Source organism: Diabrotica virgifera, chromosome 2 (assembly GCF_917563875.1).
Source record: "Diabrotica virgifera virgifera chromosome 2, PGI_DIABVI_V3a".
NCBI classification, from domain to species: Eukaryota; Metazoa; Arthropoda; class Insecta; order Coleoptera; family Chrysomelidae; genus Diabrotica; species Diabrotica virgifera.
This window is the reverse complement of record NC_065444.1, coordinates 97,576,600-97,720,778: the sequence shown is the minus strand read 5'-3', so window position 1 is coordinate 97,720,778 and position 144,179 is coordinate 97,576,600. Positions and strand designations below refer to the sequence as shown.

At 32.6% G+C, this 144,179-nt stretch overlaps 3 protein-coding genes and 2 long non-coding RNA genes across 5 annotated transcripts; 3 read left to right on the top strand and 2 right to left on the bottom strand.

Moving 5' to 3' along the window:
- The first annotated feature begins 17,026 nt into the window (after nt 1–17,026).
- On the top strand, nt 17,027–18,946 carry LOC126879577 (uncharacterized). Its single transcript, XR_007696131.1, has 2 exons — nt 17,027–17,504; nt 18,016–18,946. It is a non-coding gene; the product is annotated as an uncharacterized LOC126879577 (long non-coding RNA).
- A 5,576-nt stretch (nt 18,947–24,522) lies between these two features.
- LOC126879576 (uncharacterized) lies at nt 24,523–27,907 on the top strand. The gene is made up of 2 exons (XR_007696130.1): nt 24,523–26,477; nt 26,978–27,907. It is a non-coding gene; the product is annotated as an uncharacterized LOC126879576 (long non-coding RNA).
- A 4,803-nt stretch (nt 27,908–32,710) lies between these two features.
- LOC126879573 (zinc finger protein 239-like) lies at nt 32,711–61,796 on the bottom strand. Its single transcript, XM_050642742.1, has 3 exons — nt 61,518–61,796; nt 36,282–37,946; nt 32,711–36,032 (listed from the first exon to the last, which is right to left on the bottom strand). Exons 1-2 carry the CDS (start codon nt 61,735–61,737, stop codon nt 37,267–37,269), a joined length of 900 nt encoding a protein of 299 aa, XP_050498699.1. The 5' UTR covers nt 61,738–61,796; the 3' UTR covers nt 32,711–36,032; nt 36,282–37,266.
- Nucleotides 61,797–61,982: 186 nt separating this feature from the next.
- LOC126879570 (zinc finger protein 664-like) lies at nt 61,983–104,615 on the bottom strand. The gene is made up of 2 exons (XM_050642739.1): nt 104,286–104,615; nt 61,983–71,560 (listed from the first exon to the last, which is right to left on the bottom strand). Exons 1-2 carry the CDS (start codon nt 104,497–104,499, stop codon nt 70,320–70,322), a joined length of 1,455 nt encoding a protein of 484 aa, XP_050498696.1. The 5' UTR covers nt 104,500–104,615; the 3' UTR covers nt 61,983–70,319.
- Nucleotides 104,616–106,168: 1,553 nt separating this feature from the next.
- Nucleotides 106,169–139,038, top strand: LOC126879571 (uncharacterized). Its single transcript, XM_050642740.1, has 2 exons — nt 106,169–106,622; nt 138,135–139,038. Exons 1-2 carry the CDS (start codon nt 106,336–106,338, stop codon nt 139,018–139,020), a joined length of 1,173 nt encoding a protein of 390 aa, XP_050498697.1. The 5' UTR covers nt 106,169–106,335; the 3' UTR covers nt 139,021–139,038.
- The last annotated feature ends 5,141 nt before the right edge of the window (nt 139,039–144,179 follow it).

Sequence of the window (144,179 nt, the reverse complement as noted above, 5' to 3'; positions counted from 1 at the left end):
TCCAGGTGCATGGCGACATCTCAAAAAACGTATCATTACTAAAAATGACATTTAGTTTAGTATGACCTTGATATACCTGCGTGAAACATCTAAAGAGAGTTAAGTGATCTGTGATAGTAGGGAGTTTTTGTGCACACAAATACGTAAACGTAACCCATCTTTTTGACATATACGCTTGCGCATTAATGGTTGAACTCCCGTATCTCGATGCGTATTACCTAAAGTAGCGCTCTGATACGTACGTGAGAACGCATCCCTATCGAGACGAAAGTCACCGAATGCACACGAGGATCTTGCCCGATTGGCGATTACCTACCAATGGCTACCAAATGAACATTTCATCAGCGTACTACCCGTTTATAAATATTTAAGGTTATATTGGTTATTGGTTTAGTCTAATTGAGTAAAATTATTCTGTGTTTGTAATTGGAAATTGGAACTTCATAATAGATTTAAAATTTTATTGTTTTCAAGTTGTCTATTAATAAAGCAAAACAAACAAATCTTGTATTAATTTAAGAAATACTGTGATCACCACAATTAATAACTTGATAAATAAATGACCTAATTTCTGTAAAATTTTCAAATAAATATGAACAAACTATTTACATTATACTGGAATTCTGATGTAGGTACAATAATTTACAACTAAAAAGTAGGTATAAACAAAAATAAAAAAATTTTAACCTAAGGAAAAATAATATTTTTATATTTAAATAGAAGCAATAAAAACCATACAATTTCATCATTCATTTATCTTTTTTTACATTTGTATATTAATTGTATATTGTGTGAACATTGTTTTATTTTTTTAATGTCAACGGAATTTAAAAATTACTTTACGATTTGCTTTACGTTACGTTAAGGCAGTCACAAAAACTACCTATTTTAACGTTCATCCTCTACGACACGTTAGTGGCTTTACGTATACGGAGATGCGTACGTTACGTAGCAACAAAAACTCCCTAATAATAATGAGTGAAGCTGCATACACGGAACTATAATGTATATTATCGTTTCGTTTATGCAGGCTCACTCATTGTTATAGTGAGCAATATGAGATGTAATATATCTACTATAGTATACCTCCTGGTCAGTAACAAGCTTTATGGGGAAATAGAAGGATCATTAATATACATGTATCATTTTTATTCTTTATTTAATTGTCCTTTGTATAATTTAATTTGAAAATTTAATAAATCAATGAATTTTTGTGTCTCGCTTCTGACCTTTCATTTTCTCGGACACGCTTGTGTTGTACCCTTTCCTCCTCTTTTTCTATCTGAAGCAATTGAGCAATGTTGAGTATTAGCGTTGTTCTTTCTTGTAATACATTCTCTAGTTTATTATTGGTAGCTTACTTCTGGAACTAGCTTTTTTCTTTAAGAACGCAGGATTCTATCTTCTAGATGTTTGTCATATCTGTAACTGTAATTTTTTTATTTAGAAAAGTGAAAGGTATCTACTAACAAATATTAAAATTAGGTTTTATTCTTGTTATTGGGTTTCTTCAATTTACCATGTAAATTATCCAATCTTTAAAAATATTGTGTTTTGATATACATAGTTGGTTTATCCCTAGTTTACTATTCAATATACCAGTTGGATGGATTATAAATCTGTAGCGTTTTGACAATGATTGATATGTACATTTAGCCTAATTTTTCAGAAGAGCATTTTGAAAGTTTGAATCATGTTTTGCCAACCCGTTCTGGCCTACCTAATACAGTAGAACCCTGATTATCCGTGCTCCTCAGAACCGAAGGTGGCACTGATAATTAAAAAGCACGGATAATCCGAACATGTATTTCTTATGTATAATACATACATACATATACACATACACATATGTACCTACCATAAAAAGATAACAGAAAAAATAAATCTTTCATTATGAGTCTCTCTTTCGTCATATAGAGTTTCCGTCAAGTGATTTACGATGACGCTATTTTGATAAAACCTCAAAAATGCAACTTGAGTAATAGAAAATCATAGCACGGATAATCCCCACCCAGATAATCGGGGTTCTACTGTAAGTTAAAAGATGACATCTTTTATACAAAAGATATGTGGAACCAAGGGGGTTTTACCTTTATCATACACATACCAAACTCTACTAACTTGAAGAAATGTTACTAAATAGCATATCAAGTATCAAGCAAATAATCTCATTCTGGCTAAAATCAGACATAATATCAAGTTTTGCCATACCACTACAGAAATATAGTATTGAATTTAAATAAAAGTTTTGATTTGATTTAATCTTTGATTAAAATATAGAAATGTATTTCTAAACCTTATGACTTTATATAATAATTATTTTAAGTTTTAATTCTTTGATTTACTTACATTTCTTTCTTCCAAAATGGAAATAAAATCAACTTGATTATGTGAATCTAATTATGTTAGGTTAGGTTAACGCTGAAAATAAACACAAATATCAGGTGTGATCCGAATCCAAACTTACTTTTAAGCTTATCTACCGGATAACTAACTGGAACATAAATTGACGTGAAAAGACGGGCACATTTTATCTGGCGAATAAATATTTAACCTCCAGATAGCTAACTGCCAGATAAAGCATATTTATTCGGAGGTGAAAAGACCGGGCCTTACAGAAACAAATATCATCAACTCTGATTAAGTTAAATATTTAGAAAGTGTCCATAAATGCGTGGGTCGGCACTGCCGACCCTGACCGGCCGCTACTGACTCTCACATGTTTTGTCAAAGCTCCTGCTTCACTAAACTGTTTTAAACAAATTTCACACTTATAAGGTTTTTCTCCTGTATGCATTCTCATATGTTTTTTTAAACCACTTGATTGACTAAATTGCTTAAAACAAATTTCACACTTGTAAGGAGTTTCTAGAGTGTGTAGTCTCAAATGATTTCAATGTTGTACTTTCAACAAATTGTTTAAGACGAATTTCACACTGGTAAGGTTTTTCTCCAATGTGCAATCTCAAATGTGTTTTCAAAACACCTGCATACTAAACTGCTTAAAACAAATTTCACACTTGTGGTTTTTCTCCAGTGTGCACTCTCAAATGTGTTTTCAAATTACTTGGTTGATTAACGCCCGGTCTTTTCACCTCCGAATAAAAGTTATCCGGAGGTTTATTTGACAGATTTACATGTAATCTGCCGGATAAACTTCCTGATAAATATTTATTCGGAGGTGAAAAGACCGGACCTAAATTGCTTTAAACAAATATCACACTTGTAAGATTTTTCACCAGTATGCACTTTCACATGTTTTGTCAAAGCTCCTGCTTCACTAAACTGTTTTAAACAAATTTCACACTTATAAGGTTTTTCTCCTGTATGCATTCTCATATGTTTTTTTAAACCACTTGATTGACTTAGGCCCGGTCTTTTCACCTCCGAATAAATATGCCCTTATCTGGCAGTTAGCTATCTGGAGGATAAATATTTATTCGCCAGATAAAATGTACCCGTCTTTTCACGTCAATTTATGTTCCAGTTAGTTATCCGGTAGATAAGCTTAAAAGTAAGTTTGGATTCGGAACACACCTGATTTTTGTGTTTATTTTTATAATTTCAGCTTTTAACTTAACCTAACATCATTAATTCAAGATGATTTTTTTATCGATTTTATTTTATTGGAAGAAGGAAATGTAAGTAAATCAAAGAATTACAACTTAAAAAAATAAGTATATAAAGTCATAGTCATAAGGTTTAGAAATACATTTCCATATTTTAATCAGACAACAATAGAACAATATTGTTTTAGAAAGAAAACATTGATTATGGTGAAAAAGTTTACTGGAGAACTTGAACAAGAGAATAATCAATTTTAAATTAATGGAAAACTGTTGATTTGTATGTAAAGAAGACAAGTCTAAATAAAGACAAGCTAGCTAATGAAACAGATGCAGTGGTAATTTTGTTTACATAATTATAACATATATATTATTAATATCTATTAACTGTTCAATGATGTAAAAATTTGTTAATGTGGGGAAAACTTTTATTTAAATTCAATACTATATTTCTGTAGTGGTAAGGCAAAACTTGATAGTATGTCTGATTTTAGCCAGAATGAGATTATTTGCTTGATATGCTATTTAGTAACATTTCTGTAGAGTGGTAAAGGTGGTAGAGTTTGGTATGTGTATGATGAAGGTAATACCCCCTTTGTTCTACATATCTTTTATATAAAAGATATGTCCCCTTTTAGCTTACAGTAGAACCCCGATTATCTGGGTGGGCTTTCTATTACTCAAGTTGCATTTTTGAGGTTTTATCAAAATAGCGTCATCGTAAATCACTTGACTCTATATGACGAAAGAGAGACTCATAATGAAAGATTTATTTTTTCTGTTATCTCTTTATAGTATTATGTATGTGTATACGTATGTATTATACATATGAAATACATGTTCGGATTATATGTGCTTTTCAATTATCAGTGCCACCTTTGGTCCCGAGGAGCACGGATAATCGGGGTTCTACTGTATTAGGTAGGCCAGAACTTGATATATTACTTGATTTCTTATGTTGATTACTTTTCGTTTTTGGGTTGGCAAAACATGATTCAAACTTTCAAAATGCTCTCCTGAAAAATTAGGCTAGATGGACATATCAATCATTGTCAAAACGCTACAGATTTATAATACATCCAACTGGTATATTGAATAGTAAACTAGGGAAATAACCAACTAAGTATATCAAAACACAATATTTTTAAAGATTGGATAATTTACATGGTAACTTGAAGAATCCCAATAACAAGAATAAAACCTAATTTTAATATTTGTTAGTAGATACCTTTAACTTTTCTAAATAAAAAAATTAGTTACAGATATGACAAACATCTAGAATCTAGAAGATGGAATCCTGCGTTCTTAAAGAAAAAAGCTAGTTCCAGAAGTAGGCTACCAATAATAAACTAGAGAATGTATTACAAGAAAGAACAACGCTAATACTCAACATAGCTCAATTGCTTCAGATAGAAAAAGAGGAGGAAAGGGTACAACACAGGCGTGCCAGAGAAAATGAGAGGGCAGAAGAGAGACACAAAAATTCATTGATTTATTAAATTTAAAAATTAAATTATACAAAGTACAATTAAATAAAGAATAAAAAAATTATACATGTACATTAATGATACTTCTATTTCCCCATAAAGCTTGTTACTGACCAGGAGGTATACTATAATAGATATATTACATCTCATATTGCTCACTATAATAATGAGTGAGCCTGCATAAACGGAACCATAATATACATTATAGTTCCATGTATGCAGCCTCACTCATTACTATAGTGAGTGATATGAGATATATTTTAGTATAGCTCCCCGTGCATGATAAGCTTAACACAAAAATTTTTATAAGGTTATCAAACATCTTAGTAAATTCAATAATTTAGCTTATTTCTGGTCTATACGTAGCAATTCGTTTTCAAAATTGTCTTCATTTTCATCTCTCTCTCCATGTTATAAATATATTGCTTCAGTGTAAGATAGGACAATTGAATCAATTTAATTGTTTTGTTTTCTGCCATATACAAAAAGGGATGTATTTCTGGACTCATTAAAATGGCTTCAGTGGACAATCAGAATCTCCAAGTAACAACCCATTGCTATGATCTGAATTTAAACAGCAATAATACAGAATTATTTATATTTGGCATCGGCACAAAAAATATTACGCTACCTACATTCAATACCACGTATGAGGATTTTTAGGCGAAACGAGTTAGAGGTTGATTCTTAGTATATTGTGCACACTCTACTGAATGATTCTAATCACAAGTACGAGAAATAATGTTTTCTCGTACTTGGGATTAGAATCATTCAGTAGAGCCTGCACAATACACTCAGAATCAACCTCTAACTCGTTTCACCTAAAAATCCTCATACGTGGTATTAGAATGTAGGTAGCGATTAGTAAGAAGGTACCTATTTAAAACATATCCAGGGAGTATTACGAAATTGTTAGAATATAAAATCAGTCTTCCTATATTCTATAAATTTATTGAAAATTTTGAGATTTGCATGATACATCCAGTATGTTTTGGATACTTAACTCTGTAGCTTTTTTTTTCAAGGTAGGTATCTACTGTTTTGGAGCATACTTAATTCTAGTTACTATATCAATACCTTTCATTTTGGAATCGTAAAATATTTGGCAATTCAAAGAAATCATTATTTTAAAAATGAGAAAACAACAATTTTTTAACAAAACTAGAGGTAAAACTTTTACCAATTTCATGTTTCACAGATTATTCTGGTGGGTAACTTTAAGATAGATACTTATGCAAGATGGGATAAAAAACTATTCATTTTTATTTTTTACAACTTGTTTTCCTTTGTAAATGAATAAAGTTGGGTAGGTATACAATAATACATACCTATTATAATTATAACCCATTTTTAATAATTTAATATCTAATGGTAGGGGAGCAAAGTATGCTAAATGTGCAGTCACTCGAGCGCTTTGGAGACCTAGTGGGTTGTGAAGAGTAGGTCCTAAAACCAAAAAAAGTTAAGTAACATTTTCCATTTTAGTGGGCGCTTGCCATTTTTTAATTTAATTTTCCATTTCCAACAATTGTTTTTTCCGATTATAACGCCATCTATGCATAATTCGAAAGAATGTTTCCAATAAAAGTTACTTATTTTTTCGTAAGAAATCCAAATCTGCAATAAAAAATAGGGGCTCCTTTTTAAGATTTTAAAGTAACCCCCCACCCCACCTCCATAGGGGGTCGTGTTTGGTGCCATTCGATAGATTTTTTAAAAATATTAAATAAGTGTATTTTACAGTTTTTCGATCTGATGTTCATTTCGCGAAATATCGCGGGATTCGTATTTAAAATATTAAATTTCCCCCCACCCCTCTCCGTGGGAAGTCGTGTTTGGTATCATTCGATAGATTTTTAAAAAATATTGAGCGCATATTTTTTAGTTTTTCGATCTGTCATTCATTTCGCGAAATATTCGCTTTTTTCTTGTGAAACTTTGGGACTCACCCATTTCCTTACGCCCGGCTCAAATCGTCAGATTTTTGAAATATACACTCTTTTGCATGTACTTAACGTACCTTATCTTAATCTGACAATTTCGAGCTTTTTTAAGGATAGATTTTTTTTTTCGGGCCCTCCTTAACGAACTCCTCTGTGTTAAGAGCCAATATATGGTAGAGGTACATCTGCAGGATACCAGGTTTCTCTCCATATGATAATCTGACGCGCTCGAGTAACTGCAAAAATCCCCGCTTGGGCTCCCCTACCATAATAACTGCTCAAAAAGTTACAGTAGGTATGTATAAAAACAAAATAACATAAAATTTGTGATTGAGAAATTTTAGAAAGAACAAAATTTTACTTTTGCAATAAATTCAATCAGATTTTAGGTTATATTTTTAGTTTCGCGGTAACCAGAAACCATGAAATATACAAAAAGCAAAGTTTATCTTCCAGATAACTTCTTATTCGGTACTTTATTCGGCAGTTAAATATTTGATATTTAACGTCAATTTATCTGCCGGATAACTTTATTCCAGAGTGAAAAGACGCTACTTTTTTTATCTGTCAAATAAACTTCCCGTTAACTATTTATTCGGAGGTGAAAAGACCGGGCCTAAATTGCTTAAAACAAATTTCACACTTGTAAGGTTTTTCCCCGGTGTGCACTCTCAAATGTACTTTCAAATTACTTACTGTAGTAAATTGCTTAAAACAAATTTCACACTTGTAAGGAGTTTGCCCAGTGTGCACTCTCAAATGTACTTTTAAATTGTATTCTGTCGAATACTGCTTAAAACAAATTTCACATTTTAATGTATTTTCTTCAACGGGTTGACTCATATAATTCTTTATTATATGTATGTACGGGAATTGTTTTCATACTATCCAATGTGTTCTCCTCTTGAGGAAAGCCTAAAATAAAAACTAATACACATTTTTTCGCCAAAAATTATACCTTCAATATGTATACTAAAATTGTTACAATCTAAATATTATTCAGTTGTTTACGGCCAACCTATTCTATAAAAAGAGAAAATACATTTTATTACAATAGAGCTGAAATACAATAATTACAAGAACAGTACAAGCATAACATTGAATTAAATTAAAATAACAAACAAGACAAAATCGTTTTAGCATTACAAAATATGATTGGATATTCAGTCGTGTGATGGATGACCGAAGTTAAGTTTAACGTTTGAGTTAAAGTTAAGATAACTCTCAGGAATAACGTGCTCATAACTGTATAGGTAAAATTTGGTGTGATGTATCGCTCCCAGTTATGAAATAGTTATATCATCAACGTTATATTAGAAATAAGTTTTGAGGAACAAATTTTGAAGTAACAAAGAGAACCTTATGTACAAATAGTACAAGTTGGAGTGAGCGCGAGAGATTGTTCCGAACATACCCGTCGTCGGCTACTGCCGATGACCGAACAGCAAACAGCTGTTTGGGTTCCTTGGTGTTTCTAAGTTGCTTTCAAACGGTAGATAGAAACAGGGTTGCCAGGTTGGTGTATTTTCCCAAAATTTTGGGTTAATTTGAAAGCGTCTATTGAAATTTTTCTAAGCAGAAATTGTAGTGGGATTTTTTGGGGGCGGAAAATTATGGATGATTTTAAGGGGTCATGGTAAATTAAATTTGCGAATGTACATAGAACTGTATATTATACTCCCATATAATCGAAGACAATAGGAACTATGAATTATTTCCATGGCCCTCGTTGATATTGTAGTATGAATTTTGCTTTACTGTTCTCTTCATTTGACTAATAATTTATTAAAATGCGGCAACAATTTAAATTTGGGGACTTTGGGGTATTTGAGCTTCAATTTCAGGGAATTTCAGTTTCTAAGTGGGGGATTTATAAAATATCATCTGGCAACTCTGGATAGAAAGCTCAGTAGGTACTTAAAATAAAATTTCAACTTATATCGCTCGATTTGATTTTTGTATAATTTTTAAAATTGTATTACCCTTCTGTTCTTAATTATTAAATTACTAGCTTCTAAATTCACTTGATTTCTGTCTAAAAACAAGTCAAAAGATGAACCTAACCTTGCATAACTACAGAGTTATCTCATAACTTGAGGTTTAACGTCGCGTTATAAAGTGACCAGATAACTCAAGAACTGTCAAGAAATAACGCAAATAGTTAAGTTAAGTATGATACATCACACCAATTCGATGGTTATAACATAACTACAGGATAACTTTACGTTAACGATAACTTCGGTCATCCATCACAGGGCAGATTAAGGTATGTATAGATATGCGCTCCGCGCGTTCTTGGCGCCGACAGAAGTTGGATCGTGTGCGCACTGTTTGTGTGTACTGATCTAACGAACCCGCCACGAACGCTTACCGCACACACGGCGCGAAGTGAAACAAATGTTTGCGCTTTGATTCTAAACTTGTTGACAGCGAGCTGAACGGTTGGTTGTTTAGGTTAAAATTTGCTTGCTTGGTTTGAACGTAACCTAAAATAAATTTTCTCAATAAATACGTTTTTGAATTTATTTTTTTTATTAAAGGAAAAAAGAAAATTTATTTAATAGATAATAACGTAGCAGAATGTCTTCAGTAGCCTTTATTTTTATATATAAAACCCTTATCAATATATTCTACAATATATACAATTTAAATTACCGCCATATTTTTTCAATATTCAACACGTTTGCAAAGTTCAATTTAAATATCTTATGTTTGCAAAAATGGCGACCGCTTTCCAAACGTGTTTGACGTTAGCAAGTCGTTCAGAACCATAAAGCGCAAACTGATTGCCAACGTTTGCATCTGGTGAACGCGCCCATTGTAACGATACAGAAACACGTTAATTTTTTTAAAAGTTACACCTCACTTATAGGCCAGACAAAATCTCGTCTAACCCTGTATTAACGATCTACGCCGTAAAAAAATCCTAAGTAAAATTAGAATGATTCTACTCATTATAAAGGTCTCCGACGGAGCACATTTCATGTGTTTGTTTTTTTTATCCTGAAGAATGACGATCCGTTCCCACAATCATTGCGATATAAGTTTCAAGTCTGTTTATAACAGTGGTCGGTAAACTTTTTATCCAAAGAGCCAAATATAAACATTACAACAATTTAAAAAAATTGGGAGCCAAATCTGCTTGCTCAGCAAACTTTTATTACGCTCAATAAAACTAAAGGGTCTAGTCTAGTTAGTCGGTTAAGATAGTCGGTGGTCGAAGAGTGAAAAATGTTCCCAGCGATATTCCAAAAATAAAAGAACAACATGTTATACATCAAGAAGTATTCGACCAAAAAAATGTTTAAACCCTTAGCCCCATCCATAACCCCCCAAAAAATTAAAATGTGTTTTTTCGTTTTTTGGCGATATCTTCGTTTCTAATTATCGTAGAAACTTCTATTTTCTTTCGTTTTGTAGGATTTTATTTCCTACAACACTGTACTTTTTACAAAATTTTTGGCGCAAAATCCAAATTTTTTTTAATGTTGATATGTAGAACCGAAAAGGGAAAAAACAGCAAACGTGAACTTTTTTAGCTGATCATAAGAATCAGGAATATTATTTCAAGCCTTGAAAATGATCATCTTCCTTCACCAGGTCATTCAAAGCAGACCACTTCTTGTGTTATTTTTTCTTCTCCAATATTTCCGATTCAACACAAAGACGTTCGCATTTACAGCGCCATACCTCCTTGTTTTTTAAATCTAGAAATTGTATTTCAAAGCTATTAATGCCAATTTCAAAAGAAGAAAATTTCAACTCAGTTGTTTGTAGCATTAAGAGAATTTTTGACAAATGTTAAAGTTTGTAAGTTTGATAGAAGCTAATTTATCAGAATTAGACAAGTTAAAACGGTGAGTTCGTTGGAAAAAATATTCCCATGAGATTTTTTTGCATAATCACATTCGTCAGACATCCCAGAATAAGGTTCAAGAAGTCGCCCACGTGAAAATTGGTCCAAATTTTTTTTAACAATTTTTTTTAATCAAACTGCAAAAATCAATATTTTCGGCTCCAACAATTTTTGTTTAGGTTTTTTGGCCCATTTTGGACAAAAAAGGTCTCTCATAATTTTTCTTTAAAGTTGTTAGTTTCCGAGTTCTAAGCAATTTAAAATTGAAAAAAAGAATGTGTGTGTACTTTGTACGCACGTAAGAAGTTATACTTCTATTATAATATAATTTCAACGAAATAAATATACCTACTTAACAGTTACAATACAAAAAATTAACAATAATTACCAAAAATGAACCAAAACAACAATGCCAAATATTAAAAAAAAAAGAAAAAAGTATGAATCGTCCGGGATTTGAACCCGCAATCTCGCGATTTTTTTATCTCTGGTCCAATGCTCTACCAACAAGGCCATCAAGCCGCATGCAACTTACCTTTCAGATATACATAATTATACATCACGGTGACAAGTGAAATATAAAAATAGATGTTTTATTATTTTACGCCCAAGGAAGACAAATCCAAAGACACAAAATTATAATAAAAAACCTTTTAAACCACCTTTTTCAAATTGCGCAAGTTGTATTATTAATATTAATGTTAATAAATGAAATATAAATATTTTGACGTTTCACAATTTGACAATTCACTTTTAACTGCAATGCCTTAAATTTTTTAAAGCACTAGTGCCTTAAAGTAGCATTTTTAACGCTCCTATGGAGTCCTAAAAATTGCATTTTTAACACGTTTGTAGAAAAATATATTTAAAAACACTAATATATTCTTTCCACTCCTTTTCTGGACTGATACATACATAAATTGAAGTATAACTTCAAAAATATAATATGAAAACTATTTAAAAAGGCAGTATAACTATTAACTAACCTTTGTTGTTTCTCTTCCCACAAATTTTAAAACGCAACAACCATACATAACCAAACCGTCAACCGTCCAAACCACAGCTGCCATATTGGATAATTTTTGACATGTCATTTGAACATCCAATCAGAACAAAGTTATAATGCGCATGCGCCTGGATCGTAGATTTTAACATATAAAAATTCACCCTCATGTCGCGCGTAAAGAAGTATAACTTAAAAAAAAAACGAAAAATGGTGATTTTCAAGGTTTAATTTTCAAGCTTAACTTTTAACTCGGTTTAAAGCCCCCCTACAAGATTCTGAAGAAATTTTTGTCATTAGAGAGTTATCAAGTAACCCTAGGAGAATACGGTAACGCTATTTTACTGTATACTTTACATGTTATTTATAACGTTACCGTATTCTCATAGGGTTACTTGATAACTCTCTATTATTTTATTACTAAGCTGTTATTTTTAAGTAATAATAATGAGCGCCATGCACGTATTAGGCGGCCGTCAAAGGTGAGTGGGAGAGAGATGCCATTCCGGCAGTCAATGGTGCATCTTAGGCTACGGCTCCACGGGCGAGAAATTGACGCTAGCAGTAGCAGTAAAATGAAGAGTGATAAATGAAACCAACAGCGATAATACTGGGCGGCTCCACGATGCTGTAAACTATCGCTCAAGATCGGTAAAAGACGCGTCGTCAAGGTCATATCGCAGATGGATACGTCCAGACCTATTTTTACAGTAATTTACAGGGGCGGAGGTAAATTGAGTCCCATAAATATATCTAAATTAAGAAGGGTCAAAATATTTAGATGGTCGAATTGAATCCCGGGCATCGTGATCCTTCTAATTACCTTTTAATAGCTTTTAATTTGTAAGTAGTTTATTGGCTTGCATTTATGATAATCAAATATAAAACGTAATACATACAGTGCGCTGGAATAAGTGTTACCCCCTTATTAACTTATTTATTTTTAGCACATAAGCAAAACGCTGGGACAGGTCGATTTTTAAAATAATCATAGTATATTATAGCATCAATGTTTCGAACTTTACGCGATCCCTATTCAGGTGACAGGCATAAGTTTGATTTTTTTAAATGGGAAAGTAGATCATGTGACACCTCATTTAAAAGCTTTTGAAATACTGATTACAAAAATGGATAATACTTTAATCCTATTTGAGACCGTAGGCGCAAAATTTCGATCGAAGTCTTTTTAAACGCTTTAATTTTTTTCAAATCCTGAGAAAACTAATAAGTATTTTTTAAAAATTTAAACACAGAATGAAAGATTACATTAATACGGAGGGCTGAAAGTCCTTAGAATAAACAAGAAGTTTCATTTGAATGATATATTTGAAATTAAAAATCAGACTATATTTTCTCTTTTTTTTTTACCCCTATGACTTATTAAAATAAACATTATAGAAGTTCTTAGGAGCTTTTGACCCTCGATAATACTGTAATATTTAATTCTGCGTTTAAATTTTTCAAAAATACTTATTAGTCTTCTCAGGATTGGAAAAAAATGAATGCATTTAAAAAGAAGTCGATCGAAATTTTGCACCTACGCTTTCAAAAAGGATTAAAGTATTATACATTTTTGTAAACAGTATTTCAAAAGCTTTTAAATCAGGTATCACATGATGTACTTTCCCATTTAAAAGAATCAAATTTATGCCTGTCACCTGAAGAGGAACCGCGTAAAGTTCGAAACATTGATGCTATAATATACTATGATTATTTTAAAATTCGACCTGTTAGAGCGTTTTGCCTATATGCTAAAAATAAATAAGTTGAATAAGGAAGGGTATAATAACACTACTATTTCACGTTTAGAGCATAATCGCTCCAATTTTAGTTCGTTTTGACTTTTAGGCATGTTTAATAATAAATATTGAAATTCTTTCAAAAAATTATCAATGATGAAGAAATAAAATGGAACAAAAACCAAAATATGTCAAGAATAGTAGTTAGGTGTATATATTTTTTCAACAATTACTAAAATTTTATTAAACTAAATCCAAACAAATCATTTTTAGGTTTGCAAAATATCCAAATCAAATATATTTACTTAATCAAAATCGATTTCACTAAGCGATGGGTTCAGAAGCAAAAACACGAATTCAATGTTCTAACTATAGTCGACCGAAGAACAAGGTTTTTCTATACACGACAAAAAAGGATACCTACACGACGATTTAATTAGATTTTAACACGACAAAATATACTATACCGATTGCAATTATAATTTTAAATAAATTAACCCAACGCGAAAAATACGATAGATCTTGAACCGGCAAAACAACAACGAAATTGATTCAAGATGATCGCGGCTAGAAGGCCAAAACTTATCGTGGCGATTAGGCGAATGCTGGTTTATTACGCAATCAAATTTAAAGCGGACTGTAGGGAAATATTAACAAAAAATTCTTACCTTATTTTAACTGGTAGGTCGAGAAGTCTTCAGTTATTAGTAAGGTGAAGGAAGGAGGGAGAAAGGGTTAATTTATTTTTTACTATAACTGAAACCGGCGTTTTTTTTTGTGGCGGCACTTGATAACTATGCGAAACGACTTAACAATTGAATTTGTTCTTACTTACTGAGACCACGACTAGTTAGTACTAACGAAAGGTAGTTAAAGAGAAATCAAAAAATTTAGTACAATATCTGAGCAAGTAAATAGGCCAGGTACTTAGAATAAAATAAATTTAATGAGGCCAAAACAGGTACATAAGAATAATTGACTTTCGTATAAAAGACACTAATTGGACTATTTTAAATTGGACTCAGGAATATTTTAAAATTATAAACAATTGTTTGGCTTATAAACAAATCGAATATCTCGGGAAATATTAAATTAAATTACATCCTGAAAACGATAATGGCAAAAAAGCGGCAGGACGCTTCTTTTAAAAGAAAAAACGTTTAATTGTGATGAGTGATTCCCGAGATACAACCGGTCATGGTTGACCGGCATTTACGGCAAAGATATAAACAATAGGATCATAATTTTCGAACCATCACCTTTTTAGTTTTGTCCTCTTTCTCCACACCAATTTTCATATCTTTAAAATACTCATAACATATATTATTATAATAAAAACTATCGATATTACGAGTGAAAATTGCCAAAAATAGCAAAATTCCATTTTGTTTATAAAAAAAAGTAGCACACTATCTTCGGACTTTGCATACCTATATTATTAATATATACAATCATAAAATTCGATTCCAGCAATTAAATTGCTGAAAATACCTGTTCCCAAAAATTGCCTATTCTCCGATAATCTGCCCAGACTAAATATGAAATTTCGCAGGAAATTAAAACAACAGAAAAACAATTTAATGTTTTATTGAATAATTATACTATAACTCAAAATTATCTTAAAAGTAGGTACTATCTACATAAAAAAATACTAAAGTTCGTTAAAAAATTGCGCTAATACCAATAAAACAAAAATCATAGTTTTACTAAAACCTTCAAATGAATATTTCAATTTGTTACCAAAATGCTAAACACTAGAGTACTACTAGAGTCATGTGAAAGCAGTTTTTTATAAATCAATGTTTAATAGTTAGTCGAATGAAAATTTTTGAAAGAATAACATAAGATTTTTTTAGATATACAGTGTGGGACAAAGAAAAGAGTCCACCCCGATATTTGGCAGTAGTTATTAGATTTTAAAGAAATGCCGAAACAGGTCGATTTTTGATCTAAGGGGGACACATTTTTACGGTATACATACATCGGTACATAATTCGCAAATATTTTACGGCTATGCCTACTTTTTCTGTCTTTACACGGCAAATTACGTGTAGTAAAATTCACACTGGTATGGATATGTAAACATTACTAGAATGTCATTCTACTTGACAATGTCATCATTAACTTTAATGAGATAGCTTTTGAATGTTCTTGGATAACTGTTATTTGTATAATTGCAAATTATTAATTCAGTTAATAAATGTGTCATAATTGTTTCACTAACTATGTATTCAGTGGTTGTAATAATTTATATGTACAACAAAAACTAATACTCGATCGAGAAAAGAGGAAAACTGTTAAAGTGATTTTTTAATAATATATTGTTGCTATGGAACGCTTACAATTTTGAACATCTTTAACAACAAAATACTTGGATCTCAGAATATATCCTGATGTATTCTCAGCTTGGATCTTCCATAAATAATAAACAATAAATAAACTTTTTATTAATTTCACGTCTTAAATCAATTATTTATCAAATACACTATCAATATTATTTAATCAACAACTCAAAATTTTCCCGATGCCATGTCAAATATTTAAAACTGTCACTGTCTTGTCATCATGTTCTATTTGACTCAGTGCGTTGTATGACAAAGATAGCGAATGTTCGATTTGGAAAATATCACCACGGACATGGTGTACGTGACTAAAATATTATCGAGGGCCGAAAGTCCCTTAGAATAAATATAAAGTTTCTTTTGAATGAGATATTTGAAATTAAAAATAACACTACATTTTCTCCTAGTTTTTCACCCCTGTAACTTATTAAAATAAACATTATACAAGTTTTCAGTGACTTTCGGCCCTTGGTAAGAAGGTAATCTTTAATTCTGCGTTTAAATTTTTCAAAAATATTATTAGTTTTCTCAAGATTCGAAAAAAATGAATCCCCATTTAAATACCATTGCAGCCGAAAATATGTACCCATCCCCTTAAACTATTTGCTGTAGAATACTGTTTAAAACAAGTTTCACACTTGTAGACTCTAGGTAAAGTATTTCTCATGATCATCTTTCAGTGCGTCACAGTTTTTCGATTTCTTTCTAACGCATTAAATTGTATGTGACAGAAAAAAAGGCACGTCGGTGATTACATTTCGTCGGTGACATTTTTATAACATTTCTTCTAGTTATTCTAGTTGTCGATAGAAGGCGCCATAATAAAAAATTTTTTTTTTTAATTAGATAATAATATTACAAATATAATCTGTATAATTTATAAGACTATACAAATCAAAGAAAATACCATTTTATAAATGCAAGAAACACATTTGATTTGTTTTTATTCCAAATTGAAAATAAAATGTGACAACTGTCAGATTTAACTAAAATGTCATGTTAGAATAAATGTCATAAATGTGTATTATCACGGACTTACCCTTTTTCCTATCATTTGTTACGCACTGAAAAATGATCATGAAAAGGACAATATAGTGTGCAATATCATATGATTTTTTAAGGTAGTTGCTGTAGTAAACGGCTTAAAGCAAACTTCACACTTGTGAGGCGTTTCTCCAGTTGTAACGGTCACGTTACAAAATTAGCTCTTTAATTATTATTATAATTATTTTTCCTCGGTCTCCATTTAAATTCTCTAATTTCTCGTATAGGACTACTGGGGTGACGTCATACCTCGGCGATGGAACGTACTCCACCTATCGAGAATGATTTCGTTTTCTGAGAGAGTTTGACGTTTACCTTGGCGGAGAAGCGCCTCTCGTTCTTTACTTGACTGTTGGCTGTTGTGTCGAATAGAGGTACCATATAGAATGGCGGATGATTTCATCCAACTTATTTTATAACATCAAGCAATTTAAAGTAAAGTAAAAAGTTACCACCAAGGATTGTCTGGAGTGAGGAGACATGTGGGTGACAACTCCTGTTGGAGTCTAAATAGGAATCATTCGGTGAGATTTATTTTTTTTGTAATAATTTTTAATTAGCCATTGTCATGTGTTTTTTGTTGTGGAATATTTAAAATATTAGTCCCATTGTTAAACTTTCTTAGTCAATCTATTAAGGGAAGGGTGTAGACTATTTCGATCTTTATATTATCTTTATATCGATCTTTTATATTAATGTGGTTTTTGGTTTTACATAACCAAACATTTTTGAAGTCCTCAAATTAATATTGAAAATAATTACCATTTCTCTGTAGGTTTTAAATTATTGAACATCCAATATTTTATAAATTCAATATATTTTTACAGATATTTCCTCAAATAAATCATTTCAGTGTCATTTATCCATGTATTCACATTCAAAACAGTTCAAGGTTACCTGAGATTGGTTTTTGTTCCAGTTTTAATGGTCGGTTTTTCTATACTATTGCTTCTAAAAAGTTCCTCAATTATTTCTTCTTCCCTTTACTTTTTGCTCATGTTTAAAATGAGAAATAAAACTGGGAATGTTTTTTAGCCATTTGGGAGAAACCCTACCATGAAGTCATAGACCTTATTTGACCACCTAGAGAAACCACTACAGCCACAGTCAAGTCATCATGGGAGTATGTCGATTTGGGAGCAAGCTATGGGAGCGTTCCAGCTCAATTTTCGTCTTGGCACCTGGGCCTACAGGAGTCATGGGGTCGCACCATCCTGGTGCATCATTTTCTAGGATGCAACCGCAACCTCGTTTGGGAACATTTAGTGAGGTGTTTTAGTAACTATTGGTTTTTTTATATTTCAGACTATCTGTTAAATACACTATGTTTTTTTCCAGATTTAGGTTACCTCTGGTTTTTTTTTTGACATATTTGTATATTAGATTATTTGGTTCCCAAACTTTGTATCTACGGTAACTTCTTGTGCACAGGAATAAGCCTAGAGAAAATTAGGTTTTTAATACTTTATTATTGCTTTTGATATTGGTTTATGTAATTAGGGTAAATTTATTTTTTTTAATATTACTAGCTTGTTTCCCAAATATTTTACTGTTATTCGCTTTATTCCATTTGTTCGGTTAATTTAGGTCATCGTCGGTATTTATCTCAACTTCATTTCTACTTTAGTCAATTGTATATTTAACTTTATTTATTCATTATTGTATTTTCCCTTAGTGAGGCTTGGACCTATTTATTTGTAGTATTTTCATCTTTGTCAGTTTCCTTTAGTTGTACGTAGCAGGCGTACTATAACCATTTGGTAGAAAACTTATGTAATTTTGTACCCTATATATATGTAAGAGGTATTTAAGTTTATAACAGATAACATTATTGTTGTTATCTTTAAAATATATATAGCTTCTTGTATAACTTATGTCATTTTAGAGTTACATGATATATGCTTGTCTAGCTCAGAGATTGTTAAAAATCTAGTAGTTATTTTAATAAATATTTATTTATTTTGTATATCATGAATTTTACTACTCCTTTATGTTCATTATTACAGGTTTGATATATTTAATATTTGACAGCAGTATAAGATACCTGGGAAAATGATCGAAGATCATTTTCATGGCGCCCATGATTAGTTAGTTTTATTTATTTTGTTCGTTTTTAGTCATTATTCATCTCCATTCATTTTCAGTACATTATTCTTATTTTATTATTTCATCTTTTAGTCATCATTACTATCTATATAGAGCTACTGTTCTTCGACAGGCATGCAAACGAGCCGTATCCATCCTTGAGTGTCAAGTGGTTTTCTTGCATCTCTTGCTAGCCAACTCTATTCAGTTTGCCTCTGTCTCTTCCCACTTCTACTTCTATCCCTTCTAATTCCCCTTTCTTCAGTACTACTGCACTTTAGTAGTATTTTTTTTTATTTTTCCTATTGCGGCTTCTCAACGTAGAAGCCACTTCACCCTTTCTTTACACACCCCACACTCTCTTCTTTTCATCCCAACTATTTAGTAACCTACCTAGTCTTTCTTTTTTTTCCTTACTTCTGTTGGAGTACCTATATCTTTCTTTTTACTTTCACTCCAACAGAAGTTTTCTCATTTTTGTTACACTGGCGCCCAACGTGGGGCCAACCGTTTATGGTTTTAAGACAGTAGTTCTTTTAGTTCATTTTTATTTTATTGGAATTTTTGTATTATTAACTTTTTGATATCTTTGTATACATGTTACTTCTGATTTATTTTTGGTCTTTAAAACTTTACGAATACTAAACAGGTAGACTTATGCTGCTTTTGGTTTTGATTAGTTTATTTCGATACCTCATTTTTAGTTTTAGTGGTACAGCTCATATGTTAGTTTGGATTTTGTATTTTTATTGGAAACTTATTTATGTATTTAGATTGAGTATACATAACTGACATTATGTTCTATTAGTTAAATTTTTATTCCTTCTACCAATGGTAGTGCGTTTGCGCGTACAATTAATCGTTGAATATATGCATATATTTTTTTTCTAGTGTGGTTATATTTTACACCTAACTAGAAATTATTTTCAGTATTTAGGTATTTTATTTACTTTATTGATTTGATTATTTATATATTTTGCTGGCATTTTGATTTGTTGGTGTGTCGCTAATATTTTCTCCATATGTATCTTTGTCTTACAAACTTTAGATTATATTTTATATTTGTTATTTTTGATATTTGGTTTGTTTGGTAAGACAGGCACACACCACAAAGCACAATCAGTCCACAACATTAGCTTCTACACATGATACGTTGAATTCGCATGGTTCGGATGATTACAGATGGTCATCCAAATTATTTTTCTTTAATTGGTAGTGTTAAACATAACAATTATAATTATTGTATAGTAAAGTAGTTCCATTATCCATCTCAGTTTCGAGTTTTATTATTGTTGATAATAATATTATATCACCCGTGTTGAGCTGGCCCCCCCACTTGCAAAAATTAAAAAACGAATAGCCCTGATTTATGAGCTATTTATGAGCTCTCATATTCCGCAAACTAAAAATTTTGAGCTCGTTCCACTGAGCAGGAATTTAATACCCTAGTGGGGGGGGGGCTGAGTCAGCCCCCCCCACTACTTAAAAATAGGAATATTGAATCGGTTTTTGCGGCAGAATTACGAGCTATTTATGAGCTCTTGAAATTATATAGTTTCGATTTTTGAGCTCATCCCCTTCACCCCCTAACAACCCTTTAATTGATTTAACTTAAGAGAAAGATGCTGAGAAAACTTAAAATATATCGTATTGCGGATATAATTCCTATAGCTTATATACTCTAAGAATAAACTATTAAATCAAGGGCATTTCGATTATTGAGCTACAACCCCTTCGCAAGAAAACCACCCTATCTTCCCGGCTTAAGAGAAAGTTGTACTTAAAATGCGTTAAACTAATTATTTGGCGACTACATATCATTTAATAATTTATAAGCTTCCAAATTACGCGCATTTAGATCAGTAAATTGCAATTTATTTTGTATAGTGCAGTCACTGAAGGTAAAAATCAACGATTACCTTCAATTTCGGTGAACCTTCATCGATTTTCACGAAAATTGGTCAGTGGTTAGAGGATACGTCAAGAAACAAAGGTGACATGGTACCACCTTGCGCCTTTACCCTGAGGGTGGATACCGCCCCTTCTCCGGGGTGAAAATTATTTTATAAAAAATAACTGCACAAATCAATAAAAGAACAAATTAAAAGCAAAATTTATTATATAAAGTTAATAAAATAAGTCAATACTTTTTAAGTTATTAAAGATCAAAGATTTTAATTATTTGTGAAAAAAAAAATGCATGTTTTGAAGAGGTTTTTTGTAAATCACTGAAAAACTGTAAGTTTTTACAAAAAAACTAATAGTAGTTTAATTCGTATAGCTTATATTCTAAGAATAATCTCTAAAATCACGCGCCTTTCGATTATTGAACTACAACCCCTTCGCAAGAAAACCATCCCATATTCCCGGCTTAAGAGAGGGTTGTACTTAAAATAATTTAAATTAATTATTTGTCGACTATATATTGTTTAATAATTTATGAGGTCGCAAAATATACGCATCTCAATTATTGAATTGCCATTTTCTTTCTATAGTGCAGTCACTGAAGGTAAAAATCAACTATGACCTTCGATTTCGGTAAATCTCCATTCATTTTCACGAAAATTGGTGAGCGGATTTTGATACTATCAACTTTTTCTGGATCTTATTTTTGATGGGTATTTCTAAGTACTTTGACAAGTATTTAGTACCTAAGTGTTATAAATTGCATCTTTTTCCCGTTATTTAAACTTGAACCCTTAGATTTGAACAGTCGCGGAAAAAAATATACATTTAATTACCAATAACTTACTTTAAATTAACATTAAAGGTTTTTCAAGTAAGCAATTTATTATATTTTTTATTAGCTTCAATTTTAGTGATGAAAACTTTTTTGTAAAAACTTACAGTTTTTGAGTCATTTATGCAAAATCGCTCTAAAGCATGCATTTTCTTTCCAAAAATTAAAATATTTGATCTTTAATATCTCAAAAAGTATTGATTTATTTTAATCACATTATGTAACAAATTTTGCTTACAATTTGTCCCTCTCTCGATTTGTGGGGTTATTTTTAATAAAGTAATTTTCACTCCCGAGAAGGGGTGACATATACCCCAGGCTAAAACCCCAAGTTGTTATTGTCAATTCGTGAAAATAAATGGAGATTTACCGAATTCGAAGGTAATAGTTGATTTTTACCTTCAGTGACTGCACTACAGAAAGAAAATGGCAATTCAATAATTGAGATGCGTATATTTTGCAAGCTAATAAATTATTAAACGATATGTAGTCGCCAAATAATCAATTTAAATTATTTTAAGAACAACTCTCTCTTAAGCCGGGAAAATGGGGTCGTTTTCTTGCGAAGGGGTTGTAGCTATATAATCGAAAGGTGCGTGATTTAAGAGTTTATTCTTAGAACATAAGCTATACGAATTAAACTACTATTAACTTTTTTGTAAAAATTTACAGTTTTTCAGTGATTTACAAAAAACTTCTTCAAAACATGCATTTTTTTCACAAATAATTAAAATCTTTGATCTTTCATAACTTAAAAAGTATTGACTTATTTTATTAACTTTATATAATAAATTTTGCTTTTAATTTGTTCTTTTATTGATTTGTGCAGTTATTTTTTATAAAATAATTTTCACCCCGGAGAAGGGGCGGTATCCACCCTCAGGGTAAAGGCGCAAGGTGGTACCATGTCACCTTTGTTTCTTGACGTATCCTCTAACCACTGACCAATTTTCGTGAAAATCGATGAAGGTTCACCGAACTTGGAGGTAATCGTTGATTTTTACCTTCAGTGACTGCACTATACAAAATAAATTGCAATTTACTGATCTAAATGCGCGTAATTTGGAAGCTTATAAATTATTAAATGAGATGTAGTCGCCAAATAATTAGTTTAACGCATTTTAAGTACAACTTTCTCTTAAGCCGGGAGGATAGGGTGGTTTTCTTGCGAAGGGGTTGTAGCTCAATAATCGAAATGCCCTTGATTTAATAGTTTATTCTTAGAGTATATAAGCTATAGGAATTATATCCGCAATACGATATATTTTAAGTTTTCTCAGCATCTTTCTCTTAAGTTAAATCAATTAAAGGGTTGTTTGGGGGTGAAGGGGATGAGCTCAAAAATCGAAACTATATAATTTCAAGAGCTCATAAATAGCTCGTAATTCTGCCGCAAAAACCGATTCAATATTCCTATTTTTAAGTAGTGGGGGGGGCTGACTCAGCCCCCCCCACTAGGGTATTAAATTCCTGCTCAGTGGAACGAGCTCAAAATTTTTAGTTTGCGGAATAAGAGAGCTCATAAATAGCTCATAAATCAGGGCTATTTGTTTTTTAATTTTTGCAAGTGGGGGGGGGGCCAGCTCAACACGGGTTATTATATCAATGTGGGTACCATAATATAATGCTCATAGAAATCAGATACTTTAGGTTGAGATTTAAACATAAATCTTTTATTAGTTAGAAACATTGGTACTTTTTCTATTAAGTTTAGAACAATCCTCAGAAGAAGATTAACTTAACGGTGTCATTCAAGCTAATCTCTTCTTCTGTTTGTCTTTAGCTTAGCTCAATCATTAGTATGGTTAGAAATTTTAGTCTGATTTTTTTTTACCATCTGATAATGCAGGTACCTACATACATTGCTTGATTGCATCTTTGGCTTTGTTGTTGATGACTTTTAATTTATTACTTATTAATTTAATTATTATGTAGTACTTTATGTATGAGTTTAATTTTTTTTTGGTATTAGGCATGGTGCATTGTAATTATTATTATGAGTCAATGTTATTAATTGCTAATCCTGTCAGTAGGATTATACAATTAATCAGAACTTCACTTGTATTTTTGTTTAGTTTCTGCACACCTAACCCCTTAAGTTAGAAGGGTTGTTGAATTATTATATATTTATATACTTATTTGGACAGGTAAGCTCGTACAAGTACTCTTGTTTAATATGGATATTATTATGGAACTGTATGTTATGCACTACTTATCTCAGGTTATGTGTTATATTATTTGGAATATTTGATTACTTACTAATTTTTTTTTGATCATATTTAAATCTTGTTATTGAATTTGCCATATTGGAAAGATGTTGTGGTTTAATTTGTTATTAGGTTACTCTATTGACATTTGGCTCCAATATCTTAAATACTTTATAATAATTCAGACCCTTATTTCCGATACAGTATGATTCTGGAATTAGTTTGGAATTTTGATGTAAGTATGTATGAATTCTTGAGTCTTTCATATTTCTTCTTAGAAACTACTTAGTCTGTTGATGCTCAAAGTTGGTGAATACGTGGGTTCGAAGTTCAGCAAGGCGCCATTGCTATCCGATTTCGCAATCTATGTCTTTCATTGCAGAGTAGACAGATGTTTATCTATCATAATATTTCTGGTCAGGAAATGCCTGCAGCATGTCCTAACGATTCTTGTCTAATTAGTCCAATAATTCCAGTTACATATTTACAATTTGATAGGGAAGTATTTAGTTTATATTTTATCTCGTACTTCATATTACGTTTGTTGTTGACTATCCCTATACGCAGTAGGTTTGTTAAGTCAGTATTTGGAGTGTTTAGACAAATGAGTTGTTCATCAGAGTATATTCCCACTTCTTTCCTTAGGCATTAGTTGCTATTCAGATTCTGGAATATTTCCTGAATAATTCCATGTATGTGAGAGCGCATGAATTTGCAGTTTTATTTAAAATTGTGCTCGTTCTCGTCAATTTTTTTCCCTATCACTTATCATATTTTTTTTTCTTCCTATTATTTATCATAGTGCCATAGACCTTGTAAGTTCACCATTCATTCTGTTTTCTTCCTTACTTATTCTTATATTAGTACCTTATCTGAGTCTGGTTATTCTCATACATCTGTTGTAGCAACATGCTATAGTTCGCGAATACCAGCACGAATTAAGTTATGTATTTTCTAGAATATTTTAGTCAATACACTATAGGTATTTATCTTACCTTTGATTTAGTTTGGTTACATCTCTGTTACTTAGTCTGTTAGTAATTTATTCTGACTTATTTTGATTACTTAGTTTGGATAGGTCCATATTACCGGATGAGGGTGTATGTAGACCTAATTTAGTTATTTTGTTCAGTATTAGTTACCATTGGATCCAATAATTTAGTTTATTTAGTATTAGTAAGAATTGGTCCATAAATTTGCCTGATCGTTCTTCTTTGGATATACTCCTATATAAATCTGGTGTCCATTGATAGTCCGATTCTGGATAAGTGTCCGATTCTTCATTTATTTTGTGTAGTTAGTTGGATAGGTTCGTATCACCGGATGTGAGTGTACGTAGACCTGATCTGTTTATGTGGTTTAGTATTGGTGTGAATTGGTCCATAAATTTGCCTGGTCGTTCTTCTTTGGATATGCCTTTTATGAATCTGGTGTCCACTGATAGTCCGACTTTGGATTAAGTGTCCGATTCCACATTTATTTTGATTATTGAGTTTTGGATTCCTTTGGTATGTTTATTATTGGTATTATTTGGCATTAGTGAGAATTGTTCCATAAATCTTCCTGATTGTTCTTCTCTGGATATACTATTATGAATCTGGTGTCCATTGTTAGTTCAGTTTTGGATAAAGTGTTCAATTCTTTACTTATTTTAGTTACTGTTTTTTTATTCACTTTGATATATTTTCTTGTGATATGGTTCGAATTGGCTCACACCTTTTCCTGGTTGTTCCGTCCTTGGATATATCCTTTATAAATCTGATGTCCATGGATAGTTCAATTTTGGTTTTAGTGCCCAATTCGACACTTAGCATTATTATGAACTTTAGTGCAATATTTAGTTCTGTTTTGACTTTTAAGCAATATTATGTCAATATTTGGTAGCAGAGAGTAACAGTAACATTTTAGTATGAATTTGAGTCATATATTTATTTTTCCTTGATCATTAGTTTATATTTAGAAGTAATCTTGCGAATCAACGTGGATTGTTAGACTATTGTAAATTTAGTTGTTAATATTTTGAAGTTTAGAAAAAAAAATTTTATGGATAAAATTTTTTTCCCGAGTAGAAGGGGATTGTAACGGTCACGTTACAAAATTAGCTCTTTAATTATTATTATAATTATTTTTCCTCGGTCTCCATTTAAATTCTCTAATTTCTCGTATAGGACTACTGGGGTGACGTCATACCTCGGTGATGGAACGTACTCCACCTATCGAGAATGATTTCGTTTTCTGAGAGAGTTTGACGTTTACCTTGGCGGAGAAGCGCCTCTCGTTCTTTACTTGACTGTTGGCTGTTGTGTCGAATAGAGGTACCATATAGAATGGCGGATGATTTCATCCAACTTATTTTATAACATCAAGCAATTTAAAGTAAAGTAAAAAGTTACCACCAAGGATTGTCTGGAGTGAGGAGACATGTGGGTGACAACTCCTGTTGGAGTCTAAATAGGAATCATTCGGTGAGATTTATTTTTTTTGTAATAATTTTTAATTAGCCATTGTCATGTGTTTTTTGTTGTGGAATATTTAAAATATTAGTCCCATTGTTAAACTTTCTTAGTCAATCTATTAAGGGAAGGGTGTAGATTATTTCGATCTTTATATCGATCTTTTATATTAATGTGGTTTTTGGTTTTACATAACCAAACATTTTTGAAGTCCTCAAATTAATATTGAAAATAATTACCATTTCTCTGTAGGTTTTAAATTATTGAACATCCAATATTTTATAAATTCAATATATTTTTACAGATATTTCCTCAAATAAATCATTTCAGTGTCATTTATCCATGTATTCACACTCAAAACAGTTCAAGGTTACCTGAGATTGGTTTTTGTTCCAGTTTTAATGGCCGGTTTTTCTATACTATTGCTTCTAAAAAGTTCCTCAATTATTTCTTCTTCCCTTTACTTTTTGCTCATGTTTAAAATGAGAAATAAAACTGGGAATGTTTTTTAGCCATTTGGGAGAAACCCTACCATGAAGTCATAGACCTTATTTGACCACCTAGAGAAACCACTACAGCCACAGTCAAGTCATCATGGGAGTATGTCGATTTGGGAGCAAGCTATGGGAGCGTTCCAGCTCAATTTTCGTCTTGGCACCTGGGCCTACAGGAGTCATGGGGTCGCACCATCCTGGTGCATCATTTTCTAGGATGCAACCGCAACCTCGTTTGGGAACATTTAGTGAGGTGTTTTAGTAACTATTGGTTTTTTTATATTTCAGACTATCTGTTAAATACACTATGTTTTTTTCCAGATTTAGGTTACCTCTGGTTTTTTTTTTGACATATTTGTATATTAGATTATTTGGTTCCCAAACTTTGTATCTACGGTAACTTCTTGTGCACAGGAATAAGCCTAGAGAAAATTAGGTTTTTAATACTTTATTATTGCTTTGATATTGGTTTATGTAATTAGGGTAAATTTATTTTTTTTAATATTACTAGCTTGTTTCCCAAATATTTTACTGTTATTCGCTTTATTCCATTTGTTCGGTTAATTTAGGTCATCGTCGGTATTTATCTCAACTTCATTTCTACTTTAGTCAATTGTATATTTAACTTTATTTATTCATTATTGTATTTTCCCTTAGTGAGGCTTGGACCTATTTATTTGTAGTATTTTCATCTTTGTCAGTTTCCTTTAGTTGTACGTAGCAGGCGTACTATAACCATTTGGTAGAAGACTTATGTAATTTTGTACCCTATATATATGTAAGAGGTATTTAAGTTTATAACAGATAACATTATTGTTGTTATCTTTAAAATATATATAGCTTCTTGTATAACTTATGTCATTTTAGAGTTACATGATATATGCTTGTCTAGCTCAGAGATTGTTAAAAATCTAGTAGTTATTTTAATAAATATTTATTTATTTTGTATATCATGAATTTTACTACTCCTTTATGTTCATTATTACAGGTTTGATATATTTAATATTTGACAGCAGTATAAGATACCTGGGAAAATGATCCAAGATCATTTTCATGGCGCCCATGATTAGTTAGTTTTATTTATTTTGTTCGTTTTTAGTCATTATTCATCTCCATTCATTTTCAGTACATTATTCTTATTTTATTATTTCATCTTTTAGTCATCATTACTATCTATATAGAGCTACTGTTCTTCGACAGGCATGCAAACGAGCCGTATCCATCCTTGAGTGTCAAGTGGTTTTCTTGCATCTCTTGCTAGCCAACTCTATTCAGTTTGCCTCTGTCTCTTCCCACTTCTACTTCTATCCCTTCTAATTCCCCTTTCTTCAGTACTACTGCACTTTAGTAGTATTTTTTTTTATTTTTCCTATTGCGGCTTCTCAACGTAGAAGCCACTTCACCCTTTCTTTACACACCCCACACTCTCTTCTTTTCATCCCAACTATTTAGTAACCTACCTAGTCTTTCTTTTTTTTTCCTTACTTCTGTTGGAGTACCTATATCTTTCTTTTTACTTTCACTCCAACAGAAGTTTTCTCATTTTTGTTACACAGTGTGCAGTCTCAAATGTTCTTTTATTATTTCCGTTTATTGACAATCAGATATAATACAAAGATATCTATAATTCAATTTGTTGGTTATACAGGGTGTTTCATTAATAATTGTCCATATAGTAACTGGAGAAACCTTAGCACAAAATACGAAGATTTAACCTAAAACACTTAAATAAAATGTTGTTTCTTACTGAGTTACAGGGTGTTTTGTCTAAAAATTTAAAAACTATTTTTGCTCAGCATTTTAAAACTATTCGACGTATCCTTTTCATACTTGGCAGGAAGTATAGGTACTGTACAAACTACTACATTATGTTAAACAGACGTTTGTGGCTATTACCAGAGGCGTACGACGAGGGAAACTGAATGGTTGATCCTCTCCAAATTCTACGCCACTGGCGAAATTGCTATTTTAGTTCAATTTTTGGATTCTCCAATACTTTCTATGAAAATAATATACTCTTCATTCGTAACGATAAAGTCATTAGTTTTCGAGATCTTTGAAGTTAAAAATGAAACGACACGGTTATTTTTATTAATGTATTGTGTCGCTTAATTTTTAATTTCAAATATCTCGAAAACTAATCATTTTATCGTTACGAATGAAGAGTATATTATTTACATAAAAATTATTGCAAAATCAAAAAATTACACTAAAATAGCAATTTCGTCAGTGGCGTAGAATTTGGGAAGGGTCAACCAGCCACTATCCCCTGTCGTACGCCTCTGGTAGTAGCTGGAAACGTTTATTTATCTTAATTTAGTAGGGTGTACAATACCTACACTTTCTGCCAAGTATGATAAGGATACGCCAAATAGTTTTAAAGTACTGGGTAAAAATAATTTTTAAATTTTAATCATATGAATCATATTATAAATTAATCAAAATAATTGTGCCATTTCATATTTAACTTCAAATATCTCGAAAACTGATGACTTTATCGTTACCAATTAATAGTATATTATTTACGTAGAAAGTATTGGAGAATCTAAAAATGGCACTAAAATAGTAATTCCTCCAGTGGCGTAGAATTTGAGAAGGGTCAACCATTCACCATCCCCTGTCGTACGCCTCTGATAGTAGCTAGAAACGTTTGTTTATCATAATTTAGTAGGGTGTCTAGTATTCGCACTTTCTGCCAAGTATGAAACGGATACCTCGAATAGTTTTAAAATGCTGAGCAAAAATATTTTTTAATATTTTAGATAAAACACCCTGTAACTCAGTAACGAACCACATTTTATTTAAGTATTTTAAGTTAAATCTTCGTATTTGGTGCTAAGGTTTCTCCAGTTACTATATGGACAATTATTAATGAAACACCCTGTACAATAATATAGTAAATTAATTATTGTCCATGTGATGACGTGGAGAGGTAAACATCCAGCGATGTTTCCTCAGTTACCTCTTAGGTCTGATGGCCAGCTTCTTCTGAGTCTTCTATTGTGAACAGGTTGCAATAGTGGATGCAGTAATGGATTAGCCCTGGCGCAAATTAAACCTAAGAGAGACACAACCTGCGCCGGCGAAATGCGTGGACAGTTTTGTGAAGCACGCTTAGAAGCGAGAAACCGCAAATTGAACCCACCTTACGATCAGTGTACGCGCTCGCAGATCTCACTTGGAAACGTTTGTCATCGGCGTACAGTTTTCGTGGACCGTGGCATGCGTGACTCACTGTCAGTTGTTTATTTTTACGTGTTTTTGTTTGCGAGATGGACATATATACAAGCTAATTAAACTCATTTGGGATCATCCCGTGGTATGTATTATAGTATTAGCCACGGGGACTATCTAATCAGCCCTAAACATCCATCCTTGGATATAGGCATCATCTTCCTTCTTCCATGCCTCTCTATCTTGGGCAATTTGCATCCATTTTGACCCAGTGTGTTTCTTCAGATCATCTGACCATCGCATCTGTGGCCTTCCCCTTTTTCGTTTGTGGTTCCACGGTCTCCAATGTATAATCATCTTAGTCCATCTTTCATCCTTCTGCCGTAGGGTGTGTCCGGCGAACTTCCATTTAAGCTTTGCTACTTGGGTAGAGACATCTTTCATTTTTGTTTTGTTACGGATCCATTCGTTTCTTTTCCTGTCTGATAGTTTAATGTTCAGCATTTGTCTTTCCATGGCTCTTTCTGTCTTTGCTATTTTTTCCATATTCTCTTTTGTAAACGTCCATGTCTGAGAGCCATATATTAAAACAGGGAGTATACATTGATTGAAGAGTCTTGTTTTTAGATATTGCGGGTATTTTCTGTTCTTTAGAATAAAAGACAGTTTTCCGAATGATGCCCAGGTCAATCTTATTCTTCTCTTTATTTCTTCGGTCTGATTTTCTTTATTTGTTTGGGTTGTGCCACTGTAATTACTAGTTCTTCTTGTTGATTGGTCATGGTTTTTGTTTTACTGTAAGTCATCTTCAGTCCTATCTTTGTCGATTCTCTATATAGTTCTTCCATCATTCTTTGTAATTCTTCACTTCTTTCTGCTATTAATACAATATCATCAGCATATCGTAAGTGATTCAGATATTGCCCGTTTATGTTAATACCCAAGCCATCCCAGTGCAGTTGTTTGAACACATCTTCTAGCGCTTGGTTGAATAGCTTGGGCGAGAGATGGTATCTCCTTGTCTTACTCCTCGGTTTATTTTAATAGGCTCCGTTTGTTTCATTAGCGTCTATTCTGCTGTTTTGTAGGGAATTTTTTACTGCCCAGTGTTCCACACTATCAAATGCTTTTTCGATTAATAGATATCTTCATCGTTAAAAGGTGGTCACTAGTACTGAAGCTCTTTCTAAATCCGGCTTGTTCTCTTGCCTGGTATCCATCTAATTTAGTTGTTAATCTGTTTGTTAATATCTTGGTTAATAGTTTGTACATCACATTTACTAAAGTTATGGGTCTGTAATTCTTTAGATCCTTTTTATCTCCTTTCTTAAATACTAACAATGTTACTGCTTCGTTCCAAGTGTTGGGTATTTGTTTTGTCATTAATATTTTATTCATAAGTGTGTACAAAACTTCTCTAGTTGTTTTCCCACCATTTTTTAGCATTTCTACAGTTATCCCGTCTTTTCCTGGCGATTTATTATTCTTCATCTCCTTGAGTGCTCTTTTTATCACAATCTTACTGATTTCTGGTTGTAAGTCGGAATTGACATTTTTTATTTTTATTTGTAGTTGCTTAAGGATTTCTTGTGTTGGTTTTTGTTTTGCATTGTAGAGGTTTTTATAATATTCTTGTGTTATTTGTATAATTTCTTCTATATTATTGGTCTCTATGCCTTCTTTGTTCTTGATACTATTAATCTGTATGCTTCCAAGCTGTGGTTTTAAGCACTTCACGGGGACTATATGAGGATGAAATTTGAAAGATGATGTATGGGAGAACATAGGATATGAAATGAATACGGATGGTTCCTTGGTACCTAAGTTCAATTTATTGTGATAAATAAAAATATTAGCAGGTATAGTCAAAACCCCGAGTGAACACTGCTTTGTCATTAAATTCTGATAACTTTATTACTAGTAGACTAAATAAGCGGCGATACCAAATCAATAATCAAAGTTATGCATTTACAATAAAAAACTTGACCTTCTGTTCTTTTGCAAATGAATAAAGGATATGAGCTATACCTTGAAATTTAAATTATTAATCAAAATTAATAACTACTGATAACGGACGGAATATGTACAATGATGTATTGGATTTCACAACGAAGAAATGAGAGATATATAAATGTATTATGTACTTACTGAAACGAAGGCAGGCGCCGGTAGCTCCACTTCTGTGATGCTAAGAAGTCCAAAAAAATGTTTAATTTTGATTGTATAGTTTTGTAGATGGTATTAGCTGACGTTTGATTTCCTTATAGCATTGATTAATAACTACATAGATACCTGACCTTTAGGTAAAACCGAATTCAGTGTTAAACTCCGCCCACTTACACCTCTTTGCCCCTCAAGTCTAAGTACTAACTGGCTGGACGGTGGCGACATTTATTGAAATTTTGCCAAGATTGAAAAATAAATTTGAGTTGCTTGGCTGGCGTAATAGACAACGATATAAGGGTAGTATTCAGCATTTTAACAAATAATTTTAACGCGATTGTAATCTCTATTTTGGAATTCCGATTTTACTTCAGATAAAACGCTAAAAATTGATTAATAAAAATAGTGAAGAGGTTTCTTAAAAATTATTTAATTATTAATACACTACAAAAAAACAACAAAATAGAAAATACATAATAAAATTAGCAGTTATAATTCACATGTAAATTATTTTTTGCAATTTGTAAAAGAATGATATTTTCAGAACTAATGCGAAATAAACTATTTGAAGTTGATATACAGAATTTCTTTCCAGATCTAACCCATTCACCCCAGGTAAAATATTGCAAAACCTCCGAATTTTAAAGAATCCATTGGATTGGCATGAAATTTGGTATACATATATCTTGATAAAATGACAGGGAATTTCCAACATATAAATAGTTGAGGGCCATCTGCCTAGGAACAATAGGTAAAAGCTGATAAACGGACAGGATTAGAAAGTTTAAAACATCACTAATTAGATCATATTTCAAAATAAAGTAAATAAGTATATTTGAATGTTAATTCTTTTCAAACTAAGATAGTAAAATTAAAATTTTAGGAAAAAAAGATATTTATTATTTCTTGTTCTCAAGAAGTACTTTCATTATTGACAATATCGAAACATTTTATTATTAAAAGTCGAGAACAATTAAAAGCCACGTTCATATTTATATGAAAGTGCTTTAAAAATGAAGGTATATTACTCTTGAGAAGAATTAATATTTTTTAACAAACTTGGTATACGACTCATAATATTTGACAACTGATTCTTTCATTTTGAGTTTTAGGACATGCAAGTTTTTATCAATATAATACATTTTTCCCTAAACTGAATAAAAAAGTTTCCATATGATTCCAAGGTTTTAAGACATACTGATATTGTTTTCCTGATATTATAAAATACTTGTTAATATCTACTGTATATATAAACTAAAGCTAATAGTGTAGTTTAACATTCAGTTGAGTCCACGATTATTTACCCGTGCGTCATTAATACCTGACGAGATAAAACACATACTTTTGATCTAGCATCATTCTCTTCCACGTATGAAACTAAAGACAAACCAGCTACCGCCTGTTATTAAGTAAAAACACATGTTTTTTTTATGAACGCACTAGACTAACTCTATTGCGCACAATAGAGAAAAAATTTTCTAGAGGATTTTGGTTCGGAAAAGATGTTAAAAGATATGACACATTATATTATTTTTGAAGTTCCTCCCACAAACATAAAACTGACAAAATGGTCCACTGAAAGCCGTGTAGACAGTGAATATTATTTCTCTCTTTCTGATTTTCAAAAACTTTAATTTTTTAAAAATATTCTAAACCTGCTTTTAAGTTTTCAGTTGACTTGCTTAAAGTTGACATTGACTTTCTGTTTGGATTACTATCACTACAATATTTGCTGTTAAGACCATCAAAAATATTATTTATAATTTTCAAAAATTCGGCAGTAAGAGAAGCCGTTTTGGTGTGTAACTGCCCTACAGATATTGCTGTTGATATTGCTGAGGCAATTGAGTTGGAAAAAATTTGTGCTGCTAATTTTACACGCATTTTTTGAAAATTATTAGGGTTTATATGAACGTTTGTTATTTTCACCATGCATCGTGCTCTCACACTGGTTCTATCGATGTTGTATGTGTATTCAATATCTTGCCACGATATTTGTTTAGAATCGGCAAAAAACGTCAACTTTTGTTAAGAAAATTATTTCTTGGACTTTTTAATAAGTGGGGTGTATCGAACATAGTGAAAATCCTCTGATTTCCTATTTCTATTGCAGGCTGATCCTTACATGCGCCTAACAGCTTAAATAAAGCTCTATTATTAGATGCTTGACCACACAACACTTTTGGTATACAGGGTGTCCCAGACTAGTTGTCTATTCAACACATTTTTTGAAAATAAAATCGGTTCGTAAATAACCAAGAAAATATCAGTTTAGTTTTGTTAACTATGTGTCCCAGACTAATTTATCAAGGCTATATTTCATAAACGAATAGAGATTTCCGAATGGGACAAAAACTGATACATTACATTTGTAATACACTTTAATATGGCGTAGAAAAAAAATATCCCCTAAATATTCATCCCTTAGTTACAACCCCTAACTTTATTTTTTTTAAATAGCACCCTGTAAGTTAGGGATGAATATTTAGGGGATGAATTTTTTCTACGCCATATGAAAGTGTATTTCAAATGGAATAGATCAGTTTTTGTGCCATTCGAAAATCTCTATTCGTTTAAGAAATATAGCCTGGATAAATTAGTCTGGGACACAAAATTTATAGTTTCTAGGTTATTTACGAACCGATTTTATTTTCAAAAAATGTGTTGAATAGACGATAAAAGACCACATCCAAAACTATAAAAAAATATACAGGGTGCTATTAAAAAAATTAAAGTTAGGGGTTGTAACTAAGGGATGATTATTTAGGGGATGATTTTTTTGTACGCCATATTAAAGTGTATTACAAGTAGAATATATCACCTTTTGTCCCATTCGAAAATCTCTATTCGTTTAAGAGATATAGCGTGGGTAAATTAGTCTGGGACACCCTGTATACCCAATATTTTATAATTTTGAAACAACTTCAACTACAATGTTTTTCAAGTTATCGCTATGTATTGGACCACCTGTAGCAAGCCGCGTAGCCTTATGTAGCAAGCCGCGCATCATGAAAACCAGACCTGTGTTGGCAAGTTTGTTTGTTCTTCCTAAAGCACCTAAATCTTGAAACCCTTCTATAATGTCATCTAATTTATTGTACTCCAATTACTTTTTCAAAGAAATTTCATCAAACATTAACACACAAATTTTTTCCCATTGATCCATTGTCTCTGCTTTTTTCTTCAACTTGTCAATTAGGGAAATGTTTAAACCAGTTCTTAATTTTATGACACGCAACCAAGTTTGAATTGTTTTTACTGGAGGTAATATAAAGTTAAGAGATCTAATTAAAAAAATTTTAACAACTAGGAGACTTATAATAAATGGCCAGAGCTAAATCCTTTTCATTGTGACTCCATTGTGAACGAGTTTTGTGTGAAAACTGCATATTAACAAAAGTGTGCACGTATATGCTTTTATTTTCTAACAGTACCTGTATCATGAATTTGGTTGTCGATTTTCTGTTTTTTGTTGTTCTTCTACAACGCTGACTGTTCTTCTGACGACACTTCTTCTTTAAAGCATTTACTTGATACTCCAATTTTTTTACCTTCTCCGTCAATTCAGTTTCAAGTTTTGTGGGCAAATTAATATCAAAACTGGAAATATCACTGAGACTACTACTTGATCTCTTAGGCGATGGAGTTGACCTAACCATACAATCGCCACTTGTAGATCTTTTACGTTTCGTACCGCAATAAACGTATGTAAAGCATAATACTGGTGGGGTATCACCTAAAATAGGTAATCATTGAAATGTATGTGTAATTTTAATTAAAGCAAAACAAGCATCTCCGTTATTTCTGGAGTGATACTAACAACGCATTCATATTTAAAAAAAATCTCTTTTGATTTAATTGTATAAAAAATATATAAATCACTCAATATCAACTGATTTTATATAAAATATATTTTAATAGTATTATTCTCATTGACAAAGCGCATTAGGCAAACATAAAAATATTTCCAAAGTTGAGTACTCACCTAAATCAGTTGCTAACTGTGCAAATTTTAGAGGAACAGCATTTTTCCTTAATAACTTTCTTTGGCCACTTTGGTAAATATGTTCCACTGCATAATGATGCTGGCAAATTACCCTCTGTTTCAGGTCACTGATATCCATCAATATAATATCAATATTTCCGCAGTTTTTTTGCCAAATTTTTGTGCGCTCTACGTCTTTCAGGGACTATTTAAACAAAGATATATTATTATTTGTTCCATCGTTTCTTTCAAAACATCCCGCGTAAACACACTTATGCGTTACAGAGGCCATTTTATCTAAAATGTGAGTCTTTTTTTTTAATTTTGCTATAACTTGTCACAACACTTGTCACAGTTAATACACCTATAGGGTAAGTTCGGCCCTGACACTACTCCTACCTCATCGCAAGTCAGAGAGAGAATGAGAAATCTCGATACGGTTTTCGAGTAGCGCCATCTAGTTGTTGATACGTCTTTCGGTTGTTAATACACCTATAGGGTAAGTTCGGCCCTGACACTACTCCTACCTCCTCGCAAGTCAAAGAGAGAATGAGAAATCTCGATACGGTTTTCGAGTAGCGCCATCTAGTTGTTGATACGTCTTTCGGTTACCAAGAGGTGAGCTATCTAGTGGAATATTTATAATCGATGCTTATAGTTATTTGATTTCCATCTAAAATCTGGTTTCAATTCCACTTAAAAATGAGAAGAATCTCAATATCGGCGTCTGCCTTATTTAAAGAGTTTGACCAAACTGATGTCAAAATCGACAAAATCGATTTTTGTCTAGATCCGATAAAAAGTCATGCGCGATGCTTTCTTCTCGCTACGTTGCGAATGTAGGCAACTGGGCGATTCCCATAGGCGTCTCCAAAATGAAATTCGTAAAGGGACAGTAAATGTGATTAATTTAAAAAGGATCAGTAGCGTGACCGCTACACACTCCTATCGAAGATTGGAAATCATCACTGGAGTGCACACTAAACTAAGTGTGCACTCTCAAATGTGTTTTCAAAACAAATGCTCTACTAAACTGCTTAAAACAAATTTCACACTGGTAAGGTTTTTCTCCAGAGTGCACTCTCAAATGGTTTTTTAAATCCTTTAATTGACTAAACTGCTTAAAACAAATTTCACACTTGTGTGGTTTTTCTCCAGTGTGCACTCTCAAATGTGTTTTCAAATTACTTGGTTGATTAAATTGCTTGAAACAAATATCACACTTACACGATTTTTCACCAGTGTGCACTCTCACATGTGTTGTCAAAGCTCCTGCTGCTCTAAACTGTTTTAAACAAATTTCACACTTAAAAGGTTTTTCTCCTGTATGCATTCTCATATGTTTTTTTAAACCGTTTGTTTGACTAAATTGCTTAAAACAAATTTCACACTTGTAAGGTTTTTCCCCAGTGTGCACTCTCACATGTACTTTCAAATTACTTGCTGTAGTAAACTGCTTAAAACAAATTTCACACTTGTGAGACGTTTCTCCAGTGTGCACTCTCAAATGTACTTTTAAATTGTATTTTCTCGAATACTGCTTATAACAAATTTCACATTTTAATGTATTTTCTTCAACGGGTTGACTCATATGTAATTCTTTATTATATGTATGTACGGGTATTGTTTCCATACTATCCAATGTGTTCTCCTCTTGAGGAAAGCCTAAAATAAAAACTAACATATATTTTTTCGCCAAAAATTATACCCGCAATATGTATACTAAAATTATTACAATCTAAATAATCAGTTGTTTACGGCCAACCTATTCTATAAAAAGAGAAAATATATTTTATTACAACAGAGCTGAAATACAATTACAATAACAGTACAAGCATAACATTGAATTGAATTAAAATAATAAACAAGACTAAAACGTTTTAGAATTACAAAATATGATTAGATATTAAGTATACATTGTAACGATACAGAAATACGTTAATTTATTGAAAAGTTCTATCTCACTTAGAGACCAGAAAAATCTCGTCTAACCCTGTATTAACGACCTACACCGTAAAAAAATCTTAAGTACAATTATAATAGGTTTGTTCTAGCAAACAGTCAAACTAGTCAGAAACCGTCACTAAACAGTTGGTCAGTGAGAGAACATAATACAGTCAGCAGTGCTATCCCCTCTACTCGCGCTGGTCTACTATTCGCTGATGGTTTCAAACCGTTTAAAACTGTTGCTAGAAAGAACAAACCTAGTGATTCTACGCATTGTATTACGTCTCCGACTCGCTCCGTTGTCGCTCGTGCTCTAAATATCGCGTGCGTTCGCAAAAAGCATACTTCACGAACTGTTTCATAAATAACTATTGTAGATATTGTCCTGTAATTACGTTTGTAGAAAAAATATTGTATAATATGCGTGTTAAAAAGTACATTTTTAAGGCACTCATGTGAATTGCAGAACTCGCTTCGCTAATTCTGCAAACTTTCACATGCGTGCCTTAAACGTGTACTTTTAACACTTATATCATAAATAACTATTAAAATACAATGTAGGCTGTCACTGTAAACTGTCATTTAGGTATTTATTCTATTTATTTGTCTTGTGTAAATTGTATGTAATTATTATTGAGTTCTAAAACTGTTAATATGATATGAATTATTTAATGATTGTAATTGGTATAACCGTAAATAAACTATTTATTTATTTATTTATTATATAAATTTATATTTATCTTGAGATAATTATTTATATTTAATTAATTTTCATTTGAGAGAGTTTTTATTTGTTTTAATTAATTAATTTTAATTTGAAAAAATGAATGCGTTTAAAAAACATTGGCACGAAATTGTGTGTCTACGCTCTTAAGTGAACATTTGTAAAAGCTGTATTTCTATAATAGTCCAGAAAGCCACTGCGCATCCGCTAGGAAAAATATTTAAATTCGGATTTTTTGCACAATCTTACTCAAAAAGGACCCCTTTTAACAAATTTGCATGTTGCCAGGACCAAAAGTTGGTCAAAAATTTTTTAATAAACGTTTTTTTTTTGTTTTTTTACTAAAATTATTTTTTTTGCATGGAACAAAGTTTTTTTTAGGTTTTTTGGATCATTCCAAACAGAAAAGGTCTTTAGTGACTTTTCTCTAGAGTTGATACTTTTTGACATATAAGCGATTAAAAATTGAAAAATTTCGAAATCGGCCATTTTTAACCCTCAAAAACTATGTGAAAAACAAATTTGAATGTTGCCAAGGTAGGTAGATATTTTTTACACATCGATTGATGAAATCCCGAAGAGTTTTTTGCAATACAATATTCAAAACTCCTTTGTTTTTTAATTGCTAATCAAGCGTGCGCGACACTATTTTCCACCGTTGCATGTGTATACAGTATGGTGCAAATGAAAGGAATAAATTCGTTATTTCGTAAACCGGCGACTTTAAGGAAAAATCCCGAAACAAGTCGATTTTTATTTTGATATTGTGGCATATATGGTATACTAGTGACGTCATCCATCTGGACGTGATGACGTAATCGATGTCACTAGTATACCATATATGCCACAATACCATAACTTAAAAATAAAAACCGACCTGTTTCGGGATTTTTCGTTAAAGTCGCCGGTTTACGAAATAACGAATTTATTCCTTTCATTTGCACCATACTGTCCATACTGTATACACATGCAACGGTGGAAAATACCGTCGCGCACGCTTTATTAGCAATTAAAAAACAAAGGAGTTTTAAAAGTTGAATTGCAAAAAACTCTTCGGGATTTCATCAATCTATGTTTAAAGAATATCCACCTACCTTGGCAACATTCAAATTTTCAGTTTTTCACATAGTTTTTGAGGGTTAAAAATGGCCGATTTCGCAATTTTTCAATTTTTAGTCGCTTATATGTCAAAAACTATCAACTTTAGAGAAAAGTCACTAAAGACCTTTTCTGTTTGGAATGATCCAAAACACCTCAAAAAACTTTGTTCCATGCAAAAAAAATAATTTTAGGAAAAAAACAAAAAAAAACGTTTAAAAAATTTTTGACTAACTTTTGGTCCTTTCAACATGCAAATTTGTTAAAAGGGGTCCTTTTTGAGTAGGATTGTGCAAAAAAATCCGAATTAAAAATATTTTTCCTAGCGGATGCGCAGTGGCTTTCTGGACTACAAGTGTATTGTAGTTATAATTCATTTTATATAAATCGTTTTAGAATATATATTAGGTATATATGTTATATAATTAAATATTTTGATAAGTTTGACTATCTTCTCCAAAACCGGCTCTAAGGATTTAAAGAAACTATTAATATTACCAGAAGGAGATTTATAATAGCAGTTTAACATTACATACTGACTTTTTATTTAAATATGCATTAAATGAAACACCATTTATTTCAAAATGCGTATCAGTAATAGTTATTTTCCTTTTTTTTTTATTTTATAATGGCTTTGGCTTAGCCAATTAGCCAGACCATTTGTTTTTTGTATGGTATTACAATAACAAATAATTTAATCATCTAAGCCTACTTATAGTCTAAATTTACAGTGTGTTATAATATTCTGACTTATTTAACATTTATGGTGAACATGTCATGAGGATGGTTTTAGAAGGATGGGCCGGTGGACTAACAGTAGCTGGTAGGAAAATCTCCAATTTAAGATTTGCTGATGACACTACACTTATAGCAGCAAATGAGCAAGAAATGTTTGATCTTCTACGAAGAGTTGAGTACGAAAGCAATAAAGTTGGTCTGAAAATCAATAAAGCTAAGACAAAAATAATGGTGGTCGACAGATTTGACACTATTCAACTGACTAACATATTACAGGAATACCAGATAGTAAACACCTTTGTCTATCTCGGGTCTAGTATAACTAACGATGGTAACTGTGAATCAGAAATTCGGAGACGTATTGGTATGGCAAAAAATGCGATGAGTCGCCTAACTTAAGTTTGGAAAGACAGATCTATCTCTCAAAATATCAAGATGAGACTGGTGAATGCCCTTGTATTATCAATATTTCTATACGGAGCAGAGACTTGGACTCTTCGCGCATGCGAGCGCCAAAAAATTGATGCCTTTGAGATGTGGTGCTGGAGAAGAATGTTGCGCATACCTTGGACAGCTCATAGGACAAACGTTTCCATTCTAAACCAACTGAACATTAAAAAAAGGCTGTCCACAATATGTCTGCAACGAATTCTGCAATTCTTTGGTCACGTGGTTCGCAGAGGTGACGACAGTTTGGAGAGATTAATTGTTTCTGGAAACGTTCCGGGGAGAAGATCAAGAGGACGATCACCAACTAGATGGCCTGACCAAATCAAGCATTCAGCTGGAAACTCATTCTGCGAAGTTCTTAGAGCAGCTGAAGATAGAGACTAATGGAGAAACATTGTTAGGAATATTGGAAGAAATCACGATCCTCAGTAATGGGGAAACGACAGGAGAGAGAGATAATATTCATGGATACATTTTTCAATTTTGTGTGATATGCTTACAATTATTTTTAATTTTATTACCTAAGCCTATTTAAAATTTAAATTTACAGGACGTTACATATTTGTAAAGACATTTTAAAGTCTGCTTATTATTTGAAAAAATAATTTCATTTAAATTAATAGGTAAAGGGCAATTTAGATCAACTAACTCTTCATACATTATTTTAATATTTTGTCTGTACTGTCTACACTCCAATATGAGGTGCTGTAGATCTCCAATTCCACCACAGGCGCAATATGGGTTATCACTGATACCTATGCTGTGTTTGTATGCTGGGGTCAGTGCGTGATTTGATCTTATTCTATTTAATGTTTTTATAAATAACCTATTGGACTCATTTTTAAACCATCTCTCATTGGGAAATAGTGGTTGGCAATTTCTAAAATTTATTCCCGTTGTACTTTGGTTGTACAAACGTTGCCAATTTGTTTTGCAATTGTTTTTACTGATATTATCTATATCGGTTACGGGTAGAAGTATGTTGTTTATGTTTCGTTTGGTTAATGCTGCAGATTTAGCTAATTTGTCGACTTCTTCATTCCTAATATTCCAGAATGTCCTCTAACCCAACAAATAATAATTGAACTGCCCGAGGAAGTAATATCATAATATAGACTCTTAATTTCTATCTCAATGTGGTTTAGGTTTTTTGTCGATTGGATAGAAGTGAGTTTGTCCACAATGCTTCTACAATCAATGAAAATGATATAACTGTCCATATCAATAGAGGCTATACAGGGTGGTGAATCGGAGAACGGGCCATAGGAAACTCAATGTAAAATTCTAAAATGTTGAATTCCTGCTTCCCTAATTATGTTACATCAAAAGTCATGAGAAGTTATTTGTAGAGGATTGAAATCTGTATTAAAAACAGAAGTTACAATTGTTCTACGATTTAAACAGAGTCCAAAATTTTGAAAAATATAATGTATTTACCGCAGTAGGTATGTGTGGGCATGTTAGGTCGCACGTTACTATTTAACTGACAGTGAGCACACTATTGACTAAAGAAAATATCTTTATTATTAATACTTTCTCATTAACTAAGGGCCGGTTGTTCGAACGCTAATCAACAATGATCATTATCAAATATTTAATTACTGTCACCAAAACTGTCAATGTCAACTTTGTTTGGGTTGCTGAAAACATAATTAATTACAATTATGAGATTTATTATTAATTATGTTAATAATTATTGTTATATTAATTGGTTATAGTCTCAGAATTGTAATTAATTATGTTTTTAAAGTTGACATTGACAGTAATTAATTATTTGATAATGATCATTGTTGATTAGCGTTCGAACAACCGGCCCTGAGGGTATCTTATCAACTTTATTGCGTTTTAAACAATAAATGATGAAATAAATAAAAAAACTGACAGTTCAAATTGTTAATATAATAACTTCGTTGTCACCAAATGCAACCTTATACACATTATTGCACTGTGTGTTGTCTCACTTTGGCGTATTACTCTGAAAATTGTATTATATTTTTACAAAATTTTACATAATTATTGTTTGTAGAACAAAATTAACAGTTGTTTTCAATACAGATTTTAATTCTCTACAAATAGTTTCTTATGACTTTTGATGTAAAATAATTAGGGAAGCAGGAATTCAACAGTTTAGAATTTTACATTGAGTTTCCTATGGCCCGTTTTCCAATTCACCACCCGGTATATCTTAACGCAAGTAATAAAGCTGATAATTCGGCAGTATATATTGAAGCTTCATTAGGCAATCGGCATGATTCTTTGTATTCAGAATTCCAGTGATATATTGCACATCCGGTTTTATTTTGAATTTTGGAGCCGTCAGTAAAAATATATTGAAACATAGGCCACCTGTCTTTAATTATTTTGTTGATAATACTGCCTGGAAGGTTTGAATCCATGTAATATATTTGTATTACCTTGGAAAATAGAGTTTCAGGAGGTTTAGTGTAAATTGGAGGTATTTTATTTTTGTACATTTGGTCTTCATACATTGTCAATTTCCTGTAGCTTTCAACATATATGGGGGTTTTTTTAGTACACCAATATTTGTGGCTTAAATCTAATATATTCAAGTTACGAATAGTTCTTAAGTAACTGACGTTTTTTGAGATAGCTCTAGCTACAAACTTATCTGTACAGAACTGTCTGAGTAGAGTAAGTGGTGGTTCCTTAGCTTCAATTTCAATAATAGTAATAGGAGTACATTTTAAGTAACCAAGACAAAGTCTCAAACATTTATTCCTTTGGATTTCAACTTTATTAAGATATCCTGTTGACGCAGACCCATATAAATGACAACTATAGTCGAAAATTGGTCGAATCATTGAGCGATAGAATAGCAATGCAATATTCGGGTCAGCTCCCCAACCGGTTCTACAAAAAGCTCTAAGGATATTCATAGAATTTTCTGATTTCTTTATAATACAGTATGTAGAATGAATTTGATCCTTCCATAATAATTTACGATCCAAATACGTCCCAAGATATTTAACACAATTTTTGATCGGAAATTCTATTTTACCTAATTTGAAGGTGCCTTGAGGAATTTGGCGTTTGTTTGAGAAAAAACAAATTTCAGTCTTTGTGGTTGATATGGATAAGCCTAGAGAATAGTAATCATTTTTTACACAATCTAATGTAAATTCAAGTTGACGCCTACAAATGTCTAGGGAAGAATGGGAGGTACAACACGACATCATCTGCAAATTGTAAAATATTAGAGTGTGGAGGTACTATCTGTTCTAAATCTATATTGTACAATGAAAAGAGAAGTGGACTTAAAATACTACCCTGTGGTATACCTATATTCGTTAACCTTGGTGGTAAAAGTTTCTCGTTTATTTTTAAGTAAGTCCATCTATTCTTGTACAAGGATACAATGAAATTTGAAATTTTAACTGGAATTTCAAGATCTACTAATTTTTTATAAAGAATATCTAAATTTATGTTATCAAACGCTGAAGTTACATCTATAAATGCTGCAGCTGTCGACGCCTGATTTGTAAAATTGACCAGTAAAGAAGAGACTAGGGAAGTGAGAGCATCGTGTGTAGACCTGGATTTTCGGAAGCCGTACTGAGATTTGGGGAGGATATCTTCGGACTCAAGCCAGTATTCAAACCGATTTTTGATTAATCTTTCTAGAGTTTTTAGTATACAGGAACTTAAAGGTATAGGTCTGTAAGACTCAACTTTGTTATCTGGCTTTCCTGGCTTTTTTATAGGTAATACAACATAGTCCTTCCATGCTTTGGGAATTAAATTTGTGTTTTGCCATATAGTGTTAAAAATTTGTAGTAATAATAATTTGTATTCTGTAGGCAGAAAATATAGCATAGAATATGATATACAGTCCATCCCTGGAGATGAACTATTATTTTGTTTAAGTCCATGATTTAATTCCCATAATTCAAATGGTTTCTCTAGACTGAAGTTTTCTCTGGGTACGGTAACTGCAGTTTCATTTATTTTACTTGGAACCCAAGGAGGTGAAATCTTAAAGTGGAACTCTTCTATCCATACAGCTTCGGTGTTTATCGGAAGTTTATTGGACTCTTTGGGTTTTTGTAGCGATTTAGTTTCTTCCAGACGTCGCTGATTAGAGTGTTGGAGTTTAGGCTTTCGCAGTAGTTTATCCAAGTTTGTTTTTTTCTAATTTTAAAAGTTTTCTTTGCTAAGGCATCAAATTTTTTGTATTCGATTAGATTGTGAAGATTAGGATTTGTTTTATAACGTCTATATGCTGTTTTGCGGTTATTTGCAGCTGATTCACATCTATTATCCCACCATGGTTTTGGTAGTTTGTTTGTAGGATATTTGTTATTGTTGTATGATTTTGGAATTGAAATGGTTGCGCATCGGTTTATTTCGGTAACTAATTCTTCATAAGTTTGTGGTTGTTTTTCCGAATAAAAATTCGATGAATACAAATTCCAATCTGCTTTATGTAAATTCCATCTTTGGTGTGTATTGTCACCAGGTTGTATTGCTCGTTCCGAGTCTTCCAAGGCGATGATCAAGGGAAGATGATCAGAATCACGTGGATCTTGAATAACAGACCAAGTTAATTTAGATACAATGTCCTGGGTACATATTGTTATGTCGATTGCTGATGGGCTGGAACTCATAGGCGTAACCGGGGGGGGGGGGTTTGGGGGTTATAACCCCCCCATTGGGATGTACTTTGAGCTCTATACGCTTAACACCACAGCCCTCAGAGACCTTCCAGTAGTTGTACCCCCCCCTTTCAGGTAGTTGTAACCCCCCTTAGGATCATCCTGGTTACGCCTATGCTGGAACGTAGTGCAAGAGTTGGAGAACCATCATTTAAGTATAGTAGATTACATTGTTCTATCGCCTCTAATAAAACTTTACCGTGAATATCATTAGTTTCGCAACCCCATGCCACATTGTGAGCGTTGAAGTCCCCTCCAATGATAAATGGAGAAGGAATGTGTTGAAAAAAATTGACTCATTCTTCAACCGTTACTCTATTACCTGGTTCTTTGTATATGGATATTATATGTATAGCTTTCTTGCTACACGAAAGTTTAACAGCCATGCAAGTATAAGTAAAATTATAATTATCTAATAAATGTATCTCTTCTGTAATTATTTTATTTTTAATTAAAATTGCTGAGCCTCCGTATTCCGTATCCATCGGGGCGATCAGATCTAAAGCAATTATAACCTGAGAAGTTATAAAATTTTCCTGGTTTAAACCATGTTTCTGATAACATGGCCACATATTAATTTTTTTGAAAAAGTAAGGCTTCTAAATTTGGTTTATTAGAAACTGCTGAGCGACAGTTCCATTGTAAAAAATGTATAGGGTTAGTTGTGTCTGACATGATGTTTGAAATAGTAAGTCTTCTTGTGAGATCGATGCCGTACTTAAATATTTATTAATTTGTTGCATAATCTCTGTTTTTGATTTGTCCAAATTTTCAGTAAGTTTTAATGAACTAATTATATTAAGAACTAATTCTAAAATTACATTATTTAATTGTGATGGTACTCTTTGTGTCTACAAGTTTGTTGTATTTGTATGCTCTGTATATTTAGATGTATTATAGATACCACCTTTATGTCTAGGAATATGTTCTTGAGAAATTATTTCTTTTCTAGCTGATTCCAAAGAATTGGGAGAACTTGGACGGTGTCGCTTAAAATTTGTTTTTTCTGGATTACTGCTGAGGAACATTTGTGAGGAGAATTTCTTTGCGGGTGAAGCAGATTGATTTGGAATTACTTGGTAGGATTGCTCATTCCGATTAGAATTGGTTGGCAAGAAGGAGCTACTATGTCTAGCAGCAATATTGGCATATGAAACTTTCGGAATTTTTTTACATGCATCAAAGAAATTTAGATTTAATGATGACATAGTATTCTTAATTTGTTTCTGTCTAGAGAATTCAGGACATGCACTTAGGTGTGTAGTCAAATGGTTACCTTGACAGCTGAAACAAGTTGGAGTATATTCATTTACTGTGCAATCTTTTGTATTATGGAAATCATGACATTTATTGCACCTAGGACGTGCTTTACATTGTGATCCAAGATGTCCAAAACGAAGGCAAGAGAAACATAGTAAAACTTTTTGAACATAGGGTTCGACGTCTTTAATCACTTTATTAATTGTGATATATTTAGGAAGAGTTTGTGCTTTAAAATTAACAATACATGATTTTGTTGGAACTTTGTCTATTATTGTTTTATCTTCGATATGTTTTTCTACTTTTCTATTTATTCTTCTAACCGAAACTACTTCGAACTTACAGTGCATATCGTATTGTTTAATTTTATTTTTGATATATTCTTCTGAAAATTCTATATCTATGTCCCTAATTATACCCTGTCTATGGAGTATAAACTTCGGAACGTAAACATCTAAATTGTTGTTTGTAAATAATGAGCAAGCTTTTTGATTGATTAACAAATTGGTTGATTGATAATCTTTAAATTTTATTCTAATTCTATTCTTGCCTATTGAGTCAATACTAGTAATTTTGTTATCTAAATTCGAAAAATTAGAGAGTATAATGTCGCCAATTTTGATAGCATTAAGCTGACCTTTAAAGTTCGGAGTATTATTTTCTATACATACATGAAAAGGCCCTACATCACTGCACTGATGTAGGAAATGTTCTCTTACATTGTCTGTAGAATTATCAGAAATTTTGATTTACCGTCATATGTGTTATTTATATTGATGTCAATTTTCTCTATATTATGTCTCCCCGCATAGTCCATATTAAATGTTAAAGTTTTTAATAATTAATTAAACACTTTGTCACTTCCAAATGACGTCTCCAAACGGAAACCCCAAATGGGGTAAAATAGATTCAAATACAATTATTAACTTCTAGGTTTTTCTTGGTCACTGAGAATGAAAAACTATAAGGATGTAATAGATCGATTTTTACAAGCCCAAAATGTATTATTTCACTATTTGAGTTATTTTCCTAACAAGTGCAGAAAGTCATACTTTTCCGCACGCGACTGCAGTTTGCCGAACGACGCGAAGCGGGTGTTCGGCAAGCAGTCGAGTGCGGAAAATAGACTTTCTGCAAGAGTTAGGAACAACATTTTTTTCTACGAGTCTTTAAATGATTAAATCTTAATCAATTAATTTAATTAATATGAAAATACATACAAAAATTAATTCTTTGACAAGGTTGTCACAACCAAACTTTCAGCATAATTGGTTAGCATGACGACGATCTTGATTTCCATGACGATGATTCGAAACGACTGTTATTGTCTACCGATTTGAGTTTCGAATATTATATCAAAATAATTTTATTTCTTAAAAAAAATTAAAAAAGTATATATAAAAAAATAAAAAAAAAATAAAAATAATTAAAAAAATATTCAAAAAAATCACTAAGAGGTTCTAAATCTTCGAGAGGATGAATCGGGTTTAGTTCCTATCGTAGTGGAAAAAAATAATAAGCATAGTTGTATTTATTAACATAGTAAGTAGACATTGTTATTTGTAAGCTTTATTTTTTATTATTCTTTATTTTTAAGTGTTTACTGGACAATTTTGTATGAACGAATAATAATTTTATATGTATGTAATTACGTGGCTAAAGGTTCTAAACCAAGGCCAGAATCAAAACAAAAAAAAATTATTTCATCGAATTGTCGCGTTAATTTCATTAAAACAGGAACACAATAAGATACATTTGAAATACAATAGTAAATAATATCTAAATATTAGTTTATTGCATGTATTATAATTATTTTAAGGCCATATTAAAATATCTAAATGCAGTGCGGAAAAGTAAAACGCGTGCGGAAAAGTAAAACTTTCTAAACTAAAACGCGTGCGCGAAAGTAGACATTTTTGCACGCTCGTAGAAAAAATATTTATCAAGGCATATTACATTACAAGACCAAGTGTATTTTTACTTATTCAGATTAGAATAAGAATGCCTCTTTTACGATAGTAGCAAAAAATGAGGAAATCACTGACAAACAATTGTGCAATGTTTATTACAAAAATTGAAATACATACAGTGGAACCTCGATAAGTCCGATAAATCGGGACCGCAGCTGATCTGGGTTATAGAAAATCCGGGTTAGCCGGAGAATATGGTAAAAATGAATAGAAGACATAATCTAAATAATAAACAAATACACATTATAATCACAAAAACATGAAATACACAGGGCCGGCGATAACGGGCCTGCAAGGGATGCACTGCAGGCGGGCGCCCCTGTTTGGGGGGTGCCAAAATGAGCTGTTTTCTGCTGGTGCTATAAAAAATAGTGATTTAAAAGAAACCGAAGGGCGCCTATGCTAGGGTGCTATAAAAAATAGTGATTTAAAAGAAACCGAAGGGCGCCTATGCTAGTTTGGCAGGCGGGCGCCTTATACCCTAGCGCCGGTACTGGAAATACATATGCACAGTAGGTACATCTAAATTACGTACACTTGTTGTATTGTATTGTTTATTTACAAATACAGTATTGTTTATTTATTGGTAAAAAGCTCAGTCAAAGTGAAAAAATGTTTGTTTTGTGTCTAATGAAAATCGGTCCGGGTTAGCCGGACTTCCGGGTTATCGGAGACCGACTTATCGGGGTTCCACTGTATGTATATTAATATTACATAGTTTGTATCTGAGTTCTCAAAATTCGTGACATTAGATTGTTGCAACAACAACGCTATAACAACATTCTATAATCATCTGTCTCAATCCCTTGTTTGCCTAACCTAGTGTTGCCGTCCGATTTATTTTAAATCGGTACATAAGGTAAAACAAATCGGGATTTAGGGTTGTAGATCGGGAGAAAAATAAACAACAATAGCCCAGTAAATGACCGTATTGGAGTGTAATTTTCAGGGTCAACTCCGAATTGCATGAAAATTTGATTTTAGGTTTTACTTACAGTTTACTTCAAAGTTGAACTTGTACCGTTGGTTGCTTTTACTTGGGGGGTGACAGTTACCCTTTCTCGGGGGTGGAAAAACGCGCGTTTAAAATAAGTCCCAAAATGGATAAATTTACCAATTCTAAACAATTTTTGATCTATAGAATTTTTTAACTAAATCAACACTTTTCGAGTAAATTGCGATTGAAAATGTTTATTTTTCGATAAAAAAACCACTTATTCAGGTTTTTCGCAAATACCTAACTCAAGAAGTAAGTATTTTATCGAAAAAATATTCTTAGCAGAAATGTAGCTTATAAAAAGAACAAAAAAAATTGTGTGTTCAGAAAGTCTATAAAGCCAGTAAAAGCAAAGTTGTAGCTCATAAAAAATACGTTCTTATTCGTCAAATTCAAAATCGAATATTTCAACGTGAAATAATCACAAAATGAAGCAATTTTCGGGAAGCACTTTTATTAGAAATTATTTAAAGTGTTTAAAAATATTTATTTTTGTTTTATATAAAAGTCTCTAGCATTAAAACTAAGCGAGTTAGGCTCAAAATAAAGTTTGCCCCTTTTTTGGTAAAAAAAATCGTGAAAATCTCCCCCTATTTAGCAACCTAAATAAAATTGATCGTTACCGCTTTACCATTTACTTTATATGTGTGTTGTTTATAAGATTTGTAAGGTTTACCGGTTGGAAGTGCTTTTGAAAAAAATTGGTTTTGTAGTAAAAAACTTTCTTTCTAAAATATTGTAAAAATGTCCTTTTTTCAAAATAACTAAAAAAGTATTAGTGATACGAAAAATCTCGAGTAATAAATGTAGGTTTTGCTTTTATAAATATGATAGTTTCAATTTGTTTTTGTGTAAGACAAAAATTGGTTAAGATATGCCTGTTCATATTTTGCATACACTCGTGATCAGTGACTCGTTCAGGCCCATTCAACTATGACTATTTCAAAAATAAGTCCTTCAAACCGGTGAAACTTACAGATCATATAAAAAATACATAATTAAACTAAATTGTTTGTAAAGCGGTAACGATTAATTTCATTTGGGGTGCTAAATACTGGGAGATCGACTTTTTAACCAAAAAGGGGTCAACTTGATTAGCTTTGATGCTAAAAACTTTTTAAACCAAAAATTAAGCTTTATTAAACACTTTAAAAAGTTTTAATGGGTTTTTCCCGAAAAGTGCTTCATGTTTTGGTTATTTCCCGTTGAAATATTTGATTTGGAATTTGACGAAAAAGAACATATATTCATAAAAATTTTACGAATTCATAATTTTTTTCATTTTTTTATATGCTACATTTTTGCTAAGAATATTTTTTTTTCGATCAAATACTTACTTTTTGAATTAATGATAGAGCTTTGAGAAAGCATATGATAGAGTTCCTCGAGAGATTCTGTGGTGGGCACTCAATAAGAAAGGAGTCCGTGGTGAATATGTAAAAATTGTGAGGGATATGTATGAGGGAATAACGACTAGTGTTAGGACAGGTGTGGGAGAGACTGATAAATTTCATGTGAAAGTAGGATTGCACCAAGGCTCTATGCTTAGTCCGTATTTATTCTCGTTAGTTTTGGACCAGATAACAGCGAAACTACAGGTTAACATTCCAGGTGCTTAATGTATGCTGATGATGTCGTGTTAGTAGGAAATAGTGAAAGAGACTTAGAACAAAAACTGGAACAGTGGAGGCAAGCTCTGGAGAAAAAAGGTTTAAAACTTAGTAGGACAAAAACAGAGTATTTGGAATATTCATTTAAAGATGGAGTTACTACAAATAAAATGGTATCTTTGGATGGTGAACTGATTGTAAAAAGCAATAGTTTTAAGTACCTGGGATCGGTATTACAGAGTAATGGAGAAATAGATGGAGATGCATGCAGTAGAATTAGGGCTGGATGGATGAAGTGGAAAGAAGCGAGTGGTGTGTTGTGTGACAGAAAAATTCCAATGAAGCTGAAGGAAAAATTCTATAAAACAGCCATAAGACCGGCTATGATGTACGGAAGTGAATGTTGGGCAGTGAAAAACAAAGAGGAACAACGAATGCATGTGGCAGAAATGAGAATGCTTAGATGGATGAGTGGAGTGACAAAGAAGGATAAAATTTGAAGTGAGTATATTAGGGGAAGTCTAGGTGTGCTAAAATGAGAGAGCATAGGTTAAGATGGTTTGGTCATGTTCAACGTCGAGACGTTAATCACCCAATACAAAGAATAGCTGAAGTGCAGATTCCTGGAAGGAGTAGGAGAGGAAAACCAAAGAAGACCTGGGGGGGAGACGATAAGACAGGACATGTTGGTAAAGGGGATTAACATTGATATGACCCATGATAGAATTGTGTGGAGAAATGCAATTAGGGAAGCCGACCCCGCATAGGGATAAGGCAAAGAGAATGATTATGACTTACTTTTTGAATTATTTGTGATAAACCGCTTGAAAACGTGATTTTTTGTCGAAAAATAAACATTTTCAATCGCAAATAACTCGAAAAGTATTAACTAAGATAAAAAATTTTATAGAACTAAAGTTGTTTAGAATTTATCCATTTCCGGACTTATTTTAAACCTGCGGTTTTCACCCCCGACTAGGGATGACTGTCACCCCCGAGTAAAAGCAACCAGCGGCACAAGTTCAATTTTGAAGTGGATATTAAGTAGAACCTAAGTCCAAATTTTCATGCAATTTGCAGTTGGCCCTGAAAACTACACGGTATCGCCGTATTTCGCGTTCATTTACTGGACTACATGGTGTTTCCATAATCTGTATTTAATCCTACATAATAATAAAAATCAGACGAAATTACAAAACAAAATCGTAGATTAAGTAAATGATTTATTTTTTATTAAAATTATATTTTTCATTCGATTTTGCCTTTTTGGAGTGCCTTGTTTTTTATAACATAGTTATAAAATTCACTGCAAGTCATGCTGAAATTGGTTTTCGTTGGTGAAATTTAACGAGACATTTAGTGTCCCGATCAGGTACAAATCGGTACGCGTCCCCAGACCCTTGAAAATGGGGACGTCCCGCGCAAATCGGGACACCAGTAACGCTAGCCTAACCTAACTTAAAATCACTTGACACAATCTAATCCATATTCTTTGTTGTGAGATGAGATTCTTTGTTATAATATGTCTATGAAAAAACTGTATATAGCATGGGCATGATACATAATTCATGGTGAAAAATAATCCAGCTCTGCTAATGATCGGCTACCTCTCTAACTAAGTTGTATTTATTTATTTATTTAGTACCCAAATAACAGTACTGGACCAATTATAATCTGGGTTAGTGTATTAAGCGTATTAGTAAATTTACCGTTTACAGATCATAAACATAACAACAAAACAGTATAAAATACATAGACTACATAAAAGCCGTTTATATGTAAGTGTGTGAAAAAACTCAAAATGAGAAAAACACACTCACATACGAACAACGACGAACAAAAACTTATAAAGTAATTAAAGAAAAACAGAAAATACATAGTATGTAAAACAATTAAATACAAAAATACAGAATAAATATATAATATAACAGCAAGATGCTAAAAAGTGACTGGTTGCAACCTAATACCGTTAGCAGTATTCTTAATGATGCGTAAATTAGAATTGAAGATGTCAAAGAGATCAGAGTTCGCATTGTAGTGAGCTTGCATTTGTACTAGAGGTGACTGCACCAAAATATTTGATCTGGCTCTGTTAACATAAAACGTTTGTTAAGTACGAGAAGCAACACGTGGTACGTGGAGATTAAGAAGTTGCGATAACTCAGGAGTATTTACTTGATTGTTAATAATTTTAAATAAAAAGCATAAAGATTGAGTTATTCTACGACGCTGAAGACTTTGCATCTTAAATTTATCGAGAAGTAGCTCTTCAGAAAATCCCCTAGCAGGATAAATGCCAGTGGATTTAAAGTGCATACTTTTTAAAAACCGCCTCTGTACTGATTCCAGAACAGTTGTGTGATTTTGATAAATTGGAGACTAAACTATCGATGCATAATCGAGTTTGGGGAGAACAAGAGATGAATATAAAAATTTGCAAGTGTCAATACCGGTAAGTTCTTTCGCATTTCGTAAAATGAAACCTAGAGTACTAAACGCACCCGCAACGATATTAGTGATGTGTGGAACAAATGATAGTCTGCATTCAAATATGACCCCCAGGTCCTTAACAGAGCTGGGGCGACAAATGGAAGTATTATGTATATGATAATCATAGTGTGTTGGAGAAGGGCTTCTAGAAAAAGACATAACATTACATTTAGACGCATTTAGCTGCAAACAATTAGTGTCACACCATATACTGATTTTATTTAAATTTTCTTGAAGTCTAATGCAATCGGAGGGTGACTTAATTTCAAAAAATAATTTTAAATCGTCCGCATAAATTAGTGAATGAACATCTAGGTCATCAACAATATCATTAACGAATATCACAAACAGTAGCGGCCCTACAATTGAACCTTGAGGTACTCCGGATAACTGAGGAAAAGGGGTTGATTTAAAACCTCTAATTTGTGTATATTGCCATCGATCTGTAAAATAAGAGTTAAATAATTGTAACAGCGTAGGTGTGATTGAAATAGAACTGAGCTTATTCAGTAGAATTTTATGACTTAAGCGGTCAAAAGCTTTGGAAAAGTCAGTGTATATGACGTAGACTTGAGCATTTCTGTCTAATGCTTCACACAGGAATTGAGTGATATTAACAAGATCTGTTAAAGTAGATTTACCACTGATAAATCCGTGCTGTTGGGGAACTATGAATGGTGAAATGTGGGTGTAAAGGTGTTTATTTATACATATCTCGAAAATTTTACTAAAGTTGGATATGATAGCAATAGGCCTATAGTTTTGGATAGAAGTTCGATTTTCTTTCTTAAACACAGGGACAATTTTAGAAAATTTCCATTGCGTGGGAAAGACCGAACTGGATAATATGCAGTTAAATAAAGTACACAGAGGAGTTGAAAATACGTGGGCACAATCTTTTATGAGAAATGCAGGAATATTATCTGGTCCCATCGTCATGTTCGGCTTAATCTTCCTTATGGCCTGTTCAATTTCAGATTTTGTAAAAGCGGGAATGTGCAATTGTTCGGCAATATATGTATTTAATTTGGGAGTGATATGGTCGGGAGGAGAAATATCGGTGTATGACTTTGAGAAGAAATCGGCAAATGATGAGGCAATATCCTGTGAAGTCTCTAGCTTTATATTATTATACGACATAGTTTCAGGAATAGAACAATTTGTTTTCTTGGAGTTTATGAACGACCAAAAGCTACGAGGATCTTGTTTAAGATTGAGTTCTAGTTGAGACACATAACGCTTGTATATTATTTGATTAAAGTATTTGAATTCTGAACGAATTCTCTTGAATTCAGTGTAATTTTGAATATTACGAGATTTTTTGTACGCGTTCCAAGCTCTATTTTTAGTATTCAGAAGATTAATCAGATAACCGTTGAACCAAAACGGATAACGTTTAGTTTGCTTCTTTTTAAGAGGAATATGTTTAGAGAAGATGCTGTGAATATACTGATAAAAGGTATTTAGGTTGCTGTTGATATCAAGATCAGTGGAAAGAAAAGACCAGTCAGATAAATAGAGTTCATTATAAAGTTCTATAAAGTTAGCTCTCTTAAAGTTAAAATTCTGCTTACTGTCGATTTTGATTTCATTAAATTCTTTTTTAATACTAAAATCAATGATGAGCGGTGGATGATGGTTATCCATGGGAACAACATAGTCAATTGCCTGATATACGTTACAAAATATATTAGAAAATACCAAATCTAGGATTCGTTCATTATGATTAACTACATGATTATATTGCGATAGATTAAAGAAATTTGCAACATTTTGCACGGCCACTGATTTACCGGTAGTAATGCCAAGAGTATATTCCGGTATATTAAAATCACCCAAGACTAATACTGTTTCGTTAAAAAGGCATTCAACTGTTTCTAAACACTCTAGGAATAATTCTAGTTCAGCTAGAGGTGTTTGCGGAGGTATATATACTAACACGAGATAAAAAACTATTTTCTTTGATACAACTTTGCTTATGACTACATCAATTAATTTGACTTCAGCAATAGCAGCACATATAGAGTAGACATCAATAGGAATAACATTTAATGCTTTATTAACTGCTAATAGTACCTACACCTCCACCTCTAGTTGTCCCAGTGACTAAAAAATCCCGATCTGAACGAATCACAGTAAATAATTCAGGATCAAAAAGTTCCGAATCATACACACTAGAATTTAACCAAGTTTCAGTGAACGCAAAAATTTTATGGGTACCAGGAACGGAGCCATGGTTAGTGTAAACCAATTGAGTCCGACCTAGCAAACTGCGACAGTTTTGGTAATATACTTCAATATTTAGTTTTGGGCTTCCATTATTCTTCACCTGGGGCTTAATAAATTGTTTCTGTGGTTGCTATTTAATGTCAAGTATATTAGCCTTAAATGAGTCCAGCGTATGCTTGAATACATGACATGAGGATTTATCCCATGTTGCATGGTCAGTATTAATCGTCTGAACTCCATCACGTTTGTTATAATTAACACAGTTTATACATTTTAAAGCAGTAGACTTACATTCAGAGACTTGATGACTTAAAGAACATTTTGGACAGACTACTTGATTTGCTTGACAATTATTTGCGAAGTGATGAAAACCGCAGCATTTGAAACATCGTCTAACCTCCACAGCATCATATACTCTACAATAATCATAACCCACAACAACATGCTCATAATTTAAAAGACGATGATAGGTAGCCAGATCTACTTGAAGTATAGCTTGAAATACATTTTGATTTTTCTTTAAGGGACTGACCGATATTACATCACAAACGCAGTCACTTGATAGCACGCTATGATTTTGCTCTTTAAGCATATTTAACAGGATAACTTTATCTAAATTTTCAGAAATACCGACAATACGTACACGAGGATTAAGAGGAGAAATTACTTTAATATTATATTTATTGTTCATTGTAGAGTTCATTAAATCTTGAAATTTCGAATCGTTACCACAACGGATCGCTATACCGCCTTTGTTGATTTCTTTTACTTGCGTAACCTGGATATTTTCTTTAATAGGATCAATTTTACGGATTAACTCGGATTTGGTAGAAGAAGATTGTTTTGGATCTTTGGGTGTAATTAGCACAGTAGGAGCTTTCTGGACTACTTTCGCAAATGACAATTCAGGCGAGCTGCACGAAGGTCTTGGGACATCAGGAATTTGATCTTTTAACATTTTTAGCATCTCGTCTTTGAATGATTTAAACATCACATCGATCTTCTTTGCCATTAGATCTGGAAAACTATTAGCACAAGGTCCATGAAACCAGCGACCACAGGGTCCTTCACAGCCAATTAAATGAGAGTCTTTTTTATACGTTTTACACTTGGCACAATCCGACATTCTGATCAGACTTGCTTATATGCAGGACATAAATTAGGAATAAACTGTTTTAAGATCCTGGCCTAACATCAAATTTGTTATTATTTTTTGCTGGACACTACTCGATAAGATAAAACAACTTGATCAAAGCCAATGAAGATATGAAAGCCAGACATGCAGTTTTGAGACAAAATCCACAAATTCTGTTTACAATAGTGTGTATACAAAGTTCAAAACTTACGGTAAGCAAAAGCACAGAATTTTCCACGTACACTATACCCACAAAAATAGAAGTCAAAGACAGAGCACACAACTTTCACAGGCATATCAATAGGCCAGTCTACATACAACCAAATGTATATAATGATTATAAAAACATTCATTTATTTTTCATAGAAAGGACCCCGCAACACTCCTTATGGCAAAGTGGTCCCGGTCAAATTGAACGAAAGTTTGGTCAATGATACTTCTTGATGTGTAGATTAAAAAAGTCCATGGGACCTGGGTCTGAATAACTACTATTCTCGAGCTACAACCTTCTGAAGTTATTGGATTCAAGTGCTCAGTTTAGGTTAAGTGCACTAATTCACTATCAAGTGAACAACAATATTTATTATTGGAAGAAGAGAGACTCATTTTCTTCTAGGTCTGGATCCCGCGTATGAAAAAAAAGTTGATTAATAGCAAGCTGAAAATTTGTTAATAGCTTAAGGGTGTCTAGTCGGATAAACTTTGATATATGGGAACACTGGAACAGGGGCAGTTTTAACTGTGGAACAGGTTAAGGATTTGGAACGGTCACACCACGAAAACGGCACATTTATTTTGTCCGACAGAACAGACTTAAAATCTCCGAACAGAGATTAAACTCTCATGCAAAAATCAGACTGCTATTTATTACCTGTCATAATTCCTGTCATTTGACATATTCTACATGTTCCACTCATTAAAACGCCCATTTGGTGATAAATAGCAGTCTGATTTTTGCATGAGAGTTTAATCTCTGTTCGAAGAGTTTAAGTCTGTTCTGTCGGACAAAATACATGTGCCGTTTTCGTGGTCTGATCGTTCCAAACTTTTAACCTGTTCCACAATTAAAACTTCCCCTGTTCCAGTATTCCCATATATCAAAGTTTATCCTACTAGACACCCTAAAGCTATTACCAAATTTTCAGCTTGCTATTAATCAACTTTTTTTTCATACTCGGGATCCAGACCTATTCATGCATACTTGCGTCTTGTATATGAATTCGTGGTCAAAAACAGATGCATCATATTTTAGTCTTCAGAAAACCTCCGAAAAGTCCTCAGAAAACTAAAGAAGTGTGATATCAAATGTGCTATTAGAGCGATATAAGAATTATCATGTTTTCATGAATGCTTCACAGTTATGCACTACCAGCAGAGCTGCAGTTCCGCCTTACCTTATAGGGAATAGGGTAATTCCACCCGTAACATGCTCCAGAGTTAAAGAAAAAATTGTTCTTTACTTAACGAGAATGAACGAGATGGAGCCGTCAAAACACATTTATACCCAAAGACCGGATGGTGTGAGGAAAAGACGTAGGTCCAGAGTATAACTTAAGGAACAGGTGGAAGACGAGTTATGGGTGTTAAGAGTACGAAATTGGAACACCAAGGCGAACAATAGGAAGGAATGGAAGCTGATTCCTGAACAGGCTGAGGTCCACCAGGGGTTCTAGAACCAGTGATGATGAACTTTTTAATAAAAAATATTGTACAATGGAAGGTGCTACAGCTGAAGATGCTCAATAATTATTATAGAGGTTATTAATTCCGAATGTTGTATAAGCTACAGTTGAGACATAATCTGATTCCAAGAAATGGTCAATGGAGAAGGCTTCATAATTATGATTTTGTCAACTTTCCTGTTTTCGACTTAGAATACCTACCTGAAAGATCCTGTACCTGTTAATCAGGTGCGAGAACTGTGGGTAGGTACTTGTGCTCATATAACCAGTGTGTTATGGTTTTTAGGCTTTGCAAGACATCAACACAATGTTAAGTATCCTGACAGGTCGTTAGTTAACACGTCATATGATGCATCTAACCGAAATCAGCAAAATCTTAACGTACAGATAGTTGAAGATATATAATATTTAGCGCTTACTGACTACCAGGCACTTTGTTTTTTTCATATTGAGATCAAGTCCATGTTTTCTACTTGTCTTATATCTGATATGCGGGACAAGTTTCATGTCAGCTAATGTATTTTTTATGTTTCGACAACTTTTTCTTTAGTTCTGGACCGTGTTACAGGGGGAATTCCTCCATTCCCCCCTAGATCCGCCACTGTTCAGTAGTATTCTAAAGATAAGGCAGAACTGCAGCTTTCACTGGTATTGCTAGCACATTTTATATCGCACTTCTTTAGTTTTCTGAAGACAGTTCGAAGGTTTCCTGAAGACTAAAATATGATGCATCTATTTTTGACCACGAATTCATATACTTACAGGATGCAAGTATGCATGAAGAAAATGAGTCTCTCTTCTTCCAATAATAAATATTTTCATTCACTTGATTGTGAATTAGTGCACTTAATGTAAACCGAGCACTTGAATCCAGTAACTTCAGAAGACTGTAGCTCGAGAATAGTAGTTATTCAGACCCAGGTTCCATGGATTTTTTTAATCTACACATCGAGAAGTATCATTGACCAAACTTTCATTAAATTTGACCTGGACCACTTTTCCATAAGGAGTGTTGCTTTAGGTTTAAGTTTCCTTTAGCCAATCGGCCTCCCTCTTGATGATGCTGGATCCACCACTGAAATAATATGTTGATAACACATTGGCTGCCATTAGACACAAAATATAATAACGCAAATGACAGCTAGGTAACACACTGTAGTTGTCTCAAAAGCATAGAAACAGGAAACTCCTGGTCAAAGGGACCCACTTTATTTTAACATTATGGTAGCCAACGTGTTACATAGAAAATATATAAAAATGAATGTTGAGTAGGTACCCAATACATTGCTACCCTAGCTGAAGCAGAATGTGTTGTTATTGTTTTTAACACATTATTGGCCCAATTGAAAATTTTTGTTCTGGCCTTCAGGATCCATGTTTAAAATCTCAATGTTATTGTGAATTATATTTAACTCACACAACGCCTGGGCCAAATAGGGTGTGAGTTAAATGTAATTCAAGTGGCATTTAATATGTTAAAACTGTAGGTTCGTTCCAAGACGACACATTTGTACGATCCCTTGAACCGCCACGAAATCGATTGTACTGTTTTAGTGCGCAGAATCGCCCTTGAACGGTTTTCTTTCGATCCCAAACCGATTACCAGTACGTAACCCTCTTGGAACGTATTTGTGTACCATTTCAAGTTCGAGTTGCGCCTGAGCCATTTTCGGTACGAGTACCACAGAACCAGTAGTAGTTTGATAGATGGTTATAAATTAATATTTACTAACATGTTCATTAAACATCACTTCAACTTCAAAATCTTCCTCAGAATCGATATCTCACATAAAATCGTTGTCTTCTATGAAAAAAAATAAATTATCCATATTTTTAAGATTAATTTGAAAAAAAAAGAATTAATAATTATTTAAACGGAAATCAAGATTCACAGGTACTAATAGCGTAAATTGTGGATTATTCTATTATTGAATCATCAGCTGATCTCATAGCAGTCACCAGTAAAAATGAAAACAATCCTGACTGCGCAAGTCAGTACAAATAGTTTCTGCTTGAAGGCATGTATCAAAAGGACCGTTCAGTTACCGATTTCGAAGCGGTACATGGATCGCTTGGAACAACACAGTGTACGATACCAATCATCGTTCATGTTCGCTTGGAACGCATTTTTTATAATGCGCATGACGAGGGCAGTACGAAGGACGATTTTCATGTCACTTGGAACGCGCCTTGTGTTGATATGTTTCAGGTTTCACTTTTGTGATTTACTTACCATTTAATTCTTTTTCTTTAAATAATATAAGTTCCTCTTGTTTTATTTCAGTCTTTATGGGGAATTCTTTTAAGTATAAATCAAATGCATCGTATGCACTCTCTGTTTTTAATTCCTCTTTAATTTCAACTTTATTAATATCCAAAGGACTATCATCAACAGCATTACAATATATTTCGGCTTGATATGCCTCATCACTAACTTCTTGTTTTACTTCCATTTATTTAAACGTTGGTTTGGTTTATCAAAAATAATTTAAAATTAAACACAAACACATAACACATCACATAAAAAGTAAATAAAAACAAAAAAAACACAAGGAACTGTCAGGATCCACAGTTCGTAACATGACTACGCGGGAATTTCAAACTACAAATTTTGCGGGATTTTTGAATAAAGGTACAGATAACCTACCCTGGTTTATTTGCCAATATGAAATTTCGCAGGAAATTAAAACAACAGAAAGACAATTTAATGTTTTATTGAATAATTATACTATAACTTAAAATTATTTTAAAAGTAGGTACATACTATCTACATAAAAAATACTAAAGTTCCTTAAAAAATTGCGCTAATAACAATAAGACAAAAATCATAGTTTTACTAAAACATTCAAATATTCCAATTTGTTACCAAAATGCTAAACACTACAGTCATGTGAAAGGTGAAAGCAGTGTTTTTGTAATAAATCAATGTTTAATACTTAATCGAATGAAAATTTTTGAAAGAATAACTTATGGGAAGATTTTTTTAGATATACAGTGTGGGTCAAAGAAAAGAGTCCACCCCGATACTTGGCAGTAGTTATTAGATTTTAAGGAATTGCCGAAACAGGTCGATTTTTTATCTAAGGCAGACACATTTTTACGGTACATACATCTGTCAGTCCGCTCCCTTCCAATTCCCCCACCCTTATTTTTAAATAGGGAATAGGGGTCGGGTGCTAGCTCATTTAAAAGGTTATTCAATTCTCTATTCAGTAATATTAATATTGGCCTAATTATTTATACAGGGTGTCCAAGAAAAATTATTTTTAATTAAATTAATTGACACAAAAAGAAGAACTTATGTAATTTATTAAACTCATAATACATTTTACTACAGACAGAAAACAAAAAATTATGTTTATTTGATAAATAAACATTGTTTGTTGCTTAAATTAAATATTCAATCTACCAAGAGGCAGAGGGGTGGCAGCTTAAACATTGAAATTAAGCGAAAAGCCATGTTTATTTATCAAAAAACATTTTTTCTGTTTTGTGACAGCAATAGAATGTACAGTGGAACCTCGATAACTCGGATTAATGGGACCGCACCGCGGCCGATCCGGGTTAGCCGGAGAATATGGTAAAGATTAATAAAATACGGTATACTTACAGATAAACTCCATTATAATTACAAAACATGAGACACATATGCACAGTACATAACACATCTAAATTACTTATAGTTGTATAGTGTGGATTATTGCTCATTTCTTGGTAAAAAACTCAGTCATACTGTAGATGTACCGACACCATATGATGTTTCAATAAATTGATTTTAAAGATTCGCCTTTATCAATCCTACCTAATGCTTAGTTTCTTTTCCATTGTCACTACAACATTTTAACGTTTTGTTGCCATTACGTAGACAAAAAACACGCAAACACTATCTGAAGCACGATTACAGAAACGGAAGTGAACAATACGACTGTACTACATTACTACATACAATAGGGTCACAAGGAACAATGTTATGTTATTTAAGAACAGACTAAGACCATTGTTTTAAAAAAAAATTTGTTAAATAGTCTTTTAGTCTATTTTAAACAATGCTAAAACAGTTTGAAATAAATAAAGAAATACAGACAGGTGCCTGTTGCTTCCGATAAGCCGAGACGGTCGCTCTGCCGCCGCCGTGTGCCATGAATCATTTTTACTATCGTATTGGGACCGTGCAAGTTCGGCAAAGCGACCTCTATTTCTACGCTCTGTACTTTTATTCGCACTTTTAATTATATTGGCCAATTATATTAGTCCTGGTTGCTGGATAATTGTCAAGGCCATAGTCCAAAAAAATAATAAGAAAAAATAAGATGCAGGTTATGTTATGCAAACGTAAACAATTGTATGTAGTAAATAAAATTAGTTATTAAAATGCAGTACTGCAAGCAAAATACAATTAATTAAATTTACCTTTATATAATAATTGCATATCATATCAATATTGTGGAGCAATATATAATTTTTCTGCTTCAATGACAGAAAGTATGAAATATACGTCAATTTGACAATTTCAATTGACAATATGAATTATTTAAGATAGTTGCAATATTTCTCCGCGACTCGCGCACGATCGTTTCTCGCTTCCCTTCCAAGTACTTGCACACCGCGAATAGTTCAAATTACACAAATACACATTATCTCTCAAATATTATTTTACCTACATACAATTTTATTTGATAAAATTGTTAAATTGTTTATTTGTTAAAATGTTTGTCTGATGAAAATCGGTCCGGGTTAGCCGGACTTCCGGGTTATCGGGGTTCCACTGTATTTTGAATTAAATAAATTTCATACATTCCTCTTTTTGTGTAAATTAATTTACTTAATTAAAATATTTTTTTCTTGGACACCCTGTATAAATAATTATGTTAATAAAATGTCGAAACCCAAAAGACTCCATTTTCAAACAAATAAATGTTTAAAAATAATAAAATCTTTGGATTTCTTATTTCGGAAACAGATTCTCTCTTAATTATACCTATTCCCATTCTTTTAAAATTGCAAGGAATAAAGGGTGATTAATGTAGAGACATGGGGAGTCTAAATAGTTGCACCAGAGAACAATAACCACATATGGTGGTTATTGTATATGTGGTTATTGTTCTCTGGTTACACTCCACAACATATCAATTCACCGAGGTAAAGATCAACAAATCTGCTTCCTGGTACTCAATACGTGAGTAAAAACGCAGGTAGATAAAAGGCATTATATTTAATTTCGATTCAGAGATCATTACCATCTTTCTATGGACCATTTCGAACTCTTTTCTTCTCATCAGGAAAGCACTGTAATGATGCTCTGAATCGAAATTAGACACCTTTGCCATTCATGCCAATTACAAAATATAATTAACATTAAGACGCGATAGCGACCTCTATTAACAAAATGTCGAAACCCAAAAGATGAGAACAAAAGAGTTCGAAATGGTCCATAGAAAGATGGTAATGATCTCTGAATCGAAATTAAATATAATGCCTTTTATCTACCTGCGTTTTTACTCACGTATTGAGTACCAGGAAGCAGATTTGTTGATCTTTACCTCGGTGAATTGATATCTTGTGGAGTGCAACTATTTAGACTCCCCATGTATCTACATTCATCACCCTTTATTCCTTGCAATTTTAGAAGGATGGGAATAGGTATAAGAGAGAATCTGTTTCCGAATTAAGAAATCCAAAGATTTTATTTTTAAACATTTATTTGTTTGAAAATGGAGTCTTTTGGGTTTCGACATTTTGTTAATAGAGGTCACTATCGCGTCTTAATGTTAATTATATTTTATAATTGGCATGAATGGCAAAGGTGTCTAATTTCGATTCAGAGCATCATTACAGTGCTTTCCTGATGAGAAGAAAAGAGTTCGAAATGGTCCATAGAAAGATGGTAATGATCTCTGAATCGAAATTAAATATGCCTTTTATCTAATTATGTTAATGTTTATGTTACTGAATAGAGAAACACCCTTTCAAATGAGCTAGCACAACCCCTATTCCCTATTTAAAAATAAGGGGTAGGGGAAGTGGAAGGAAAGGGTTTGACAAATGACAGATGTATGTACCGGAAAAATGTGTCCCCCTTAGATCAAAAATCGACCTGTTTCGGAATTTTCTTAAAATCTAATAACTACTGCCAGATATCGGGGTGGACTCTTTTCTTTGGCCCACGCTGTATAAATACCACTTGATAACGTTAATCTCAGAATTGTATTTGCATGTAATCTTTTACAACAGTCTACGTATGTGCTTTTTTTGTGAGCCGTTTCTCCAGTGTGCAGTCTCAGATTTTTTTTATTAAACACCTATCAGATGCTTAAGAACATTACAATCTGATCAAATAGTATGGATCAATGTGCAACTTAATTCTAACCTAAATTACTACTAAAAACTTAAGACTAAGGACAAACTCACTAGTAGCCCTTAGGTTCCGTTAATTTATTGCACAAATATTAACCTGTACCGTCACTTGCACCGTGCACTACTTTTCACTTAACTAACCCAAAGGGTTTCTTCCTCTTGAGCCTTCTAGATCCGCGTTGTCAAGGAGCTCAATGGCCTCAACATTGACGTGTTGAAGAAGTCTTTATTCGTGACTCTTGGTAAATTTTTCAATGGTCTTGCTTGTTAACAGTGTCCATGTCTAGGTCCCTATATGGAGGTCACTGTTCCTATAGTACTATAAGGAGCGTTGACAATGCTCCTTAGCACTTTGTTTTGGAATCGCTGGATGATGTCTAAATTACTATTACTAGCGCAGCCCCATGTCCATATAGGTTTTAGAATCTGTTTATGCAAAAGTATTTTGTTGTAGATTGACAGAGTGGATTGTCTTCCCAACAGCCAAAACATTTTTTATACTTTCGTATTAAGCTGTTCTCTTATTTTTTTTAACATGGGCCCTCCAGCGTAGCCTAGCGTCGAATGTAAAATGTAATACCTAAATATTTGGGTATTATTTACTTTAACAGGAATGTCTTGTTTTTTCTTGTTTGTAAAATTAATATGCACTAACTTTATTTCATTTAATTCGCCAGCATTTAGTCCAGTTGTTAAGTCTGTTAACAGAGATTTGTAGTTTTCTTGCTGGGTCTTCACCTACGGCAGTATCACCTGCAAAGGTAGCTATTGTGTTATGATCTACTTCAGGGATATCACTAGTGTATAATAGGTATAGGACCAGTCCTATCACACTTTTAAACTACTTCCTGTAGAATACTGCTTAACTTTTAAACGCTACCCATATTTAAAATTACACTTACACTACCCTGGGATACACTAGTACCCCATTAAAAAATAAATCAAAAAACACAAATGTAACTAACGAATTTTAATTACTCTGTGAACATTATTGTTTCTCAGAACATCCTGGACAAACTTTAATTTGATGTTCTGCACAGCTGAATTTTTTGCACACATTGCACCTCGTTCGGCTCTTGCGGTCTCGGGTTCGCACACAGAAACTGCACCTGGCTGAATTTGCATGAGTTCGTCTTGAATTTCATTAGGTCCACCTTCCTTCAAAATACTCTTGATATCTTCCGGAAGATATACTGGTAAAGTTGGCCAAGCTAAGTACTACTGGACTCCAACACGTCTATGTAGCGTAGCGTATCGGGAGCAACTGAACGAAACATACACTATGTCGAGCCTAATAGCATTTTAGGAAGGTAGATGGAGGGTCGGCGATAAATCTTTACAATTCCAAGAATCATAATAAAACTCCACAATAAATACTCCAGTACCCCAGCAAGGGTTTAAAGCAGTGGTGGGCAAATTTTTTTAATGGGGGGCCAGAAAATTTAAGGAATTCAAGGTCCAAAATTATAGAAAAAATGCGTTTTGTGTTAAAGCGGGCCATATACTATCCATGTCGATGGATCCTCGGCGGGCCGGATTAAATACTTTCGCGGGCCGGAAATTGGCCCGCGGGCCGTACTTTGCCCATCACTGGTTTAAAGGTTAAAATAAATTTCACACTTGTAGACTCCAGATGTAGTGGGCAATCTCATAATTATGTTGTTTCTAGTGACCTGCCTGGGAAAACAGCTTCAAGTGTGTGATCTCATACGAGTTTTCAAATGACTTGCTGTAGTAAACAGCTTAAAACAAATTTTACACTTGTAAGGAGTTTCTCCAGTGTGCAGTCTCAAATGATTCTTCAATTTTGAGTTTTCAACAAATTGCTTAAGACAAATTTCACACTGGTGATGTTTTTTCCAGTGTGCACTCTCAAATGTATTTTTAATAACCTGACTAAATGACTTAGAACAAATTTCACACTTGTAAGGCGTTTCTCCAGTGTGCAGTCTCAAATGTACTTTCAAATGACTTGCTGTAGAGAACTGTTTAAAGAAAGTTTCACACTTGTGGACTTAAGGTGTAGTGTGCAATATCATATGCTTTTTCAAGAAACTTGCTGTAGTAAACGGCTTAAAACAAATTTCACACTTGTAAGGCGTTTCTCCAGTATGTACTTTCAAATTTTCTTTTAAACTTTTGCTGTAGAATACTGTTTAAAACAAGTTTCACGCTTGTAGACTCTAGATGTAGTGTGCAATATATTATTGTTTAAGGTAGTTGCTGTAGTAAAAGGCTTAAAACAAATTTTACACATGTAAGGCGTTTCTCCAGTGTGCCATATATGACCTGTATATCCTAAGAGAATTGACAAATGAAAGCACAACTGATTATTTCCTCTGGAGAGTCACTAAGAAATTAAAACGACCGATAATACAAAATGCTCCACTAAGAAATACAGATGGAAGCTGGGCAAAATGCAATTTAGAGAAGGCTAATAAATTTGCTGAATATCTCGAGGAAACATTCCAGCCAAATGAAGATCATAACACACTTCAACGGGAAAATGTCACAGGAAGAAGGTGCAATTAAACTAGTTACTCCAAAAGAAGTAGCCGATGAACCCCAGGAAAGCACCTGGGTTTGACTTAATTACTGGAGAAATCTTAAAACAACTTCCTAGAAAATCCATAGTAAAACTGACATACCTTATAAATGCCTCGTTCAGATTAACACATTCACGGACATGACCGCATATGAAGTCACTTACTCCATAAGAACATGTGGCTACACGTGAAGCGTGTCCGTGAATGTGTTAAGATATATTCCCAAGATATGGAAAGTGGCTGAGATCATAATGATCCTTGAACCAGGAAAACAACCAAATACAGTATCATCGTACAGGCCGATTTCATTACTACCCGTAATTTCGAAGCTGTACGAGAAGCTTTTGGTGAAAAGGCTGAAACCTCTCATAGACGGGAAGGCTCTAATTCCATCACACCAGTTGTGAAAGGTTTCGAGAAAGTCATTCAACTATCGACCAAGTCCATAGAATAAAGGATATAATAGAGAAGTCGCTGAAAGGAAAGAAAGTTTGCTCCGCTGTCTTCCTCGACGTGGCGCAAGCTTTTGATAAGGTATGGCACGAAGGACTTAAATACAAATTAATCAGGATTTTGCCAAGACAATACACGGAATTATTGGAATCTTATGTATCAGATAGAGTTTTTAGGGTTAAGCAGGAAGAAGCCTACTCGGAACTAAAATAAATCAACGCAGGTGTACCACAAGGTAGTGTGACAGGGCCGCCGGCCGGTCCTATACCTATTATACACTAGTGATATCCCTGAAGTAGATCATCTTCACCTAGCTACCTTTGCTGATGATACTGCCGTCTTGGCCGTAGGTGAATACCATGAACTACAAATCTCTGTTAACAGACTTAACAAGTGGACTAAATGCTGGCGAATTAAATTAAATGAAATGAAGTCAGTGCATATAAATTTTACAAACAAGAAAAACAATACATTCCTGTTAACGTAAATAATACTCAGATACCATATGCCAATACCGCAAAATATTTGGATACTACATTAAGCGCTGGTTTCCTCGAAAGCGATGCCGACAACCTGCGATCGTAACACTGCGATGAATGACATCATAAAAATCTGTACCATGCAAAATAATAGTGGTTTCCAAGCATGCGTTGGAAGCCACCGCTTGCTGAGCTTGCTCATTCCATTGCCGCAGTGAAGAACCTTGAATTTTTCACCGTAATCTGACGTAATTCATCACAGTGCTATGGTCGCAGTTTGTCGGTGCCGCTTTCGAGGAAACCAGCGCTTTAGACGCTAGGCTACGCTGGAGGGCTCATGTTAAAAAGAAACGAGAACAGCTTAACATGAATTATAAAAAAATGTTTTGGCTATTGGGAAGACAATCCACTCTGTCATTCTACAACAAAATACTTTTGTATATACAGATTCTAAAACCTATATGGACATATGACATCCAGCTATGGGGCTGCGCTAGTATAGTTGTTCATTTTATCTTTGCCATGCGTCATGATTCATTTTCAAACAAATTAAATCAAAACATAAAGTGAAACGCACGTGGATGTGTATAATATATAGTATGTAGCATATAAAATGTATATACACATCGACATACGTTTCACTTTCTGTTTTGGTTCAATTTGTTTGAAAATGAATCATGGCGCATGGGCAAAGATAAAATGGAACAACTATAACAGTAATTTAGACATCATCCAGCGATTCCAAAACAAAGTGCTAAGGAGCATTGTCAACGCTCCTTGGTACTATAGGTACAGTGACCTCCATAGGGACCTAGACATGGATAGTTGAGACCAAGACCATTGTTGTAAAATTTGCCAAGATTCACGAACAACGACTTCTTCAACACGTCAATGTTGAGGTCATCCAGCTCCTCGACTACACGGATCTAGCTAGAAGACTCAAGAGGAAGAAACCCTTCGAGTTAGTTAAGTGAAAAGTAGTGCACGGTGCCAGTGATGATACGGGTTAACATTTGTGCAATAAATTAACAGAACCTAAGGGGTGCTACTGAGTTTGTCCTTAGTCTTAAGTTTTTAGTAGTAGGTAATTTAGGTTAGAAATAAGTTGCTAATTGATCATGTTATTTGATCATATTGTAATGTTTTTAAGCATCTTATTGGTGTTTAATAAATAAAAAAAGGAACCTGCCCAGGAAAACAGCTTCAAGTGTGCAATTTCATATGACTTTTCAAACGATTTGCTGTAGTAAGCAGCTTAAAACAAATTTCACACTTGTAAGGAGTTTCTCCAGTGTGTAGTCTCAAATGCTTTTTCAATTTAGACTTTTCAACAAATTGCTTAAGACAAATTTCACACTGGTGAGGTTTTTCTCCAGTGTGCACTCTCAAATGTTTTTTTAAATAACCTGATTGACTAAATTGCTTAGAACAAATTTCACACTTGTAAGGCGTTTCTCCAGTGTGCAGTTTCAAATGTACTTTCAAATGACTTGCTGTAGAGAACTGTTTCAAACAAGTTTCACACTTGAGGACTTGAGGTGTAGTGTGCAATATCATATGCTTCTTCAAAAAAGTTGCTGAAGTTAACGTCTTAAAACAAATTTCACACTTGTGTGGCGTTTCTCCAGTGTGTACTTTCAAATGTTCTTTTAAACTCTTGGCTGTAGAACATTCTTTAAAACAAGTTTCACACTTGTAGACTCTAGGTGTAGTGTGCAATACCATATGATTTTTCAAGGTAGTTGCTGTAGTAAACGGCTTAAAGCAAATTTCACACTTGTGAGGAGTTTCACCAGTGTGCAGTCTCAGATGATTCTTCAATTTTGACTTTTCAACAAATTGCTTAAGACAAATTTCACACTGGTGCGGTTTTTCTCCAGTATGCAATTTCATATGACTTTTCAAATTATTTGCTGTAGTAAAGGGCTTAAAACAAATTATACACTTGTAAGGCGTTTCTCCAGTGTGCCATATCATATGACTTTTCAAATGACTTGATGCAGTAAACAGCTTAAAACAAATTTCACACTTAAAAGGCGCGTCTCCAGTGTGCAGTTTCAAATGTTCTTTTAAACACTTTTCTGTCGAATACTGTTTAAAGCAAGTTTCACACTTGTAGACTCCAGGTGAAGTGTGCAATATCATATGATTTTTCAAGGTACTTGCTGTAGTAAACGGCTTAAAACAAATTCCACAGTTGTGTGGCGTTTCTCCAGTGTGCAGTCTCAAATGTGTTATTAAATTACGTTTTCTAGCGAACTGCTTAAAACAAATTTCACATGTTAATGTATTTTCATCAATGGGTTGACCCATGTGTTGTTCTGAGAGTATTGTTTTCATAATTTCCAATGTGTCACATGTCAATGAATTTTCTTCAACGGATTGACTCATATGTTGTTCTATTGTTTCTATACTTTTCAGTGTGTTCTCTTCTGGGGGAAAACCTAAAATAAAAACTAACATATATTTTTTCGCCAAAAATTATATCTGTAATATAGTCCAGGGTAATAAGGCTTTTCCCATGACACTTCAACAGCCAACAGACAGGTAATACCTGTAAGAACAAATTATATATTTCCTGCGTAGGATCTGGCGGCCATTTTTATTTTTAAACAATTTAGTGTCAAAGAACGGTTTTTTTCCTTTTTTTGCAAATTAATGGAAAACAGTAAGACTTATGGTTTTCTTAGTACAAACATCTTCGAGAGAATGGAAAAAGCTTTAAAATGGCGTATGACAAAGTTTAATACTCTCATTTATTGTTAATATAATTGCGAAAAAAGGTCGAAATTAAAAAAAAATTAATTTTGCAATAACTATTCTAAAAATAAGTATATAGCTTCGAAATTTTTGTCAAATGAGGGTTCTTTGGTGCTTAATATGTGACAAAAATTTCAAAGCGATTCATTCAATTGTTTAAATTTTTTTTTGCAATAACAAGTCAGAAAAAATAATGTTAGGACCATTCTATACGTGTCAAATGGAAGAGCATGAGCAAAACTTTCACATTGGTTTAAAAAAGTGAATAAAAAATGTATTTATTACTAATAAATAATTACGCAAAAGTATGTTCAATTTGGATGACGGAGGAAATTCTAGAGTTGATGAATGAAAGAAGAAAAAACAAAACAATTAATAAGACTCGCTATAAACAGCTTCAAAACCAAATAAGAAGAAAAATTAGGGAGGCTAAAGAAACCTACTTCTCTGAAAAATGTAAAGAAATAGAAGAACTTCAAAACATATATGACAACTTCAACCTACATAAAAAAGTCAAAGAACTAGCCGGAATAGGAAATAGAAGAACCTCAAATATATTGCTCGACAAAAACGGAAATACTATAATAGAGACAGAACGAAAACTACGACGATGGAAAGAGTACATCGAGGAACTATTTCATGACCAGAGAGAAGCTAGTACATCCGTAGATAGCCAAACCGGAGATGTAGGCCCAGAGATATCCAAATCAGAGGTTAGTCAGGCAATAAACTCTATGAAAACCAATAAATCTGCTGGTCCAGATGAATTACCTAGCGAGCTGATAAAGTTGGTCAACGAGAAAAACCTGGACATAATAGTAGAACTGTTCAACGCTATCTATACTACGGGAATCATCCCTAGAGAAATGTTGACATCAGCATTTGTGTGTTTGCCAAAAAAAGTGAATGCCAAAGAATGCAGTGACTACCGAACCATAAGCTTAATGTCACATACCTTGAAAATTCTGCTGAAAATTATCCACGCCAGAGTACACTCTAAACTGGAGCTGGATATTAGTGACACTCAATATGGGTTCCGCAATGGAATGGGCACCAGAGAGGCATTATTCTCCTTCAACGTGCTGACACAGAGATGTTTGGATGTTAACCGTTCTCTTTACGTCTGTTTTATAGACTGCAATAAAGCGTTTGATAAAATAAAACATGACCGACTCATGGAAATTCTAAAAACTAAAAACCTAGATGAAAGAGATTTAAGACTAATAACACATCTCTATTACAATCAGCGAGCAATAATAAGAATTGAAACAGAAACATCTGAAGAAATGGAAATAAAAAGAGGAGTCAGGCAAGGCTGCATACTATCACCTCTATTATTTAACGCTTATTCTGAAGAGGTAATGCGAGAAACTCTGGAAGATGAAACAGTCGGCATAAGAGTAAATGGAGTCTTAGTTAACAACATCAGATATGCAGATGATACAGTAATAATAGCCGATAATTTACAAGACCTGCAAATACTCATGAGTAAAATAGTAAGGTGTAGTAGGGAGTACGGACTCTCTCTCAATATCAAAAAGACAAAGTTTATGAAAATTAGTAAAAACAACCATAATACTAACGAAATCTTGATAGTAGAGGGCCAGCAGATCGAAAGAGTAAAAAAGTACACTTACCTAGGGACACTTATAACCGAAAATAATGACTACACTGCAGAAATCAAAGTCAGAATCGAGAAAGCACGTTCTAATTTTATGAAAATGAAAAAGGTCCTATGTAGTAAAGATTTAACATTAGCTCTTAAAGTACGCCTAACAAAATGCTACGTATATAGTGTACTATACTATGGACTGGAATCATGGACGTTAAATGTAGAGACAATGAGACGACTTAACGCCTTTGAAATGTGGACGTATAGAAGAATTATGAGGGTTTCCTGGGTAGATAGAGTTACGAACAATGAAGTACTGAGAAGAATAGGTAAAGAGAAGGAAGTTGAACTGACAATTAAAGAAAGAAAACTACAGTACCTCGGACATGTGATGCGGGGCGAGAAGTATGGCATCCTGCGACTCATAATGCAGGGAAAGATAGATGGCAGAAGAAGCATCGGCAGAAGACGAATTTCATGGCTGAAGAACCTGAGAGAATGGTTTGGATGCAGCTCAAAACAACTATTTAGAGCTACTGCCTCAAAAATTAAAATAGCTATGATGATTGCCAACCTCCGTAGCGGAGATGGCACCTGAAGAAGAAGAAGATGTTCAATTTTTCATTATAAACTTTTTATTTTTTTATATAATAAATTATATATATTTATTAAATTTTTTATCAATTATAATATAAATAACATTACTTGGTAGTTATGCACCTAAAAAACGGTAAAAAATATATTTTTTGAAAAAACTTATTCAAAAAGTTTAAAGGATTCAAAAAAAGAAAAATTGAGGATACTTTTGCGTAATTATTTATTACTAATAAGTGCATTGTTATTCACTTTTTTTAAACCAATTTGGAAGTTTAGTTCATGCTCTTTCATTTGACACCTGTAGAATGGTTCTAACATTATTTTTTTCTGACTTATGTTATTGCAAAAAAAAGCTCTCTGGGATAAACGATTTGAATAAAATTTAAACAATTGAATGAATCGCTTTGAAATTTTTGTCACATATTAATCACCAAAGAACTCTCATTTGACAAAAATTTCAAAGCTCTATACTTCTTTTTACAATAGTTATTGCGAAATTAATTTTTTTTAAATTTTGACTTTTTTCGCATTTATATTAACAATAAATGAGTGCATTAAACTTTGTAATACGCCATTTTAAAGCTTTTTCCATTCTCTCGAAGATGTATGTACTAAGAAAACCATAAATCTTACTGTTTTCCATTAATTTAAAAAAAAAGGGAAAAAGGCCGTTTTTTGACACTAAATTGTTTATAAATAAAAATGGCCGCCAGATTCTACGCAGGAAATAGTTACAATTTGTTCTTATAGGTATTACCTGTCGAAAAAACTCATCAGTACCCTGGCTGTTAAAGTGTCACGCGCAGGGTATATTTTTGTGTTATTACCCTGACCTAATATGTATACTAAAATTGTTACAATCTAAATATCATCAGTTGTTTACGGCCAACCCAATTCTATAAAAAGAGAACATCCACTTTTTTCAGTAGAGCTGAAATATAATTAGAATAACAGTACAAGCATAATATTGAATTGAATGAAAATAACAAACAAGACAGACATTTTAAAATTACAAAATACAATTAGATATTAAGTATTCATAAGTTGCTTTTAAAATGACTGGTGAAGTTGTCAATAAAATGTAAATGATAAAGAGAGTTCGCTATTCTCAAAACTCTATTTAGGTATGATTGTATGAATGAAAAGAGTAGGGTTAAGGATCCTATTATGAGACCCGTTCCTAATATGAGACCCCTGTCTCTAGAGTCTTGTAAGTGCTGCAGCCTGCTGAGTGGGGTAAAAACTTAGCTCTGGTAGTGTTTGTAGTATTCTGTGAACAAATCGAGTGTCTGTGATTTAGTATTACCAGTCAGTGAAGTTTTTAAGTTTTTTGCGAGTCAAAAGTTTTTTAATCAGTGTAGCTCAAACTGAATTTTTATTTTTAAGGTGAGAGAAAAAATCACCTTAGTAATAATTTTTTAGCTACTTAAATTGGTTACAGAAACACGTATTATAGTGGCGTAAAAACCAATCCTAAACTCAAAATACGAACTAAAAAGTTCACACGTGGTTGCTCCTAATATGAGACCCTCAAGTGTGCCTAATACAGTACGTAAATCGTTCTGCTGGACATAGGGAACATACATTGTATATATTTAGATGCATAAATACATACATTGTATTATATTGAGATCATTGTGGCAAATGAGCTCTCTCGATGACAATATGGTTGTTAGCATTAAGGGGCATTAACCTCAAAATTGATAACTTATTTCGGCTGACATAAATAAATGTCAAAATATGACAATGTAGTAGCTAAATAATTTTGGAATGGGAAATATGTTTAGTTTCGAAATTGGTTTTTAAAATAATAGATAGTATTTTAAAAAGTAAAGTTAAATTATTAACTCATTAATCATAAACTTTGTTTTTGATCTATCTATGGACAGCCTTTCTTTAACACACACTCATTTTATTCATTCTAACAGCACTATTGCACCAATAACTCGTACTCAAACAGAAGCTTCAACTAACACAGTTAGCGCAGTTGCCACAATTCTCTCAATGTATATTGTATATTCCCTATGTCCAGCTGTACGATTTACGTACTGTATGAGATAGGGTACTGTAATGTTTTGAGTATAGCATCATGTCTTTTTACTATTTTATTGGGAAATAAGCCACCACTTAAGTTAAAAATCAAATTTATGTTTATACTTCCAATTTTTATTTTTAATTTAAATTGTGGCTTATTTCCCAATAAAATAGTAAATAAAAAATATGCCACAAAGAAACAGCTTCAGAACAATAGAATCATGTGTACAGCATGCAATACAGTTTATAACCATAAAAACGTGTTAAAATAATTTGTATCCCCTTTTTAACCTGTATAACGTGGTGTCTCATATTAGGATACCACATGGTCTCATATTAAGACACCTTTTTTTAAATTGGAAATTTTGACATTTTAAAAAAATTAATTTATTGGTAAAAAAATGTTAGTTTAAAATTAATTTTAAACCTGTTGCAATATAATAGCATAATTATCTGACATGTATCTAATTTAAGACTTCTTGAATCCATAAACTTTACGATTACCAAGAGTTTTAAAAAAAGGGTCTCATATTTGGATCCATTACCCTACATAATTGAATCTATCAAAACGGTAGATGAAATATTCGCACATGTTCTAGTTAAGCGAGGTGGTACGAACAATTCGATCTTATTCACAAGTTGCAAACAGCTGCATGATAACATTTAAGATATTAAAAAGTAGTAAAAAAATCTCTAGTTGATGTTGCCATACAGTCCCTATAAATATGAAGATTAAAAGCGATATACAGTCGGAAAAATTAAAGAATACCCATGCGTCATCGATGATATGCATACGAATCAAATCAAAAATTTCTAGTCAAAACAAAGTCTAAACTAAGTTAATACTGAAAATAAACGGATGTGACTACTACCCCACCGCACGATTTTTCGCTACGTAAGAATGTGTCAAAAAATGTTTGTGATGTTATTCTTTTTGTGATAATATATACCTATTTATTGGTGATAAATGTTACTATTAGGTTTGTTCCAACATGACAGAACCGTCACGAAACGGTAACGCTCCTGCGCAGAAAACAAAATCCGTTCCAACAAAAATATGATCGTCACCGGATCGTCCTTCCCACTGTTCCAACAAGAATTGTGATCTCTTAGGGGCTGTCCATTAATAACGTGATGCTCGAAAGGGATACTCGGAGGGGTCCATAAAAAATCAGGAAAAATCACAAGGGGGTAGGGGGTGTAGTAATATATCACGTGTATTTTTTTTTCGGAAAATGCCCGATACTCAACCCGTTACGTGTATTTATTTTTTCGTCAAATGCATACAAAAATCGAAAGCGACATTGCTGTGACTAATATTTAAAAAAATCCATTTTTCTTTCATAATATACACAACCCAGCAAATTGGTTCCACCCAAACTATCTTGAATGATAAGAAGCGACCCATTTCAAATCGTTTTGTTGTGAATGTAGCATATGTTTCCACAATAGCAATACTGACCGGGACTCTGTCGTCGTCTCCGACTTTTTATTTACGAGCCTTTAGTCTTTACATGTTACCTACTATCTGATGAATTGGAAATTCTGAAAATCCTGTCAGTTTTATTCCGTTGTTTTGTCACTGAATATATGCGTTTAAACTGTTTATAACTTCGTACTTTTTTCATCACAATGTCTAAGCTAGGTGATCTGTATTAAGAACTATTTACAGAGTATAAGAAAGGAAAAAATCCTGGTGTCGCTCAAAAAGAATTTAATGAATTGTGGGTTAACGGGAAACAAAAATATACAAAGGAAGGATTTATGAAGTGGGCCAATGATCTTTTACTAGATTACCGCCGAAACCTTTTGTAGATACTAAAAAATACACGTGATATAGGGGGTAGGGGTGGGGGTTAGTTTTAAACCTCACCATGTATCACAAAGGGGGAAGAGGGGTTAAAAAAGGCCAAAAAAAACATCACGTGATTAATGGACGGCTCCTTAGTAACGGTTTCGTGATGATCATTTCAGTAATCGGGCCATAGCACATATCCCCCGAGGAAAATGTATTGTGTGCTTAATATGCAAATCGAAAGAGGGAAAGCGGGAATCGTGATCGACTAAAAGCACACAAGCTGTCACCAACAAAAATGGCAAATGATAATGATAGAAAATCAGTTATCAGTCAGATAACCGTTCCAACATCGGTTTCCAAATTACCGCCATGGGGTAGTTCAGAAAGTCATTGCGCATCGGCTAGGAAAAATATTCCGATTCGGATTTTTTGCACAATCTTACTCAAAAAGGACCCCTTTTAACAAATTTGCATGTTGCCAGGACCAAAAGTGGGTCAAAAATTTTTTAAACGTTTTTTTTTGTTTTTTTTTTCCTAAAATTATTTTTTTTTGCATGGAACAAAGTTTTTTGAGGTTTTTTGGATAATTTTAAACAGAAAAAGTCTTTAGTGACTTTTCTCTAAAGTTGATAGCTTTTGATATATAAGAGATTAAAAATTGAAAAATTGCCAAATCGGCCATTTTTAACCCCCAAAAACTATGTGAAAAACTGAAAATTTGAATGTTGCCAAGGTAGATAGATATTCTTTAAACATCGATTGATGAAATTATGAAATCCCGAAGAGTTTTTTGCAATACAATATTCAAAACTCCTTTGTTTTTTAATTGCTAATCAAGCGTGCGCCACACTATTTTCCACCGTTGCATGTGTATACAGTATGGTGCAAATGAAAGAAATAAATTTCGTTATTTCGTAAACCGGCGAGTTTAAGGAAAAATCCCGAAACAGGTCGATTTTTATTTTTAAGTTGTGATATTGTGGCATATATGGTATACTAGTGACGTCATCCATCTGGGCGTGATGACGTAATCGATAATTTTTTAATGAGAATAGGGGTCGTGTGCTAGCTCATTTGAAAGGTTCTTCAATTCTCTATTCAGTAATATAAACATTTACATAATTATTTATACAGGGTGTCCAAAAAAAGTTTTTAATTAAATTATTTGAAAAAAAAAGAAGAAAGTATGTAATTTATTTAATTCAAAATACATTTTACTGTTACCCGGAAACTAAAAAATGTTTATTTCACAAATAACAGTCTGCCTCTTGGAAGTTTGAAGATTTAATTTAAGCGAAAAGCAATGTTTATTTGTGAAATAAACTTTGTGTTCTGATTTGTGAAAGCAGTAAAATGTATTTTGAATTAAATAAATTACATACATTCTTCTTTTTTTGCCAAATAATTTAAATGAATAAAAAATTTTTGGACACCCTGTATAAATAATTATGTAAATGTTTATATTCCTGAATAGAGAATTGAAGAACCTTTCAAATGAGCTAGCACACAACCCCTATTCTCATTTTAAAAAATCATCGATTACGTCATCACGCGCAGATGGATGACGTCACCAGTATAATACATATGCCAAAAAAAGTCACTAAAAACCTTTTCTGTTTGGAATGATCCAAAAAAACTTAAAAAACTTTGTTCCATGCAAAAAAAAAATAATTTTAGGAAAAAAACAAAAAAAACTGGCAAGATGCCAATTTGTTAAAAGGGGTCCTTTTTGAGTAAAATTGTGCAAAAAATCAGAATCGGAATATTTTTCCTAGCGGATGCGCAGTGGCTTTCTGGACTAGAACGATAACTGGGCGATACAATTACGAACATGCGCACAACAAACGGTACAAGTAGTTTCGTGACGGTTTCTGGACTGTCCAAAAAGTTCATGTTGGAACAAACCTATTACTACCGTAATTAATTATTTGATATAGATTAATAATACAAAAATAATGAGTAAGCAAATATATTATTATGAATGTCTCCATGTTAAAGTGGCCGAAAGTTAATAGTAACAGGAATTTAAAAAATATCGTTAATGTCAGCTGTCGTTAAGTGATTAAAATGAAAGTAAACTTAATGAATTCAGATCATTAGGTATTCAGATCATTTTCCAGACATCTGCAAAATGTAAATGTACATTCGTAAAAAATATACTAATCTGTAATTTCATACACTATGATTGAAAAGTCAGAGTTATAGTATATGTACACGTTTGGCAAACTCATAGACAGAAGTTAACCATATTGACAGATACTTACAAATTTTATTGACGTATTTTAATTAAATAAATACTTACCAAACCAAAAATACAAAAATAGCTCTTAAAAGAACTGAATTTATTCAAGTAAATACGACTGATTATTAAAATTTATAAACTCTACCGAACCTAACCCAGTTTCACTGTTAAAGTGACAGAAATCGAATCAGTCAGGTTATAGTGTTATAGTTGACCAGCACGATTACTCGAATAATAGTTTATACAATCATTATCTCTACTCATGTTGAATGTTTTTCTAAAAATGACATTAGAAGTTCAGAAATAGTCAAGTGTGAGTTTAAATTTTCTACTAAATTAATATAACTACGTTGAACAATTGTATCCACAAACCATACATACTCATAGACGTTTCACGTAAATCGTCAAGGTCAAGACAGCAAATTAGTTACCATTCCAATCCAGAGATGTCGCTGTCAGTCAATTCTCTTGTAATATTTAACAACTGACAGTTGACAATTAAATTAATTTGTTATTTACTTTTTATTTTACAGTTTGTAGCTTAATTATTTTATTATAGTGGTGTTACGTTTTTAATTAGATTTAATCACAATTTTAATCAATTGTAATAACCTTCTCTCCGTTTTTATGAGTAGAATTTTTAGTTTACATTGATCATCCCGTGTTGTGTTTCTCCACATTTAAAAAACAATGTAATATATCCTGAAACAGTTTATTCCAATAGACAAGTGTGTCATCAACATTTCGGGCCTATATATTTTTGGAAGTTTGTAAAAGATTATAAGGTATTTATCTAAACAATCATCCTACAAGATTCTTTCAAAAATTTTCATTCAACTCAATATTACACATCAGTGCTTTTACGTGACACATGGTAGTAGTGTTTAGCATTTTGAAAACAAATTGGAATATTTGAAGTTTTCAGTAAAACATTGAATTGTCTTTTTGTTGTTTTAATTTCCTGCGAAATTTCATAAAAAATCCCGCAAAATTTATAATTTGAAATTCCCACGTAACTAAAATTTGTCAATTTAGTTCCCATTCCAATCAAGAGATGGCGTTAATTCGATCCGAAAGATTAACATGGTCGTGAAACGTCTCTGAATATGTATGGTTTGTGATTGTATCGCAGTCTCACTCTGTCAATTATAAATATGTAACTGCGTATGTCTTGGATAACGTTTTTGCTTTGTAGACAACACTTAATAATCTATCTCTCTCGTTTGTTATTTATAGAAAAAGGTAGCAAATCCAAAATATGTGCTTGATATGATCGTTCATGGGTATTCTTTCATTTTTCCGACTATAGGTAACAAAAAAAAAAGTGAATACTTCTTATAGATTCGATTTATTTTATTTTATTTTATCTAATTTTACTTTTGTATTTTTTATATAATTTTATTTAATTTTACTTTATTTTATTTAATCTTATTTAATTTTTATTAATTTTATATAATTTTGTTTAATTTATTTGTTTTTATTTTCTTCCCTATAATTTTATTTAATTACATTTAATTTTACTTAATTTTATATACCTAAGTATTTTTATTTTATGTTTAATTTTGTTATTTTCGGTTTTATTTAATTTCGTATAATAGGGAACTTGCATTCAATTTATATTCGAAAAATGCTATAAATCACAGCAGAACATAATTATTTAAAACATATCAAAGAAAAAAAGCTTTTTGTCTTTCGCTTGGCCCATAAAAACCATTAAAATCAAGAAAAATGTCAAATTATGACAGGCAGACCATAACACGCCCTCATTGGTCCTGATATCGTATCACTATAGTATTTGATGTCCTCGCCATTAATTCATTAGGTTTGGCGTTCGTTATGACACTTTTATAAATATTTTGATAGTTGCTATTTCTGACTAATATTAGTGTTTTTGTTAAGACATTCGTTGGTGATAGTATGAAATAATTGATGATATGGCAACAGTGACATATATAGGTTATTGTGTTCATTGTATTAAAATACGACATACCTTTTTTTAAAACCTTTTTAGTTCTTTTTTTTTACTTTTGGATAGTACCAAAGAATATAATATACTGCAAGGTTAAGTTTAGGGATATAGAAAATTATGCTCATTTTCATAGTTGATTTTTTCGTGAACAGGTTAATGGATTCCGCTATTTTTTATTATTATTTTAGATTTTTATTTATAGTATGGTATAACTAGACCCAAACCCGGACATCCAAATTGAAAGTTATCCTCCAACACTAAATTGTTCACATTGTTCATTATGGTCCACATAATGTTCAGAAAAAAGTTACATCATTTTGAGCATCGGGTTTGGGGGGTAGGGGGGGGGAGAAATCGGTAAATTCCTAGTTTTTTACGTTTTTCGTCAATACTTCTAAAACTATGCGGTTTAGCATGAACAACATTAGATTTGAAATAAAAAAGGCCCTATGCAAAATCCTTCTAAAATGAACGGTTCCAAAGTTACGGAGGTAGTATAGTATAATTGGTCCAAAAAAGGCCTAACCCAAACATTCAAAGTAAAAGTTTTCCTCCAACATCAAATTATTCTGTATGGTCCACATATTGGTCAGTAAAAAGTTACACCATTGCGTCCGGTTTGGGGGAGAGAAGTCGGTAAATAGTAGTTTTTTTACGTTTTTCGTCAATATTTCTAAAACTATGCTTGAAACACGCTCAAAGTCCCACCGTTTAAATATTTGAAATTTCGACCCAGTTTACAGTTGTACACTTTCGCTACACCCTGTATATTGAATCGGAGAAACGCAGTTTCAAATCGCTTTTCCGCATTGGTGTGAGTTTGTCATTTAGGCGTTCCCACAACAATACGAATTTTATTTCTTCATCCGTTCTTTGAAATAAGACGCATTTAAGAAACGGAATATTTTTCAATAAACCCTTGAATTGTTGTAGTTTGCAAGGTAAAAAGGTTTTTATGACATTTACAGTCTTGGTTTATGTTCGTCAGTATATCCAAATAGACTGTTGCAGTCTAGAAGATGAAAGATTTTTATGATATTCACAGACAAGAATCCTATTGTATGTGTATTGCAAGAGGAAAGGCTTAACCTAAGCCGAGGCTTTTAGTAAAACTCTGAAATATTGTTTCTGAGGACTAACTGTAATATTATGAGTCATCGCATTTCGTGTAAACTCAAGGGATTTTGTTATTGCGAAGTTTAAGTATTTGTAATTGGTGGAAAGTAAAACCATCATGGCGTTCGAGGGATGTCCTGAGAGTTTTTCTGACCATTTGATTGGTAGAGAGATATCTGGTATGATTCCTATTGGTCTAAGTAGGAAGTCACTTTTTTTGGGAGAAGGAACCCAAGTTTTAGAAGGATCGAGTGAGCGGTCCCAATGAGCAGTTCCGTAGAAGCCATCAACATGTTCAGTTGAGTTCCGTAGAAGCCATCGTCATGTTCAGTGGAGTTCCGTAGAAGTCACCATCAAGTGAAGTTGAGTGACGAGTTCCACCAGGGCCATCATCGAGTTAAGTTGAGTTTTGGTTCCTTTAGGGCCATCGTCATAGGAGTTGAGTTCCATTGAGTGTTTCGGAATGTAGTTTTCCAGTTTCCCAGCCGGCTAGGATGATTCCAGCCCGGCGAATGTGATGGTGTATCGTGACCCCCGGCGATTTTCCCGCTGTTTCTAAGCAAATCGTCGTTATCATTTTATACCAATTTTGGTATCCACTAATTTCTTTTAAGCAGTCAGAACCAGAAGTAGGAGAGAAGAGTTTCAATTTTCGCATTACTATGTTTAACAGTGCAGTTAAAACATGTAGTATGCTCACATACTTTATTTTGGTCAAAGTTAATGAACTTTCAATAATCATGTTCGAGTCTAACTAAATGATTTATGTTCGAGTCTTAACTAAATAATTTTGTTCGAGTAAAAGTAAAATTTGATCCAGTTTAACGAACTTTTAAACTATTTATGTTCGAGTTGAAGCTGAATTTTTCTATAATAACGTTTGTTTATAAACAATGTACTGTTTGCTGTAGCTATTAACAGTGAAGTGTTTTCTCGCGTAGGGAAATGGCGTTTTGGACTTACCAACCAACCAATAGAAGAAAACAGGACATTCATTTGTTTCATCTTTGATTAATTGGTAATCTGGTCTCTAATTATAACAGAGAGATCAGAGATTAATTTTTTTTGTTTTCAATAAATAATGTTTCATTTTCAACATATAATTTATTTTCTTCCCTTCTCTCTTGAATCGTAAGAACATTAAAAAATTGACTGAGTATAGAATTCTGAATAAATAAGGTAAGTTACGTTATAATATTCTGTATATTATGTATATTTTTTTATTTGACTATTTTCTGTTTTATTTAGATCTAATACCATTTTTCTTTTAATATTTGTTTTTTTTTGTATAAATTCTGGTTCCTTAGGCAACCAGTGGCGCCCAATATTTTATTTTTTTTTCTTTATTTTTTATTTCACATCCATATTCCGATTTTTCTATCTTTCTAATTTTTCTAAGCTAATAAGAGTATATAATAACACCTTATAAGAATCCACTCCCTTAAATCTCTTGATGACTTGAGCAACCGAGGTACTAAAGAATTATGTAGCACGAATTTTGTCAAATCTTAGTATATCTTTGTTTATCCAATTTGTCGCGTTACATTAAAATGGCACCCTAGAACGTGGGGCTATCTCTTGTCTAATTCTTATTAGCTTGTCTTACATAAAAATGTCGTCCAACTACAGGGGCTATCTTTTGTCTTACATAAAAATGACGCAGCCAACCTGGGACATCTTACTCTTCAATTACCATTCTATAGTATTTTCTATCTATTTTTTAGCATATTTGATTCTAGTTACATTTTATTTGCCTTCGTTCGATCGTAGTCCTTACGATCAGCTGCAACCCATATTTTTCTGCGGCGAGAAATTTCAAACCGCCGGCATCGCAAGATTTTCAATCCCAGCCGTCAGCCGATGCTCTCTCTGACCGGCGAGAATCATAAACCTTTTTCGATTACGAGGGTATGACAAACAGTTGTTGAATTTTTACCCCGTTGCATTTGGTATTTTGTGTTTATGAAAATAAATACGATTATTTTCAAATTTTAATATTTTTTGTGTTTGTAACTTACCTACTCAGCAATGTCTTACGATCAAGAGAAAGGATAATTTATTGTTGTGTTTATGTTTTACAATGTTTTGTAAAAAATGTTTTTTCGTTAAAATAACGAAGAAAACTGTAAAACTTTTTATGTAATGGATTTAATAGAAACATTCAGCCAATTTTAATTTTTAGACAGTAAATTGTTTGTCTAAAGTAACGTAATTCAAATTAATTTTCATTTTTTTTGTCGTTAATATTTTCATTTTCGACTTGTAACTTATATTTGAATAACAATTTTTAAATATTTTCTTATCATTTAACAGATTAACTATTAGGTAAAGCCTATATATTTTGTTTTGCCATTTTGTTTTCGTATTTTTGGAATCTGTTGAGATGTTCGACGGATTAATAATCTGTTAGGATTGAAAATTATTTTTTTTTGAGTTACTTTGTGTTACGGTCCGAAATTTTCGTTTATTTTTTTATTTTTTTGTAGGAGATCAGCTTGATAAACGTCGTTTTGTCTTTAATAGCGAACTTTCCTATAAGTCAAATTTTTTAGTATGGTAGATTGTAGTACTTATTTTATTTCTTCTTACATCAGTATTTGTGGTCTAAATTTTTGTTTTCTTAAGAGATTTTCTGAAAATTTTCAGGGCTTACAGTCTTTTAAGAGATTTTAGTTTCGATGGTAATTTCCATTAGGAATTTACACGTTCGATAATTATCTTCCGATGGTGGGGTAGATACACTCTACACGTTCGGTATATTAGTTTCGATGGTGGACTTTCGAAAGAAGTCTACACGTTCGATATTTTGGTTCGATGCAAGTTCGTCTGACGTTCTTGGCAATCGATTTTGTTCGAGTTCTTATTAAAACAAATTTTTGGGTATAGCCCACAGCCTATGTTGTGTTTGTTTGTTAGTCAACTCACCTTATGTTTGGACCACACTGTTATTTTTTGTACTACACTAGATTGACTCAGAAAGAACTAATACTGTTCTTTATTTTATTTTACGTTTTTTTTTTGAAGTTTTACCGACGGATGGTAAACATTTTTTTTTTGCTTTTAGTTTGCTTTGGTTTGCTATTGCTTATGAGGCCTATGAGTTCCGATTTTTTTGTTGTTAGGAGTTGTTGTTTGGCAGTGTGAATGACCAGACACTGGGGAAGCTTAGGGTTTTGATTTGGGATAAACTCGGCAGAGGACCCGTCGGAATGAGAAGTCATTCATGGTTGCAATTCAGCAATAGATCCAGTGCTTTTCGGAATTCTTGCGCTTTGTTGGTAAACTTATCACAAGCATGTCTTTGAATCCAACCAGTTTGTGAAAATGTTTTGCTGTTCAGTTATTTTTTGTATGTGTAAAATCACAATTTTTATTTTTGGACAGGATCGTAATCGACTATTTTAAATCTGTTTTGTTGTGAAGAATAGTTACTAAAGTATTCTTTATTTTCCTTTTTAGTTTTTGATTTTATCGTTTCCTTTGACTGCTTGCTTATTTCTTTCGTTTATTTTCTTTTTTATTCTGTTTACGCCTTTGCGTACTTCATCTTCGATATTTTTATTTTGTCCGTGTTAGAGGAAAAGTTACACTTAGATGAACTTTGTCCTATTTATTGTAAATATTTGTATATAGTTTAGTCAGATTTTAGTTCTTGCTACCCCGACCAAACTTTTTGTTGCTTTTAAGGGTGTTAGTAAAACTTAGTCTCATTTTAATTTTCTATATCTTTGGTGGAATATGGTATTTTTTTGGTTGTGTAGACCGGAATATTAGACAGTACTGATTATGACCCTACCTGATTAAGACTTACCGAAAATGTACCTATTATTAGGCGTCTGATAACGCGTTAGATATCATTTATTCTGGTTATCACAACTAATCTAAACATCCACCACCCCAATTGTAAATTTTTTTGTCTAGTTGCCAACGATAGTTTAGCTTTGAAGAACTAAAATGGTTCGTAAACTATCGGTAACTCCTTTTTTTGTGTGTATGTGTGTTTGTTTTTTTTGATAACAGCTTATAGCGTTATCAAACTATGTTGTCCTTGGTGTTAGTCGTAAATGAAAGACTTTAGGCATCCAAACAACATGGTATTTTTTTTATGGTGTTAGTCAGGGATGAGATACTCCTATGCATCCATTATATGTTGTCCTTGGTGTTAGTCGTAAATGAAAGACTTTACGCATCCAAAACAACATGGTATTTTTTTTATGGTGTTAGTCAGGGATGAGATACTCCTATGCATCCATTATATGTTGTCCTTGGTGTTAGTCGTAAATGAAAGACTTTACGCATCCAAAACAAGGACAACATGTTATTTTTTTATGGCGTTAATGATGCATGCCATCATTATTCGTATGTTATTCGTGGTGTTAGTTAGGGATGAAATACTCCTATGCGTCCAATAAAACGATAACATACCTTGGCTAGATTTTTGTTGATGATGACGCAGAGCGTCGTCGTCGTTTTTTTGTGCGTTATTTTGTTAACGATGACGTGCAGTGCGGTCGTATTGTTCGACAGCGTTTGAGTTTTATTTGCGTTTAGGATGACGCGTTGCGTTATCGCATTTTTTTAGTTTATTTGAGCTTAAGATGACGTATAGCGTTATTGTATTTTATGTTTTCGTTTTTGTCGATGAGTTGTGTAGTGTATTTGTTATCGTGAGCCTAAGGTCTCTGAGCAATTACACGACGAATTAGTTATTTGTGTTTTGGGACAACACTGTCGTGTTGTCATTACTGAAATATTTTCGAGGTCTTGAGCCAACGAACCGTTCCTGGAGTCGACTCGTCAAGTCGAATGTCCAGTTTTTGTTTTGTTTTGAGATTGCATTAGGTTAATCTTTTTTTTTTTTGTTTTGACCGTTTCAGTTTTTTTTGGAGTTCTTGTTCCGATTTCAAACTGGTTTGCACGACGTTGAAATCGTGGGGGAGGCAGTGAAACACGCTCAAAGTCCCACAGTTTAAATATTTGAAATTTCGACCCAGTTTACAGTTGTACACTTTCGCTACACCCTGTATATTGAATCGGAGAAACGCAGTTTCAAATCGCTTTTCCGCATTGGTGTGAGTTTGTCATTTTGGCGTTCCCACAACAATACGAATTTTATTTCTTCATCCGTTCTTTGAAATAAGACGCATTTAAGAAACGGAATATTTTTCAATAAACCCTTGAATTGTTGTAGTTTGCAAGGTAAAAAGGTTTTTATGACATTTACAGTCTTGGTTTATGTTCGTCAGTATATCCAAATAGCTAGAGGAAGAACCCCTGCTATGCTGTAGACTGTTGCAGTCTAGAAGATGAAAGATTTTTATGATATTCACAGACAAGAATCCTATTGTATGTGTATTGCAAGAGGAAAGGCTTAACCTAAGCCGAGGCTTTTAGTAAAACTCTGAAATATTGTTTCTGAGGACTAACTGTAATATTATGAGTCATCGCATTTCGAGTAAACTCAAGGGATTTTGTTATTGCGAAGTTTAAGTATTTGTAATTGGTTGAAAGTAAAACCATCATGGCGTTCGAGGGATGTCTTGAGAGTTTTTCTGACCATTTGATTGGTAGAGAGATATCTGGTATGATTCCTATTGGTCTAAGTAGGAAGTCACTTTTTTTGGGAGAAGGAACCCAAGTTTTAGAAGGATCGAGTGAGCGGACCCAATGAGCAGTTCCGTAGAAGCCATCAACATGTTCAGTTGAGTTCCGTAGAAGCCATCGTCATGTTCAGTGGAGTTCCGTAGAAGTCACCATCAAGTGAAGTTGAGTGATGAGTTCCACCAGGGCCATCATCGAGTTAAGTTGAGTTTTGGTTCCTTTAGGGCCATCGTCATAGGAGTTGAGCTCCATTGAGTGTTTCGGAATGTAGTTTTCCAGTTTCCCAGCCGGCTAGGATGATTCCAGCCCGGCGAATGTGATGGTGTATCGTGACCCCCCGGCGATTTTCCCGCTGTTTTTAAGCAAATCGTCGTTATCATTTTATACCAATTTTGGTATCCACTAATTTCTTTTAACAGTCAGAACCAGAAGTAGGAGAGAAGAGTTTCAATTTTCGCATTACTATGTTTAACAGTGCAGTTAAAACATGTAGTATGCTCACATACTTTATTTTGGTCAAAGTTAATGAACTTTCAATAATCATGTTCGAGTCTAACTAAATGATTTATGTTCGAGTCTTAACTAAATAATTTTGTTCGAGTAAAAGTAAAATTTGATCCAGTTTAATGAACTTTTAAACTATTTATGTTCGAGTTGAAGCTGAATTTTTCTATAATAACGTTTGTTTATAAACAATGTACTGTTTGCTGTAGCTATTAACAGTGAAGTGTTTTCTCGCGTAGTGAAATGGCGTTTTGGACTTACCAACCAACCAATAGAAGAAAACAGGACATTCATTGTTAAGGTATAATTTTTATATTTGTAAAACTGTTTCGTTTCATCTTTGATTAATTGGTAATCTGGTCTCTAATTATAACAGAGAGATCAGAGATTAATTTTTTTTGTTTTCAATAAATAATGTTTGATTTTCAACATATAATTTATTTTCTTCCCTTCTCTCTTGAATCGTAAGAGCATTAAAAAATTGACTGAGTATAGAATTCTGAATAAATAAGGTAAGTTACGTTATAATATTCTGTATATTATGTATATTTTTTTATTTGACTATTTTCTGTTTTATTTAGATCTAATACCATTTTTCTTTTAATATTTGTTTTTTTTTTTTGTATAAATTCTGGTTCCTTACGCAACCAGTGGCGCCCAATATTTTATTTTTTTTTTCTTTATTTTTTATTTCACATCCATATTCCGATTTTTCTATCTTTCTAATTTTTCTAAGCTAATAAGAGTATATAATAACACCTTATAAGAATCCACTCTCTTAAATCTCTTGATGACTTGAGCAACCGAGGTACTAAAGAATTATGTAGCACGAATTTTGTCAAATCTTAGTATATCTTTGTTTATCCAATTTGTCGCGTTACATGCTTTAGCGTAAACAATGCTCTATACTCTATACTATACAAAAATGTTCTACATAATATTTAAAACAAAAAAGGTCCTATACATAATTGTTATAAAATCAACGGTTCCAGAGTTACTGAGAGTCAAAAACTGAGGTTTTCGATACTTTTTATATTTCTTGGGCAATTTATAATATTATTACTGATAAAAGAAATTTTCTTTAGCATGATTGTGTTTTGCAAATAAAATTTGCTATTTCAGTGGCCGATGGTATGTTAGTGATAAGAAACGTCAACCTCAAGAAGAAACGTCAACCCTTGAAGAAATGTCAACCTCACCACTCAAAATCATCATCAATTGCCCAAAAAATATAAAAAGTATCGAAAACCTCCACTTTTCACCCTCCGTAACTCTGGAACCGTTGATTTTATAACAATTATGTATGGATCTTTTTTGTTTTAAATTTGATGTAGAACATTTTTGTATACAACATTGTTTAGGCCAAAGCATAGTTTTAGAAATATTGACGAAAAACGTAAAAAACTACTAATTTACCTACTTCTCCCCCATCTCCCTCCCAAACCGGACGCTCAAAATGGTGTTCTCAGTAAGCCAATTGGGATTTACAACTGGAATCTGATTTCATAATAAATGAAATTACTAATGAAAATTTTTTTGAAATGTGATTTTTTAAATGAAAAAAGTATTGTTTATAAAGAAAAATATATTTTTCCGCAAATCGCCAGGAAATTTTGACATTCCTGTCAAAATTTCTTGAAGAAAAAGTCAGGACTTCCTTACTGTAAGGAAATGTCATTTCCTTACTGTAAGGAAATGATATTTCCGTACAGTTGTTAGTGTTCTACATAAATGATAGAAAATTATTAATAATCCATAAAACGTCTGTATGCATTTTCGTACTTTTCTCTTGATTTCTTTGGCAATAATTCTAATGAAGCAGTATTCACTGCCTCAACCAGCTCTGGAGGAGTCCCAGGAATGGAAATTTCATCATCACTTATCATTTTACTTTCGAGAACACCAGCAATTAAATTTATAAGCGTCAAGTTTGACAATTCAACCTCAATACGTTTCCATAGTAACCCAAGTAATTTTATTAGGAATTTCAAAGCACCATTTATTTGGGAATAAAATTATCGCGTTTTTTTTAAATCAATCAATATCTGTCGAATTTTAAACGATTTGCGGAAAAATAGTATGTTTACCTCGTAGGAAAAGCCACATTCCTGGACTCTGTGTTGCTAAGTCTCGGCTTGCGCCTCGACTTAGCAATCTTCACAGTCGTCCAGGAATGTTAAGCTTTTCCTACCCGGTAAACAATGTACTATTGTGCCATAGTGACTAAAAAACAATTGAAAGATGTACTTATATTACTATAATCGTGGCGTATATTGTCCACCACCGGAAACAACACATAATTAACTGTAAATTACGATCTTTCCAGAACGCCGATTATAACGAAACTAAAATCAAGTGTAAAGCACATTCCAGTGTTAGGTTAGATAAACAAGGTCAAAAATTAAATTATTAGATATATTTGCAGTAGTATTTTTATATCTGGCGTACAAAATATGCCAGCACATGTAGTTAAAGGTTAAAAGTGTATAAATAGCGTCTAAATAGCGGTAAAATCTTTTTTTATTGCCAAGGCAGTGTTGCCATTATAAAATGGTATTTATTTATCTAATAAATTGCAGTAGGAACCATTGACAATTATTGATACATTGAATTTTGTAGAATAGTTAAATATCTGTTTTTATTCGAAGCATAATGTACTAAATAGAGGTACATAAATACCTTTTTTCATTGCCCAGCCAGTGGTAAGTCATTGTAAAATGATATTTATTTATATAATGACTTGCAGTCCGCACCATTTACAATTTTTACTGATTGAATTTTGTTGAATTTTCAGTATTTTGTTTTTATACAAAGTGTTAGTGCATTGAAGCAGTCTGTAGTGAATCGTGTTTATTTATTCCTTAGAACTATTTTATGCCTTATTTTCCTAAGAATTATATAGATACTATACAGATTATTAGTATATTTATATTATGAAGAAAATATAATTTATTAAATCGCCTCACCTCTAGGTAAAGTAAAGCTGTGACGCCACTGAAAATACATTTTTCAATTTAATTATACATAAACACCACATTTTCACTTTAAAAAAATTCGATTATATTTTGACTGAAACTTCAAAATTAATGTGTACATTAAGGGGTTAAAACACTACTAAAACAAAAACTAACTACAAAAGCTCGATTGAGAGACTTGTAATCCTTACATTTTTCAACACCATGCTAATCTGGGCCTCGATTTTTGACCCTTCGCTTCGTTATCGAACGTATACGCTTCGTATCTGTTTAGTTTACGAAGCGAATACCGCGAATAAACATGTTTATACAAATTATATTTTAATAACAGCTGCAGATACTGCATTTTTACGAAGGTATATAAAAAGAGCAAGTTTTCCTGATTCCAGTGATACAAACATGTTAATATGTGTAATTTTTGTACATACTGCGTTTTTGCTTATGAGGGTACGAGGGCATTATAATACTCTCCACGTCTATATGAATGATAGTACTCTTCAGTGGCGGCTGGTCAGAGGAGGCAAGGGAGGCTTAGCCTCCCCATAAATTTTTTACAAATGCTACACTGTTTTGTTTACTTTGCTATTTTGCTTCGCGTTAGAGATATCGCAAAAAGTTATTTGAACAAGTTGTTCCAAATAATATTCTAACCCCACATACCAAATTTCAGCACAAAATTCGCACTTTTAGTTTTTTCATTATTTGTAGTCGGGATCCTAAAATCGCAGAGGAGGCTGCTGGCCGGAAAATCTCACTTGCTAATGCTCCGCGTAGCCCAGCAGCGTTTAAGGATGGTTTAAAGCAGGGGTGTCAAACTCAATTTTGCAGAGGGCCATATATTAAATTCAGAATGTGTCGGCGGGCCAGATTCAAATAAAAAAAAATGTACTGAATTATTATAACATTTTATTTAATAGTATACTTATAATATACGGTTGTTAAAAATCATATCAAAGTTATAAAAGAGGGTAATTATTTTGAGCTCGAGGATCCAGATACCTGACTTCTCTTGTTTTTGACAAGCTCATTGATGTCAGGTATCATATTCGTTGTATTTATTTTAAGAATTGATTGGAGATGTTCATTTGTAAGTCTTGTGCGATGTTTGTTCTTATTTATTTTCATGACGGAAAACATCTGCTCACATAAATAGGTGCTACCAAACATACACAGAATGCGTGCTGCATGCTTTTTTAATTCCGGGTAGTTATCCAAACTCTTGAAATATTGTGTATAAAATGTAAGTGCGTTAACCTCTTTAAATTTTTCTTTCAAAATACTGTCCGATTGAAGATCTATCAACTCCATTTGCAAATGAACTGGTGCCTGTGAAGCTTCAAAATTGAATGGATTGTTGAAAATTGGGAATTCCATTTCATTCATTTTGTGGAAGTCTTCAAAACGATTGTTGAATTCCGTGATAAGATTTTGCAGAAGTTGAGAATATTGATCCAATTTTTTTTGATCCACTGTGCCAAATGATTTTAAATGAGGGAAATGATCCAAAGTTTGATTTTTTACCTGATTTTCCCACAGCCTCCACTTTGTTTCAAAGGCTTGAATACATGAGTACATTTGAGTGACAATCAGATTTTTACCCTGTAACTTTACATTCAGATCAGTCAAGTGTTTATTCATATCTACCAAAAAGGCACAATCAACCCACCAGTCATTGTCATAATCAATTGGGTTGCCTTTTTCTAACATGAAAGCTTGAATAGGGTCACGTAATGCAAAAAATCTTTCTAAAACTACTCCTCGACTGAGCCAACGAACTTCGGTGAAATAAGGGACATCAGAAAACTTTTCGTCCAAATCTTGTAAAAACTGCCTGAACTGTCGGTGATTTAGTCCTCTGCTCCTTATAAAATTTACTATTTTAATTATAGGTTGCATGACATGGTCCATTTTTAAATGTTTGGATGCCAATGATTCCTGGTGAATTATACAGTGAAATCCCACAAAATTTCCTGATGTTTTCTGTTTTAATTTAGTTACAACGCCCGAATGTTGGCCAACCATGGCAGGAGCGCCATCCGTAGTTGTGCTGCTAAGTATATTCCAATCGAGTCCATATTCTGCCATCAAATGCTCCAATGCAGAATAAATATCATTTGCTGTTGTAGTACCTGTCAATGGAACGCACTTTAATAGTTCTTCAGTTATTTCAAAGTTACTGTTAATACCTCGTATAAAAACAGCAAGTTGAGCTGTATCAACAGTATCAGTGCTCTCATCAACAGCCAGTGAAAAGTTTGTAAATTCCTTAATTTTCTCCTTCAGTTGAAGAACCAAATTTTGAGATAAATCATTTATTCTTGAAGCAACAGTGTTTCTTGACAGCGAAATATTTTGAATTATTGACTTTTGAAATGGAAATGAAACATCGGCAACTTTCAACATACAGTCTTTAATAAAATCACCATCAGTGAAAGGTTTTGATCTCTTCGCGATTTCTAATGCAATAATAAAACTTGATTTCAGGGCATCTTCGCTCTCAGTATTAGCTTTAGTAAACATCGATTGTTGACCTTGAAGTTTAGATTTTAAAGATGACAATCTGTCCATTCTTATTTTTTCAGTGTAACAATCGAATTTTGATTTATGATTCGTATCATAGTGTCTCTTCAAGTTAAACTCCTTACAAACAGCAACTGTTTGATTGCAAATCAAACACAGTGGTTTACCTTTCCATTCTATGAAAAAATATGCATTTTCCCATTTAGACTGAAAAACTCTACGTTCACTATCAACTTTACGTTTTTGTGACATTATGCCGAAATCGTAACAAATATGGAACTCGACACAATTATGGATATCGCACACGCACGACACAAACAAATGTACAATACCTTCTCAACCACTACTTCGCAACTGACTCACGTGACACGTCGACGCACTTCTTTTATATCGATAAGGAAGGTTCTAGTCTAGACTCGAAGCGCATGGAAGATTCTATTGTTCTCAACAAAAATAATAGGGTGTTTCCGCTAAGAGATGGTGTTACTGTCTATCTCTCTCGCTTGTCTAGGCACGCGCTGTCTTTGAAATGACTTATAAATGTAGTGTAGTGTACGCATTTTAAAACTTCCGTAGAGCAATCGAGTGAAGTCTAAAAGCTCTAAAAAACATGATTCTTCTTTCTGTGACACATTGCGATCGCGGGCCGTATTGGTATGGCCCGGGGGCCGGATGCGGCCCGCGGGCCGTATCTTTGACATGACTGGTTTAAAGAGACCCGGTCTCCTTAAAGCTGCACATCGCTTAACACACACGCTGCCATGAGATCGGGTAAGTGAGATTTTTCGGCCAGCAGCCTCCTCTGCGGATTTTAGGATCCTGACTACAAATAATGAAAAAACTAAAAGTGCGAATTTTGTGATGAAATTTGGTATGTGGGATTAGAATAATATTTGGAACAACTTGCTTAAATAACTTTTTCCGATATCTGTAATGCAAAGCAAAATATCGTAATTTACCGTGTTTTTGCATTCGCAGAGTAAGCCGCTTTTAGAATTCAAAAAATTCAGTTGAGTATCTTAAACAATGTAAACCTTCAACCTGTATGGACTGCAAAACTTCAAAAATCTGTATTTATTTTTATATGCATATCTACTTACAGAGATAGAATTGTTAACAAATAAACGACACAAACTTTGGTAATACACTTTTACAATTATACTATTTTTAAAATGATATGATATGAAATAATTATGAATTATGATGATATTAAGAAGACTAAGTTTTCACTCTAATGGCATATAAAACAACATAATGCTATTCTACACTCCACCAGAATGAAAACAATGGGAACCTTCTCTGGTTGAAAATGGTTATTCATTTTTTTTATGATGATATTATAAAATGTAAATAAAAAATGGTAAAAAATGGGGCCTTAAATTAGATTTTTTTGGCGGATTTTTTTTTGTTAGTAAAATTTTTTTGCCTATCTTAACGGTACCTCCGTTAAGATAGGCAAAATGCCCTCACTCCCAGAATTCAATTTTATTAATTTTTTTACGTTCTATGCGATTAAAAAATGAGATTACGCGGATTTGTAGCTCGCCACCCCCTTACCCCTCCCCCACAGCCAAAAACGTAGATTTTTAGATTTAGTTTTTTTTAGTTGGGTTGCAATTGATTTAAACATTTCAAAAAATTCACACGTGTAGCTGAGGCTTTTACAAAACATGTCCAGTTTTTATGGACCCGTAGGTCGAGTGTACATAACCTCAAATTTGTTTTAAATTATTTTAAAGCTTATAACTTTTTTTTGAAGATGGCTGCAGGTCCAATTTTTTTTAATTGTGTGTATTTTATCATAAACTATCCCTCTGATTTTTTTCAGATTTTTATGTCAACCGCGCCATCTTGAAAAATCCGGAAAACTGTTTTTTAGGGGGTTTTGGGGATTTTCTCCATTTTAAAGACATCAAAATAGATCAACTCAAGGTTTTGTTGATAGATTATATGTATAATTTGAAATAACTGAGTATTCTACGATATTCAAAAATTGGGCGAAACACTTTTAAACCTCCCAAAAACCATGTTTTTAAGTTTTGTAAGGGTTTTTGCGGGTCTAATCATATTTTTTGAGGTCGATACAGCCTGAATATTTTTTTAAATTTTTTTACGTTATATATGATTAAAAAATTAAGACTTACCGCAATTTTAGCCGACCACCCCCTTCCCCCTCCCCCTCGGCCAAAAACGTCAATTTTTCAATTTTATTTTTTTTAAGTTGGTTTGCAATTAAATTATAAATTACAAAAAATTCACACTCACAGCTGAGGCTTTTACAAAACATCTATTTTTATGGACCCGTAGGTCGAGTGTACATATGACCTCAAAATTGCTTTTTTATTTTTTTAAAACGTATGTTTTTAATGTAAAACGTATTTGACTTCCAATCGATATTTTTTTAAAATGTCAAATGAAGGATACATCTCTCTCGCGGACGGCCGCCTCAATACGTGCTTAGTTAATAAAAATAATAGCTTAGTAATAAAATAATGACAAAAATTTCTCCCAGGCTCTTGTAGGGGGGGGAGGGGCTTTAAACTTTGATTTGGTCACTTTCTGACTTTCATAATAATAATTTTTAATCGAGTTATGGTCGTTAACCGGAAAATGGCCGTTTTCGCGTTTTTCAAATTTTAAATCTCGTATAACCAACAACAGTCAATTTTAGAGAAAAATCACAAGAGACCTTTTTTTGCTCAGATTGATCCAGAGAATCTAAAACAAATTTGTCCGAAGTGAAAAATTGATTTTTTGAATTTGTTTAAAAACTTGTTTTAAACAATTTTCCGACCGTTTTACTGTGTGGCAACTTGTGGATTTGTTATAAGGACCTGTTTTTGAGTAAGTTTGTGCAAAAAAAAACGAATCGGAATAATTTACCAATAATTAGAATATATACAGGGTGTCCCGAAAAGATTGGTCATAAATTATACCACAGATTCTGGGGTCAAAAATAGGTTGATTGAACCTCACTTACCTATATAGGGCGAGGCAGATAAAGGGCCTATTAGAAATATCTCGAGAACTAAAGACAACTGAATTATGAAAATTGGAATAAGGGGGTTTTGAAGACTGATCTATTTAATGAAAGTATTTTCATCTATTTGGTACTTCCGGTTATACCGGAAGTTGCTTAAAACTTCGTTTTTTTAAATGGGACACCCTGTATATTTTTACATTTTTGGATTCTCCTCGATTTCTTCATTCTTAAAATATAAGGTTTTGTAAGATTATACAGGGTCAGTTAAAAGATAATTACGTTTTCTTATTAATTTCATAGCAATATTCACACCCTGTAGGATTGTAGTAGTTTGACATAATAAACTCTATTTATGTTCAAATGATTTTTAGTATAGTTTACTATTGTTAACAATTATTAGTGTAGCTAAATTTTTAATTTTAGTATACAGGGTGGGTCGAAACTCGGAATGAGTATTTTCTGAGTTTTCTTAAATGGAACACCCTATATTTTAGTATTGTAATGAAATGATATTTCATGGTACTTTTTACTTTCTTAAGCATTCCCTATACCTAACTGCCTTAGTTTGTGCTTAATTGTTAATCGCACCAACAATCTTAACTTCGATGGTATTTTGAAACCTGAACCACTATTGGCAATTTTAAGTATCAGTATAGATTAATATGTATTTATTTCCAAAAAATTATTTGTGACTGAATATTTTCACGGCCAACCTAACACAATTTCACCTATTTTGTGTTGCAATTAATGTTTGGTTTGAATCACCAATAACTCACAAATTAAAGAAGTTAGGTATAGGTAGGGTTACCATACGTCCGGACAGTCCGGATTGGCGTCCGGATATGAGAAATGTCCGGATTTTTTTCTTTACTAAAAAAATGGAAAATACTAGGCCCAACGGTGGGAAATTTCATTCTGCGCAGCACCTTAGGTCTAAAGTATGTTAAAACATAGGTGTACATGTATTTTAAACTGGCAGAGATTTTCGATGTTAGTTTCATATTGTAGCGAAACGGCTGTACTTTTAATTGTGCCATATGCATTTTGCATATACATATGTACAATGTAGAGGTAGCAACACAGTCAAATTCACATTTTACATTTTCTACAACTCCTTGGACTACCCTTGTCCGGATTTGGCCTTAATAAATTATGGTAACCCTAGGTATAGGGAATGCTTGAGAAATTAAAAAGTACCATAAAATAGCATTTCATTACAATACTAAAATACGGGGTGTTCCATTTAAGAAAACTCAGAAAATACTCATTCCGAGTTTCGACCAACCCTGTATACTAAAATGAAAAATTTAACTATACCAATAACTCTTAACAATAGTAGAATATATTAAAAATCATTTGAACAATAACAGAGTTTATTATGCCAATCTAATACAATCCTACAGGGTGTTAATGTTGCTACGAAATTAATAAGAAAACGTAATTATCTTTTAACCTACCCTGTATAATATTACAAAACCTTATATTTTAAGAAAGAAGAAATCGAGGAGAATCCAAAAATGTAAAAATATACAGGTTGTCCCATTTAAAAAAACGAAGTTACAATCAACTTCCGGTATAACCGGAAGTAGCAAAGAGAAGAAAATATTTTCATTAAATAGTTCATACCTCAAAACCCCTGTATTCCAATTTACAAGATTCTCTTAGCTTTAGTTCACGAGATATTTCTAATAGGCCCTTTATCTGCCTCACCCTGTATACAATAGTGTACAAAAAAAAAGTTACAGCCCTTGGAAGTTAAAAATGAAAATCGATTTTTTTTTCGTATATCGAAAACTTTTAGAGATTTTTTATTGAAAATGGACATGTGGCATTCTTATGGCATCAGCACCTCATAAAAAAATTAAAGTGAAATTTGTGCACCCCATAAAAATTTTATGAGGGTTTTGTTCCCTTAAACCCTCCCAAACTTTTGTGTACGTTCCAATTAAATTATTATTGTGGCACCATTAGTTAAACACAATGTTTTTAAAACTTTTTTGCCTCTTAGTACTTTTTCGATAAGAGAGTGTTTATCGAGATATTTTCAATATTTGTCGAATCCACCACATATTTGTATATGGACAAGTACGATTATAGAGACCTGTTAAAATTATATTTTAAAAAAGAAGCCACATCTCGATAAAAAGTGACTTATCAAAAAAAGACTAAGAGGCAAAAAGGTTTTAAAAATACTGTGTTTAACTAATGGTACCACAATAATAGTTTTATTGAAACGAACACAAATTTTGGGGGGTTTAAAGGAACAAAACCCCCATAAAATTTTTATGTAAACATATTAAAAAAGAAGCCGCATCTGGATAAAAACTGGCTTATGGAAAAAATACTAAGAGGCAAAAAAGTTTTAAAAACGTTGTGTTTAACTAATGGTACCACAATAATGAATTAATTGGAACGTACACAAAAGTTTGGGGGGGGGGGGAAGGGGTTTAAGGAAACAAAACCCCCATACAATTTTTATGGGGTAGAGAAATTTCACTATAATTTTGTTTTAAGATATTCCTGATATAAGAATGATACATGTCCATTTTCAATAAAAAATCGCTAATAGTTTTCGATATATTGAAAAATATTGATTTTCGTTTTGTAACTTCAAAGGGCTGTAACTTTTTTTATGAGCACAGTTGTACTAAGGTAAGTTAGGTTCAATCGAATTATTTTTGACCCCAGAATGTGTGGTATAATTTATGACCAATCTTTTCGGGACAACCTGTATAATGTTAAGTAATATTAGGGTAGTACCTACTAAATACAAACTAATGAACAAAGAACAAAATGTTTTGATTCACAAAACGACCAGAAGTATGATATATTAACACATTCGCGGTCATGACTGCATATGAAGTCATTTACTCCATAAGAATACGTGTATAAAATGACAGCGTGTCCGCGAATGTGTTAAAATGTATTTTTCTTAAATTGATTATTCTGTTTTATTTTTGTTTTTTGTATCCTACCTAAAAATATCAAAATGTCATAGGTATCTTTACTTTATATAAAAATATTGCAAAAATTTGAAATCATTTTCTTAAATGTAGTTTACTTGAGGACACACTAAGCAACTAACGATATACTGAAAAAAAAAATTAAAACGAAAAAATTATGTTTTAGTGCGCAAGTTGAGGGGGTAGAGGGATAAAATCGGGCTAAGGCTTATTTTTTAAACACATAAAATGAAAAAAAAAATCTTCAGGCTGTATCTACAGTAGAACCCCGTAAATCCGAACCCCGCGAATCCGAACTTTCGGCAAATCCGAACCAACGGAAAGTGAAAAAAATTTAAAAATTCAAGACAAAAACTTAAAAACATGTTTATTATACAGAGTAAAGCCAGAAAATTGGACAATGTAGGATTACTAGGACATTGACATTTAAAATTTCTTGAAAATAAATATTATATTTTAATATATAGGTTTATAAAGTGTTTATTAAGATTAAACACAAACTTACTTTGGTTCTCTCGTAGTCAACTTGAGTCCAAAAATATTGTCCACACTCTTGCGAGAACGTTTGGCTACTCAAAATCACAATAAAAGCTTTGAACTACTAGTTAATGCTAACTTTCGGATAATCCAAACTTTTCGGAATCCGAACAGGCTGTTCCCCCAATTAGTTCAGATTTGCGGGGTTCTACTGTATTTCAAAAAGTATTGGGCCTGGATCCCGTGTACCAAAAAAAAGTTGATTAATACCAAGCTGAAAATTTTTTGATGTAGGTATAGGAACACTGGAACAGGGGAAGTTTTAATTTTGAAACGTACAGTAGAGCGTCGGTTATCCGAACGTTGATCAACCGAACGACCACTTATCCGAACTCCTGACTTATCGCGTAAGAACTCGATTGAAAATGCCTAAACGTAAGCGTATTGTCTTTTCTATGAAAAATCAACACGAATTAGAGGGAGGCGAATGTGCAACCAATTTATCCAAAGAATACATAGTTGGTAAGCTGTTAAGACGAAAAAAAAAAAAAACAAAAGACGGACATGTTCCGGCTTAATTCTTCTGACGGATCCACAAAAATCGTAATACCATAAAATTTGTTTTAAACACAGATTTAGATGATGCTGCATATAAGCGATTTACTCCAAAAATATCCCAGGGAGAATCTATTTCCCTTCCTAGATCCCAGGGAGTTTTAGCTTTGTTGCATACAGTTTGTGATGCCAAACTGACACGAAAATCAAATTTCTTCTTCTTTCTCATAATCCTTAGTGCCCTTCAGGGCGTCAGATGAAAATCAAATTTCATATTTTTTAATTCATTTTGAAATACTTTGCCAGCCACATGGTTAAAAAACACGTAATTCAGCCTCTCATAAACGGGCGGGATTGCTTTGGCAGAAGAAAATTGAAGATTTTTTAATATGTAGGTACATAAAAATCTTCATTTTGTTGCAATTACAGCACTTTTTTGTTTAACTTATATCCTATATGTCACTAAAGATACACATGTATGTATGTAAGTATGTAAAGATGTATGTAAATAAGGCCTTCATCCGCCGATGGATAAATAGTATTGCTATATCAATACAGTTCGATTATCCGAAAAAATCGATTTTCCGAACACCCCTGTCCCCCAATTAGTTCGGATAATCGACGCTCTTCTGTAATTTTAATTGTGGAACATGAAATCCTGGCAAGTTTATGATTGTGAAAACTAGCAGGTAGTTTTTAAGTTTATTTAGAAAAAATGTTTATCCGACAAATATGTTGGGCATTTTAATAAGTCTGACACGTAGAACATGTCAAATGACAGGAATTATATTGGTGGTAAATGGCAGTTTGGTTTTTACATGAGAGTTTAATGAAAGGCTAACCAATCAATTGGAAGTTCTGTCCAACAAAATACATGGGACGTTTTCGTAGTCTGACGTTCGAAACTTGTAACCTGTTCAACAATTAAAACTTCCCCTGTTCCAGTGTTTCCCTACATCAAAAAGTGTCCGACTAGACACTGTTAGCTATTACCAAATTTTCAGTTAGCTATTAATAAACTTGTTTTTGATACATGGGATCCATGCCTGTACGAGTAACCTCTGAAAAACCTTTAAAAAATTTGAAAAAACAGTTTTTGGGGGGTTTAGAGGTGTTTTGTACAATTTTTGAATATCCCTAAAAACTCACGTTATTTCAAATTATACGTAACCTATAAAAAAAACTTGAGTTAGTCTATTTTGAAGTATATAAAATGGATAAAATCCCTAAAAATCACCAAAAATCCAGTTTTGCGGATTTTTGAAGACTGCACACCTTACGAAAAAATCTGAAAAAAGTCAGAAATATAGTTTGTGATAAAATACACAAAACAACAGCCATCACCAAAAAAAGTTATACGTACCTATTAAAAAAACAAAAAAAATTTAGGTTATGTACACTCGACCTTCGGGTCCATAAAAATAGATGTTTTATAAAAGCCTCAGCTGTGCGTGTGAATTTTTTGTAATTTTTAATTTAATTGCAAACCAATTTAAAAAAAATAAAATCGAAAAATTGACGTTTTTGGATATGGGGTAGGGGGGAAGGGGGTGATGAGCTAAAATTGCGGTGGTCTTAATTTTTTAATCACATATAAGGGAGCGTTCAAGTATTACGTAACGCGATTTTTGACCCCCCTCCCCCCTACGTACCGCACTCTAATGGGCGTTTAACTATTGTGTATTGCGTATTTTTACCCCCCCCCCACCCGCGTTACGTAATACTTGAACGGTCCCTAACGTAAAAAAAAAATAAAAAAATTATTCAGACTGTATCGACCTCAAAAAATATGATCAGGGGGTTTAAAAGTGTTTCGCCCAATTTTTGAATATCGTTGAATACTCAGTTATTTCAAATTATACATAATCTATCAACAAAACCTTGAGTTGATCTATTTTGATGTGTATAAAATGGAGAAAATCCCCAAAAACCCCCTAAAAAAGCAGTTTTCCGGATTTTCCAAGATGGCACAATTGACGGAAAAATCTGAAAAAAATCAGAGGGATAGTTTATGATAAAATACAGAAAATTCAAAAAAAATTGGACATGCAGCCATCTTTAAAAAAAAGTTATAAGCTTTAAAAAATTTTTTAAAAATTTGAGGTTATGTACACTTGACCTAGGGGTCCATAAAAAATGGACACACTTTGTAAAAGCCTCAGCTATATGTATGAATTTTTTGAAATTTTTAAATCAATTGCAACCCAACTAAAAAAAAACTAAATCTAAAAATCTACGTTTTTGGCTGTGGGGGAGGGGTAAGGGGGTGGCAAGCTAAACATCTGCCTAATCTCATTTTTTAATCGCATAGAACGTAAAAAAATTGATAAAACTGAATTCTGGGAGTGAGGGCATTTTGCCTATCTTAACGGGGGGTACCCTTTGTCTAGATAATTTAGTTAGGTATAGCCTCCCCTATTGAAAAAATCACGAGCCGCCACTGGTACTCTTTGGTTAACTTACCTCTTGTATTTGTTTGATTTTCTTCAAATGACGTAAGTATATATTCCTCTTGGTCTATTTCAGTCTTTATGGGGAATTCTTTTAAGTCTAAATCAAGTGCATGGTATTCACTTTCTGTCTTGGGCTCCTCCTTAATTTCAGCATTACAAATATCCACAGGACAAAATATTTCTGGTTGACACGTCTCATCACTAACATCCTGTTTTACTTCCATTTGTTTAAACTTTGGTGTGCTTTGGTTTTGTTTATCAATAATAATTTAAAAACAAAAAAGTAAATTCCAATGTTCCAAACACCGAACGAAAGAAACACGTGTCAACTGTCAAACATCATGTATAGGCTACCTAGACAGTCCAGTGTTGCCACAGGTCTTGGACAAAATTTCGGGAGACTGCCTATTTTTTCGGTAGAAATCGTCAAATTTCGATAGATTTCATTTTTTGCTTCTTTTGCTTCACATTGCAAAAAATGATACTTTAGGTACCAGTATTCAAAAATAAACTACATTCATCATCATAATGATCAATAATATAATATTATTATTTATGTATTCTAAAGCCGGCCACTCACGGCACTGCGGTTTCGTTTAATTTCTGCAGTATGTACTGCAGCAGAAAGGCCAGTCTATCTGCGGTCAAGTTTTTCGATTTCGTAGGATGCACGGCCACAGGATCAAAATTTTTGCCTATTCGCCGTTCACAAAGGTGAACGACGCCGCAGTACTAACTGTGAATGGCCGGCTTAAAGTCACCGCATTAGCAGCGGCATTAGTTCTATCCATGATACTATAAATGAAAAGATAGTATTTTCCCGTAGCGCAAATACGTCCGAGTTCGCGCATTGATGACGTAACTGGAGACCGGAAGTTGAATTTGAATTCTTGTTAAAGTTAAATGGGATTTGTATGCATTATGTGATGAAATAATTCAATTAGCAAAATAACATTAAACTTCAATGTATTTGAAAAACATTTAGTGTCGAGATTCCAGTGTAAATAACTGTCAAAAATAAAATATAAAATACAACCGCGAACAATTCAAAGTAATCGGACATTACGAATGATTACGAACCATTACGAACTTGTCGGTCTCCAGTTACGTCACGAGTTCCGGATGTGCAATATATTATCTTGTTATTTTATCAAATTATTTGATCAAACAGTTTGAGCAAACTTGACGTACTTGAGGAAGTACGTCAAAGTGACGTCACAATTGCAGTTTTTTTGAAATTCTAAAAATCTGTGCTCTCACTATCAAGGCCGCGTCTCACCATCAAATAATTTGATCAAACAGTTTGAGCAAACTTGACGTACTTGAGGAAGTACGTCAAAGTGACGTCACAATTGCAGTTTTTTTGAAATTCTAAAAATCTGTGCTCTCACTATTAGTCTAGTTTGATCAAATTTTTTGTATTGAGTTGTCTAACTTGTTTGTACTTTATTTAAAATTAAAATTTTTCATTATTATCCACAATGAACACTCAGGATAGTAACTGTCACTTTCAGTTTGCTCAAACCAGTTTGATCAAATTATTTGATGGTAGGACGCGGTCTTCAGTCTAGTTTGATCAAATTTTTTGTATTGAGTTGTCTTTATTTAAAATTAAAATTTTTCATTATTATCCACAATGAACACTCAGGATGTGACGTCACTAACTGTCACTTTCAGTTTGCTCAAACCAGTTTGATCAAATTATTTGATGGTGGGACGCGGTCTTCATGGTTCTATCAAAGAATACTCCATCCAGTTGGATGGAGTATTCTTTGGTTCTATCTAGATCTAGAAATAGTGGGAACAGCTTGGCAACAGCGCAGCGAGGATGTCAAACTACACAACTACATGCACGTGCGCACGTGCGATGTTTAGTAAATAAATAAATAAATGATTTTTTTTTGTTTATCATTATCATTATATATTATCACTATCACACTATCACTCAGGGTTTTGTTTTTGTTGCACTTACGTTGCAGTTGGTTGCAGGTTGCAGTTGTCTCGTTGTCTGTTCAATTTTCAATTAATGTTTAGCTAGGTTTTCCATTATTTGTTAAAAAATGTCAAGTGATTCAGACGAGGAAGAGGTATTGTTGTTGATAGCATTATTGAAGAGAAAAAAACGTAAGTGGGTGGACAATGTAAACCTAAAGAGACACAGATATGGAGAGTATCACAGATTATGCAAAGAACTGGAATCCAATGAGGATAGATTTTATTATTACTATAGAATGTCCAAAGATTGTGTGGAAGAGATATATCTGGCAGTTAAGGACGATATTATGAAACTGGATACGACTTTTCGGCGTGCCATAGGACCAAAAGAAAGACTCGCTATATGCTTAAGGTAAGATTTATTGTTGTAGCTGAAAACAAAAGATAAGATTAAGATAAAAATATAATAAATGTCTGGAAAATATTCTATCTTCATGGATTTGAAAAGAGTTCTTTATTTGGTTAACCCATTAACCGCCAAGCAAAGAAATACTACAATAATATGTAATATAGTTGATTAACTAGAGTAAAATAAACTTAAACATTCGTCAAAAAATTGTTTTACACTTTGATAATGGTAGGTGTCACAACAACAAAATGGTTCGTTTTCGAACCTTTGGCGGAAATGAGATATAAAAATTGAAATACACAATTTTATTTGTTGTGAAAAGTCTCAAAACATTTAGAGTGTAAATGGACCTGGAAGTTTTGATAAACAAAAATAGTATGGTTTGAACATTGCCTACACCTTCTTCAGCTTCTTTCTCAAAAACGAATTCAAACGGCCCTCTATCTTTTTTAGAAATTATTTTAGATATTTCTAGTTTACACTTTCCAATCCTATATCTTGCACTGTGCCAGTTGCATAAATTCGACAAATCGACATATTGTCTACAACTACAACAATACACATCCTCCCTTATGTAACCCCCTCCCCCTCCCCCACTCTGGATTATAACAAAACTGAATACCAGAATACCCATCTTTCTAAAGATACGTATCCACTACGTTCGTAATATTGGACCACCGAGGCACTGCCGCACGGTCATTGGCGCACTGTTGCACGGTCCGGGAGCGCCAACCATCCATTATGTTCAGGAACCTCTTGCACTCCACGCTCCCTGCAACTGCTCCAATCGATACGGTATGCACTCCTCTACATATAAACCGACACCAATTGGAACACCCAGGCGGACCGCGCACTGTTGCACGGTCCGGGAGCGCCAACCATCTACTATGTTCACAAACCTCTTGCGCTCCGCGCTCCCTGCAACTGCTCCCATCTACATGCATGCGCTCCTCTACATATAAACCGCCACTTATTGGATCGTTGAGGCGGAGCGCACACTGTTGCATGGTCCGAGAGCGCCAACCATCCACTATGTTCTCGAACTTCTTGCGCTCCGTGCTCCCTGCAACTGCTCCAATCGATACGGTATGCGCTCCCTTACATATAAACTGCCACAGATTGGAGCGCCGTGGCTGAGTGCACACAATTGCACAGTCCGGGAGCGCCAAACGTGTCCACTATGTGGAGCAGTTGCAGGAGCTCGGAGCGCAACCATAGTGGATACGTGTTTTTACACATAATAAAGAAATATCTCAACAAATTACTGCCTGTGCATCACCTTGAACTTATTCCTGATCAGACAGGATTATATGTCGACTTCCGCCAATGGTTCGTTATCGAACCATTATTTTTAAACACGAGATTTGATGATTCAGAAAATATTTTTTTTGTATTTTTATAAGAATTGGTGTACAAATAGGTTAAAAAAATAATGTTTTAATTTATTTGACCACAAAAGTGTTATGTCAATAAAATTACTATAGTAAAAATAAAGTTGTGTCGAAAGATTGAAAATGTCGGACATTTAGAAAATATTTTTGTGATAAAGGCATGAGTTTGGAAATTAAACAAAATTAAATTTAGTTACACTTATATCTTCTGGTTGCTTAAAAAATACAAAGATTTAAAAAAACTTAACGAATTGTCAAAAAAAAATTCTACAAAAAAATGGTGCGTTTTCGCACCTTTGGCGCTAAATGGGTTAACCAAATAGGGGTTGTACAAATATTACGTACCTATAGGGGGCGGGGTCTTTGCTTTGCTTATTTTTGTTGGCATGGGGTCACCAGTTTATTTTCATATGCTATACAGGAGATGTAAACATTAGTCGACAGCAATGTCGTCATCAGCAACAGAAAGATGCCATTTCTTCCAGTTTTTGAATTTTTTTGGATTACAGTTACTTGTATTCTTCCTCTTTATAAGCAATTCTACTTGTTCATTGGCAGATATAGATACCTCTATGGAAGGTTGTCACTCCATCTTTTGTGCAGTCAACTGATACTTCTTCTACTGATTGGTGATTTATCTCATGCTGTTTTGAGCACAGGTGTCTCCCTCATCCTGTTCCTGGGATCCCACCTAAGTTAGTTAAGTTGACCCAACTAATAATGCAAAACATAAGCTCATGCGTTAGAATTCAAGGAGAAAACTCTACATTCTTTGATGTTAATAATGGTCTAAGACAGGGAGACACGATGGCGTGTCTCCTCTTTAATATTACCTTGGAAAAGGCAGTCAGAAAATTAAATATTAGAATGAATGGAACTATTTTTAATAGATCGACGTAAATTCTCGCATTCGCTGACGATATGGTTATAGTGAGCAGAAGTTTGAAAGACATGGTGCAGTGTTTTACAAGGCTTGCGGACGCGGCAAGTGAATTAGGACTTGTGGTAAACGAGGAAAAAACCAAATACAGTACAACCTGCTATATCCGGACCTGTCATATCCGGACCTGCCCATATCTGGACGGTTCTGTGCCGTCTAGATCTACCGAGAAATGCAGTCCTGCTGTTGGACAACGCACCCTATCATCCAGACCCAAAAGAACTTAAAGTTAGCGAAATAATGTATTATAGAATCTATAAAACGTGTCTATCGACAAAAGTTATTGACGGCGTTGATTACTGGAATATATGAAGGAGAAAACGTTTCAGAGTCTATAAGAGAAGTGGTCTTGATATCTGGAATTTTTCATATGCGGATCTGTCTTTCGCCACATTGATCCGGATATGGCAGGTTTTACTGTATATGTGGTTTCTAAAAACTCCCAAAATATCGCAACAGAGATTCAAATTAACAGTCACACCTTTGAGCAAGTCAAGGAATTCACATATCTGGGATCGTTAGTAAACTCAATAAACACGACAAGCTATTAAATGAAAAGACGCATAGCAATAGCAAACAGAACTGTTCACGATTTCCATAAACATTTAAAAAATAAAATATAAAACGTGCAGTAAAGCTCAATATATACAAGACCTAAATAAGACCTGTTTTGATATATGGAGCTGAAACGTGGACCCTATCTCAAAGTGATGAAAGACTTCTTGGTATTTTTGAGAGAAAAATTCTTAGAAAGGTTTTTGGGGCAGTAAATGAAAATGGGCTATGGCGTCGAAGATACAACTTTGAACTGTATCAGTTATACACTGATCCAGATATTGTGAAATTCGTTAAATTGCAGAGACTTAGATGGGCTGCACACATTGCTAGGATGTCAGACCACGAATACACTAAGAGATTAACATTTTCAAAACCAGAGGGCACAAGAAGTAGAGGACGACCACAGAAAGAAGATGGACTGACGATGTGGAAGAAGACCTAAAAATTCTAGGGGTCAGAAGATGGAGGGAAGTTGTCAGGAATCGACAGGAGTGGCAACTTCTTTGTGAGCAGGCCAAGATCCACAATGGATTATCGAGCCACTTATGATGATGATGTCTCCCCCATCCTGCTTATGTGGTTATTCCATTCTTTTTTTTTTCTATTTAGTGCCCATTCATTTATACACTGTATGTTACATTGTCTTCTAATGTATTCACTCCTTTTTTGATCTCTCAGCATATTTCCTGTAATTCTTCTCAGTACTCTCATTGCTGTCATTTCCAATAGTCTTTGTGTTGTGGCTGTATAGGGTCTTGTTTTTGATGCATATGTCATTATTGGTCTTATACTCATTTTATAAATTCTTTACTTCATCTCAGTATTAATATGTTGGTTTCACCATAATATAGTGTTATTGAGACATCCTGCCCATATATTTGCTTTGTGTACTTGATTGCTTACTTCTTTGTCCAGCTCTCCATTGCTTGACAATATAATTAATTCCAAGGTATTTTATTTCCATTACTTGTTCAATGCTGATGCCATCAATTTTGCCTTTACTGATTACTATTGTTTTAGTTTTCTGAGATGAAATTGTTATATTAAATTTTTTTGCTCTTATATTAAATCTGTGGACTAATCTTTGCAGGTTATCTTCATCTTGGGCTATCATTATCTTGGGCTGCGTAACAGAGTATTTTTACCTCTTTATTTCCCATTCTGTATCCTCTTCCTTTGTTGACGTTTTTGATGATTTGATCCATGATTAAATTGAAGAGCATAGGTCTCAGTCTCCCTGTCTTATTCCACTGCCTATGTCTATAGGTTCTGTAAGTGGTCCATCTACTCTGACATCCATTCTGTTGTTTTGGTAGATGTTCTCAATAGTTTTTATGATTTCTAGGAGGACTTCTCTATTATACAGAAGATGGATTACATTTTTGAGTCTTACTCTGTCAAATGCTTTCTTCAAGTCAATCAGACATAGAAATGCTGGCCTATTATACTCTAGTGATTTCTCAGTAATTTGCTTTATGACGAATATTGCATCCAGTACGAAAACCCTGTTGTTCATCTGCTAAACTTATCCTCTGATCCATTAGTTCTTGTAGAATTTTAGTTTTAAGTTTTAGGGTAGCATAGGCGTAACCAGGGGGGTTTTGGGGGTTATGACCCCCCTCCCTCCATTGGGATGTACTTTGAGCTCTATACGCTTAACACCATACCCCTCGGAGACCTTCCAGTAGTTGTAACCTCCCCCTTAGGATGATCCTGGTTACGCCTATGTAGGGTAGTATTTAACAAGTTGATACCTCTACTGTAGTTTTCTGGCTGCTTTTTATCTCCTTTTTTTAATAGTAAAATTAGTTCGCTGGTTCTCCATTCTTCCAGTAGGTATTTTAATGTGTTTTATGATTTTGTTAATTAATGTTCTTAATTGTTCTGTCATTGCTGCTCCACAATATTTCAGTAATTCGTTTGGTATTCCGTCCTCACCTGCAGCATTTCTGTTCTACAGTTTTTCAAGTGTTTTGGAACTTGTGTACTAATATATTAACTCCTTCCTTTTTGGTAATTTCTGATGTTTCTGGTTCAAATGTCATTTGTTCTTCCTCTGCATAGAGCTTTTTTAGATAATCAATCCATGTATCCTTTACTTACTTGTAGTAGTTACAGTGCACAGATTCTAAAGGTGCTGGTATGGTGTATATGTGCAGTATTATAGTCAGTGTATGACAGAGAAAGTATTCGAAATAATGAAATAACAAATATGTAATATAAAATTTGTTAGTAGTAGATATGGTAGGGGAGCAAAGTATGCTAAATGTGCAGTCACTCGAGCAGTTTGGGGACTTATTGGGTTGTGATTATTAGGTCCTAAAACCAAAAAAAGTTAAGTAAAATTTTCTATTTTAGTGGAGACTTCCCATTTTTTTAATTTAATTTTCATTTACAACAATCATTTTTTCCGATTATAGCGCCATCTATCCATAATTCGAAAAAATGTTTCGAATAAAAGTTGCTTATTTTTATGCAAAGAATCCAAATCTGCAATAAAAAATGAGGGCTCCCATTTAAGTTTTTAAAGTAAACCCCCACCCCACCTCCGTGATGGGTCGTGTTTGGTACCATTCGACAGAGTTTTCAAAAATATTGAATAAGTGTATTTTGTAGTTTTTCGATCTGATGTTTATTTTGCAAAATATCGCGGGATTTGTATTTAAAATTTTAAATTTACCCCCCACCTCTCTCCGTGGAGTGTTATGTTTGGTATCTTTCGATAGATTTTTGAAAAATATTGAACGTGTAGTGTTTAGTTTTTCGATCTATCGTTCATTTCGCGAAATATTTGCTTTTTTTTGTGAAACTTTTTGACTCACCCATTTCCGTACGCCCCGCTCAAATCTTGAGATTTTTGAAATATACACTCTTTTGCATGCAACTTCCCTTATCTTAATCTGACAATTTAGAGTATTTTTAAGGATATATTTTTTTTTTCGGTCCCCCTGAACGATCTACACTGTGTTGAGCCAATATATGGTAGAGGTACATCTGTAGGGTACCACGTTTCTCTCCATATGATAATCTGACACACTCGAGTAACTGCAAAAATCCCCGCTTGGGCTCCGCTACCAATAATTAAACATCTTTAACAACTAAAATCGTTGTTTACAGGCACTACATTTCTTATTAAAACTGCACAGTAAAGACTAGGTACATTAAAATAAAAATGCATACAATGTTAACGTAACATGGGAAGAAGTAAATAAATGTAATTTTTGAATGACTCCATATGAACTGTGGAAAAGCATACCAAGTGCTAATTTCAAAGAAGTATTTGTAATGTTTACATGTAGTCTGGGCTGATTATCGGAGAATAGGCCATTTTTGGGAAAAGTTATTTACCAGCAATTTTATTGCTGGAATCGAAGCTTATGATTATACAGGGTGTAACGAAAATACAGGTCATAAATTTAATCACATATTCTGGGACCAAAAATAGTTCGATTGAACCTAACTTACCTTGGTGCAAATGTGCACAAAAAAAAGTTACAGCCCTTTGAAGTTACAAAATGAAAATCGATTTTTTCCAATATATCGAAAACTATTAGATATTTTTTATTGAAAATAGACATGTGGCATTCTTATGGCAGCAGTATCTTAAGAAAAATTATAGTGAAATTTACACACCCCATAAAACCAAACTTTTGTCTACGTTCCAATTTAATTTTTATTGTAGTACCATTAGTTAAACATAATGTTTTAAAAACTTTTTTGCCTCTTAGTACTTTTTCGAAAAGTCAGTTTTTATCAAGATATTTTGAATATTTTTCAAATCCACCACATTATTTGTATATGGTTAAGTACGATTATGGAGACTTGGTAATAATATGAAAATTTATTTATGATTTACATTTTTAGGTATATTTTGAACCATATTAAAACATCTCGATAAAAGATGTCTTCTCGAAAAAATACAAAGAATCAAAAAAGTTTTAAAAACACCGTGTTTAACTAATGGTATCGCAGTAATACTTTAATTGGAACGTACACAACCATTTGGGGGGTTTAAAGGAACAAAACCCCCATAAAATCTTTATGTAAATATATTAAAAAAGAAGCCGCAACTCGATAAAAACTGCCTTATCGAAAAAATACTAAGAGCCAAAAAGTTTTAAAAATATTGAATTTAACTAATGGTACCACAAAAATAATTTAATTGAAATGTACACAAAAGTTAGGGGGGGTTTAAGGGAACAAAAGCCCCATAAAATTTTTATGGGGTGCACAAATTTCACTATAATTTTTCTTTAAAATATTCCTGCCATAAGAATGCCACGTGTCCATTTTCAATAAAAAATATCCAATAGTTTTCGATATATTCGAAAAAATCGATTTTCATTTTGTAACTTCAAAGGGCTGTAACTTTTTTTATGAGCATATTTGTACTAAGGTAAGTTAGGTTCAATCGAACTATTTTTGGTCCCAGAATATGTGATTTCATTTATGACCTGTATTTTTGTTACACCCTGTATACAGGGTGTTTCATTAATAATTGTCCATATAGTAACTGGAGAAACCTTAGCACAAAATACATAGATTTAACCTAAAACACCTAAAAAAAATGTGGTTCCTTACTGAGTTACAGGGTGTTTTATCTAAAAATTTAAAAACTAGTTTTGCTCAGCATTTTAAAACTATTCGACGTATCCTTTTCATACTTGGAAGGAAATATAGGTGCTGTACACGCTACTAAATTATGTTAAACAAACGTTTCTGGCTATTACCAGAGGCGTACGATGGGGGAAAGTGAATGGTTGACCCTTTCCAAATTCTACGCCACTGGCGAAATTGCTATTTTAGTTCAATTTTTGAATTCTCCAATACTTTATGTGATAATAATATACTCTTCATTCGTAACGATAAAGTCATTAGTTTTCGAGATCTTTGAAGTTAAAAATGAAACGACACGGTTATTTTGATTGATGTATTGTGTCGCTTCATTTTTAATTTCAAATATCTCGAAAACTAATCATTTTATCGTTACGAATGACGAGTATATTATTTACATAAAAAGTATTGCAAAATCAAAAATGTACACTAAAATAGCAATTTCGTCAGTGGCGTAGAATTTGGGAAGGGTCAACCAGTCACTATCCCCTGTCGTACGCCTCTAGTAGTAGCTAGAAAAGTTTATTTATCTTAATTTAGTAGGGTGTACAGTACCTACACTTTCTGTCAAGTATGATAAAGATACGCCAAATAGTTTTAAAGTACTGGGTAGAAATAATTTTTAAATTTTAATCATATGAATCATATTAATCAAAATAACTGTGCCATTTCATATTTAACTTCAAATATCTCGAAAACTAATGACTTTATCGTTACCAATGAAGAGTATATTATTTACGTAAAAACTATTGGAGAATCTAAAAATGGCACTAGAATAGTAATTCCTCCAGTGGAGTAGAATTTGAAAAGGGTCAACCTTTCACCATCACCTGTCGTGCGCCTCTGGTAGTAGCTAGAAACGTTTGTTTATCGTAATTTAGTAGGTCATCTAGTAGTCGCACTTTCTGCTAAGTATGAAAACGATACGCCGAATAGTTTTAAAATGCTGAGCAAAAATAGTTTTTAAATTTTTAGATAAAACACCCTGTAAGTCAGTAAGGAAGCACATTTTATTTAGGTGTTTTAGGTTAAATCTTCGTATTTTATGCTAAGGTTTCTCCAGTTTCTATATTAATGGACAATTAATAATGAAACACCCTGTATATTAATAATATAGGTAAGCAAAGTCCGCAGATAGTGTGCTACTTTTTTATAAAAATGGCGCCCGAAAATCGTGTTTTTTTCAATTATTGCTCTATAACTCCGAAGATTTTAACTTCACAACAAAAACACTCAAATAAAAATTCACCGCAATTAAATTCTGCATAGAGATATGTTATTTTTAAGGATATATTTTTTTTTTCGGTCCCCCTGAACGATCTACACTGTGTTGAGCCAATATATGGTAGAGGTACATCTGTAGGGTACCACGTTTCTCTCCATATGATAATCTGACACACTCGAGTAACTGCAAAAATCCCCGCTTGGGCTCCGCTACCAATAATTAAACATCTTTAACAACTAAAATCGTTGTTTACAGGCACTACATTTCTTATTAAAACTGCACAGTAAAGACTGGGTACATTAAAATAAAAATGCATACAATGTTAACGTAACATGGGAAGAAGTAAATAAATGTAATTTTTGAATGACTCCATATGAACTGTGGAAAAGCATACCAAGTGCTAATTTCAAAGAAGTATTTGTAATGTTTACATGTAGTCTGGGCTGATTATCGGAGAATAGGCCATTTTTGGGAAAAGTTATTTACCAGCAATTTTATTGCTGGAATCGAAGCTTATGATTATACAGGGTGTAACGAAAATACAGGTCATAAATTTAATCACATATTCTGGGACCAAAAATAGTTCGATTGAACCTAACTTACCTTAGTGCAAATGTGCACAAAAAAAAGTTACAGCCCTTTGAAGTTACAAAATGAAAATCGATTTTTTCCAATATATCGAAAACTATTAGATATTTTTTATTGAAAATAGACATGTGGCATTCTTATGGCAGCAGTATCTTAAGAAAAATTATAGTGAAATTTACACACCCCATAAAACCAAACTTTTGTCTACGTTCCAATTTAATTTTTATTGTAGTACCATTAGTTAAACATAATGTTTTAAAAACTTTTTTGCCTCTTAGTACTTTTTCGAAAAGTCAGTTTTTATCAAGATATTTTGAATATTTTTCAAATCCACCACATTATTTGTATATGGTTAAGTACGATTATGGAGACTTGGTAATAATATGAAAATTTATTTATGATTTACATTTTTAGGTATATTTTGAACCATATTAAAACATCTCGATAAAAGATGTCTTCTCGAAAAAATACAAAGAATCAAAAAAGTTTTAAAAACACCGTGTTTAACTAATGGTATCGCAGTAATACTTTAATTGGAACGTACACAACCATTTGGGGGGTTTAAAGGAACAAAACCCCCATAAAATCTTTATGTAAATATATTAAAAAAGAAGCCGCAACTCGATAAAAACTGCCTTATCGAAAAAATACTAAGAGCCAAAAAGTTTTAAAAATATTGAATTTAACTAATGGTACCACAAAAATAATTTAATTGAAATGTACACAAAAGTTAGGGGGGGGTTTAAGGGAACAAAAGCCCCATAAAATTTTTATGGGGTGCACAAATTTCACTATAATTTTTCTTTAAAATATTCCTGCCATAAGAATGCCACGTGTCCATTTTCAATAAAAAATATCCAATAGTTTTCGATATATTCGAAAAAATCGATTTTCATTTTGTAACTTCAAAGGGCTGTAACTTTTTTTATGAGCATATTTGTACTAAGGTAAGTTAGGTTCAATCGAACTATTTTTGGTCCCAGAATATGTGATTTCATTTATGACCTGTATTTTTGTTACACCCTGTATACAGGGTGTTTCATTAATAATTGTCCATATAGTAACTGGAGAAACCTTAGCACAAAATACATAGATTTAACCTAAAACACCTAAAAAAAATGTGGTTCCTTACTGAGTTACAGGGTGTTTTATCTAAAAATTTAAAAACTAGTTTTGCTCAGCATTTTAAAACTATTCGACGTATCCTTTTCATACTTGGAAGGAAATATAGGTGCTGTACACGCTACTAAATTATGTTAAACAAACGTTTCTGGCTATTACCAGAGGCGTACGATGGGGGAAAGTGAATGGTTGACCCTTTCCAAATTCTACGCCACTGGCGAAATTGCTATTTTAGTTCAATTTTTGAATTCTCCAATACTTTATGTGATAATAATATACTCTTCATTCGTAACGATAAAGTCATTAGTTTTCGAGATCTTTGAAGTTAAAAATGAAACGACACGGTTATTTCGATTGATGTATTGTGTCGCTTCATTTTTAATTTCAAATATCTCGAAAACTAATCATTTTATCGTTACGAATGACGAGTATATTATTTACATAAAAAGTATTGCAAAATCAAAAATGTACACTAAAATAGCAATTTCGTCAGTGGCGTAGAATTTGGGAAGGGTCAACCAGTCACTATCCCCTGTCGTACGCCTCTAGTAGTAGCTAGAAAAGTTTATTTATCTTAATTTAGTAGGGTGTACAGTACCTACACTTTCTGTCAAGTATGATAAAGATACGCCAAATAGTTTTAAAGTACTGGGTAGAAATAATTTTTAAATTTTAATCATATGAATCATATTAATCAAAATAACTGTGCCATTGACTTTATCGTTACCAATGAAGAGTATATTATTTACGTAAAAACTATTGGAGAATCTAAAAATGGCACTAGAATAGTAATTCCTCCAGTGGAGTAGAATTTGAAAAGGGTCAACCTTTCACCATCACCTGTCGTGCGCCTCTGGTAGTAGCTAGAAACGTTTGTTTATCGTAATTTAGTAGGTCATCTAGTAGTCGCACTTTCTGCTAAGTATGAAAACGATACGCCGAATAGTTTTAAAATGCTGAGCAAAAATAGTTTTTAAATTTTTAGATAAAACACCCTGTAAGTCAGTAAGGAAGCACATTTTATTTAGGTGTTTTAGGTTAAATCTTCGTATTTTATGCTAAGGTTTCTCCAGTTTCTATATTAATGGACAATTAATAATGAAACACCCTGTATATTAATAATATAGGTAAGCAAAGTCCGCAGATAGTGTGCTACTTTTTTATAAAAATGGCGCCCGAAAATCGTGTTTTTTTCAATTATTGCTCTATAACTCCGAAGATTTTAACTTCACAACAAAAACACTCAAATAAAAATTCACCGCAATTAAATTCTGCATAGAGATATGTTTTTCCCGATCTGCTCCGACGAAAATTTTCCTCGGAAAATGCAGGTTTTCTCAACAAAATCATTAATTTTCAAATAAAGTTTTAGATAAGTAATCATTTACCAATAATTAAATAATTTGGTGACTTAAAAGCCTTCTTGGTTTAGATTATAGTTCCAGAAGCTGGTGAAAATTGAACGAATATTTTAGCAACAATTCAATTGTTAATTAATAATTTACGGTCGCAATAATAAGCAAAATAATTATTATACACTGATCAAACTTTAAAATCTTATAAAGATGAGATGCCTATTTAACATTTTGTCGACAAAATATAAATTTTTTATTTTTTTTTGCATAATCTTTAAATGTTAAAAAAAAATAGTTATAAACAAATTAACGTTGTTTCTCAGAAAGTTTTTATTATATTCTAATTTTAAAAATAGTTAAAATGCGTATTTCAAATGTCTTGAAAATGAATGCTTTAAAACTTTTTTGCAACCATTTGCATAAAAGTTATGAAACAGCAAAGTAAACATACGATTACTAAGATGTTTATACTTTTTTTTTTATTTCTTTCAAAGCGTAAAAGTGAGTTTAAAGTACAAACTAATTATTTACAAAAAATATCGATTATTAGTTTAATGGATATATTTTAATTAAAGAATATAAATATATTTTTTGTAATTTACACGCGCGAAAGTAGACTAATACAGTACTGTAGCTAAAATTTTTCACTCGAAGCGACGACCGCCGCGCGACGTACACTTAATAAATAAAATTATAGTATTATGTATGCTGCGTGTCAGTCGCTTTGAGTGAACATTTTAGCTCCGGCTCTGTATCAAGCCTACTTTCGCGCTAAAAATTACAAAAAAAGTATTTTTAATCGTTGATTAAAATATAACCATTGAACTAATATTTGATATTCTTTGTGAGTAATTAGATTGTACCAGAGACTCACTTTTAAGCTTTAAAACAATTAAAACAAATTATAAACAACGGAGAAATCGTATATTTACTTTGCTGTTTCATAACTCTTTTGCCAATGGTTGGAAAAATTTTTTAAAGCATTCATTTTCAAGACATTTAGAATACGCATTTTAAGTATTTTTTAAAATTAGAATATTATAAACAATTTCTGAGAAATGTTAATTTGTTTATAACTATTTTTTTTAACATTTAAAGATTATGCAAAAAAATGAAAAATTTATGTTTTGTCGACAAAATATTAAATAGGCATCACATCTTTATAATCTTTCTAAGTTTGATCAATGTCTCATGATTATTTTGGTTGTTATTGCGACTGTAAATTGTTCATTAACAATTGAATTGTTGCTAAAATATTCGTTTAATTTTCACCGGCTTCTGCAGTTATAATCTATACCAAGAAAGCTTTTATTTTACCAAGTTATTTAATTATTGATAAATAATTACTTGCCCAAAAAATTTATGTGAAAATTCGAGATTTTGTTGGGAAAACCCACATTTTCCGAGGAAAATTTTCGTCGGAGCAAATCGGGAAAAACCTGCCTCTATGTAGAATTAAATTGGGGTGAATTTTTATTTGAGTATTTTTGGTGTAAAGTTAAAATCTTAAACTTTGGTGTAATGTTAAAATTGTAGACCAATAATTGAAAAAAACACTATTTGGGGGCGCCATTTTGTTAATAAAAAAGTAGCACACTATCTGCGGACTTTGCATACCTATATTATTAATATAATATAGGATCATAATATTCGATTCCAGCAATAAAATTGCTGGTAAATAACCTTTCTTTGTACTTTACTAATTAGACCAGCGTATTATAACTATTTTTTTTCAAAATTTAAAGATTATGCAAAAAACGAAAAATTTATATTTTGTCGATAAAATATTGAATAAGCATCTCATTATAATAGAGAGATTTTGCACCTCTTAAAATAACCGCTGATTTTGGCTCCGCTATGGTTAACTTTATTAAGCATAACGATTACGGCAACGTTAAAAAGCAGAGTTTTTGCAGCCTGTCAAGTAAGTTTTTCGTGTCATCGTTATCGTTATTTAAACATAACCTCACTTCACAACGTTATTGTAATTTTAAGCATATACTTGAACAGTTTTTGATATTTTCATTTATAGGTCATCAAAATTAGAATCTATGTAAATGTAATTTTACTGATTTTTTTACATTCTGGCAACAAAACAATTTAACCATTACTATAACGATAACGATAACCACTACTTTAAACCTCCGTAAATTACGGAATCCCTTATGTTTAATAACGATAACGGATCATATATTCGCTACTGCGCAGACGTAGTATAACGATAACCATAACGGAATTGCAAAATAAGAGGTGCAAAATCTCTCTTATCTTTATAAGTTTGATCAATGTATCATGATTATTTTGGTTATTATTGCGATCGTAAATTGTTAATTAACAATTGAATTTTTGCTAAAATATTCGTTTAATTTTCACCGGCTTTTGGAATTACAATATATACCAAGAAAGCTTTGATGTCACTAAGTTATTTAATTATTGATTAATAATTACTTACCTTAAACTTTATTAGAAAATTAGACTTTTTGTTGGGAAAACGCGCATTTTCCGAGGAAAATTTTCGTCGGAACAAATCGGGAAAAGCATATCACTATGCAGAATTTAATTGCGGTGAATTTTTATTTGGGTGTTTTTGTTGTAAAGTTAAAATCTTCGGAGTTATAGAGCAATAATTGAAAAATACACGATTTTTCGGCGCCATTTTGTTTATAAAAAAAGTAGCACACTATCTGCGGACTTTGCATACCTATATTATTAAGAGGAAACAGTAGCAATCAACAGGTAGCGAAAACGCGTTCCAAGATTGCGGCTGTAATTTTGAATATTCTTTCGAGACATTTGGCACACGTATTCGTAATATAATAAAGAATGGCGGTACAGAGCAAAATTTGAAAAATATATTAATATGTGGAAATTACTCTGTAATTAAATACAATATTAAAAAAAACGAGCCTGTACCGCCATTAAGAAGAACAAAAAAATACACTTTCTTCAAATAAACTTTTTTATCCGATGCCTAGATTTTGTGTCATTTTGGAACTATTAATGAAATAAAAAATGTTAGTAGTTCCAAAATGACACCAAATCAAGGCATCGGATAAAAAAGTTTATTTGAAGAAAGTGTATTTTTTTGTTCTTCTTAATGGCGGTACAGGCTCGTTTTTTTATAATTGTATTTAATTACAGAGTAATTTCCACATATTAATATATTTTTCAAATTGGGCTCTGTACCGCCATTCTTTATTATATTACGAATACGTGTGCCAAATATCTCGAAAAATATTCAAAATTACAGCCGCAATCTTGGAACGCCTTTTTGCTACCTGTTGATCGCTACTGTATCACCTTAATATAGGATCTTATAATTCTATTCCAACAATAAAATTGCTGGTAAATAACTTTTCCATGAATTTTGCTAATTAGCCCAGAGTAATGATACCGGTGTTACCTTAGCCATAAATTCCATCCATAAATTTTTTTTTCATATTTTCACAAAAATTTGGTATAAATTTATCAAAAATGAATAAAACAGATAATATTGACAAGAAAAATGTTATATATGTTACATATGTTTGGAAAAAAAATTTAAACCGGCAATGTATTGACGGTGAGTAGATAATGCCACTCAAATTCAAAAATCCTTTATGGATGGTACGTTAGTCAACTTTTTTTCTCAGTTTCTTGTTAAATTCTCAAAGAAAATATAATAAAGCATAACATATAAAAAAAATCGTGATGGAGGTATTTTTCAAAACAAGCGAAAAAAATTCTGAAACTTAGATGTATTGCGCGGTATTCGTTAATACGTCTCAAATTCAAAAATCCTTTATGGATGGTACGTTAGTCAACTTTTTTTCTCAGTTTTTTGTTAAATTCTCAAAGTAAATATAATAAAGCATAACATATAAAAAAATCGTGATGGAGGTATTTTCCAAAATAAGCGAAAAAAATTCTGAAACTTAGATGTATTGCGCGCTATTCATTAATACGTCTGAAATTCAAAAATCCTTTATGGATGGTACGTTAGTCAACTTTTTTTCTCAGTTTTTTGTTAAATTCTCAAAGTAAATATAATAAAGCATAACATATAAAAAAATCGTGATGGAGGTATTTTCCAAAACAAGAGAAAAAAATTCTGAAACTTAGATGTATTGCGGGCTATTCGGTAATACGTCTCAAATTCAAAAATCCTTTATGGATGGATCGTTAGTCAACTTTTTTTCTCAGTTTTTTGTTAAATTCTCAAAGTAAATATAATAAAGCATAACATATAAAAAAATCGTGATGGAGGTATTTTCCAAAACAAGAGAAAAAAATTCTGAAACTTAGATGTATTGCGGGCTATTCGGTAATACGTCTCAAATTCAAAAATCCTTTATGGATGGATCGTTAGTCAACATTTTTTCTCAGTTTTTTGTTAAATTGTCAAAGTAAATATAATAAAGCATAACATATAAAAAAATCGTGATGGAGGTATTTTCCAAAACTAGCGAAAAAAATTCTGAAACTTAGATGTATTGCGCGCTATTCATTAATACGTCTCAAATTCAAAAATCCTTTATGGATGGTACGTTAGTCAACATTTTTTCTCAGTTTTTTGTTAAATTCTCAAAGTAAATATAATAAAGCATAACATATAAAAAAATCGTGATGGAGGTATTTTTCAAAACAAGCGAAAAAAATTCTGAAACTTAGATGTATTGCGCGCTATTCATTAATACGTCTCAAATTCAAAAATCCTTTATGGATGGTACGTTAGTCAACTTTTTTTCTCAGTTTTTTGTTAAATTCTCAAAGTAAATATAATAAAGCATAACATATAAAAAAATCGTGATGGAGGTATGTTTCAAAACAATCGAAAAAAATTCTGAAACTTATATGTATTGCGGGCTATTCGGTAATACGTCTCACATTCAAAAATCCTTTATGGATGGTACGTTAGTCAACTTTTTTTCTCAGTTTCTTGTTAAATTCTCAAAGTAAATATAATAAAGCATAACATATAAAAAAATCGTGATGGAGGTATTTTTCAAAACAAGCGAAAAAAATTCTGAAACTTATATGTATTGCGGGCTATTCGGTAATACGTCTCACATTCAAAAATCCTTTATGGATGGTACGTTAGTCAACTTTTTTTCTCAGTTTCTTGTTAAATTCTCAAAGTAAATATAATAAAGCATAACATATAAAAAAATCGTGATGGAGGTATTTTCTAAAACTAGCGAAAAAAATTCTGAAACTTAGATGTATTGCGCGGTATTCGTTAATACGTCTCAAATTCAAAAATCCTTTATGGATGGTACGTTAGTCAACTTTTTTTCTCAGTTTTTTGTTAAATTCTCAAAGTAAATATAATAAAGCATAACATATACAAAAATCGTGATGGAGGTATTTTCCAAAACAAGCGAAAAAAATTCTGAAACTTAGAAGTATTGAGGCAATAAACCCGACGTCAAAGGATGTATTAAAAGGCATTTTCCAAAGTCTTTATAACGACTTTATATCAGCCTTATGTAACCCGAAAAAAAAAATAAAAAATTCCAAAAAAGCAAATTAAGATATAGACTTCACCAACAATGATAATAAAAATAAAAATCACATACACACACACACACACACACACACACACACACACACACACACACACACACACACACACACACACACACACGCACACGCACACGCACACGCAAACGCACACGCACACGCACACACACACACACACACACACACACACACACACGCGCGCGCGCGCTCGCGCAAAATGAGCCCATATCGAATCCCCTGGATCTGCAATGCCCAGGCCGGCCTGTGCACTTGGAGAGCAAAGAGTTTCGAACCACCACCCCCCTGAGCCATTCGCTCAGAGGCCTCATGTCTTGATTTGATTACTACCTTACTTCCCTGAAGGGGCTGTTGGAAAGTTTGGCGTGCATTCTGCCAAGTAAGAGGTGACGCAAACCGTCTGTGTGTGCTTCGGACTTCCCTGAGGGGGTTGTCGTCAGTTGTGTGCCGGCCTCGTCGCCAAAGTTCTTTGTTCAGGTGTTACGAATCCAATCCAAAGAACCTTAACCGGCCTGTCATTCAAACAGTACATACATTCACACTTTCATCTACTCGCTCCGACGCGCAATTTTGTCGACCTGAAAAAAATAACCTGAAAGAGAAAACATTATTTTTGTTTTTTATATTTTTTTTTGGGTGGGAGAGCCTAATCCCCAAGTAGTGTTCTAGTCGGTGACTAGGCCCTTCCGGTTTTTTTGGTTTTTTGGTTTTTTTGGTGTTGGAGTAAAGACTCCGACCGGTTACCCGACTGGAGACGTTACTCCTCCGTTTTGTTGGATTTTTCACCGTGGTTTTTTTTGGGTAGGTAGGCGAGGCCCCGGAGAACCGGCGCCTCGGCTACCTGGGGTTTTTGTGGTTTTTTCTGGGGTTTTTTTGGGTGGTAAGAGTCCAGACCCCAAGTTCAATAGAAGTCGGTGCCCGGACTCCTCCCTTTTTGGGTTTTTTGGGAAAAAATGAAAATCAAACGCTTTCGATCCTATAAGATTGAATTAATATTAAGAGGGCAGAATATTATATTTTATTGTTCCGTATCTGTACACTCGTCTGAAGAAGACTCTAAATTGGGTTCAATTACGATCGGGTTGATAGACGGCAATGTTCGATATTCATTTTCTTCTTTTATTACATGACCTACGCTATTTTTCCAGACTTGTAAATATTTTGGATTAGTAAATACTTTCCGTATATTTTCAATGACCACGTTATGACCATGTTATTGTTTTAGATAATGCGTCGTATCATTCGCGTCAAATGAATAAAATACCGAATTCAAATACCAAAAAATCGGATATAATAGCATTTATGACACATAAAAGTATACCAATTCCTCAAAAAATGACGATAAAAACAAGATTGTTGGAAATTATAAAAACTTATAAATTACGTGGTTGATAAAATGGCGAAAGATGAAGGTCGCACGGTACTTCGCCTACCTCCTTATTACTGTATTTTCAACCCGATCGAGTGTGTGTGGGGTTGTTTAAAACAAAAAATTAAAAAAACTAATAGTGCGCTATCCTTAAGTAACATGGTCATTGAAAATATACGGAAAATATTTACTAATCCAAAATATTTACAAGTCCGGAAAAATAGCGTAGGTCATGTAATAAAAGAAGAAAACGAATATCGAACTTTGCCGCCTATCAACCCGATCGTAATTAAACCCAATTTAGAGTCTTGTTCAGACGAGTTTACAGATACGGAACAATAAAATATAATATTCTTCCCTCTTAATATTAATTCAATCTTATAGGATCGACCAGAGCCACGTTTTTAGTTTTTATATTTTGTAGTACATATACTACTACCTTTACATAAAAAGCACTGGCTTTTAGCTACTACATAATATGTGTTATCCGCACAGTTGTCGTGTATAAACCTGTCACATGTTACACATTGAAATGACTTGGAAGATGTAGGGGAGAACATAATATCGCAACCGCAAACTAAACAGCGATGTTGCATGGGCAATGAACCCTGTAGAATTGCTCGTTGTAAATCTATTCTGAATTTATCCAAGTTTATTTTATCGTTGATTAATTTATTATCAATAATACATTGGCTGACATAAATTACGCAAACACCACAATTGTGCTGGTCTTTCTGAATAATGGGACTTAGCACATTAACATTCAAATTTTGCATATTACATTTCAAAGTATCTACTTTAAACAAATGAACTCGGTCTAAAAAGTAAGAGGAAAACAAATTTCTATAACGGACAGCTTGAGTTTTGTTTACAAGTCTAGATGAATCGTATAAATTAAACTGATAATGTATAAAGTCTATTTCACACAAGATCCAATGGTTTTGATTATGGTTAACGGGAATTAAAATTTTGTTATAATTTGAAATATTTGTTTTATTCACAATGAAATTTTCGGTTACGTTGTTATTACTATGGCTTAATATACAATATCCTAAACTTGCATAAATATATAAATCATCCTTTGAATTTTTTATATTTGTTGTGCTAAGAATAGCAGCGTCTATTACAGAGTCACTTAACCATTTTATGGGATTTAACGTTTCAAAACCTTCGTTATACAGGGTGTCCCGAAAAGAATGGTCATAAATTATACCACACATTCTGGGGTCAAAAATAGTTCGATTTAACCTAACTTACCTTAGTACAAATGTGCTCATAAAAAAAGTTATAGCCCTTTGAAGTTACAAAATGAAAATCGATTTTTTTCAATATATCGAAAACTATTAGATATTTTTTATTGAAAATGGACATGTATCACTCTTATTGCAGGAACATCTTGAAACAAAATTTTAGTGAAATTTGTCCACCTAATAAAAAATTTATGGGGATTTTGTTCCCTTAAACCCCCCCAAACTTTTTTGTACGTTCCAATTAATTCATTATTGTGGTACCATTAGTTAAACACGACGTTTTTAAAACTTTTTTGCCTCCTAGTATTTTTTCGATAAGTCAGTTTTTATTGAGATGCGGCTTCTTTTTCAATATATTTACGTAAAAATTGTATGGGGGGTTTGTTCCTTTAAACCCCCCAAATGATTGTGTACGTTCCAATTAAAGTATTATTGTGGTACCATTAGTTAAACACAGTATTTTTAAAACTTTTGCCTCTTAGTCTTTTGTTCATAAGTCACCTTTTATCGAGATGTAGCTTCTTTTTCAAAATATACCTAAAAATGTAAATTATAAATAAATTTTCAGATTATTAACAGGTCTCTATAATCGTACTTAACCATATACAAATATGTGGTGGATTCGACAAATATTCAAAATATCTCGATAAACACTGGCTTAAAGAAAAAGTACTAAGAAGCAAAAAAGTTTTAAAAATAATGTGTTTACCTAATGGTGCCACAATAATAATTTAATTGAAACGTACACAAAAGTTTGGGGGGGTTTAAGGGAACAAAACCCCCATAAAATTTTTATGGGGTGCACAAATTTTACTTAAATTTTTTTTTAAGATGACGCTGCCATATAAATGCCACATGTCCATTTTCAATAAAAAATCTTTGAGAGTTTTCGATATATGAAAAAAAATCGATTTTCATTTTGTAACTTCAAAGGGCTGTAACTTTTTTTATGTGCACTATTGCATATAGGTAAGTGAGGTTCAATCAACTTATTTTTGGCCCCAGAATCTGTGGTATAATTTATGACCAATCTTTTCGGGACACCCTGTATAATGTTAGATCTCCTAAAATATAATTGTATTTCGCAATTACAAAGTATTTATTTAAATTTATTGAATTGTAAAATTCAATTTTGTTTTGAAGACCGTTTTCAAATTTATTTTTGAAAGTTGGATTAGAATACTCGGTTGTAGTATGTTTTTTAATAGTTGAACCTTCGTACTCAGTCTTAAAATATTTTTTTAAGGTTTGTTTTTTAAAATATGTATTATTTCTTTTTATCCGTTTGCACCATTTTTCTTCGTTTATCTTTATTGTATTACGCGGTTGTTTTTTATTAACTCTTGTGGCGCAGCCCGTTTTTTTTATGCTATACTTTTGTTCTCTATATCTGTTAATAACATATTTTCTTACAGTTCTAATAAAGCGCGAGCATTTTCTGTGTAATTTATTGTTTAATATATTGTTTTTAAGCAAACCGAAAAAATTTTCTACCGGTGCATTACTGCTTCGTTTGTAATTACAAATTCCCGTCCAGAGCGGAATGTAGGGAACAAAATGTTTTAAAAAATAATATACGAAATCTTGATTATACATAGGATTTAACGGAATATTTTTACGTTTATTACTTTCGTTAATAAGTTCACATTTTTCAAATATGGAATGTTTTAAAATATGTTCGAAATGTTTAAAGAAATCGTTATTTTTGTAAAAAGCTGTGTGCTTAGCTGTTAAATGAAATTCGGGAATTGTTGTCATTTCTTCCGTATCATCAATAATTATTGTGTTTATATCAGTATTGATTAATGTTACTTTTAATAAATTTGTCCTCATTTCATTACTCTCAGTGCTTTCATGTTTTAATAGCAATAACTGAAACATCGATATGATAACTTCGTCAACAGATCCAAAGTCAGAAATATCAAACAGCGACGCTAAAACCTCCTTCAGAAAAGACCTTACGTTCTTGTCTTGCGAACAAAAATACTTATCCACACATCTAACGAATATTTTCATCAAATGGGCACAACACAATTTTAACACGACTAACCTATCCACTATTTTATTAGAATACCTAGATTCAAAAAACAGAGTGCAGTACCGTTGCAAAGTCATTAAATTCCAAGCCTCACAAATGGAATTTATAACAGCTAAACTGAAATCCGTTGTCGCTGTTCTAAATACAGGCCACCTTAGATTATTCCTCACACAAAAGTATTTAAATTCCTGTAACCAATTTAATATGGTAACAGTGTCATGCTTTTCAGCTACCATTTCAAAGACTGGAACCACCCTTTCCATTTGTACCTGAATAACACCAGTGTAATACAAAATCCTATTAGATGCAGGACATGGTTTTCGGACTACGCTCCCTGTTGCATCAATATGAACATCCGGTAACTCACCGGTTTTACATTTCGCAAAGTTAAGTAAATGCAACTGCTCTTTACTAAAAATAGTCACAATAAATGGACTAGATACCCTATAAATATAATTTTTATTATCGGTCCTCATCTCCACCATGTCCTTTAAATCGTCGTTGGATCTATCACGAAAAGCCTCACTTTCAGACTTTATTCTGCGATATACACATTCGCTCTTAATACGCTTTAAATTTTTAGTGACCATAGCTACTTTATGACACCTTTCAATGTCTTCATCCCGTACATTACGCGCTAAATCACAACGTAATCGCTGACCCAACAATACTCTCTCTACTCCTCTGACCTGTTGCGTTAACTCCCTTTCATGGAAATAGTTTAAGCTGTTACTATACACTTCACAGTGTAGCCCATCTTTAATGCTACATTGTAATTTAAAACTTTTACAATTATCATGACGGCAGTACCCATATATAACAACCATTTTCTTATTATAATTACATTGTTTAATACAAAGTATGCAAGTAGTATTTGCTTTTTGGAAATGTTCGCGTATAATAAAAGGATAATTACAAGCACGGAATTTATTTTCTTTTGCGTTATAAATTAATTTTAATTCGTCAACACTAAGGGAGAACTCACCCTCGCGAATCACTAATTTATTGTGGAATTTTAGTTTTATTGGAAAGTTATTTCGCGAATGTTTTGGTAACACGTTTAACTCCGGTTGTATTTCATAACATTTTTTTATTTCGGGGTCAATATTAAGTTGTTCGGGCGTAACGTCCATAGTTGTATTTGTTTCCGATAAAGTTTCTAGCAGGTTTTGATCTGAACTATCAGGCATTTCAGTATTAATGTCAAAACTTACGTTTTCAAATGTTTCTTTTAATGATTCAGGTTTATCCGAATATTCCACATTTTGAATAAAAACAGTTGAATTTGGCACGTTATTTATATCAATATTATTATAAAATTTGTTGTCTGTTGGTGAACAATTCAAATTATTTGTATCATTTGTATAGTGAAGAAAAACTTGGGAAAAGTTATGAGAATTACGTTTAATTATTTTCAGCAAATTATTACGAGACAAACTTGATTTATTATTAAACAATTTTAGACATGCATCCGCAATTATTTTATCACCGTGTTTTAGCCGTCTAATTTGGACAAGAGTTAACTCCTGTGAGTTCAAGAATTTACACAATTTATCTACTAATTCTGCCATTTTGAAAAGTAAATACTACAAATAAAAAAAGTAAAATATTAAAATGATAAAGAGAACGATTAATATAGTTGGGTAAGTTGCAAAAAAAAAACAAAATTACTAATAAAAATTTAAGAATAAAAATTAAAATATTAACAAATACTTACCAAAAACTAGAAGACAGAAAAACACACTTTACACTTTTTAGCATTAAACACTTATTTTGACTGTCGCACTTGACGGACTTCAATCAACTGAAACCTATTTTCTTTTGCCAATATATATATATATATATATATATATATATATATATATATATATATATATATATAAGTTATTGAAGAATAAAAGCCATTAACTAGAAAGTTAACTGATTTTTCTGAAAGGACATTCTACAAAAGTCACGTTGAAAACTAGACAAAGAACTCGTTATCATAATCTCTAAACAACTCTTACCCGATAATTAGGGCTAATTAATATTCACTTTCAGTGGTAAAACCCTACTAAAATAACTATAAATGAAAAACTAGTCGTTACTAATGACCACAATCCCAGGTAATAAAATCATATTATCTTAATCCCTCAAGAATGGTATTTTCCAAAAATTTACACAAAATATAAGAATATTAGATCTGTCTATAAAACAATTGTTAAGAATTATTTGGTACTCCTACTTATTCTTCTATAATAACTCAAAATTAAAAAAAAATAATTTCAATTTTTCTAATACAAATTCGGCTAATTGACGAAGTCCCTGATCACACAAACAACAGCCCACACACATAAGAAATTTTTGAAAATGAGACGCATTACCTACACGCCGTTTAAAAATTTTTCCCTCGCTTTCGAATATACCTTGATCACGATATTTTATATCTCATGCTTTATTACACGTACTTCCAGAAATTTTATTATATGTACTTCCAGAATTTAACTAAAAATTAAAAAAAAAAAATGTTAACTAACGTACCATCCCCAAAGCATTTTTTAATTTGAGACGTATTCCCGAATAGCCCGCAATACATCTAAGTTTCAGAATTTTTTTCTCTTGTTTTGGAAAATACCTCCATCACGATTTTTTTATATGTTATGCTTTATTATATTTACTTTGAGAATTTAACAAAAAACTGAGAAAAAAAGTTGACTAACGATCCATCCATAAAGGATTTTTGAATTTGAGACGTATTACCGAATAGCCCGCAATACATCTAAGTTTCAGAATTTTTTTCTCTTGTTTTGGAAAATACCTCCATCACGATTTTTTTATATGTTATGCTTTATTATATTTACTTTGAGAATTTAACAAAAAACTGAGAAAAAAAGTTGACTAACGTACCATCCATAAAGGATTTTTGAATGTGAGACGTATTACCGAATAGCCCGCAATACATATAAGTTTCAGAATTTTTTTCTCTTGTTTTGGAAAATACCTCCATTACGTTTTTTTTTATATGTTATGCTTTATTATATTTACTTTGAGAATTTAACAAAAAACTGAGAAAAAAAGTTGACTAACGTACCATCCATAAAGGATTTTTGAATTTGAGACGTATTAATGAATAGCGCGCAATACATCTAAGTTTCAGAATTTTTTTCGCTAGTTTTGGAAAATACCTCCATCACGATTTTTTTATATGTTATGCTTCATTATATTTACTTTGAGAATTTAACAAGAAACTGAGAAAAAAAGTTGACTAACGTACCATCCATAAAGGATTTTTGAATTTCAGACGTATTAATGAATAGCGCGCAATACATCTAAGTTTCAGAATTTTTTTCGCTTGTTTTGAAAAATACCTCCATCACGATTTTTTTATATGTTATGCTTTATTATATTTACTTCGAGAATTTAACAAGAAACTGAGAAAAAAAAGTTGACTAACGTACCATCCATAAAGGATTTTTGAATGTGAGACGTATTACCGAATAGCCCGCAATACATATAAGTTTCAGAATTTTTTTCTCTTGTTTTGGAAAATACCTCCATTACGTTTTTTTTATATGTTATGCTTTATTGTATTTACTTTGAGAATTTAACAAAAAACTGAGAAAAAAAGTTGACTAACGTACCATCCATAAAGGATTTTTGAATTTGAGACGTATTAATGAATAGCGCGCAATACATCTAAGTTTCAGAATTTTTTTCGCTAGTTTTGGAAAATACCTCCATCACGATTTTTTTATATGTTATGCTTTATTATATTTACTTTGAGAATTTAACAAGAAACTGAGAAAAAAAGTTGACTAACGTACCATCCATAAAGGATTTTTGAATTTGAGACCTATTACCGAATAACCCTCAATACATCTAAGTTTCAGAATTTTTTTCTCTTGTTTTGGGAAATACCTCCATCACGTTTTTTTTATATGTTATGCTTTGTTATATTTACTTTGAGAATTTAACAAAAAACTGAGAAAAAAAGTTGACTAACGTACCATCCATAAAGGATTTTTGAATGTGAGACGTATTACCGAATACCCCGCAATACATATAAGTTTCAGAATTTTTTTCTCTTGTTTTGGAAAATACCTCCATTACGTTTTTTTTATATGTTATGCTTTATTATATTTACTTTGAGAATTTAACAAAAAACTGAGAAAAAAAGTTGACTAACGTACCATCCATAAAGGATTTTTGAATTTGAGACGTATTAACGAATACCGCGCAATACATCTAAGTTTCAGAATTTTTTTCGCTAGTTTTGGAAAATACCTCCATCACGATTTTTTTATATGTTATGCTTTATTATATTTACTTTGAGAATTTAACAAGAAACTGAGAAAAAAAGTTGACTAACGTACCATCCATAAAGGATTTTTGAATTTGAGACGTATTACCGAATAACCCGCAATACATCTAAGTTTCAGAATTTTTTTCTCTTGTTTTGGAAAATACCTCCATCACGATTTTTTTATATGTTATGCTTTATTATATTTACTTTGAGAATTTAACAAAAAACTGAGAAAAAAAGTTGACTAACGTACCATCCATATAGGATTTTTGAATTTGAGACGTATTAACGAATACCGCGCAATACATCTAAGTTTCAGAATTTTTTTCGCTAGTTTTGGAAAATACCTCCATCACGATTTTTTTATATGTTATGCTTTATTATATTTACTTTGAGAATTTAACAAAAAACTGAGAAAAAAAGTTGACTAACGTACCATCCATAAAGGATTTTTGAATTTGAGACGTATTAACGAATACCGCGCAATACATCTAAGTTTCAGAATTTTTTTCGCTAGTTTTGGAAAATACCTCCATCACGATTTTTTTATATGTTATGCTTTATTATATTTACTTTGAGAATTTAACAAAAAACTGAGAAAAAAAGTTGACTAACGATCCATCCATAAAGGATTTTTGAATTTGAGACGTATTACCGAATAGCCCACAATACATCTAAGTTTCAGAATTTTTTTCGCTTGTTTTGAAAAATACCTCCATCACGATTTTTTTATATGTTATGCTTTATTATATTTACTTCGAGAATTTAACAAGAAACTGAGAAAAAAAAGTTGACTAACGTACCATCCATAAAGGATTTTTGAATGTGAGACGTATTACCGAATAGCCCGCAATACATATAAGTTTCAGAATTTTTTTCTCTTGTTTTGGAAAATACCTCCATTACGTTTTTTTTATATGTTATGCTTTATTGTATTTACTTTGAGAATTTAACAAAAAACTGAGAAAAAAAGTTGACTAACGTACCATCCATAAAGGATTTTTGAATTTGAGACGTATTAATGAATAGCGCGCAATACATCTAAGTTTCAGAATTTTTTTCGCTAGTTTTGGAAAATACCTCCATCACGATTTTTTTATATGTTATGCTTTATTATATTTACTTTGAGAATTTAACAAGAAACTGAGAAAAAAAGTTGACTAACGTACCATCCATAAAGGATTTTTGAATTTGAGACCTATTACCGAATAACCCGCAATACATCTAAGTTTCAGAATTTTTTTCTCTTGTTTTGGGAAATACCTCCATCACGTTTTTTTTATATGTTATGCTTTGTTATATTTACTTTGAGAATTTAACAAAAAACTGAGAAAAAAAGTTGACTAACGTACCATCCATAAAGGATTTTTGAATGTGAGACGTATTACCGAATACCCCGCAATACATATAAGTTTCAGAATTTTTTTCTCTTGTTTTGGAAAATACCTCCATTACGTTTTTTTTATATGTTATGCTTTATTATATTTACTTTGAGAATTTAACAAAAAACTGAGAAAAAAAGTTGACTAACGTACCATCCATAAAGGATTTTTGAATTTGAGACGTATTAACGAATACCGCGCAATACATCTAAGTTTCAGAATTTTTTTCGCTAGTTTTGGAAAATACCTCCATCACGATTTTTTTATATGTTATGCTTTATTATATTTACTTTGAGAATTTAACAAGAAACTGAGAAAAAAAGTTGACTAACGTACCATCCATAAAGGATTTTTGAATTTGAGACGTATTACCGAATAACCCGCAATACATCTAAGTTTCAGAATTTTTTTCTCTTGTTTTGGAAAATACCTCCATCACGATTTTTTTATATGTTATGCTTTATTATATTTACTTTGAGAATTTAACAAAAAACTGAGAAAAAAAGTTGACTAACGTACCATCCATATAGGATTTTTGAATTTGAGACGTATTAACGAATACCGCGCAATACATCTAAGTTTCAGAATTTTTTTCGCTAGTTTTGGAAAATACCTCCATCACGATTTTTTTATATGTTATGCTTTATTATATTTACTTTGAGAATTTAACAAAAAACTGAGAAAAAAAGTTGACTAACGTACCATCCATAAAGGATTTTTGAATTTGAGACGTATTAACGAATACCGCGCAATACATCTAAGTTTCAGAATTTTTTTCGCTAGTTTTGGAAAATACCTCCATCACGATTTTTTTATATGTTATGCTTTATTATATTTACTTTGAGAATTTAATAAAAAACTGAGAAAAAAAGTTGACTAACGATCCATCCATAAAGGATTTTTGAATTTGAGACGTATTACCGAATAGCCCGCAATACATCTAAGTTTCAGAATTTTTTTCTCTTGTTTTGGAAAATACCTCCATCACGATTTTTTTATATGTTATGCTTTATTATATTTACTTTGAGAATTTAACAAAAAACTGAGAAAAAAAGTTGACTAACGTACCATCCATAAAGGATTTTTGAATTTCAGACGTATTAATGAATAGCGCGCAATACATCTAAGTTTCAGAATTTTTTTCGCTTGTTTTGAAAAATACCTCCATCACGATTTTTTTATATGTTATGCTTTATTATATTTACCTTGAGAATTTAACAAGAAACTGAGAAAAAAAGTTGACTAACGTACCATCCATAAAGGATTTTTGAATGTGAGACGTATTACCGAATAGCCCGCAATACATATAAGTTTCAGAATTTTTTTCTCTTGTTTTGGAAAATACCTCCATCACGTTTTTTTTATATGTTATGCTTTATTATATTTACTTTGAGAATTTAACAAAAAACTGAGAAAAAAAGTTGACTAACGTACCATCCATATAGGATTTTTGAATTTGAGACGTATTAACGAATACCGCGCAATACATCTAAGTTTCAGAATTTTTTTCGCTAGTTTTGGAAAATACCTCCGTCACGATTTTTTTATATGTTATGCTTTATTATATTTACTTTGAGAATTTAACAAAAAACTGAGAAAAAAAGTTGACCAACGATCCATCCATAAAGGATTTTTGAATTTGAGACGTATTACCGAATAGCCCGCAATACATCTAAGTTTCAGAATTTTTTTCTCTTGTTTTGGAAAATACCTCCATCACGATTTTTTTTATATGTTATGCTTTATTATATTTACTTTGAGAATTTAACAAAAAACTGAGAAAAAAAGTTGACTAACGTACCATCCATAAAGGATTTTTGAATTTCAGACGTATTAATGAATAGCGCGCAATACATCTAAGTTTCAGAATTTTTTTCGCTTGTTTTGAAAAATACCTCCATCACGATTTTTTTATATGTTATGCTTTATTATATTTACTTCGAGAATTTAACAAGAAACTGAGAAAAAAAGTTGACTAACGTACCATCAATAAAGGATTTTTGAATGTTAGACGTATTACCGAATAGCCCGCAATACATATAAGTTTCAGAATTTTTTTCTCTTGTTTTGGAAAATAACTCCATCACGTTTTTTTTTATATGTTATGCTTTATTATATTTACTTTGAGAATTTAACAAAAAACTGAGAAAAAAAGTTGACTAACGTACCATCCATAAAGGATTTTTGAATTTGAGACGTATTAACGAATACCGCGCAATACATCTAAGTTTCAGAATTTTTTTCGCTAGTTTTGGAAAATACCTCCATCACGATTTTTTTATATGTTATGCTTTATTATATTTACTTTGAGAATTTAACAAAAAACTGAGAAAAAAAGTTGACTAACGTACCATCCATAAAGGATTTTTGAATTTGAGACGTATTAATGAATAGCGCGCAATACATCTAAGTTTCAGAATTTTTTTCGCTTGTTTTGAAAAATACCTCCATCACGATTTTTTTATATGTTATGCTTTATTATATTTACTTTGAGAATTTAACAAGAAACTGAGAAAAAAAGTTGACTAACGTACCATCCATAAAGGATTTTTGAATGTGAGACGTATTACCGAATAGCCCGCAATACATATAAGTTTCAGAATTTTTTTCTCTTATTTTGGAAAATACCTCCATCACGTTTTTTTTATATGTTATGCTTTATTATATTTACTTTGAGAATTTAACAAAAAACTGAGAAAAAATGTTGACTAACGTACCATCCATAAAGGATTTTTGAATTTGAGACGTATTAACGAATACCGCGCAATACATCTAAGTTTCAGAATTTTTTTCGCTAGTTTTGGAAAATACCTCCATCACGATTTTTTTATATGTTATGCTTTATTATATTTACTTTGAGAATTTAACAAGAAACTGAGAAAAAAAGTTGACTAACGTACCATCCATAAAGGATTTTTGAATTTGAGACGTATTACCGAATAACCCGCAATACATCTAAGTTTCAGAATTTTTTTCTCTTGTTTTGGAAAATACCTCCATCACGATTTTTTTATATGTTATGCTTTATTATATTTACTTTGAGAATTTAACAAAAAACTGAGAAAAAAAGTTGACTAACGTACCATCCATAAAGGATTTTTGAATTTGAGACGTATTAATGAATAGCGCGCAATACCAGAATTTTTTTCGCTTGTTTTGAAAAATACCTCCATCACGATTTTTTTATATGTTATGCTTTATTATATTTACTTTGAGAATTTAACAAGAAACTGAGAAAAAAAGTTGACTAACGTACCATCCATAAAGGATTTTTGAATTTGAGACGTATTAACGAATAGCCCGCAATACATATAAGTTTCAGAATTTTTTTCGCTTGTTTTGAAAAATACCTCCATCACGATTTTTTTATATGTTATGCTTTATTATATTTACTTTGAGAATTTAACAAGAAACTGAGAAAAAAAGTTGACTAACGTACCATCCATAAAGGATTTTTGAATGTGAGACGTATTACCGAATAGCCCGCAATACATCTAAGTTTCAGAATTTTTTTCGCTTGTTTTGGAAAATACCTCCATCACGATTTTTTTATATGTTATGCTTTATTATATTTACTTTGAGAATTTAACAAAAAACTGAGAAAAAAAGTTGACTAACGTACCATCCATAAAGGATTTTTGAATTTGAGTGGCATTATCTACTCACCGTCAATACATCGCCGGCTTAAATTTTTTTTTCCAAACATATGTAACATATATAACATTTTTCTTGTCAATATTATCTGTTTTATTCATTTTTGATAAATTTATACCAAATTTTTGTGAAAATATGAAAAAAAAATTTATGGATGGAATTTATGGCTAAGGTAACACCGGTAGTAATGATACTGATAAATTTGATTTAAGGAAAATTTGTTTCAGGTACCTGACTACTGGTGATTCTTACCGGATAATTGCCGATTCTTTTCGTGTCGGTCGGAGTACAGTGGGATGCATTGTAAAAAATGTGAGCCGAGCAATTTGGACTAATTTATATCCCAAATATATGCCTACACCAACTGATGATACATGGAGGCAGTCAGAAATTGGCTATAGGGAGAACTGGAACTTTCCTAATTGCTTAGGATGTATAGATGGAAAACATATTGCAATTAAATGCCCCCCTAATAGTAAAAATAGGAGCATTGAGTATGAAAATCCAGATTCCATCGTTTTATTCACAATCATAGATCCATTTAACAAATTTATAATAGTGGACGTAGGTGACTATGGTGATTTATATGATACTAGAATATTCGAGAAATCTGTACTCTATCGCGATATTTTGAGTAAAAAGCTGTTATTGCCGTCTAAGCCTCTTCCGGGAATGGAAGAGTGTGTACCTCACGTCCTAATAGGCAACGAAGGTTTTGTGATACAGCGATTTTTAATGCGTCCTTACCCAAGAGCTGCAACTTTCAATGACAAATGTAAAATGCATTTCAATGACCGAATTTGGCAAGCGCGCAGTGTTGTTCAAACTACTTTCAATAACTTAACAGAAAAGTGGCGAATTTTTAACAGACCCATTGAGACTAACGTCGATAATATTATGCACATTGTCAAAGCAGCTTGTTGTTTACATAATTATGTAAGTATTAAACAACAAGGGCCAGTTTCAATCGAATCGCAAATCACCATATCAAATTTATCAAAAGCACTCACTCCAATAAGATCCACTAATCTACGTTCATCTGTTGCCGTTTTTAAAGTAAGAGATACCTTTGCAGCTTATTTTTATAAGGATATACTTAATTGTGATAAATAAAGTTAGATTTTTTTAATAGTTCTACTTATACTACTTTCGCTTACAGTTGAGTCCATAGTTATTTACCCATGCGTCATTAATACCTGGCGAGATAAAACATACGTTTAATCTAGCATCATTGTCTTCCACGCTTGAAACTAAAGACAAACCCGCTACCACCTGTTATTAAGTAAAGACACATGTTTTTGTATTTAGAAGTTATTTATATTACACAAACAGTTGTTTTCATAACTAATTTTATATTAGAGTTTGAAATTTTATAGCAAGTGTATTTTATTTTGCAATTAATTTACATACAAAGTTAACTTCATTCACACATTCATGTTATAGCCTTATTCATTAACAATATCGCTGTAATAATATTGTTGCTAGAGGGGTAAACTGTCACTGTATACCGGGTGTACGAATCAAACTATGTTTTATTCTCAAAGTTCGCATCAACCTGTGGACTATTCTAGCATTTATAAAATACTGAAATTAAAAGTAGTCAGTAGACTGACGTAGTCAGTCTTTGGCCGCGGAGTCAGTCGGTTGCGTTTTGTTTTGATTTGCATCGGCCAGCTGCTCATTGTTTAAATGTTTTGTTTTGTTATTGTTTTGTTTTGGAGTCTTGTGAAACTAGTGTAAGTGTTCAATTTTTTTTGTTTATTTTCATTCGATCCAGTTTATTGCATATCTAACCTTGAAACCATGTTTTACAACTGTGACAACTGCCTTGAAAAGTTTGCGGATTCAGATAAATATAATCGATTGCGGTGCGATGGAGATTGCCGCAGAAATTTCTGTATGCGATGCACAAAATTAAATAAGTCCACCACTAAAGCCCTATTGCAACAAAAATTTCCCCATCTAAGATTCTTTTGTACGGTATGTGACTCGCCTAGCTTAAGATATTTAAACGAAAAAATAACCAACTTATCAAAAAATCAAATACCACTAGAGAACTTTGAAGCTTTAACTCAAGTTACTAAGAAACTTACTGATAATTTGCCTGTTTTCATTGAGACTTACGATTTGTTGACCAAAAATGACGACAAACTGGACTATCTTACGAAAAAAATTGATGAGATCCATAAACTAAATAACCTGCTGAATCCTGAAAAGGTTTTAAAATCTGTTAGGCAGATGGAACATGATATTTTTAATATATCGTCAGTTTTTTTCGGGGGTTCAGATGAGACTATTAAGGTTGAAATCCAAGAATCAAATTCAACTGATATTAAGTTGGGATTAGATAGGCTCTCTTCAAACATCAATGAAATATCGAATCAAATGAGCAATCTTACCAAAAGTCTATCTACCATACCAACGAAAAAAGAGGTATTGAAGAAAAATACATGTTATGCCACCTCAAGTACCCAGACTGAAGAGCCTCAACATTTCGAAGCAAATGCAGAGCAAAAGTCAAAAATTACAGAAGATAAGTGTCACTTTGTAGTTATTAGTAACTTGAGCCCAATATACACCCCTATACAAGTGGTTCACTATATTAAAGAGAAGCTAGGTATCAAGGAATATATAAGATGTTATGCCCTCCTTAAAGATGCCGACACAACAACTGGTTCTTCTTTCAAAATAGGTATAAAATCTAGAACATCTATTAACCTATTATTTAATAAGGGCATTTGGCCACCTGGTGTAAACATTAAATGGTCTATCGAATCTTCATATTCCGAACCAACGCTTTCATCTGAGTCACATAAGAATCCGAAGAATATCAGAAGTCCTATTAGCCTGGAAAATTCAAATAGCAGTTTATGCAACAACAAAGATGAAGTTCAGAGCACAAACAGACAAACAGGCCATCGAAATTTGCAAAACTAAGAATCCGTTCCATACCCATATTAATTTCATTAAGAAAGATACTATAGAACCATCGACTAATCTCGATCCATTGACCCCACCAAGAGTTAGATTAACCAATAACTCTAATAGTCGATATCTTTTAGTCAGATTAAGGGAACCGGATATCTTAAAGGCCATTAAACTTCATCTTGCTTATTTACACGACCAACCTGCATCAGTATTTTATGATGGGTATACCAACACAAGTGTTAAATTGTTTCTGGCTTCCGAAGGACTTCCTACAAAGAGTGAAGATCTACGAAAAATTCTTCTAGATTTTAATGATGCTTATGGAATTGGTGCAGATGAGGTAGACGCTGACCTTGCTGCTTTTAGGTCTTTTCTAACTTCGGAAAGAATTATTCACCTGCAAAAATCAAGGGAATGCCACCGAAACTACTATTCCGCTGCCTCTCCAAGACGAAATTTTTAAACATCACGACGTGTTCTGAGGGACTAGAATCCTCAAATTATTTTAGTGATAACAACTTTAGCATGGTTCTGATTAATATTCGTTCTATAAGATATAAAACTGATGAATTATTTCTGTTTCTAGAGGAATTAGGGTTTCCAAAGATAGTTGCGGTTACTGAGCACTGGCTTGAAGTCAACGAGCCTTTTTTGTAGAAAAATATTCCACTATTGCTAGGTATGACCGTCCAAGTTCAGCTCATGGAGGCACCCTAATTCTTTCTACAAATAATGATTTTTCTCTGGTAACAAAATATGACTTTCTATTAAGTGAAGCATTCTTTGAGTTTTCCTTAGTTTACAGTAAGAACCTTAATCTTTATATTATTTGCATTTATAGATCACCTGACTCTTCCGTGGAACTATTTTTTCAGAACCTGCTTAATTTGTTAGATGACCTGCCCCATAAAGCAGAAAAATTTTATGCGGGGACTTCAACATTAATTATGCTGCTGCTTGTGCTACACAAATATCCCTGGTCAACATATTTGAATCATATGGTCTATCAATGCACATTGATTCTCCTACAAGGATTACAAAAACTTCATCTACCATAATTGATTATATTGTCTCAGATTTCTCACCCCTTGATGTCTGCGCTACAACTGTTAATGCGGGACTATCTGATCATGAAGCGGTTTATACGAAGTTTAACATCTTTAGCAAGTCCTCCTCGAAAACTCGACGTTTAGGCAGGATTTTTTCCGGTCGGAACTTTCGTAAATTCCAAAATTTATGCTTAACCTCTGAGTGGCACTTTCCTTCCATGGACGTCGATTATAATTTCAGTGATTTTTTGAATAAGCTGGTCTGTATCTTCAATAAAGCATTTCCTTTAATCACAATTAAGCAAAAACAACGCAAACCCTGGACTACCAAAGGTGTCCGCATATCAGCCAAAAACATGCGTTCACTACTTTATATCAAGAAATTTACTACCAACGTCTCTGTTACTGAATATATCACCAAGTACAGGGCAATCTATTTAAAACTTATAAAATCGGCTAAAAAATTGTATTATCAAAATCGTCTCAGAAGCTCCAAAAGTGTTGCAAAAGAAACTTGGTCCATAATAAACGATCTTCGAAATAAAACTCACACAGCTCAAACATTTTCCCTTCCAGACCCAGAAAATCTAAATGAATATTTTGTTAATGTGAGTAAAAATATAACATCAACTATTGTGTCACAACAAGATCCCATTTCCTATCTCCCTAATTCAGGAAAGGTTTCGAATTCATTCTTTATAAGACCGGTTGGTAAATCTGAACTGATCCAAACAATCAATAGTATCAAAAGCAAATCTTCCTGTAGTACCGATGGACTATCCATAAAAATTTTCTCAAATCTCCCAGACAATGTGTTGGGAGTCCTCATCTCTCTAATAAATGATTCTTTTGAGAAAGGTAAATTTCCAGAGTGCCTAAAGACGGCCATCATTATTCCTCTTCATAAGGGTGGTGAAAAATCTATTGCCTGCAATTATAGACCTATTGCATTACTACCGGTACTCTCCAAAATTATTGAAAGACTCCTAAAAGCCCGACTTATGTCCTTTCTCGTTGATAACAAGATTTTATCACAAAATCAGTTTGGATTTTTAAATAATAAATGTACCACCGATGCCATGTTTTCTGTACTACATGAGGTTTATCAAGCATTAAACAATAATCTCCACACTGCCACTGTTTTTTGTGATTATGCCAAAGCTTTTGATTGTGTAAATCACGACATTTTGATAAAAAAACTAGATTTCTATGGAATTCGAGGTATTTCTTTGAACTGGTTTCAATCTTACTTGGAAAATAGGAAACAACTGGTTAGAGCAAATGATACAGACTCTAGTCTCAAAAATGTTGTATGTGGGGTACCGCAAGGTTCAGTATTGGGTCCTCTACTTTTCCTTATCTTTATTAATGACATCACTAGTTTAAAAATCGATGGAAAAGTTTTTCTTTTTGCTGACGATACCAGTATCACTTGGAGCAACTCAAATATCGCAACTCTTCATGCTACTATAACTTCTGATCTACTCACAATAAAATCCTGGTCAGATTCTAATTTACTCTCTTTTAACGTAGATAAAACAGTAGCATTACCCTATAAAGGAACTCTTCAACCCTTACCTCTTCATAACAGCCAGATCAGTATCGTTGATTCTGTAAAGTTTCTTGGTATTTTTTTAGATAGCAACCTTAAATGGTCCCTTCATATCGATGTGTTAAGCAAGAAACTATCCTCAGCTTGCTTTGCAATAAGATCTGTCTCTAAGGAAATGGATTTAGCCTCCTCCAAAATAACATATTTTTCATTGTTCGAGTCCCATCTTCGATATGGTCTGCCTTTTTGGGGTTTTGGTACAGCTGCCCAATCCGATGTTATTTTTAAATTGCAAAAAAGAGCAATCAGATATCTGTTTGGCCTCAGAAGAACAACACATTGCAGAAGCTACTTCAAAGATCACAGAATTCTAACATTACCTTCTTTATATATTTTAGAAACTGTTTGCTTAATTCGTAAACATCTACATGTTTTTCCAGAAAGACCTAGACATGACTATTCCACCAGAAATTCTACTTTTGACATCTATTTACCGATCCCGTCCAGTGAGTTAGTAAAGAAATCTATATTATATTCTGCAAAAAAACTATACAACCATCTCCCTCTACAACTTAAATCTGCAACATCTTTCCTTAAGTTCCGTAAAATGACTAAAGCCTATTTATCTGAAAGACCATATTATTCAATAGCAGAGTTTCTTAAGAGGATCGGTACGTATTTTCGGCTGCAATGCAATTCAAATGGGGATTCATTTTTTTCGAATCCTGAGAAAACTAATAAGT

What these genes read in the sequence shown, in the direction of transcription:
- LOC126879573 (XM_050642742.1), bottom strand. Translation starts at nt 61,737, where the DNA reads ATGGAAGTAAAACAAGAAGTTAGTGATGAGGCATATCAAGCCGAAATA. An exon ending in TAAAGAAAAAGAATTAAATG is followed by an intron (nt 37,947 to 61,517) that starts GTAAGTAAATCA and finishes TTTTTATTTTAG; the next exon opens with GCTTTCCTCAAGAGGAGAAC.
- LOC126879571 (XM_050642740.1), top strand. Translation starts at nt 106,336, where the DNA reads ATGTCAAGTGATTCAGACGAGGAAGAGGTATTGTTGTTGATAGCATTA. An exon ending in AGACTCGCTATATGCTTAAG is followed by an intron (nt 106,623 to 138,134) that starts GTAAGATTTATT and finishes AATTTGTTTCAG; the next exon opens with GTACCTGACTACTGGTGATT.
- LOC126879570 (XM_050642739.1), bottom strand. Translation starts at nt 104,499, where the DNA reads ATGGAAGTAAAACAGGATGTTAGTGATGAGACGTGTCAACCAGAAATA. An exon ending in AAATCAAACAAATACAAGAG is followed by an intron (nt 71,561 to 104,285) that starts GTAAGTTAACCA and finishes TTTTTATTTTAG; the next exon opens with GTTTTCCCCCAGAAGAGAAC.